Source organism: Heteronotia binoei, chromosome 3 (genome assembly GCF_032191835.1).
Source record: "Heteronotia binoei isolate CCM8104 ecotype False Entrance Well chromosome 3, APGP_CSIRO_Hbin_v1, whole genome shotgun sequence".
Classification (NCBI taxonomy): domain Eukaryota; kingdom Metazoa; phylum Chordata; class Lepidosauria; order Squamata; family Gekkonidae; genus Heteronotia; species Heteronotia binoei.
In genome coordinates, this window is record NC_083225.1 from 89,732,661 (window position 1) to 89,876,839 (window position 144,179).

At 42.4% G+C, this 144,179-nt stretch overlaps 1 protein-coding gene across 1 annotated transcript; it reads right to left on the bottom strand.

Moving 5' to 3' along the window:
- Positions 1-45,453: 45,453 nt before the first annotated feature.
- EFHC2 (EF-hand domain containing 2) lies at positions 45,454-114,470 on the bottom strand. The gene is made up of 15 exons (XM_060234173.1): positions 114,301-114,470; positions 110,312-110,500; positions 98,773-98,923; positions 94,220-94,443; positions 82,739-82,990; positions 81,253-81,363; positions 80,840-80,978; positions 72,592-72,757; positions 71,425-71,567; positions 69,359-69,555; positions 67,695-67,828; positions 65,206-65,403; positions 62,514-62,606; positions 50,543-50,648; positions 45,454-45,792 (listed from the first exon to the last, which is right to left on the bottom strand). Exons 1-15 carry the CDS (start codon positions 114,340-114,342, stop codon positions 45,697-45,699), a joined length of 2,241 nt encoding a protein of 746 aa, XP_060090156.1. The 5' UTR covers positions 114,343-114,470; the 3' UTR covers positions 45,454-45,696.
- Between the last annotated feature and the right edge of the window lie 29,709 nt (positions 114,471-144,179).

Genomic DNA, 144,179 nt, shown 5'->3' on the forward strand with positions numbered 1-144,179 from the left:
TGACAAAGAAGGAAACGATGAGGAAGAGGTGGAGTGGGAAGATGAAAAGAAGCGATGGAGAGATGGTGAGATGGGCAAGCCGTGGAGGAGGGGAAGGGGCAGGTGGGCAGATGAAGAGGCAAACTAGCAATTTTGGTGCCTCCACCCTGGGGGGTGCCTCAGGCAAATGCCTAGTTTGCCTACTGGGCGGGCTGACCCTGCTTACACTTTTCTAAGGTCACTGATTTCAGTGGACCTAGATGGATGTAGCTGTGTTTAAGATTGCAATCCCAGACCAGGCCAATTGCTTCCAAAAGAAGCCTGGAAAATTTGGGCCACACTTTTATTTTTGTGTTTATCAAATTCACAATCTACTACTAGCACTGGCACCAAACAAGAATTATCCATTACTTTCTTCCTCCACTATCATATTTCAAAGACATCACATAGAAAGAGAAAAATAGCTAGTTACCAACAATACGATGACCCCTTTTATTCACTGGATTTCACACTGTTCAGAAATGTGAATCAAAATGATTTACAACTTTGAGCCTTCCTATGCAGCACACTGCTTATGGCAATGTAATATGTCTAACAGGAATTATTTCTAAATTTATACAGGCTTTTTTCAGTTCATATGTCAGAAGATTGCCATTTTCAATTATTTATTAAGAAAGTAATATTTTTCTAAGGTGGGTACAGAATTTTTGCTATCTGCTTTCAATTAGCTGGGAATTCACTGTGTTCAGCCAAATGTCCATTCATCAGATTCTCAATTTCTGGCAACCTGAATAAATTCTCAATTTACCTCTTTTGTGGCTAAAATAAGTAAAAATGCTTGTTCCTAATATTAGCTTACTGCTGAGGACAGAAGAGCCTGGAGGGTGATGAGATTCTATTGCTGAAATTATTTGTGTATATTTAATGGACATTAGCCCAAAATTCCCTCTCTCTCTATTCTGTAGGTATCTTCTCCTATCTAAACTGGGCTGCTTTATTGTTCAGTTATATAACTCTGATTAACTGCTCTGATATATTTCATTGAGTAGTCCACCAACTAGGGAAATATTGGCTTTGATTCCTCCTACAAGTGTAAGAACTATTTGACTTGCAAAAATAATCAAATAAAGCATTTCTCAGCATGGACATGAGCATTATTATCAATATTAGGAATAAGGCCTGTTGTGGAAATAAATACAACAGGCTCTAGAACAGGGGTGGCCAAACTGTGGCTCAGGAGCTGCATGTGGCTCTTTCACACATATTGTGTGGCTTTTGAAGCCTCCATTGCCCCATCGGCCAGCTTGGAAAAGGCATTTGTTTCTTTAAATCACCTTTTCAAGCCAAGTTAGCCAGCAGCTTGCAGAATGCATTTAAAATTGCTTTCTTTCCTCCTTCCTTCCTTCCTCCCTCCCTCATCTGACATTCATTACTTGCGGCTCTCAAAATTCTGTATTCTTTGTGGATCTTAAGTTAAACAAGTTTGGCTAGCCCTGCTTTAGAAAGAGGCTCTGGGCGACTGCCCTGGCCTTGGGCACTCAGTGTCAATTTGTTGTGGTGGCATACCATGAAGATGATCATGCAGACACTAAAGCTCAGCATTCCTTTAGTCTGCAGTGCATTGCTGCTGCCTTTTCCTGTTGTATTCAGCCCTGCAGCTTTTAGCATCAGGGTGTGCTTGTGGTGTGATCTGTCCTTTTTGGCCTGGCATGGTAGTGTTATGGTATACCATTGATATGCCCCTCAAGGTGACCATTTACTGTAGGGGAACATCTGACTTCAGCTTTCCTTTTCCTCCCCCCTCCCTTCAGCCTCTACCTAAGAAAAGTACAGTCTTTCTCCGCAGTGGGGACCAAGACTAGAGGGAAGTGACAACAGCAGAATATAATGACACAGCACCCACCATTTCATCTAGGGATACTGATCTCTGTCATTTGGAGAGCACTTGTAATTCTGAGTGATCTCTAGCTCTCACTAGGAGATGGGCAAAAACGGCTTCCCAGGAGGAAATGGCTGGTTTGGAGAGTGGAGTCCATGGCATTCTACCTGTCTGAGGTCCCACCCCTCCTCAAACCCCACTGTCTCTAGGCTCAACCCCTCAAATCTCCAAGAATTTCCCAATCTGGAGTTGACAACCCTCTCTCCTTCCCAGCCAACCATCAACCTACCTTTATCTGCTCCTCTGACATCAGCTTTCCAACTCCTTTCCTCCCTGTAGCCTCTGCCAAGGAAAAGTAAAGTCTCCACAGTGAGGACCAAATTAGCTTATATCATTCTCCTCTGCCCCTTTTGATCTGTACAACAACCCTGTGAGGTAGGTTAGGTTGAAAGTCTGTGACTGGTCTGAAATCACCCAGTCAGCCTCCACAGCAAAAACCTGGATCTGGCAGACCCTGCTCTGAAGTGCTAACTTCTATGCCACACCGGTTGTCATAGGAAGGCTGCTGCTGAACAGTAGCAAGTCATGCCAGTCAGGTGGCATCAAGTCACCCAGAGGGTGCTGACAGGTCCTCCAAGTGGAGCCTGGAGATCTCCTGGGATCACAACTGAACTCCAGACAACAGATCACTCTCCCCTGGATAAAATAACTTCTTTAGAGGGTGGATTCTATGACATTATATTCAGAGGAGGCCTCACCCTCCCAAAACTCTGGCTCCACCACAAAATCTCCAGGAGTTTCCCACCAACCTGGCACTGGCAATCTAGTCAACATGACTTCTCTTATGTTCTTATGCCACAGCTTGGAATACTATGGTTGCCTAGCAATAGCTACTGAGGGAAAATGAAAGATCCAGCAGGATGGGCTAATAGGACATGGAGGCAGCTTCTCTAGTAGCCCAATCTTTGTCTGTCCTGAGGTTGGAGAGACTGAGTGACACCTGGCCCAGCCAAAGTGAGGATAAGTGAGTCATCACCAGCAAGGATTGGCTTTTATATCTATAGGATACCTAATTCTCAATGTGGCCTTATTTGTGAATATTTGCATCCAGAGTCACTGGCCATGGACAGACAAGATAGATTTTTCTACAGACTGTAAAAAGTCACAGATTTGCTGAAAAATCTGAAAATCTAAAAATAAAATACATTTAAATTTTTAAATGAATGATTTTTAAAATTATTGAAGAATAATTAAATTTTCAAATGAATGGTTTTTAAAATTATTAAAGAATAATTATTAACAATTATCCACTTCCATTCAATTTTGTGTTGTATCTTGTTATAATTACATGGTTTATCATAGGATGAAAAATTTTGAAGAAATTAAAGACATTGCAGACAATATTGACACTGAATTGTAACAGCCTTGAAGGAAATAGGAAGATTCCTGAGGAAGTTTTTTGATTAAATGAACCTAAATCTGGGTGCTCATTGGATGGATCTTCCTTGTAATATTGTACATTTTTGTAATGTGTACAAAATATTTATATGACTCTTTAAAAAGTTTAGTAAACATTGTTAGCCAGCCTATCACAGTGTTTGTTTTTTGTATTGTCCAACTAGGGATTGGCAGCCCTATGCCTAGCACCAGCCATCAGCTAACTTGCTACCACATGATTCTCATGACTCACACAAGCCAAAAGCTTGTGTGAGTATTGGTTATAGTTTCTGATTAGAATTTGACACCCAGGTTTGAATGCCCACTCTGCTGTATAAACTCTTGGTCTAAAATACTTCACAGGGTTGTTATGAGAATTATGAATTATGTTAGGAGAATTATGAAAACTGTTTTGGGTCCCACATGTGGAGCAAAGGGGGATATAAGTGAAGTAAATAATAAAAATAGCTGAAGATGAACATAAGAAGAGCCCTGCTGAATCAGACCAATGGTCCATCTAGTTCAGCATCCCATCTCACAGTGGCCAACCAATTCCTCTGAATGATCAACAAGAGGGCATAGAGGCTAAGGCCTTCCTCAATATTGTCTCCTGGTTCTGGGATTCTGAGGTTTAATGCCTCTAAATGTGGAAGTTCTCCTCAGTCACCACAGCTATTAGCCATTGACATAATTGTCCTCCATTAATCTATCTAATCCCCCTTTAAAGCTGTTTATTCCTGTGGTCCCTACTACTGATAGTGAATTACACATTCTAATAACTCTCTCTGTAAAGTAATATTTCTTTTTGTCAGTTCTGAACCTTCTACTCATCAGTTTCATTGGATGCCTTCAAGTTCTAGTATTTTGTGTAATTTTAGTGTTTTGGAAGAGGAAGAAAAATTTCTGTCAACTCTCTCCACTCCATGCATAAATTTTATAGACTGCTATCATGTCCCCCCTTTCTGTCTCTTTTCTAAATTGAGAAGTCCCAGACTCTTCATCCTTTCCTTATAGCTTTTGAATAAAATTTATTAAGATTTTTAAAAAATACATAAAAACAATAAGAAAAAGAAGAACCATAAAATAAACAATGAAAGGAAAAAGGGAATATATCTCAATTTTCATCTGTGACTGATATAACTTAATCCTCTATTTTATCTCTAGGTACATACAAAGAAGCTCTCTCTTTTATCTATAATCCATTTCTAGTCCCCTTATTATTCAAAACCATAAATCATCAGTTCACATTTTTCGGTTTCATGCAAAAAGTTCTTAGGCAGTTTCCAGTTAGCTATAAATGTCTTTCCTCATAGGGAAGGTGCTCTAATCCACTAATCATCTTGGTTGCCCTCCTCTGCACTTTTCCCAGCTCTGCAATGCCTTTTTAAAGATATGGGGAGCAGAACTGTACACAGGATTCCAAATGAGGCTGCACCGTAGATCTGTACAGACATGTTACAATATCAGCTGTTTTACTCTCTATCCCTTTCCTAATAATCCCTAAAATAGTTTGCCTTTTTTCACTATTGCAGTACACTGAGTTTACACTTGCATTGTGTTATCTACTACAGTCTAGGGATGCACAAAAAAAAAAAAAAATTCGGTTTTACACGGATTCGGAAGTATACGGGGGGGGGCGGAATTCGGAATCCCCGTATACTCCTGAATACCGCATTCGGAATAGCCGCATATACGGTAGATGTGCGGCTATTACCAAATATACGGCCCTATTATACCCTATGAGCCATTGAAATCAATGGCAAATAGGGTATATTTGAAACCACAGGGAGGGGAGGGGGTTTGAGGGAGAGCCCTCAAATTTGCAGGGGACCTGCAGGGGACTCTCCCCTCCAAGCCCCCCAAGTCCCAAAAAGATTGGGCCAGGGGATCCCATTCCAGGGGCACCCAAAGAGGGTGCCCCTATTCCATCATTATACCCTATGGGCCATTGAAATCAATGGCAACATAGGGCATAATTAGAGGCTACTGGGGGGCGGGGGGTTTGAGGGAGAGCCCCCAAATTTGCAGGGGACCTGCAGGGGACTCTCCCTTCCAACCCCCCCAAGTCCCAAAAAGATTGGGCCAGGGGGTCCCTGTCTTTGGGCTCTCCAAAAGGCCCATTGCCAACAATGATGGGGAAAGCCCAATTAGCCACTTCCTCACTGTAATTGTCATGCGAAAAGTGGCTCTGGGGAGCAGGGGGTTTTGAGGAGAGCCCCCCAAACTGCTGTGCAGCTTCAGGGCACTGTCCCACACAAAACCCACGAGGCCAAAAAAAATTGGACTAGGGGGTCCAATTCCTGGGGCACCCAAAGCCAAACCTAACCACATCAGAGAATCTCTATAGGACCCAATTGCACTACATCCCTCTATCTACTCTATGAACCCTGCAGGCCTGGAAGCAATATAAACCCAGTTGCCAACGTCACTGCCACCCAAAACACAATCTGCTCAAGGCCTGCTCTGCAGACCTGGCTGCAGCAAACCCAGATGCCAGCTCTCCAGCCCTGCCCCAAACAACACGGGGAGAGCTGGCCAACCACAACAAGCCTGCTGGTTCTGGGTCTCTCACCCAGGTGCCAGCTTCCCTGCCACAGAACATACAATCTACAGATGCCAGCTCTCCAGCTCTGCCCCAAACAACACGGAGAGAGCTGGCCAACCACAACAAGCCTGCTGATTCTGGGTCTCTCACCCAGGTGCCAGCTTCCCTGCCACAGAACACACAATCTACTCTATAAAAACAAGAAAGTGACCCAGCCCACACACACCCTCGCCAACCCCCACACCAACCAGAGGTAATTTTAAAAAAACAAAACAAAACCAGCAGAATCACAAAAGGCCAAGTGTTAAAAAAGTGGCCTTTTCACCAACAAGAAAGCTCAGGCCAAATAAGTCCCCGCCCCCCCCCAAACCAGAACCAGGAAAAGGGGGACAAAAGTGGCCTTTTAAACAATGGAAATTAGGCCAAACAGCACCCCCCCCCCCGAAGAACCCGAAGAGAAGAGTAACAGCAGCAGCACAACACAGCAGCAACAAATCAAACACTGAATACTTTTAAAACAGTAAAAAAATTAACTTTTAACAATACAGGAACTTTGCCAACCCCTCCCCCCCAAAAAAACCCTTCACCCTAACCCCAAGAAATCCATGCCAACCAAATCAGGAGAAGTAAAAGGACACTGCACTTTTAAAAGTCCTCTCACTAAATTAAGATATGGGCAAATTGGCAACCCCACCCCACCCCAGGCCCCCTCCCCAAGCAGAAACCCCTAACCCCCTAACCCCAAATAAGCTACCCCACCACCACCACCACCCAAATCTGGATAAGTAAAGGGACTCTAAGTCTTAAAAAGTCCTTTTACCAACAATAAATAAAAACAAGAACCCCTTGTCTTCTCTAGTCCAGGGAAGTCTGGTAAGGCTGAGTGAGAGAGCAGCAGGCAGCAGCTGAAGCCAAGGGCCAGCCAGCAGCAGCACAATCTCTCACACACAGCAGCAATGGAGGAGTCCAGCCAGGAAAGAAGACTCCTTAAAAAGCCCTGCAAAGCATGCATTTGCAATGCATTTTGCAAATGCATGCTTTGGATTGGCTGCTGGTGCTCCTCTTCCCCCTCCCCCCTCCCTTCCTGATCCCAGGGAGGCTATGGGAGAGGCGGGAAAAAGCAACTAAAGGCGGGAAAGTAGGCAAGCAGCTCCTTTGAGGCTGCAGAAGCTACTTTCCCGCCTTTTGAATTGACAGCCGTATACTTCCGAATAGCCTTTCGTAAGTATACGGCGAGCTGTATTCGGCTACCGTATAATGGGCGCCTATGGGGATCGGCTGCAGCCTATTCCGTATACAGCCGAATCAGTGGTGATTCGGCTGTAAATACGGTTCGGCCGAACTGAATGCACATCCCTACTACAGTCCTGAGATCTTTTTCCTTCACAGTCTCAGCAAGTTCAGACCCCATTAGCCTATATTTGAAATCGGGACTTTTTTTTTTGTCTCAATGTCCATCACTTTACACTTACCAGCATTGGGCTTAATTTGCCACATTGTTGCCCACTCACTCAGTTTGTGGAGGTCCCCTTGGAGCTCTTCACAATCAACCTTGGTTTTCACAATCCTGGAATGGCCTTCAAATTTATATTTAGACACTCTCCAGCTTTTACAATTGTTTTATAGAAGACTGTTGATCTCTGAGGCTCCAACTGCAACTGTCTATACAACAATTGTAAAAGCTGGAGAGTGTCTAAATATAAATTTGAAGGAAATACTGGGCTTTCTATTATTGAATTAAAGGCTTTACCTAGACCTTCTATTGTAATTTTGCCTGTGTTGTTAAAATCTGGCATCTAGTGTGTAGTGCTTTTCTGTCAATAATATTGATAATAAATTGTTTGTTTCAAAATATAGAGTAGCAAGCCAAGACTTGTATCAACAGTTGTTACTTTTATACAGTTTTTTTTCCTTTTGTTACAATTGTCTCCAGGGGAGCTGATCTCTGCCAGCTGGAGATCAGTTGTAAAAGTGGGAGATCTCCAGGACCCACATGGAGGTTGGCAACCCAAGAAGCCAGTGTGATATACCATTTACAGAGTCAGCCTAATCATAAGATTGTTGTAAGGCTAAAATGAGGAAAAGAAAAACATGTATACCATTCTGAGCTCCTTGGAGGAAAGATGAGATATATTTATTAGGTATATAGATAATAGTGGTTTGGATCCAGACTAAATTATCCACTTGTCCAAGGCACCTCTACCAATGGACCAGAATGTCCTACCACTGCAGCTCCCTGCAGTGCATCATTCTAACCTTCCCAGCCACCAGCCATCTTACCATTATAAGCTCCGTATTCAGTTTACCTTCCTTCCTTATTTACTTGGTTTGTACCCCACCTTTCTCCACAGGGGGAACCAAAGCAGCTTGCATCATTCTCTTCTCTTCAGGCCCTGATCTTCCCAAAGTACTGCTGCTGGGGGACTGGGAACAACATGAGAGGCAAATTGGAGGTCCACAGCAGGTAGGAGTAATTGATAGAGATTACCATACCTTTCTCCATTAGGAGAAAATTTACTCTGAATCCAATCCATTATACAGTTTAGCTGCCATTCATTCTCTACAGCATCAAATAAATTTGTCTCCATTTTGGTTTATAAACTACCATATTTTCATTTAGATCTGTCATTTCCTTCTTGTATTAGAGAGACATTTGATCAACTATTGTTACAATATTAAGTGGATGCTGCCATTTCTTCCTTTCCCTCCTCAGCAGTACTCAGAAGTCTAATGTGAAACTTGAAATCAGATCCACATAATCTAAATCAGTATATTTTGCAGAAGAGGCAGTCAAGAGGTGTTAACTGCAAGGCTTGAAACATCTTCTTCCCCACCCCTTTAAATATGAAACTGGATGTTTAACATGAAAGAATATGAAAGCTTGCACATTATTTTGTCATGGATTTTTCTTTTTAGATTCCTATTAGCTGTGCTTTAATAGCCATTGGATCTGCAAAAACTGGCAGCATCATTTACTAGTTTCAGAAGAGAAGGCCATCATTTAGTTCATCTGCAAAAGGAGGAAGACTCAGAAACAGCTGCTTCAGCAGCAAATATATTGATAGCACCTGGACCAGTAGCTGTTAGAGGCCACATGGTGATTACAGGTTCTCCAAATTGATCCAGCAAAAAGCAGAATATTGGTGTCCTTGCCTGTACACCCCTGCTCAGTCATCCTCTGCTCTGAATCTCCTTACAACTGCTTTATTGACATTTCTCCCTCCAGTTCTGTAAACCCATTTCTGAGCACACTGAAGTAGACAGTGCAGTATCATAAGCTTACTGCTGATCTTGGAATAACATCTCTTATTATCTCATCCCATCTGGAATAATAATCCTTATTATTACATCTTATTACTCTTTGAGATTGCTCTCTCAGGCCTTTCCCAGTGCTTCCTGAACAGAAAATATATAGCACTAAAAAGCAGCCCACAGACCATCAATCTGTCCTTATTTCCACACTATTATCAACCCATGGAGAAATTCTCTAGCTCCACTTGATAGTCAGCCAGGCATCTCTCCCCCACAAGCTGCTGCTTTTTCTTTTTCAATGCCTGGTTTCCTCCCTCCCTTTTGTATCCTCATGGATGACACTGAACCACAGCTCTGATTTAAGCCATAGCAACCACAAAATTACTTCTTGTCAGCACAAAGGCATATATAACTTGAATAAGAAAGCCCAGCAATGAATCTCTTCAATATCAAGTTCCATGGTTTTTATCAAAAACCTAAAAGTATTCCAAGCTAGGCAGAAATGCTCACAACAGTGAGTTTGACTTATATTGTTCTCACTCTGATCACTGGCTTATTTCTCGGCAAACAGTTCTGACAAATCAAAACAAGACATTCTGAAGCAAGAGGATAATATCAAATCACTTTGTTTTTTATTGTGCCTTTCTCTTAAATGATAATTGAAGAGCAGCTGAAAATAACTGTTATCTGGAGTGGAGAGAGCCCATCCCATCTCTTGCTTAAAACAATTTTATTGGTAACATATGGTAATAAATCTATTTCTTACATCTTTAAAAACTTCTTTTATTTACCCCGTATATTACTTTCTACCCACCCCTCCCCCCGTTACTTGACCCCCGCCGGTGTTATTTACTTAAAATGCAAATATTTAAAGGTCCCCTTAACTATTAAAACAAAAAATTATATTCTTCTTTTTTTAAACTTAATCATTATCAAAAATTGTCCAATGTCCTTTTATTTTCCACTCTTTTTCTACATATCTTCTAAACTTTTTCCACTCCGTCTTAAAAACTTCTAAATCATAGTCTCTTAATATTCTTGTTAATTTGTCCCTTTCACTCCATGTCATAACTTTTATAATCCAATCCCATTTCTCTGGTATTTTTTCTTGCTTTCACAACTGCGCATATAATGTCCTAGCAGCTGAAAGCAAGTACCAAATTACAGTTCTATCTTCTTTTGGAAATTTTTCCATTTGTAATCCCAACAGAAAAGTCTCTGCAACTTTCTTGAATTCATATCCCAATATCTTAGAAATATCTTGCTGAATCATCTGCCAATACTTTTTTGCTCTTTCACAAGTCCACCACATATGGTAGAAAGAACCTTTACGTTTTTTACATTTCCAACATTTGTCTGGTATCTTATTGTTCATCTTTGCCAATTTTTTAGGAGTCATATACCATCTATACATCATTTTAAAACAGTTCTATTTAATATTATGACACATCGAAAGCTTCATAGAATTCTTCCACAAGTACTCCCAAGTTTCCATCTGTATTTCTTTATTTACATTAATTGCCCATTTAATCATTTGAGATTTCACTACTTCATCCTCCGTAGACCATTTTAAAAGTAATTTATATATTTTTGAAATTAATTTTTCATTATCTCCAAGCAGAACTTTTTCCATTTCTGTTTGTTCTTTTCTTATTCCTTCAGTTTTGATATCATTATCCACCAAGCTCTTTATTTGTTGCATTTGGAACCAATCATATTTATTATTCAACTCTTCAGCAGTTTTCAATTCTATTTTGCCACTTTGTATTTTTAATAATTGATTATATGACAACAACTTTTCTTCACCTATCTCAGCCATTATTTTTATTACATCAGCTGGCACTATCCATAACGGTCTTCTCTCATTGCCATATTTCCTATATTTCATCCATGTATTTAGCAAATTATTTCTTATGTAATGGTGAGAGAAAAAACCGTCCATCTTCTTTTTTCCATAATACAAATACGTGTGCCAGCCAAATTTCTTTCCGTGACCTTCCAGCACTAAGAGTTTTTTGTTTAACAGCGTTATCCATTCTTTTATCCACACTAAACAAACTGCTTCCTGATATAATTTTAAATTCGGTAGTTGAAATCCACCTCTCTCTTTTGCATCTGTCAAAATTTTCATTTTGGTTTCCTTTGGTTTCCAAAATTTTCCTTGGTTTCTTCCCAGCCCACACAAATTCAGAAATTTTCCCTCGCCATTTATCAAATTGTTTACTATCTTTCACAATGGGAATAGTTTGAAACAAATACATTATTCTTGGTAGAATATTCATTTTAACTGCAGCTATTCTGCCCAGCAGTGACAAATTAAATTTATTCCATTTTAACATATCTTCATCCATTTTACGCCATAGCTTCTCATAATTATTTTTAAACAGATCAATATTCTTCTTTGTTATCTCCACACCTAAATATTTTATCTTGAAGGTGACTTCACAGACCGTTAGTCTCTGCAATTCTTGTTGCTTATTTATTTGCATATTTTTGCATAGAAGTTTTGATTTTTCTTTATTAATACAAAGTCCCGCCAACTCCCCATATTCTTGTATTTTGGCTAACAACAAAGGTGTGACTTGTATGAGGTTTTCATTTATAAACATTATATCATCTGCAAATGCTCTATATTTGTAAGTAAATCCTTTTATTTTTAATCTTTCTATTTCTTTTTCTTCTTGGATCTGCATCAGTAATATTTCAAGAGTCATTATAAACAACAATGGGGAAAGCGGACAACCTTGTCTTGTACCTTTGCTGATTATCATATCTTCTGTAAGATCTGCATTTATACATAGCCTTGCACGTTGTCAGTATATATTACTTTTATCATTCTTATAAAGCTTCCTCCCAGCTCCATTTTCTCCATTACTGCAAACATAAAGTCCCAGTTTAAATTGTCAAATGCTTTCTCTGCATCTGCAAAGAATAATGCTACTTCCTTTTCTGGATGTCTTTCATAATATTCTACTACAATATTTACAACAGTTCTGATATTGTCTCTTATTTGCCTTTTGGGAAGAAACCCCGCTTGATTTTCCTTTATAAAATTTATCAAATGTTGTTTAAACCGTTCTGCCAAGATTCTTGTATATATTTTATAGTCATTATTTAACAGCAAAATTGGTCTGTAATTTTTTACATTTGTGACATCTCTATCTTCCTTAGGTATCAACGAAATAACAGCTTCCTTCCATGTGTTTGGTATTTTCTCTTTTGTTCTTATCATGTTCATCAACTTCTGTAATTTCGGTGTTAACTCATCTTTAAAGGTTTTAAAATATTTAGCTGTATATCCATCTGGCCCAGGTGCTTTTCCATTTTCCATTGCATTAATTAGAGCCCATTCCATCTCTATGGGGTCAGGAAGGGCTAACAGTGGGTAACAGGGTTGTCAAGGATTTTACCAGCTCCTGTTCCCATACTTTTAACAACAGCAGAGTCTGAAGGCATTTGCTAGTGATACTGATGTGAGAATCTTCATGAAAGGCACTCCTCCCCCAGCCATGTGGAATCTATGTCTATCAATAATTCTGGGAATGATTGCTTCCTTGCAGGATTGAGAGTGCAGTGAAGACCTGTGAGATCAAGCCTAGCATCGCAGCTCAAACTATGGCCCTGACACCTTCTTCAGAGTACCAAAGTTCAATGATGTTCAATGATGTGCTTTAAGCACATGCAGATAACATAGTCCTGGCTGGCTATTGGATGGTAGACCACAAAGGACCTCATGCACAAATCTTTGGGAATGGCTTCTGCCTCCTAACTTGGAGAGGCGCTGCCAATCTAAACAGTTCAGATGGGCAAATGGTTGACTTGTTCATGTTCACACGCAGCTTATTTTGCATGGTAAACTGGGAAGAGTTTCACTTGCTGGCTGTGTTCCTAGAAAGTGAGTACCTTATTAATAAACTTCTAACTTCCTGAAACTGTTCTTTTCACAGATGATCAACAACAAATTCCAGTTTCCTTAAATTATTGGAAACCTTTCTTGTTTAATTTCTGGCTTAAGCAAACAGCCTAATGGGAAGTCAAAAGTGACATAGATGTCACAGGTTGCACTGCCATGAAATCTCCTTGTCAAGACCACCCCCACTTAGACCAGTTTCCTTGCGGTGCACAAAAAGTCAACACTGTGTGATTCTTTATAGAAAGATAATGATGATGGACCTAGACAAGTATTAGAGCAGGTTGGGTAAGTACAGATAGGCCAAGAAAAGGCAGACCAGGCAATCTGATGCTGGTGTGGTCAGGAACTTTTGCCAACTTTCTCAAACCAGAACATGAACTTAAGACAGAAGTAGACATCAAAAGGGGAGAACTGTCAGGAATGAAACGGGTTAAGCAAACCTCTCTGTCACCCACCAAATATCTCTTGTTAGCACCTCCTGCCCTTATATTCCTGCTGCCTTTGCAGATGCGATCTTCAGGATCTGCCAAGATAAATGTCAAATCCAGCATTTAGAACAGGGTTGGGGAACCTTTTTTCTGCCAAGGGCCATATGGATATTTATAACATCATTCGCGGGCCATAAAAATTATCAACTTAAAAAACAGTGCTCTGCCAAGGGATAACAATTCAGGCCAGCAAAATTGATGCAAATAATTGTTTTTCTATTTGAAGTCATATGGGGAGAGCCTAATCTGGCACGCACACACATACAGCTCACCGTCCTAGGCAAATGCATAGGTCCAGGGCTTTTTTGTAGAAAAAGCCCAGCAGGAACTCAGTAGCATATTAGACCACATCCCCTAATATTAGCATATTACAGGGGTGGCCAACAGTAGCTCTCCAGATGTTTTTTGCCTACAACTCCCATCAGCCTCAGCCATTGGCCATGCTGGCTGGGCCTGATGGGAGTAGTAGGCAAAAAACATCTGGAGAGCTACCATTGGCCACCTCTGGCATATTAGGCCACACCATCTGGGATAATCAAGTGCAAATTGTACTGGTGGTAGCTGGCTCCCACCCCCCATCCCTGCCACCCCTCCCTCCCTTCATGCAGAAACTGCAGCTGCTCCCAGCAGACCTTTAAAGGCACCCACATATCCCAACAGCAGTCCTTCACAATGCCCACCACACAGGCTCCACAGAGAGAGAGAGAGAGGGGAAGGGAGGGAGGGGGTAGAAAGGGAAATAAAGAAATGGGGGAAGAAAGAGAAATTAAATGGAGGGAAGAAAGATTAATAAAAGTAAACAAAGGGGGAAAGAAGGGGGGAAAGAAAGGAAAATAAATAAATGTGGGGAAGAAATGGAAAGAAAGGGAAATAAAGAAATGGAAATAAAAGGAAATAAAGAAATGTGGGGAAGAAAGGAAAAGAAAGGGAAATAAAGAAATGAGGGGAAAACCTATCTTAACTGTGACAGTAATTTTTCCAGTCCCTGCAGCAATTCTGGCCGGCTGGCCATGCCCCAGGAAGGCTGACGCACAGTACATCTGGGGCCTGTGATCCCTGCCTGGCTCTGGGGAGGCTGCCATATGGCTTGGTTCAGCCCAGCAATCCCCGAGGGCGACACCTTGAAGACCATAAATAGCCCTCGGGATGGAGGTTCCCCACTCCTGATTTAGAAGATGGTGTCAGTGCTGATGGTGGTTAGTGTGAGCTCACAGTTTCTGTTCCAAAACTCAGATTCTCACACTCTTAAAATCAAACTAGATGTGATGGCTTTCCTGCGTCCAAATTTTTTCTTAAATTAAAGCATGAAGACATCTCTGCTATTTTGGGGATGAAATTCCCCCTTTTTAAAACTGCTGCAGGGGCCTGATCCTAATCGGGACTGTGCAGAGGGAAGAGGGGCACCTGTTCCCCTTTTCACATTTGCTATAATTTAAATAAGGGGGAAAGTAGGATGTATAGAAAATGATTTTTATTTCTTAAGAACATACCAAACATGAACTAAACACTTTCAAAACCACAATCACTTCAGCACTGAAATCTGATAACGGCCATCTCTAATTGACATATCCATTACACAGAATGCCACACAGTTCAGTCTTAAAGAGACAGTAGCATATAAACAATGAAATATAAAACTTACATCAACCATTACTCCATGACACACATTCTGTTTTCAAGAGCCCAAACAGTAGGGGTTTGGACTTTTGAAAATGGTGCATTGAGGGATAGAAGCACCTCCTCTCACAACAGAGGGATATAAATCCAATATCATCTTCTTCTTCTCTTGGTGAAAGAAAAAATCAATATAAATTGTGCACATAGTATCCTATGATTAGTGCATAAATATCATCTGAGTCACTTGGTTAGCGTTTTGTATTATGACAGAGATTCCCAGGTTCAAATTCGTACTCTGCCATGAAGATTCCTGAGTGATCTTGCACCAATCAATCTCTTTCAGCCTAACCTCCCTCTTAGGATAATTGTGAGGCTACAGTGAGGAAAGGGACAATGTATGCCATCCTGAATTCCTCAGAACAAAGACAGGATAAATATCTGATAAACCTGAGCAGTCTGCAGTTTTAACTTCTGGATAGGGCATTATAGGCATGGGTCCCTCCCCCCGCCTCCCTTCAATGGAACAGAGTAAAACTCCCTTGACCTGTGATACTGCTTTAAAATTGCCAAGTCCATGGCACACTACAATTTTAGTTTCACAACATCATTTCCATTTTGCAGCATGGTTTGGGGTGGTGTATGTTCTTTAATAATACTGAAATGTTTTCTTACAGTTCAGCACTCCTTAGCATCTGTCTCATGTTTCACAGCCCAAGCAATTGTGAATTCATGTGTTTATTTTACCAGAAGAATACACCTGCAACCTAAATACTGTATGATAAGCAGATGTTCATGTCTATAAATTGAGCTGTGCACAATGATTTATAGACCCATGAGATTCAGAGTTAAGAAGTGAGAGCCAAGGTCACTGTTGGACTTTTCACATTTAATAAATCTTGACATTGTTTGGAAGATGGAACGGAGGGGAGGATAAAATCATTCTAAGATGTAACAATTTGAAAGGTATGCCAGTGATGATCTGTGAAGCAGATGTAAGACAGGTTGATTTTGATACATGATGCTGACCTTGAGGAACAGACTAAATGAAACATCTGATTTGTAATCATGTATGAAGTACAGAATGAGCCATGAATGAGAATAGTAATAAGCCACTGTATGTCTCAGACTGTAATCCTAGACACATTTACATGGGACTAAAAGGTAAAGGTAGTCCCCTGTGCAAGCACCAGTTGTTTCTGACTCTGGGTGATGTCACATTACCACGTTTACATGGCAGACTTTTTATGGGGTGGTTTGCCATTGCCTTCCCCAGTCATCTACACTTTACCCCCAGCAAGCTCAGAAGGATGGAAGGCTGAGTCAACCTTGAGCCAGCTACCTGAAACCAGCTTCTGCTGGGATCGAACTCAGGTCATGAGCAGAGCTTGGACTGCGGTATAAATGAACTTTTTATTACGGTCATAGACCAATATAAAAATTATAACACATCATGTAAAACCCCTCCTAAAATACATAAAATACAATAAAATACTTAAAACTTTTCCGCACCTATACAGGTCGGGGATAACTAAAATATAATTTAACCAATTTTAAAATCCAGAATCAGTTCAAATGAATATAAAATCCTTTAAATCCAAATATATAAAATTGTTTATAACCTAAAATTCAAACAGATCATACAAAACCTACCATTTCTTGTTTCTTAGTATGGAACTTCACCAGGTAATGGCAGAATTTAGCTATCTGTCTAGAGATAGGTGGACTTGCATCCACCAAAAGTTTCTCCAAACACGCCCTGTCCGCATCTACTATTGGTTTGACTACAAACGGGGAAACAAACCTGTCCCTATATGCTTGGTGGAATGGGCATCGAAAAAACATATGAATCATCGACTCTCCCATAGCACAAGAACAGCGTCGATCTTCATATGGAACTTTTCTATATTTCCCTTCTAACACTTTTGAGGGCATGACTGCGCATCGAGCCAATGTAAAGGCTCTTCTGTGAGCCAAATAAGAAAAGTACTTGGCCATCCTCATAACATATTTGGTCTCGGTAGACGCCAAGAAAAAAGGGGCCTGTTCTAGATCCCTTTGTCTCTCTATATCACAGATTCTTTGTTTGATAATACTTTTTGCTTTGGCATTACTCTGCGTCAAGAGGTTTTCAAGTGAGAATCCTATACTTTCCAAATTGCTTTCAACCAATTGCAGCCACCTTGGCCTATAGAGGTCTTGAATTATTAGAGGAAAGAGGCCTTTTTTGTTTGTATAGATTCTTAGCCATTGGTATGCCGAAGACAACATAATTCCGAAGACAACTGCGGTACTGCAGCTTACCACTCTGAGACACAGGGCTCCTTACACAGGGGTTTTTTTGTAGCAGAAACTCCTTTGCATATTAGGCTGCACCCCCCTAATGTAGCCAATCCTCCAAGAGCTTACAGGGCCTATTGTAGGCTCTTGGAGGATTGGCTACATCAGGGGGTGTAGCCTAATATGCAGAGGAGTTCCTGCTTCAAAAAAGCCCTGTCCTTACAAGGGACTAAGCCACACTGAATTCTATAGGACATTTTCTGAGGGTCTTAGTACATAAAACACTAGAAAATCCATCACTGGTTCTTCACAGCATTATAATTTTTAAAAATAGAAATATAAGTTGAATAGAGCCCCAGTTCAAATAGAAGTCATATGGGAAGGAAAAGGTTTGATTCTTCCATCCCCACATAGTTTGACCTATCAAAAATGACATCTCCTCCCCCCACACCATTTTTTTTTTCTTCCAAGGTTAATACCACCCCTTGTTGGGTTGATTTTGGTAGGTTTTGATTGGAAAAACCACACTGTTAAAAGAAGAAGATGAAGAAGATATTGGATTTATATCCTGCCCTCCACTCCGAAGAGTCTCAGAGTGGCTCACAATCTTCTTTACCTTCCTTCCCCACAACATACACCCTGTGAGGTGGGTGGGGCTGGAGAGGGCTCTCACAGCAGCTGCCCTTTCAAGGACAACCTCTGCCAGAGCTATGGCTAACCCAAGACCATGCTAGCAGGTGCAAATGGAGGAGTGGAGAATCAAACCCAGTTCTCCTATAGCAGAGGATCAATAATTAATACCAATATCTAATCAATATCAATATAGAAAATAATCTTTTGGAGCAGTTTAAGCAAGGGAGTGTTAGCTTGCAGGGAGAAAAGGGGAACTGCAAAAAGGTCATTGCCCTTTCAAAACCGCAGGCTGAAAAACATAGGACAGAGCCTAGAAAGAAGCAAGACAGGTGCTGAGGAAAGAGCAAGAAGTTGTGGGCGTGTGGGTAGAATGTTTCTAGAGAAAGAGGAACAAGGGTTTACAGAGGCCCTGACAGAGGCCCTGACGGCTGAAAAACAACCCGAATTGTGGTGAAAGTTTGACGTAGGCACCTTCCCACAAGAAGGAGAACATGGGTGTTTTAAGGTAGTGAGTGGGTAGTGAGTGGGCGAAGGCCCCCTATAAGGGATGGCAGGTAACTGTGATCATTGCTCAGGCCCTCGGGTCTGGAGCCCGTGTATAGAGCGCTTATGCACGTTAAATAAAGAAGCTGTTTTCCTGACCTTGCCTCAGACCTCGTTTGTGAGTATGATTTACTATTAATTGGACAACACAGGACTTTTCCTGCTACATAAATTTGGCGACCCAGATGGGACACAGGGGCCTTTAGCCCCTGATGATTAGCCCGGCCAGGTGCTACTGTTGGCGGGGAGGACCAGATTTACGGTAAGGAGCTCCCAGCCTTCTTTCTGGCTGACCGTCATCTGCCCGCCCTGTCTTCAGTTGACCTTTGACCGATGGCCTGATCTCGGACCAGCGAGGGGGCACTAGGAACCAGCTCTGCTTGGAAGACTCCGGAGTGTAAGTAGAGAGCCTTGAACCCAGGGCCCTGACAGTACAGGACCTTGTGCTCAACGTGATAGATTTCCTTCACCTGAAACAGTCTGATTGCAGTAATAAAACCTCTCTAACAGGGTAGGTGACCAAACGGGTCGCCTGATGCCCATCCCAGCGGCCTAACCACCCGCATGCACCGGCAGCACCCTAGTACAGCCCGCTGGCAGGGGTAGTGGTTCTCTCCATACCAGCGCCCTGGAAAATGTGCTTGCCTTGAGAAGTTGACAGACCAGGGTTCCCTACCAACGCGGCTGCAGGGAGCCTACATGTCATTCGCCTGTCTGTCTGGGGAAGGGACGAAATCGACCCTTCTGCCACCAATAGGGAATTATTGGGGGAATTTTGTGTTTAATGTTTAGGGAAATTGTGTGTCCCATGTGTTTAAAAATGTTTTGTCCGTCTGGTTAACCATAAGAGAATTACAGTCTGGGGGACGCCCTTGACTGCATATTTCTTAAGATCAGCCTCAGTGGAGCCCCCCATCCGAGGTTCCAAAAGGTGTTTAGAGCAGCTGAATAGTATAAAGGCTGATTGGGGTGATGTGAAATATTTCTGCAGTATTGCATAACCCTCGCTCAGAAAAACGGGAAGTGCGAGTGTGAACCTAGCAACTTGCAAAATGTATGTGTTTTGCCCCAGGATAGATTCCTGGAGACCCCAAAGATGCTGTCTATTAACCAGGAAAACTGTGCTTTATTTTGTTTTATGATTGCAATAATACTGCCGTGTGAGACCATGTGAAAGAGCACCTAAAAGCATGAATCATGTCACATTTGTGTTTTGATATGCTTCCCCTTTTACTTAAGTGTATTAAGGTGTAGTTTTAAGTAGCATATGGTTGTGAGATATACTGTCCCTGGACAGGCATCTCAGTTTCAGGACAAGGCACTTTTGGTTAGGAAGCCCCTGGGAATTAAATGCCAAGACATAGAGCAGTGTTTCTGCTGCCCCTTATGGGGAGCTGATTTTAAGCCCAACGCAAAGCTCCCAGCTTCTTCCTCTTTTGCCACTTAGACCTCACCCTCGCCCCCTTTATTGATTAAGAGCTGAAGAGTTCCAGATCTATGGGCCCCCCCAGAGAGAAGTTCTCCAGAAGCAAGTCCCCTGCCTCTGGTCAGCTTACCTTCTCAGATGAAATCCCCGTCAGCCATGTGATGTCCAGCAGATCCAGGGCTCCCAAGCTCCTGGCCCATGACAGGCTACAAGATATTCATTGGGCACAAGGGAAAAGAGACTTTTCAAGTGCTTGCTGAGTGCCCCTGAAATAATCCTCCAAGATGGCGGAAGTGAAGAAACAACTGCCCTCGAGTGAGATGCCAACAGGGAGGCTCCCATCTGCCTAGTAAGCCAATGCCAACAAGCTCTACCGGTAGGCACAAACCCATTAAGACGTGTGAGGCAGCAGAGATCCTCCAGAAGCCAGATGCCTGTGTGAAGCCCACCAGATTTATTTTGCCCACCAACCACGGAGTCACAGGTGCTCAGCCTTTGCGGCTCAGTCAGCTCCAGATGTCAGGCGAAGGCAGCAGGAAGCTGAGTCCAGCCTGAAGGAGATTGGAAGAGTATTGTTCAGCCAGTAAGATGCAAGGCTATGGGCATCAAGCCAAACAACTGGTCCAAGAAGTAAAAGGCCACAGAGGAAGCCGTGGGTTCAATAGCTTTTTCCTGTGCAATTGCTGCCGAAGATAAGAGAGAAACCTTAGCCGAAGGGCTGATCCAGATAAGGAAACCAAGGGTCATCTGAAGGTCCTGATGTCTGCGACGCTTGAGCTCTTGGGTGGCTGCAGAGGGGCCAAGCAGCTGGCAGAGAGAACGCTGCCCCGAAGCGAAGCAGATCGAGCAGATCCACAAAGGGGAACTGACTGGCATCAAGGAAGTTTCACGCCTGAAGGCTGTAGCCGGATTGCGCCAGAGGGAGATGGCCAGGAAATGGTAGAAGCACGGAAGAAGCAGCTGTCCCAGTCCCAGAACGAGGTGTGAGCCTGCAAGAGCCTCTCCAGAAGGGAGAGGGCCCAGAAGAGAGTCCGGAAGAAAGTCCAACTTGCTAAGTTTCTGTATGAAGCTACAAAGAGGGGACTCTTTTTGTTCCTTTTTGAGTAATTTTTTGGATTATTTTGATCTTTTTTTTGATGTTTTGAAGCCACTTTCCTTTGATAGCAACAGCTCTATGCATGAGACTTGTTTGCCCCAGAAGAAAAAAAGAAAATAAGATGGTCCCTAGGGGTAAGTAGTCAAAATGTGCTCCAAGCTAGTTTTAGCTTGACACATTGCTCAGTGCCTTGCCCATATATTGTGATGCTTAAGTAAGAGAGAAGGTTTAGTTCTTTGTGATTTTATTCATGAAAGGCCCTTTGGAAGATTGTTAAGATAAGAAAACCCAGCCCCAGAAAGAAATGTTATGTTGAATTGTTTTGTTGAATTGTTGAAGTGTTATGATGATAGGATAGGCTTGTATTGAACCTGACCTTGTTTTGCTATGCAGTTTGATTGAGGCTTTCCTAGATAGGGTTTTCAGGTGGAGATTGGCCCCAGACCTGATTGCTTGAAGCTCGACCTCTGGACCTCACTCACCGGCAGTAGTGAGGTTCCACAGGCAACGCCCTCTGGATCCTAGCCTACCCGTAATGGCAGGATTCCACAGGCATCAGAGACAACAGCCAGCGGGTCAAGTTGGGAGAGCCATGATTACAAATGATTATCAAATGTATTCCAGATACGTTCCTGAGTATGGGTTTGATGTTTGGTTTTAAGTAGGTTGATTTTAGTATGTGTGTGATGGTTTGTGGATGATGTAATAATCAAACTCCGTTTGAAAGAGGGGAATATAGCAGAGGATCAATAATTAATACCAATATCTAATCAATATCAATATAGAAAATAATCTTTTGGAGCAGTTTAAGCAAGGGAGTGTTAGCTTGCAGGGAGAAAAGGGGAACTGCAAAAAGGTCATTGCCCTTTCAAAACCGCAGGCTGAAAAACATAGGACAGAGCCTAGAAAGAAGCAAGACAGGTGCTGAGGAAAGAGCAAGAAGTTGTGGGCGTGTGGGTAGAATGTTTCTAGAGAAAGAGGAACAAGGGTTTACAGAGGCCCTGACAGAGGCCCTGACGGCTGAAAAACAACCCGAATTGTGGTGAAAGTTTGACGTAGGCACCTTCCCACAAGAAGGAGAACATGGGTGTTTTAAGGTAGTGAGTGGGTAGTGAGTGGGCGAAGGCCCCCTATAAGGGATGGCAGGTAACTGTGATCATTGCTCAGGCCCTCGGGTCTGGAGCCCGTGTATAGAGCGCTTATGCACGTTAAATAAAGAAGCTGTTTTCCTGACCTTGCCTCAGACCTCGTTTGTGAGTATGATTTACTATTAATTGGACAACACAGGACTTTTCCTGCTACACTCCCAGATAAGAGTCCGCACACTTAACCACTACACCAAACTGGCTTTTCAAATAATAACTAAGAGCTAAGAGTTCTTCATTAGCACATGGCCTCAAGCAAAACTGGGACCAACATAATTATACTTACTATGGCCATTTGGGTACTTGTTTCCTCCATTCTGGTCCACATTATTCTCTCCTCTCCATCTTGAGATGGACCAACCGTCTATCTATCTTTGCATGGGTTAGTGAACAAATTCTGGCCCATATGAATTATAGTTTTATGTTTTGCCCTTCAGGAGCTTCAGCCCACCACTTTTAAACAGTGGATTGCAACACTGAAAAGGGAAAAAAGGAGTTTGGCAGTTTATCTGCTAGCCCACTAACAAAGATAATATATTTTGATGGGAGAAGGGTTGTGAGACAGGGAATCCATTAGGCACTTTAAAGGATATTCCTTTTAAAATAGTTAAAAGTCTGCCTGCTCTGTGTTATAAAGGTTTGGGTGCTGTTCCTGTCAAAAACCAAAGAAAAGTTAATAGCCTTTCATTTCTGTGGCATAAGTCTGAATCAGTGAACCAAGAAACCTGCTTTGTAGCTGTTACATTTTCTCAGGTCCCAACTTTCCAGTGACTTTCCAGTACTGAGAGGACTGGAGAAAAGGCAAACAACCAACCAAGTCATACATACCACTGAAATAAATCTGTTTCTTTGTTGTTTTCATCAAATCTACTGTGTGATTTCTTCAAGCCTATAACCCCCTCATAGCTGGCCCAGTGAATGCTGGGTGACACCCTGAGTCCTGGCATTACCCTTGTTGAGGACTGGTATACTAAGTGGTCCCAAAAGTCTCACCTATAAAAATAAAAAATACGTTCAAAAATATGTTTTTTAAAAGTCCATAGGATGTGAAATTTAAACTCCTAGTTTCTAGGTCTGAAGATGAGGTGTCATCGAAGTCCATTACAAAAGCAAAGAGCCAGAAGAGTATGACAGTATTTAATCTCTTCAAATATCCTGAGGAAAACAGCAAGTTAAGAAAAAAGCTGAGACTTGCCCAGGTCTTCAGATCAGTGATCAATCAGTTTGCATTTAATAATAATAATAATAATAAACTTTTATTTATACCCCCCCTTCCCCGCCTAGGCAGGCTCATTTAGTCATGATGAATCTGGCTGCATTAACATTCTTCCAAAGAGAAAACTCTACCCACATTCTTCACATACAGGGGAGGAAGCTGAGCTGGGATGTCATGCCATAGAGTTCACCCTCTGAAACTGCCATTTCTGCCAGGGGTGTTGATCCCTGTAGTCTAGAGAATACTTGTAATTTTGGGAGAATTCCAGGCCCCATCTTGAGGTTGGTAACCCAAGAATGCAATAATAGAATGGGCTGGACCATTTCAGATAGCAGGTTAAAAGGTAAAGGTGAAAGGTAGTCCCCTGTGCAAGCACTGAGTCATAACTGTCCCATGGGGTGAAGTCACATCATGACGTTTTCTTGGCAGACTTTTTATGAGGTAGTTTGCCATTGCCTTTCCCAGTCATCTACATTTCCCCCATAGCAAGCTGGGTACTCTTTTTACCAACCTAAGAAGGATGGAAGGCTGAGTCATCCTTGAGCTGGCTACCTGAACCCAGCTTCCACTGGGATCAAACTCAGGTCATGAGTACTGCAGCTTACCACAGATGATGATTTCGGAATGTCTCCCTTCATTAATAACTCCATGTAAATAAAACAAATAAAAACCCAGATTAGCAAACTTGGCTAGAACCTTTCTTTTTTTAATATAATTTTTTATTATCATTTTCAAAATCTTACAATCAATGTCAACATGTTTCACAGAACTAATGACATTTAAAAATCATGAAGACCAGGAAATTACAGCTTGGTAATATCAATTCTTCATTCCAGTCTGGTAAGTAAGATAAAACTTAAACACAGCATCACTAAACATAAATTTATCAAAACTTTGTTATAGTATTTAGAAATACAACAGCTTCTTTTAATAGTTATTATTTGGTATAACCTCATTTCTTGAAAAATACTCTGCAAGTGGATACCATGTTTCAATGAATTCTTTCTCCTGTTTTGGGGATTGTGACATTAATGGGTTGTTTGCAATTTTACCCAGGATGAAATGATCCCAAAGTTTTTTCCTCCAAACCTGTATTGTAGGAATTTGTTTTTCCTCCCAGTTATGTGCTATTACGGTTCTAGCCACTAATAACAGAAGTGACAGTAAAATATTTGTCATTTTACGGTATGCTGTCGTATCCCAGAGGTTTAGAAGCATTGTATCCATTGTAAAAGGTAAGTCTAGTCCAGTTAGTTGCTTAATTCCCTCTTTAATAAGAGTCCTAAAAGCCTTAACTTTTTGACAACCCCACCAATAATGACTATAGTCAGCCAAACTGACACAGCCTTTCCACCAGTGTGGATCTATGTCAGCACTAATTCTGTGTATATTAGTAGGTGTCTTGTACCACCTGGAGATTATTTTATACAGCCAGAACCTTTCTCACATATACTAGCAACTCATATTTATTTGCAGGATTGTTTCCTTTCTTGAAGAAGCAGTTAAAATTGATATGCCCCATTGGTAGCCAAAAATGCTCCAGTTCCTTGAGAGCGCTAGCAAGTGTTCTTCAGTGATGTGAGGGTTTGCCAGCTGTTTGTTCTTAGAACACACCTCATATTCTCCTAGGACTGCATGGGACAGAAGGAGGTGATGGTGTCTGTTTGGGAATCTTGCCTCCCTTTTGAAGCTCTCAGTAAATGCTATGTACTGAACTCTATGCTTGGCAGGAAGCTTTTGTGCGCCCGGGCTACCGCGGGAACTCTAGAGACTGCTATATATTTAGAGGTCTGGACTCCTAGTAAGAACCAATGAGCAGTTCTGGCATTTATTTATTTATTTTAGAGAATTTCTATTCTGCCCATTCCCCGTAGGGCTCAGGGCAGAGTACAACATATAATAAAACAATAAAATACAATAAAAACATTCTAGACAACTCAACAGCACTCAGATTACCATGACATCACATATTGCCCAGCCTAGCCATCTCACATCATGATATCTCATAGGGATGGCAGTTTTTATTCCAATTCCTAGCACAGATGACAGTGCTGGCCAGGGAAGCCACCAGATCAAGAATAGATGCCCGCAGCCTCAGCTAAAAGCCTGGCATGAAGGTTGATTACCATGATTTGGTATGAGGATCGGGGGGTGGGGGGAGGGTAGTTCTCTGCATGTATAAAAGTGGAGCTTCTGCCCCACCATTTTGTTGTAGTATGTACTTACCAATAAAGCATGTTCTTGGTTAAGCCATAATGCATCGAACCCAGTATTTAACAGTAAAGAACCCCCTACAGTTTTAAAATGACACATATACACTCACATATTATTGTACCTTTGTTGTATCAAGATCAAATATTATTTGCAGGTTTGTGAAAGAACTGTAAAAATCTGAACAACCTGTTAATGGGGATTCCAGGCCCTCTGGGAGACTGGAGGAGGCAGGGGAAAAGCGGGTGGGGAATAGCCATCAGTAGTGGCATGATGGCAGTTCTTGGAAAATCCAGACATGACATCACACCTCTCTAGGAATCACAAGGAACTCTGTGGGAAAACTGGCAATTCCTAAAGAAGATTGACATTACTTCCAGGTTTCCCCCAGGAATGATGTCACAAATTCTTGGAAACTTTGTGGTTTTATTGGAATTGATATCATGCTGTTGGCTCAATGACCTTTTAAAAGTTTTTCTTCCATTGCCTCTCCAAGCATCAGTGGAAAACAAGAGCTGGGGGTGAGAGGGCTAGCAGCCCTCCCTTTGTATCACGAACAAAAGCATTTTAGAATAATATACAGCATAGAGTCCCCTAAAGAAACAGCATTTTCTTGAATTTGTAGGTTTGCAAATATATGTTTAGTGTATTTTATCACAAACTTGAACACTCATCCAGTTTCCTATTTCCCATTTCTAAAACAAGGTGCTAAAATCAAAGTAACTGTTCATGCAAAAGAAGGTATTCTAGACAGCTGTTTTCTCCAAAGGTTTGAGCCCTTCTTTTCCCCTATCACTTCTTTGGGGAGTCCAGAAAGATACACTGTTGTGTACAATACCAACTGTGGACTATTCATCATGGTCCTGCCCTCCAAGGACCCATTTAACTGGAACCATTTATCACATGGTAGTCTGTTGCTGCAGAAATAAATCAACACAGGGAACACCAGATGGATAACATAGTTTTGTGTTAATTTATTGAAGTGTATTGGGAGATTCTTTTGCATAAATGAAGTTGGGTGTATGAACTTCAGTAAATAAATGTTAGAACAATAGAATAAAGGAGAGAGTAAAAGTATACATGCTTGTGAAAAATAAAGCAATGGAGGCAATATATTTGTTTCCTCTTTAAACGGAGAAGGATTCCAAGAAAAACAGATAAACGTATGGGTTTGGAACTAAGAAAAAAAAAAACCCTGCCTTGATCATGATAATACAAGTACTCAAATTTAAGTTTTTTTTCTTACTACCAGGCCTCAGATTCAGCAGGAGCTCACAGGAGCACAGCTCCTGAACCTTTCTGAGGGTTCCCCCTCTTCCTCTACACCTACCTTGTCCATTGAATAATAGGTGCAGCTGCATAACAATCCCTGGATTAGGGATCACCCGGGGCTCTCCTTTCTTGCGTCAGGTTGCTTTTGGCTGGGGAGGCAGCATATGCTAATGAGATCCACCACCTATTTTTCTAAAAAACTACCCCTGCTTACTACTGTAAGCTATGTACTTCTAAAAGTTTAACTGATAAAAAGTAGACAGCCTGCCAACACGGAGAACCCTTTTTGTTCTACTGCTTCATTGCAGCTACTGCTCACTGCTACCTGGTTCTCTGAGAGATACAAAACATGGCGGTTGCTCCTCATATTTTTTTGTGTGCCACACAGGACTTGCTCATGGCATTACACATGCAGTACATACAGTCAGACGGGGAGGGAGAGGTGTGCAGATGAAGGGGGGAGTGGCTGCCCCCAAAGTAAAAACTCCTTCTTATGCATGTTCCTTTGGAGCCAGACTACCATACTAGCTAAACTGGATTAGCCTCTTTTATCATCATCATCATCATTATTGATAATAATAGTAATAATAATTGATTAATTGCCCTATCCCCACTCACACCAGGCTCTGGGCAATGTATAGCGTACTTTTAAAACAATATATGAATTATATATTATATTAAAATTATAAAGACTCAGATGGCACCCTATAGGTTTTTCCTACATTCTGGACCATCAGGGCATCCTGCTGGGGGGGGGGGGGGAGAAAACTTACAAAGCAGCTGGGGGTGGGACCAGGAAAATGGAGGTGCCAGCCTAATAATAAACCACTGTTGCCCTCAACCAAGAGACTGGCAGAACATCCCTGCCTCTAAAAAGTAACATGCTTAGAAGTCCATTAGGAAAATCTTCAGCTCCAAAGTGTTAAACACTGCTAATGAAAAGTACTGGATTTTTTAACAACCTATGTGAGTACCAGTTTTTTGTATACAACCTGCCCACATAATTGTTCTTAATTGAAAAAAAAATGTATTCCATGTGTATCGAACAAGGAACAAAGAACTTCCTACAAAGTGCAATACTATAAATTTCTACTTCTCTGAGCATCCTGGCAATGCGTTATTCACTTAATCTGTTTAGATGTTTTCATCCAGCTTTCTCTCCAATGAGGTCCCAAACCTACCTACAATATCATTCTCCTCTCCCTTTTAGGATAGGTTAGGTGCAAAATGAAGCTCAGTAAGTATTAAATATAACTAGTTTATGGTCTCAGAATACAACTAACAGTAAGAGCAAGAAACTTCACCCACTCAGCCAGTCTCCAAAACTACAAGAGCTGAAGAGGCCCAAACAACCCCAACTAGAAGGCTCAATACCCTCCTGACATATATAACATTAGGTTGAGAAAGAGCTTATATGACAGAGGTTCAGACTTGGGCCTCTAAGATCCTTGTCCAGCATTCTAATCACGACACAACATTTGCTCTCCATGTGGTGTTCAAAATATTCTGTTCCTTAGGTAAATAACAAAAAAGTTTCATAAGATAAAATTATCATGAAACTTATTTGCTTACTGGGTTATATACCCTCAGACAAACTTTCAAAATGGTGTATCAGCTGTTATATATATTCAGCAAAAATTCAATAAAGTAAAACATAAAAAATCAATAAAATAAAACATAAAATGTTAGTGAAAATAGCAACTGCTGAAATAAACCATCAGGATAACGCTCAAAAGCACTCTTTGTTTCTAAGTTGTTAGAAGTTCTTACTTTTTCCCCCCAGACACACTTCCAAATTGGTATATCAAATGTTATACATATTCAGCAAAAATTCAATAAAGTAAAACATAAATATTCAATAAAATAAAACATAAAATGATAGTGGAAAATAGCAACTGCTGAAATAATAGATACAACAAAAATATATATCAACCCGATACTTGGGCAATAACATAAGGAATTGAAGTCCCACGCAGATAATTTCTTAGCCTAGTTCTCCATAGAAAGACCTAGATGCTTTAATTTCTCCATTTAAATTTGATCAAACAAATCTTCCACAGTGATTAGACTAAAGAAATTAATTAATGAAATATAATTATTATTTTTATACAGAAATGAATTCATAATTATGATATATTTTGCAAGTATGCAGGCTAACCTTTATATAATGATGTTGACCTTCACATCACAATTCTATTCCATTTAATTCTTATTTCTGTAATGTACAACAAACAACAATTTCATATTAACAATAAAATTATTTCTGCTAAAATTAATCAATGAAATTAATTTTGCTAATGAATATGGGCTGAAATAAACCATCAGGATAATGCTCAAAAGCACTCTTTGTTTCTAAATTGTTAGAAGAGATTATGCCAAACAAGGAGTCCATGGAACAGCCTTTCAAATCATAGGGTTACCAGGCCGCCCACTGTAAAAAACAATTCCTAGAACCTGGGGAAAACAGGGACCTCAGTGGGGTACAAGGCCATAGAGTCTACCCTTCAAAACAGCCATCTTCTCTTCTCCAGGGGAATTGATATCTCTAGCCTGGAGATAAGCTAAAATTCCAGGAGATCTCTGGGTCCCCCCACCTGGAAATTGGCATCTCTAGTCTTAATGAGTTCAGTGAGACATTCCTAAGTCAAAACGCTTAGGATCAGACAGCATGAATACTAGGAAATGCTGCTTGGCTATTATGGAGATTTGTTTATTCTTCTGAACCTAGATCTCACTACAGCCAAGATTATTTTCTCCTAAAAGACAAGCAAATAGTTCAGAAATGCCATAAATGGCAAGAATTTGACTTAAGGGCACAAGAAAACATGATCTGCCTTACAACTACCTTGCTGTCATGTGCCCCTTTGTATGAGGAGAGTTCTCAGTGGGAGCTAAATCTTTTATCCTGACTAAAGAAAATGTGTGGGGAAAGGTTTCTATAAAGCCATTTCAGCTGGTTTTAATTTGCCCAGAAGGAAAAAGTGCATATTTTTCAGTATAAACACAAGTTTTATAAAAACAAAAAGCTGAGAAAGAACATGTTATTTAGAGTCCTATTTAGAATGATGTTTTATACATCAATATTACAGGATTTCTTTCCTCAACCCTTAAAATATTTTTTCCCAGACTGCCAAAGAAGTTTGAAAAGTAAATCAACGCAGGAAAATATGGCTTCAAAATGTGGCTTCTGCATCAGTCTTCAAAACATGTACTCTTCACACACACAAAATAATGCACTTTCAATCCACTTTCAATGTACTTTGCAACTGGATGTTATTGTATGAAATGGCCAAATCTACTTGCAAACAGTCGCTGAAGTGAATGCAACTGCATTATTTAAGCATGTGTGAAAGTGTCCTTTGTCAACACAGAATTTAATAGGGGTACTTCTGCTCCAGTGCAGTGTTTTGATAATTAAGCTGTCCCTTATAACTCAACCTTCTTTGCAAACAGGATAAGATTAAATAGGAGCTATTCCCTTGTATATATCTAAAAGGGAAGTGGCTAGAAACTGACTTTTTAAAAAATGAAAGCTGGGATAGTGTCAGTGAAAGTAGCTACCATGTGTGCAGGAAAATCTGAATTTTCCCACACATGCACGAAGTAGCCACCCAGCCTTTACTGTGACCTTTCCCAAAACCTAGAAGCAAAGCAAGTTTGAGAAAGATTAGAGAACACCATGGAAACTGCAGGAGATGGACATGCACCACAATGCTATGGAGATGTAGGGGAAAATATGCTTCACTTCAGTACTGAACCTGGGGTAGATCACTCATATGGAAATGAGCAGCAGTATGTTGCACATTCTGGCTATATTCATCCTCTGTCAAGCATAGGATGTAACTTTGACACTGCTTCACAGACACTCTGAATGTGAAGTAGCAACAACATGTCAAAAGTTGAATTTGGGCTGAATTTTATCTGTGTAAGAAGATTCTCACAACTCTTATTGCCAAGGTGTTTTCTCGCAATGGTGCCAAAGTTGTGTGGTCCACAGACCAGAGAACCATGAACCTTTTCAATGTAGTCTTCTTATGTTTTTTAAATAAGCATTGTTATTTACTCCTGGGAACTTTTCAGGAGCCATTTGTTAGCAAAGTGATCATTCTTAAATTTTGTTGATATTCTCAAGTATGTTTGGAGTTATGGGGAAGGCATATACATGTCTTGTGTTTTGTTCTTAATCCAGTTTCGTGTATGCAACTCAATAATTAATTCCATCCCCATATTCTGTAAAGGAGGAAGAATGAGATGCCCCTTCAAGGTCAGCCTTAAATGACTGCAAAGTCAGCCCCCTTTTCAAGGGTGTTTTCTTTTTGGTCAAGACTAAACAATGTGTCAATAGCTCCTGCCATGTTATGTTTTTTCTTTTCAGTATCCAGTCAACTGTTTCACAGCTTTGAGCCTCATTAGCAAAACAACAAGTTGCTCAGCTGTTTGTAAAGATCATACTAGGGCTAACAACCCTTCTAATGCATGAGGGTTCTGTGTGAAGCACAGCTGGCGGTTTATACTACTAGGAACATAAATCAGAGAGTGGGAATTAGAGAATAGGAGAATGGAATCTTTACTGTTCTATGTTTTGTTTGGAATCCTCCTCTAGCAGTCACCTGGAGAAACACCTTCATTTGTCCTATGAACTCACTGGAGGTAGTTTCAGCCAATGCCAACAGGTTCTCAAGCAGCAGACATTCCATTTTCATGAGGCAAACTCCCACCTCACTCTCCTTTAGAGCATTTCTGTACCAGCAACTCTGTTTTAATAGGGCAATGCTTGGGAGTTCAATGGCAAAGCTTAATGTGAAAAGGTAAATGCAGCACCCACCCACCCCCCATCCCTAATGTTGCAGACAAGTCCCTGGCAGCCATACGAAAAACTGCACAGCCCTGTCACTGTTATTTAGGTCAACATTACATCATCACCATCCACATGTAATAAAATCTAATTTGGAACTCACAGACAGTCCCCAGCTTTCCCCTGTTGTTCCAGACAATCATTGAGTTACTTTCAATCTGCAAGTCTTGTGAGAAGCAAACTATATTCTTATTTGCTTGTTGGACAGATCAGAACACAATGTTGATGCATAACAGGCAAGTGCCGGGCAATGCAACTGTGCTCTGTAAGAAATTGTCACAGACATTTCAGGTAATTTGGCATGTATAAAATCAGACACAATAGGGCTAACCATTTTCAAATTAAAAATACTATACCATTTTCAATCATCCATTGGTGCTTGTCTCACTGGGGGCATTTTTACCTTCTTTTCTGTGTTCTTCAGCTACTCTTTGGCAGTTTTTCATAGCTCAGGTCTAGTATTGCTATTCTACAGGATTCTCCTTTTTAAAATTATTTTTGGCAGGTGTAGGATTATTTCTACATTTTAAGACTGACTTCCACAGGGTAGTAGTATTGGTGCCCTTTCCTGCTTGGACAGATAGCACCAGGTTGGCTTCTGTATTGCAACTGTTAGAAATGTTTTTAAAAGTTCCAATCCGTGGTTTGTTTGCTTGTTTCGTTAAGATCCTCCTGTCTTCTGTAGTTTCCACTGGTCTCACAACCAAGAAGGTTATCAGTGTAATGTACTAATATCTCACTGCAAAGAAATTAACATTGAAAGTCCAGTGGACAACCCTTTGCATTTCTTTACATCTTTAGGGTGATGGCCATGTAACCTCTAGATAGGAATTGAATGAGTCAGGAAGAGGTAGAGCCTCTAGATGCAGAAGGGTGCAGAATGAGCCTGCTTCGGCGGGGAGAGCGGGATAATAATAAATAAATAATGTGTGGAAAGTGGAAAAGGGAAGCATAAACATTAACCATAGGCTCTTAACACCTTGTTTAAGATAACTATGATTTATGTACAGAAACTGGTAAGGGAGGGAGACTTTTGTTCTAAATCGTACATTTTAGAATTATTGTTTCAGGGCTGTTATCTAATGGGGAGTTAATTTTGGGACCTTCATCTTGGAAGCTGGTGCTCAGAGTGTTCAGCTGAAGACTTCCTAGGTCACCAACAAGAGGAAAAGAGATGGACTTTGGGGGTGGCAAGCTGTGAAGGAGGAAAAAATTAATTGTTCAGACTGTAAAAGATCACTATTCTATTGTGTTACTATGTTTTGTTACATGATAAGATGATGAGTAGTAAAAATGTTTTACTCTCTTTGAATTATTGCTTGATCCATTCCAAGTTCTGCCCCATAGAATCACAGACTGTTACACCAACATTAGAGTAATCCCATTAGTGTGAATGAGGCCCCTTTGGTGTACTTGTGAAATAGCTGGGCAACATTAAAAAGAGTAAAAGTAATACTCCATTTTTTCTGTTTTAAGGAGTCTCAAAGCAGCTTACAGTGTCCTTCCCTTCCTCTCCCCACAACAGGTAGGTGGGGCTGAGAGAGTTTTGAGAGAGCTATGACTGACCCAAGGTCACCTAGCAAGCTTCATGTGGAGGAGTGGGGAATCAAACCCAATTCTCCAGATTACAGTCTGTTGCTCTGAACCATTACACCACACTGGTATTAAGACACAAATAAGTAGTGTTTAGGTACGTAATGTTTTCATGATATCCTTGGAAATTTTTGCTACATGATACAGCTGTTTGCAAAAACAGTTTGAGTGGAAGGAGAGTTAATAAAAAACAAATGTAAACTGAAAAAGTCAAATCATACTTCCAGAAGAGGAACAAATGGGAAATAAGGTCTTTCTGAATGGCTGGATATGGAGGTAGTTAATCCTCTGGTTTCTAAATGAGCAGTCTCTATGGAAAAGGCAAGAATACCCAAAAGGCCAAGATGGCCCGAGGTTAAAAACATGAATTTCAATAAGCCATTTAAAAGAGTTCCTCTCACAGAAACAAGCTCTATTCCAAATGGCAAAACCAATCACAAATGGTTGTGTTAAGTATTGAGCCCACTAGGTAGGTGAAAGGAATTGAAAGAAACTATAGAGATAAAGCTTTTTTTGTGCTAATTAAGTTAGAGCAATTGATAAAGGTCTCAGCTATTTTGCACAGAAAAACAAGTCAAACTTAACAACATTATGAATGTATTTCTGCAAGTGAGTTTGCTGGCACAATTGCATTCCCAAATAATTTGATTGCTTAGTGAGATGAAGTCATGGCACATTATAGAATACATTTTGAGATCTAAGGGATTCTGTTTTTAGTCAGTGAAGGACTGATTTTCTTTTCAGTTGACTTCATCAATCACCCTCCCTCTTCCAAACAAAAAGGGAATTTGGTTTGCCATAAAGGATTTGTCTGAATTAACCTTCAGGTTGTCATTGATTTCCATACTTGAACCATAGGATTCATTACTCTGTGAAAATGGGTTGGGGGGTGACAATTGAGAGGTTAAAGGGGGGTATACAAATTCACTTCTGAGTTTTTAATTGTTTAAAGGCTAGTGTGCGTTTTAATTAGCATAACAGCAACAGAGAAGGATTTGCTACCCAGTTTTTTCTAAGGGAAAAGACTCAGAGATGCCACCCATGTGGATGGGTTAATTCCAGATTTTGAAAAAATATTGCCAGTAGTCAAAAGCAGAGAGCACCACTTCTGCCAGACTACCTGGACTCTGTGAAAGATGGAAGATCTCCAGGTAGGTTTGAAGAATTCATTGTCATTTATATACGTAGCTAAAGCATTTTTCCTGAGAACTTTTCTCCTTGGTGTATTGAGACCACCAACAAAAGAAGTAGGGACTGAAATCTTACTGCATTAATAGCCCTGGTGTTTACAGGTTTGGCATTTATTAACTTGTGGGAACTGTTTATTGAGCCATAAACTCTACTAATGGGGATATTATCTCTAAATTATATACTTCCTACATTGCTTGGTTCAGTTATATTGGCATAGTTAGTTTATCACTATTACCAGCATAATCCTCTAATGGGAATTTAATTGCTAATTGTTTACACTGTGAATAAATTAAGAGAAATAATATACAATGTTGTACTTGTGCAGGCATATTTCCCTACACTTCCCTCCCTATGTATACAGTATAATACAAAACTTACTAAATTTAAAGTGATTCTATGCAGCAGTACATCTTCATAAAAGCCAGTCACTGTGGGCACATGAGCTCCAAGTCCAGGGGACTGACTTGTTCCTCATCACCACACTCCTTAATTAAGAGGAGCCCTGTCCACAAGTTACAATGAATGCATGTACATTCTGTGTACACTTTATTTTTAATACATGTATTGAGGAATTTTCATGTTACATTCAATGCATGTACACCTGAATATGTGATCCAAATGCCACATATATCCAAGTCCTGGCATCTGATTTCAATTACAAAATGTACGCACATTGCCTCTTTCTGATAAACAGACATATGCACTTGCATGCAAGATGTACATGAGTTCATTGTAACATGTGCATATGACCACAGAAGGCAATAAAACCAGCATTAATGGGGGCAAATCAGGATTTTAGTGTTCATCTGCAAGCAGAATCCTATTTCAGAAACAAACCATATTTAGAACAAATATGGTCTTATATTATGTCTGCATTGCACCATTGTATACAAGAGATTTTTTTTTAAGCACCCTCTGTCATTGTATAATGTAGCAGAGGTAGGGTTGCTCACTCTGGATTGGGAAATACCTGGAGATTTTTAGGTGGAGCCTGAAGGGGGCAGGGTTTGGGCAGGAAAGGGATCTCAGCAGGGTATAACGCCATAGAGTCCACCCCCACCCCCCGAAGTCTCCAGGGGATCTTGATCCTCTAGAAATCATTTGTCATAGTGGGAGATCTCCAGGCCCCACCTGGAGGCTGACAACCCTAGCACAACACTTTTCCTGGCACCAAGTGTTTTTAGAAAGTGGATGGAGCCACATTGGGTTCTTGCAAAGCAGGGCTTCTAATTAGCTATAGGAGATCTGATTGGTGGTACAGATCGGAAGATTGGAAGCTCTTACCGTGAAGCTTCCTTCTCGGTGGTCCTGGAGTGGGATGGTCCGAAACTGTCAGGAGTAGGCTCCTCCTCCGGAAACAGGGTCGTTGATCATTTGATCCGGCCTGGGGGAGGGCCGCTCCATTGAAAACTCTCCAGTCCATAGAAAAGCCATGCACCCCCATCAGTAGAAATCTATAAAACAAACTCTGCATCATGGTAACAAACCACTCAGAGACCATAATGATGCAACACCATTTTAATAACTGCAACAGCAGAAGTAACTGCAACCAACAAGAAACTTCAGCTACCAGTGCCCCAGTACCTCCCACAACCAAGCTCCCACAGCTACCAGCCTGGAGCAAGGTACAACACCGGATGGGATGGACTGTCCCACTCCAGGACCACTGAGAAGGAAGCTTCACGGTAAGAGCTTTCAATCTTCCATTCTCCAGTGGTCCCTGGTAGTGGGACGGTCCGAAACCATTGGGACATACAAAAGCAATATGTACCCCGGGCAGGAACCACTACATTTAATGTATAACCTGTTGTAGCACCCTGCGGCCAAAAGCCGCTTCAGAGGATGCCCACCTATCCACCTTATAATGCCTGGTGAACGAATGAGCAGAACTCCAGGTGGCTGGCCTACAAATGCCTTCCAGGGATGAGAAGGACCGCTCTTCGTAAGGAATGAGCCGTAATTCCTCCTGGAGGCTCTAACCCTGATGCCATGTATGCTGCAGAAATACATTGCCCCAACCACCTGCTCAGGGTCGAAGAAGTAACTGGTTTTCCCAAAGAGGACAAATTAAAGGAAACAAACAAGGACTCTGACCTCCTAAAGTCCTTGGATCTGTCTATATAAAAACTCAAGGCACACTTAACATCTAACCGATGCCACTCCTTTTCCTTCTCATGTTTGGGATTGGGACAGAATGAGAGTAATACCAAGTCCTGAGACCGGTGAAAAACTGAATTTACTTTAGGCATAAATGTCGGATTAGGTCTCAACACTACCCTGTCCTCATGAAAGGTACAAAGATCTTTATCCACGGACAGAGCCTGCAACTCAGATACCCTGCGGGCAGAGGTAATCCCAACTAAAAACAGCGTTTTGAGGGTAAGATCCTTCAGGCTACAAGTAGCCATGGGCTCAAAAGGTGCATGACATAACGCCTATGTGCAGTAGGGGGATTCAACAGGGATGCCCCCCTCAAAAAACGCTTAACATGCGGATGCAATGTCAAGGAACCCCTTTTTTAGCTCCACGAACAGCAGAAATAGCTGCCACCTGCCTACAAAGGGTATTAGTAGCCAACCCCTTATCCAGGCCCTCTTGCAAGAACAGCAGCAACTTCCAAACTGGTAACTTTAAGGGATCCCAATCTCTTTCCACACACCAGCTGGAAAAGACACGCCAAGTGTTATTATACACCCGAGTGGTAGAACATTTTCTGGATGCCAACATAGTGTCAATCACAGATTTGTCAAACCCCAACTCAACTGTGACCGCTCAACCTCCACGCAGTTAACTGTAACATGTCCGGCTGAGGATGGCAAATTGTCCCTTGTCTCAGCAATGTTTCGGATGCTGGGAGATACCAAGGCTTCTCCGTCGACAGCCGCATGAGGTCTTGAAACCACCCCCGTTTTGGCCAGAAGGGAGCAACCAGGACCAGCTCCGCTGTTTGCTGAAGAATCTTGTGAACCAACCGGGGAATCAGCTGCAGTGGTGGGAAGGCGTACAGAAGACCGTCCAGCCAGTCGCTGTTGAGAGCGTCTATGCCCTCCACCTGATCGTCCTTCTGTTTGGCAAAAAACCGTCGCACTTGACGATTGTCCGTGGTTGCAAACAAATCCACAGTCGCTCTGCCATATCTGCGCTGAAGAGACTGAAACACTGCCTTGTCCAGTGACCATTCCATCTGATTCAGCCTCTGTCTGCTGAGCCAATCTGCCAGCCCGTTGTCCTTCCCGGCTACATGAATCGCCTTTATGGATAACAGATACTTCTCTGCCCAATCCAGTAAGCTGTTGGCCTTGCTGCACAGTTTCCTGATTCTGGTCCTGCCTTGCCGGTTGACATAAGCTTTGGCTGTCACGTTGTCTGTCTTCACTAACACGTGATTCCCCTGCAGCGTCGTCTGAAAACATAACAACCCCAGACAAATCGTCCTCAGCTCCAGCAGGTTGATGCTCTGTCGGGACTCCATCAGGGACCACTGACCTTGAATCATCATCCCTTGAGAATGCACTCCCCAGCCAGAGAGGCTGGAGTCTGTAGTTACCACTATCCGCTGTGGCTCCTTCATAGACACTCCTTGCTGAAAACGGGATGGTTCCAGCCACCACTGAAGTTGCGTCCGCAGCTCCGGTGGAAGAAACACTAGCTTGTGTAGTTTGTGAGCTATCACATGCTGATAAGGGATCAGGAAGCATTGTAAGGGCTGTAGGTGGAAACGCGTCCAAGACGGCACATCCTGGCACGACACCAGAACCCCTAAAAGCTTTGCTAGAGTCATCACAGGCACCCGATTCAGGGACAATACCTCCTCCAACAAGGATCTGAGGTTCTCCTGTCGTACTTCCGACAAAAACACTTTGTGCCACTGAGTATTGATCAGGACACCCAGATGCACTATCTCTTGCGTTGGAGTAAGGTTGCTCTTTGTCCTGTTGACCACGAAACCATGGTCCTACAGTATTTGAATAGTCCGATTGGTGTCCTCCGGGCTCTGCTGGAAGGAAGGGGCCCTGACCAAGGGATCGTCCAGATACGGATGAAGAGCCCGCCTCCCATCTGTAAATGAGCTACCAAAGCCACCAGGATCTTTGTAAACACTCGCGGGAAAGACTTGAGCCCAAATGGCAAAGCCTGGTACTGGAAGTGCTTCCCGTCATACGCAAACCTGAGGAACCGTCTGTGACTTGATCGAATGGGAATATGCAAATACGCCTCAGACAGATCGATGGATGTCAGGTATTCTCGTTCTTGAACTGCCAATAGGATAGAACGCAACGTCTCCATCCAAAACTTTTTGGTTTTCACAAATCGATTTACCCATTTTAAGTCTAGAATGGCCCGGACATCGCCATTGTTCTTTGGTACCAGGAATAAAATAGAATACATCCCTTGACCCCTCTGAGTCACAGGTACGGGTTCTATAGCCCTGATGTCCAGTAGATGTTGGATGGCGCACAACATCCCCTGATGCGTGGTCTGGTCTCGTTTTCTCGGCACCGAAAGAAACTTCCGACATGGGAAAGATTCCAGTTCTAATGCATAGCCCTTGGATACTGTGTCTATCACCCATTGGTCTGCAACCGACACCCTCCATCGGTCTGCAAAAAACTGTTGCTGCCCCCCGATAGGAAACAGCTCTGGACTTCTGGCATAGTCATTGTGACCCTCCCTTTTTGGAGTCTTTTTTGCTTTCCTTGTCACTTCGGCTAGAAAAGGATTTAGCATCCCGACTGCGAGACTGCCACTTCCCTCGGAAAAGCTTAAATCCCGAAGGCTGGGAGAATTTTTTGGAGTCCCGAAAGGGCTGGAAGGATTTTTTAGACTTAAAATCCTTCCTCTTAGAAGGCAAGACTTTCTTCTTGTCCTTCCCCTCAATCTGGAAGCATTCCAGTTCGTCCCCAAAGAGACTAACACCTTTGAATGGTACAGCTGCCAGTCTAGCCTGTGCAGCTGCATCCGCATCCCAAGTCCTGAGCCAAACATTCCTGCACGCTGCCACACTGCAAGCAACTGCCCTTGCGGACAACTGCATTGTGTTTAGGGTCGGATCTGCAATAAATGCTGTGCCCAAGGCTATTTCTTAAGTTCATCCTTGAATTCCGTTGACGCATCACTATCTGCTGAGGCCAAATTGGATGCCCAGGTATATACTGCGCGTGCAAACAGTGACCCCGCTGAAGATGCCCGGATGGACCAAGTCGAGGCTTCAAAGTCTTTTCATAATGCTTGTTACGTCCGTCTATTGCAGGCATCCTTGGGTAGCCCATCCGCATCCATGGGAAGCACAGATGTGGATAATAAACTATTTACAGGATCCTCCACTACGGGCAATTTCAGCCGTTTAGTAGCCTCTGGACTCAACCCATACAGTTTGGAAAACAGCTGTGGGTTAGATTTTGGCTTAGCCAGGTGTTCCCACTCCGCCTTAATAAGACTAAAAAAGGGGGCAGGCAAGGGCACCCCGGTCTGAGAAACCCCCACTTTGGACATCATCTTCCCTGAGCCTGCAGGCAAGTCAGGGTCCAATTCTGCCTTCTCTCTGGGTGTGGCAGTAAAGTCCAGTTCTCTGAGGACCTTAGGGAGGAGTTTAGAATAATATTCCACTGGAAAAATCCTAGATTGCACTGAAGGAGTAGCATCCTCCTCCTCAGAGAGTTCCCCTTCCTCTTTTGCGGAGGAGTCTACTGAAGAGTCAGGCTCCTCTTTCTCCTGAGAACTATCATAGGGAGAGTCCAAGCTCATACCCAATTTTGCTTTCTTTGGGTCTGTAGGAGCTGTGGCAATATCTAGAACTTCTCGTCTCTTCCTTTTCTGGAGGTGAGTAGAGCCTCAGGCAGGGGCAAACTCTTTGCTCAATTCTCTTTTTAACCAAGTGAGTAAGTTAAGCTTGGCATCCTCTCCAGTTAAATCCGGTTCAGAATCCTTCCGATCTTTCTCGGAAGTGGATCCTGAGTACTTTGGGATGGAGAAATCACTGGTTGAACCTGTCTCACTAGTCTGTCCCCATCCGTCAGCCATCTCAGCTACAGCAGAAGGCTGAAACAAAAGTGAAAGGGGAGAGGGAGAAGCCTCCATTACCAGGCTAACTGCCTGAAATGGCAACCCCTTCTGCATAGTAAAGAACCGCCCCCCCCCCAGGCCACACTAACCGCACCTGAGTTGGAGAGGCCTGCTATGGAATAAGCCTTTCCCCACCCCTGTGAGAAAATGACCCCTCTTTCACAAACATGGTTGCCAGGGCGCCTGGAGAAGTGAGCTTGCATCCGCCTGGCCAGTGAATGCGAGTAAAACTATCCAGGAACTACATAGGACTCATGTGTTCCAACTACTAATTATACAAGTGCTTGAGTCAGGCACAGAGTGTCTGCAGACGCACACAAACGTTTCCCCGCTACCGCGTGGAACCCGCCATGGCGAGGAGGAGGCTACGCCGCCATGGAGCTGTCCAGGCGAATGGTGTTGAAGCGCTAAGCATGGAAACCACTGTGTTTCGCTAACACCACATGTAGCCATCTTCCTGCCTGGCCGGGCCTCATTCCTTCTTAGTGGGAACCTCACGTACGCACCTTGAGTCATTCCTAGCCCGCAAGCAACCCACCTCGTTTATGAATGGATTAATAGCTCCACTATTAATCCTGATTGCTAAGTAATATCCTGAACAACAGTCCTCACCCAGGAGATGATGAGAAAGAGGAAGGATCTTTCCTGATACCTCCAAGCCCTTTTGTCTACACCGGGATACCTAGGTTCATATCTGATTCCCTATTGTCACCTCCCCAGATAATCCCATCTCATCCCAATCACCCGACCATTCCCATACTGATATCACCGGAGCCGCCCCAGGCCCTGTCGCAACTTGGAAGTTTCCAGGATGCCCAGGATAAAGGTGATGTTCATTGGTTGAAGCATACACCCAATCAGGTGTCGCCATGGACTCGCCATTGGTCCAGCCGATGTCCAGCCTTCTTGGTCGTCAGCGGAACCTCCCATTACCACTCCCAGTCACCTCCCATCCCCTCAGAACTAAGGTGACTCTATATAACCTGTGGACTAGCTACCCACAGGTGTGCTCTCTATTCAGCAATCCCCTTAATCCGCTGTATAGATCCATCCCCGATTCCTGATCAGTTTCGGGCCCATTCCCCCATTCCCTCATTCGTCGCCATCGGAGCCTTCCTTGGAGTCTGCGAGAGATAGTATTACCCTGTATGTCCATCCTTTTATGTTCCCCTATCGATCTCTCTATATTTCTTAGACCTGTGTGAATGTGTGATTGCTTTTGTACCTTGTGTGAAAGAACTATTGTTTCAAATAAATTACAATTGATTTTATTAAATTAGAGTCCTTTATTGAGCATTGACTATCTGAATGGTTGAGCCTGGTATACACAGATAACAAAGATTCCTATTGGGCCAGCTGTCTCTCAATCTAATTCCCCAATCTCATTTTGAGAGCAGTTTCCCTAACACCCCCATTCAGGAGGGGTCCTGGGAAACTGCTGTAAGCTACCGAGTGGGCTTCCTTCATCCCAGCGGAGCCCATCCCAAGTAAAAAACAGTCAGTGCATCACAAAGAGCTTTCCCGCTCTCCCTCAGGCAGCTTACCACCTCCTCTCGATTAGACACGCTGTCTGAGTGAACCATCAAGAGTTTTCCCGCTCTTGGCCACGCTGGACATCGGTCGTCTGCACTACGCCTGCAGGCGCTGCGTGGGACCGCAAAGTTGGACTTGACGCCTCCCCCCCCCCCGCCTCAACAGGCTTAGGAAGGGTGACCTCACTCTCCGCGGCAGTCCCCAGTTGTGCCGCCTTTGCTAGGTAAAACCCAACGCTGGCGGTAAAATGCTCTGCCTGCCGCCGTTGCGGCTGAAGAACCAGGTGGCAGAGACTTTCTCACAAGGAGACCTCGATCTGCGGATCACTGTGCTCCGACGCACGACGAACACGTCCTGTCTCGTAACAGGGCTGTTTAGACTGGAGAATTTCAAACGAAACGGCCCCTCCCCCAGGCCGGATCAAACAATCAACGACCCTGTTTCCGGAGGAGGAGCCTACTCCCGACAGTTTCGGACCGTCCCACTACCAGGGACCACCGGAGAATAGGATAATTCCATTTCAGTGGCAGCTGCAACCATAGTGTTGGGTTTATTCTCTCTTGCTCCTCTTACCCAGTGTCTTTTTAAAATTACCACTCCTCTCTCTTGCACTTGGGCTTCCTCTGCAAGTGGGACTCTTCCTCCTGCAGCAGCCATTTGGTTGTTGCACCTACCACTAAGTGTCAGAATTCCAAAGGTGCTCATAGGCTCAAAAACAGCTATTTGAATCTTGAAGCCTCATAAAACTCTCCAAGGGTGACTTTAGGGCCAGTCAACCGCTATTTGCCTAATCTACAATAAAGGTGGTAGTAACTGAATGGTCTATATTATTTTTAAAAAAGCAAAAAAAAAAAACCCTTGTACATAGAAAACTGAATGCCACAAAGAAGAAAATTGCCATGTTACCTTCTTTCTTAAGTATTGTAAAAAAACATCAAGACCAGCAATACCTTTTCAGAGCAGTATTTTCACCTCAGTGTGTTTTAAGCTTTGAACAATACTTCCAGATGAGCAAATCTGTCATGATCTTTCCACATCCAAAACTGATCGACCTTGTTTATAAATCAGATGTAGTTTGCAAGAAGTCGAATGCCACTGAAGTTATGTTTTAATATCTTCTTTGAACAATCCAGATACTAGTTTTGAAAATATATTATGCCAAAATCTGTTACAAGAATGCATAGCTCAGATGTTGTCTACTGTCTCTTACTGATAGATGAGTGTTTGCAAGTTTTTGGGGTTTTTTTAAATGAGAGCATTCAGTCATTTCACTGAGTCTGGAGCAATAAAATTCAGGAACAGTTCTGTTATCTATTCTTTGTAGAACTGGGCCTTGGTAAGGCCTCTCACAGTTACTGTAACTAAGAAATAAGAAAAATAGTGGTGAATATACCAATATATGATGGTGATAGGCACTTTTGGTCACTACAAACTAATTATGACCTGTGGTGCTAAGGTTGTTCTAGTAAAGAATGTAAAAGTACACTCACTTAACTAAATGTATCCTCATACAAAAAAAAATCCTCACATTAGTTGCCAGGTTTCCTAATTTGGCCAGAGGCCTCCCACTGGCAACCCTTTGCTGCCTGTCACCACTCTGAGTGGGGGGTGGGGGAAGAGAATTTTTAAAAGAAAACACTGGTAAGTCACTTCCAGGGAAAACCCAGAAGTAATGTCACTTTGCCCTAGGAACTGTTAAAAGTTCTATTGTTTTACTACAGAGTTTCTGGCTATTCCTTCACTTCTGTTTTTTCCTGGATGTGTCATTATGGCATGCATGATGCTGGTGCTCTATGTCCCCAGCCCCCAAGTTCCCCATGTAGAAAAGTAAACAGTGTAAATGTTTTAATCTAGATTTTTCCCAGACATCCTAGTTTTTTTATGTGCAAGGATTTGTTTTTGTATGGAGCATTCAGTCTTGTGATACCCCCTCCGGCCATGCAATTTGAGATGGTACAGCTTACAGATTTTTTCCATGACAGTGAGAACTAGGCCTGTGCTGCATCATGACTTCTTTCTAATTAGTACAGATATGCCTTGCACAGAGTACACCACGTCTGCTTTGCTGTAGGCCTCACCACTGCACTATTACAGTCCCACAGGATGGGTGTCCTTTTACCAATTAAACAAAGTACAATGGAAGTAAGTGCTAGTTGATTCAATGGGATGAGGAACAGGGACAAATATCTGATAACTGAGACCTTTTCCACAGTAGCAGTCATTCCATCCTCGGGCTTCTGCATTTCCTGCCTCAAATTATTGATTCCCCACCAGTTGCTGCAGAGGTGCATTTTAACTCATGTCTCCCTCCAATTCCCCCAGTGACTTTCTGATCTTGTAGGGAGACTTGAGTTGAAAAGCACTGGTGCAAATGGTGGGAAATCAATTGCTTGAGCTGGGGAAAGCAGAAGTTCGAGAGTGGAGTGACTGCTACTGTGGAAAGTTAATATGTGAAATATGTGTTAATATGTTAATACTGTGAAATGTTAATATGGGGTTCAAACAAGTAACATGTCCACTATACACACATAAAGCATGAAATCTAGATTGGCACACTCGTATGGGAGTACTTTACCCCATCAGTTTCTGTGTAGGGTACTTGGTGCCAGTCTGACTTGATTTCTTTATTTACTGTTTGCATTTTTTGTGTAATACTACATTGAAGAAACAGAATAAAAAATGAAACCAATGGGTTTTCTTAGGGCAATGGAAAACAGAAAACAATATTCTCAAAACATTTTTCATCCCTGTGTTCTGCCATGTCTGAGATTTTCTTCTAGTGCTCATTACATCATTCTCTGTGGCTTGTTTCAGTTGACTCTAAAGAATATGGGCTCTTCCATTAGAATTAGTTAAGTAATTTGGAGACCATCTATTCTTTTAGACTGACACAGGATCTTCTGCAGCTGCTTTAGTGGCTATTATTGCTTGCCAGAAAACCACACTGTTTCCAAAGCCCTCTGCACCAACGCTTACATGTGTGGGAAATGAACTATGGCTAAATAATCAATTATTTTGTAATCAATCAAAGTTCCAGGAGTGCAAAAGATCAGCAGCAAAGGAAGAAGTGGTACCATACTTGGTCAATTTCTCCTTTTCAACATAAGGACAATTCCACCAGCACCAAGAAACTGTTAGGAAACAGCAAAGCAACAGAACCTGACTCAGGAACAGAGGCTGGATAATATGTACCTGTTTTTTGCTTTTTTTGTGAGGGGAGGGCCCCTTGGCTAAAACAATTCCTGACTTAAAAAGTAACCACATCATATATAATAAACAAGAATAAGGGTGCATTTAAATGATATTTACTGTGATATTGCATGTACAGTACAGTCTATTAGAGTATGCAACAGTTACAAAAGTATATGAATAATATTTCTACAATAAAGTTTTTAAAAACCCTTAAATTCACCCAAAATCTATAACTGTGATTCTTTTATTTTTTTCCAAGTAATAATTTACATAAACTCTCCAGAGAAATTTGGTGAAGTTGCAACAGTGCTCCACAGGAGATGTCTTGTATGGACTAGTACTATTCTTCAATGCCAAAGGCATCCTGTATTAATGGTAAATATTTGATTTTTTTCACTGGAAGGGTTGGTGGCTGCCCACTCCATTCATCTTCATACTGAGAGCAATTAAGAAGAAAAAACAAGTTTAGAACTATATATAATGAAATGGAAAATAACCAAATATTGCACCCAACACTATGAAGCAATAATAGATTTTTCAGTAAGTCACTTACAAACAGATTGACAATGCTGCAGAACATTTACAATAAAAATTAAATGAAGATCTTTACCAAAAGATATATGCACTCCTTAAAAGAGGGGTGGAAGCAAAGAAAATAATATGAAATGCACTGGAGAATTCAGAAGAAAAATTTACAGTTATTTATAATTTGATGTCTTGGGTAGTAGCCTATTGGTGTCATGATTTCCACCCCACCCCCTCAGCTGATCCTTTCTCTTAGGCATTAAACCTGAACATGGTTAGGATCAGGGCCCTCATCAGTATACTCTGAAATGGGGCAGCTACCAGGGCCCGGGGATTCTGGCAGGGCCAACTGCCACTATCCTCTTGCCCACATGCCCACCCTACCTAGTGAAAGCTACCCAGGCGACACTACGTGAACAACTACAGGTGATTATCAACAGATCCTTCTTAAAAGGGATCTTTCCCACGCCTCTTAAAGAGGCTGTGGTTCACCCCCTCTTAAAAAAGCCATCTGCAGACCTGGCTGAATTGGCAACCTATCGGCTGGTGTCAAACTTATCCTTTCTGGGTAAGGTCATAGAGCGGACTGTAGCGACTCAGTTACAGGGGCTTCTGGATGACACTTCTGCACTGGACTCGTTCCAGTCCAGCTTTCGTCCAGGTCACGGGACGGAGATGGTTTTGGTTGCCCTCATAGATGACCTCCTACACCACCTGGATCAAGGTGGTGCTGTGCTGCTGTTATTAGATCTGTCAGCTGCATCCGATATGGTTGACCACCAGCTACTGTCTAGCCACCTCGCCATGGCTGGCCTCTTTCCTCCAGGGTCAGAGACAAAGGGTGGTGATAGGGGAGGAATTGTCCCAGACCACTCATATATGGTGTGTCGCAAGGGATGGTTCTATCCCCTATGTTATTTAACATGCACCCCCTTGCCCAAATTGTCAGGAGGTATGGGCTAGGGTGCCATCAATATGTGGATGACACCCAGCTTTATCTATTAATGGGTGGCCGAACTGACTGTGCCTCATACATTTTAGACCTGGCACTACAAGCCATGACATCCTGGCTCAGACTGAGTCAACTGAAGTTAAATCCGACACAGTTAAACTCCTATCTGAGTTGCGGTGGCCTGGGAAAGGAGATTCCCTTGTTGGCTTTTGACAGGGCAGTACTAATACTGGCCCCAAAGGTCAAGAGCCTGGGAGTGCTCCTGGAGTCCTCTCTGACTATGGAGGCCCAGGAAGCAGCCACTGCCAAGTCTGCCTTTTTTTCATCTGCAACGGGTATGGCAATTGGCTCCTTTCTTGGAGCACCACAACTTAGCAACGGTGATCCATGCTACAGTCACCTCGAGAATAGACTACTGTAATGCCTTCTACATGGGGCTACCTTTGACTCTGACTCAGAAACTGCAGCTAATGCAGAATGCTGCGGCGTGGTTGCTAATGGGGCTCCCTCGATGGGAGCACATTCAACCAGTGCTAAAAGAGCTGCACTGGTTGCCTGTTGTGTACCAAATCCATTTTGAAGTGTTGGTATTGACCTTTAAAGCCCTATATGGCCGAGGACCTGTCTATCTAAGGGACTGCCTTTCCCCATATACACCCCAGAGAGCACTGCTTTCAGGAGTCCAAAATTTGCTATCCATTCCCAGACCAAGGAAGGCCAGACTAAGCTCTACACCAGGGGTGGGGAACCTTTTTTCTGCCAAGGGCCATATGGATAGTTATAACATCATTCACGGGCCATTAAAAATTATCAACTTAAAAAACAGTGCTCCGCCAAGGGAGAATGATTCAGGCCAGCAAAATTAATGCAAATAATTGTTTTTCTATTTGAAGTCATGTGGGGAGAGCCTTGGGCAGGAAGGATTTGTCCTTAATGCAATCTTTCCTTTTTGTAAGTCTAGAGCCCTGATCTTTTTGGACCCATTGTCATCCATGCTTTGGATTTCTGCCGTGATTATTTATAAGAAAAAAGTTACAACTTGCTCTAAGTCAGTCTACAGAATGGAGCTAGGCACTAAAACCTTATCCAGCAGAGGCTTAGAGGGCTCGTGCAGGTTTCATTAGTGGCAGTTGCTGCGTTTTAAAGCCAGGTTTGCACTGTCTATTGCTATTGGGGAGTCTGGGAAATGGAGTTTCAGTGACTCCCAAACTTTAAGATGGGTTGGGTTAGGCTCATTGTTTTCCAGCTGGGAAAGTTATAGTGCAAATGCTAAGCAGAGTTTTTATCCATGCATTCTTACTAAGTTTATGTGAGTGCACATCCTAATCAAAATTACACTCTTCTAAATCCAATGGGATTGCATTGCCAGTTTATGAATACGCACAATATTCTAAATTTTGGCACTATTGCTGCTATCAATCTCTAACCTGAAAATTCTAAAAACTTCTTTGTGAATCATGTGCTACATCCTCCTAACTGTGGCTTGGGAACATAACTACAGGACTCTTGTGATCCAACAGTCAGGTTCCCATTCTACCACTGAAGGATCAATGTCATAAAATGAACATAATGAACTTTACTTCTCTGACAATGACTGCACTTTTTCACAATCTAGTTTATATTAGCAGGGGTTGGGTGGGCAGAGGAAGGTCAGCTTTAAGGTTCAGGGACATTTTGCTTTGTTTGGTTTACTTGTTTGTGTTTTTTTGCTTGAGATGAATCCCACTAAGGAAAAGCGAACTTGAATAGTGCATACTTAGTGATTGGGACAATCTGTATCTATCAAACCATCAGGGCTAATGATGAGAACATTTATTTTTTAGGAATTGATAGTTTAGAAAGTGGAGGATGGATTGAAAACACTGCAGATTCAGCCAAATGAATGAGAATCAGACTATAGTTTCTGTGTGTCAAATATAATCATCAAACACTCCAGAAATATTCCATGTAAAATCACCACTGGGATAAACATATCACTGATATTGTTCAGAAATCCAACAGGGGATTCAGACTCCATTTGCTCTTTAGTTAGATTCAATTTCCTCTTTCCTCATCCTTTAATTCCCCTTCCCCCAGTACCGTTTTTCATTGAACAGTACTCACTGAGATTATCTCATGTAATTAGAAGCAATTAAAGTCAGTACAGTTCTTTCAGGTAAACTGAATATATGTTGCTACTTTTAATCCCAATGTAATGCAGCAGTAAGTCTATCAGGAACTTCTTAATCTAATTTGGAACCCTCTCTCTCTTTATATTTATTATCGAGATACTAAAGTACTAAAAACATGTGGTTTGTGAATGATGTATATACATAATGAATAATGCATATACATTACATCACCTGTTTTCTGAACAATACACATGGGAGCAGACAACTAATATTGTCCCAACCGTCAAGTAAGAACTAACTCTGAGGATACTTATATAAGTACAGCAGAGTTTTAAAACTCAGAAACTGGATTCCTTGTTGTTAGCCATTACTATGTGAAACGTTATGCTTTGAGAGCAACAAAAATTGTAGGTTAGTAAATACTGTATCAGAAGATGGTATGCATTCGCTAATAGGCATGTACAGAAAAATGCTATTTGGATTTCGCTTGTTAAAATATTTTGTTTAGGTTTTTTTTATGCAGTTATGTCATTTACTCAAGACTGTTATTGGATATAGATGACATTTACAATGGTTTCAATAGAAAAAAACTTTGTTCCCAGCAGTAACTATTTTTGTCTCCCACCCAATTAATATGAAATTATCATGAACAATCTTCACTCACAGGATCGTCTCTCCAGTTTCAGGCAGAATGGAAAAAAAGTGTACCCATTCTTAAAGCAAAGAGAAGCACAACATATTTCTGATGACTTCCACCCTGCATCCAAATGGGATGAAATTATGCCTGATTCTGCACTCACCTTTCTCCGGGGCAGGCTTCCGTTTCTGGGTGGAGAAAACTGGCAATTTCGCACCAGTCGCTCCGCACCGGCATTTTATGTGGGGCAAACCCACAATTTGCCCCGCTGCAGTGTAAACCTGTTTTTACACTGGTGCGAAATTGCCAGTTTGCTCTGCCCAGAAAGATGAGTGTGGAATCAGCCTATGGCTTCACCAAAAGAAGTGCTGGAAGGCAGAGGCTTTGCTCTCTGATCTCTCACTGCTCTGTCCTCATAATGCTAATAATACCCCTCCTTCCTTTACATGTAAATAGACCAGATTTATGCATAACTGGGGCATTTGTGATAGATTCTATGACAAATAGAGATCTGATCCTCCGTTCAGGTTCTATTGGATCCATGCATCATTCAGAGCATTTACAGCCCCAAAGCAGGTCAAAAAGTGCTCCTACAGGGAACCTTGTGTTTTGCTTGGCTCCTCTGAGGTTATTCAGAATTTATTCAAGAAACACCAGCTTTTAAGAATATACATGTATATGCCTCTCAAACACAGCGTTCCAATATTTCAAGGTACCATCCCTGCATCTGTCATCTCATTTCCCTTATAGTACAGAATATTTAGAATGCACAAATACTCTCAGTATTTCCAGTGGGACTTGGTAGAACTGGGTTTGTAATTCATATAACTGCAGAAGTAAAACTTGTTACTCCTTATACTTGTGTCTGAGTCTTTTAAAAGCACATGCTTGATTTTATATATAAACTACCACAGATGCGTAACATTCCTGCACCTTTTGATCAGAAATGTTTTTGATTTACCTGCAAAGGAAGTAAGATGGTCTGATAAGCTGGAATTGGGTGTTCTCTCCAGTTTAACCCATCAACAAATTGCTTATAATTTACATTTTCCTTGTCATCTTCAAACCTACAATTAGATTGGATAATGCATACACTCAGTAAATATTGTACTCTAGTATTCTGATTGACAATAATAGGTATTATTTTTGCATAATTTAAAACCTTAAGATTGACAGGCACATGAATTAATAAAAGCAGGAGACCCTTTTCTTTTCTGCATTTTATAAAATAGTTTGGATTCTGCCAAAAATATCCACTGGCAGAAGGATTTCTATCAGTGGAGCACAACCTTCTTGCCTCTTCCTTTCCAGTGCAACCCAAAATGCCCCCTGAAATGCAGCTCCTGAGAAACAGGGAACTCCCAACGAAAAGCATAAAGGGTGAATAAGAGGTCTGTGTGTAAATGAAGAATTGACAACAATTCACACAACCCTCCCATCAGTGGAAATTCTCTGTGGGGTTTAATCTAGTATCTTCATGTATAAATCTTAATTTTATGATAGTTATTATCATAATGTTATTACATTATTTATTCAATTTGTGTTTTTAAACTTATAATATAGTACTTTTGTCTCTTCTACGTGGTATGAGCCTTATCACTTTAGTTCTACCAAATGCAAATATTCAGAAAAACTTTGTTTAAGCAGTGGTGTAGTAGAAAAATTAACAAGTACCACTGAATAAAAGAAAAGAAAGCTGATTTAAGGCAATTCATTTATTTTGATTTTGCACTGGATATTTTAAAAAATATGTTTGGACTTGGGATGGTGTGTCTGTGTTACTTTGAAGAAGTTGGCAGCAACTTGTGAGTAGAGAGGCCAATCCCTCACTTCAGAGTCGCCAGAAACGGGGGGGGGGGGGGAATGGGAGAGGGAAACATCTGCTGAGCACTTCACTATTCCCTATGTGGAGATCGATTCTCATATGGTATAATGGGGAATTGATCTGGAGGTTTCGGGGGCTCTGGGGGAGCTGCTTTTTGAGATAGAGGCACCAAATATGAGTTGTACGCATGCACTGAAGAAAGCCAACAGCTGGCCCGTTCTCTCCTCAGCGTAATTTGCTAAAAGCTCAAATAAACTGAGATAAGTCTGTCCTCAAGGCTAAAAGTAAGAAGGAATTGCTGTAAGAGTATTTGGTGACTGAAAGAAGTCTTATCTGAGCGTCCCAAGGGTAAGAAAACAACTATTTTTTACTCTTCTAAGGAGGCAACGCCCTGAGCAAATACAAGCTCTCATTAGGCCTAGTAAAGCGTGAGGATGGCGAAGACAATTAGGGAGTTATCTGAGCAACTGGCTGTTATTCAAAATATAGTAACAGCCTCACTGGGGCAGCTATCGGAAGAAATTAAAACTGTAAATGAAGCAGTTTCGAGTATTGCTGAAGAGCTTAGAATTACAACTCAGACAGCTAATTCAGCCAAGGAACTTGCAAGCAAAAATAAACAAAAAATAGATCAGTTATCTAGCCAGCTGGCAATGATTTCAGACAGGAACAGGAGAGCTAACCTCATATTTTCAGGAATTACTGAAGAGATAAATAATACGCTTCTAGAGGGAATGCTGAGAGAGTGGATTGAAGAAGAAGGAGTTAAGGTTCAGCCTCAAGAAATTGAAAGAGCCCACAGACTACAGAGGAGAGGAGAGGGAGGGGCTCCAAGGGATGTTATTATTAAATTTACAAGAGAGAAGCTACAGCAAGAAGTTTATAAAACTTTGAAAAAGAAGAAGGATTTATCCTTCAGAGGCAATAAGGTCTGGGTGAGAGAAGACTTCTGCCAAGAGACTATTAAACAGAAAAAACCTAATGAGACCTTATGGGAAAAAGCTATATGACAACTAAGTAAAATTTTCAAGGGGGTACCCAGCTACAATAATAATATTTAAAGATGGGAAGAAGATGATAGCTAGAAACCCCAAGGAAGCAGAAGAACTTTTGAGAAGATTGGGACTTGCCACAGACGACTTGAGTGTACATAGAGAAGAGGAAACCATGGTGTCAACTGACGATCCAGGAGAAGGAGCATCAAGCAGGCTTGATAAAAGGCGAAGGACGGCTTTTCTTGAGGATATCTCATAAAGGGAAGTATACAAGAGTTTATGAGCTAATTATATGGAATGATATGTAGGGGGAGATTAGGGATGCATACACTCTGGAAGGTGGGAGACGAGATGATGCTTTTGTCCACATTTTTGTCTCATCCACAGGGAAGGGGGGGGAAGGGAAGGCATCTTCTAATATATATAGATAAATACCCACAGCCAGGGTGGTCAATGAGGAAAAAAAATTTAAAAATGGATAGGTCATTAAGAATACTTTCACTGAATGTAAATGGGTTAACATCAAATCTGACGAGGTATAGGTTAACTAAATTAGCTAGAAAACAAAAGATAGATTTGATGTGTCTGCAAGAGGCACATAAAAAAAAGATAGAGCACCGTTAATAAAAGATCCATATTGGCAGGTCTTAGCTGAAGCTAGAGGGACTTCCAAGGCCAGGGGGGTGGCAACCTTGATCCTTAAGAACTTAACAATAGAGGATACCATAACATTAATGGATAAGGAAGGTAGATACCTATTAACTAAGTTTAAAATGGAAGGTAAACGAGTTACCCTACTGAATATTTATGCACCAAACAAAAAACAAAAGAATTTTCTAATTAAGGTCTTCAAAAAGATTCAGCAATTCTCATAGGTGGAATTAATAGTTGCAGGGGACTTTAACATGGACATAACAAAGAATAAACATATTAAGTTGGGAGAATGGGGATTGAAAGAGGCACATGAATTTACAAGTTCTAGACCTAAACCCACACACATTTCTAGTAGGCATAAAATGGCGTCATGCATAGATTACATAATCCTGGAAAAGAATAATAATATGTCTATAAAAGAAATTATAACCTTTCCAATCTGGATATCTGACCATGGTCCTATAAGTATTGAGTTAGAGTTAAATTTACCAATAACAAATAGACCCTGGAGATATAATAATTTAATAATGGCAAAAGAAGAGGATAGAAACTTTATGAAAACACAGATAAATTTATATTTTAAGGAAAACAGAGGAACGGTTCCCACTAATATATTATGGGATGCTGCCAAAGCAGTAATAAGGGGGCATTGTATAAAGAGCAAAAAGAGGATGAAAAAAGAATGGTATGACAAAAGGCAAGCCAAATTTCAGGAATTGGAGAGGTTACAAAAGGAAGAAATGATAAAATATTGCCCTGCAAAACAGAACAAAATAAAAGAGATCCAAAAACAGCTGGAGGCATTAGCATAGCTACAATATGGAAAAAGGAAATTATGGTAAGGAATGATTTTCAGAGAAATAGTTAATACGGCAAAACGATTGGTGAATTATTTGAAGATTAAAAAAGCAAAACAGAAGGTTAGAAGTATAAAAATTAACAAAAACTCAACACAAAGCCCCAAGGAAATTATTAAGGCCTTTGAGAATTTTTATAAAAATTTGTATAAGGAAAAGCCCATAAAGGAGTTCCAGGAGTCAATTAGTCTTTCTTTTGAGAAAGAGAGGATCGAAGCATTAGAAGGCGATATTTCAGTCCAGGAAATAAAGGATGTAATAAAAGGTTTAAAAAAAGGCAAATCATCAGGGCTAGATGGTTTTACAGGTGAATTCTATAAAGAAATGATTGAAATTATTGCACCTGAAATGCAAGCAGTTTTCATTGAAGTGTTAGGAGGAAAGAATGCCCCAGATACGTGGAGGGAAAAAGAAATAATTTTAATCCTAAAACCTTAAAAGCACCCGGAAGAGGTAGGGTCATACAGACCAATAAGTCTATTAAATCAAGACTATAAGATTTTTGCAAAAATACTGGCTAATAGACTTTAGAAGGTCATTTCGACAATCATCAAAGAGGACCAATATGGGTTCATTAAGGGTAGAAACATCACACACCCCATTAGAAATATACTTAATGTCCTATATCATGGTCAGAAAAAAAATAGGATTATTAAAACTAGACATTTACAAAGCTTTTGATACTCTATCTCATGAATTTCTATTGCAAATATTGAGGAAAATTGGGGTAGGGAAAAGGTTCCTACAGGCACTTCAGGAGATCTATAAAGGAGGAAATGCAAAAGTAAGGGTAAATAACAACCATTCACAAGTATTTCCTATACAAGGAGGAGTAAGACAGGGTTGTCATCTATCTCCTCTCTTTTTCATAATAGCAATGGAACAATTAGCGGAACAGATTAGAAATTCGGGCAGAATAGAGGGCTATAAAATAGGTAACAAAGAGATGAAGCTTAACCTTTTTGCAGATGATATTATTGTAATTATGACTAATCCTAAAGACGGGTTAAAGAAATTAAGATTATCCTAGAAGACTTTGAAAAGTGTTCAGGGCTAGGGGTTAATTTGGCAAAATCAGAAATCATGGGACCCCATGTCTGTTAGCCGCCCTGAGCCCGCCTGGCGGGGAGGGCGGGATATAAAAATAAAATATTATTATTATTATTATTATTATTATTATTATTATTATTATTATTATTATTATTATTATTATTATTATTATTATTATTATTATTATTATTATTTATTTCAATATCAATAGAAAAGAAAGACAAGAGATAAATAGGTCTACGAAAATAGGATTGGGGGTTAAGAAATATAAATATTTAGGTATAGTGCTGCTCAATGCGGAAGAAATTGAATTTGAACAGTTCCGCAGGGCCTGCAAGACCATCCTCTTTGGGATGGCCTTCACCAATTAAAGAGAGAGACTGCTAAGTAAATTTACCATCTGCTGAAATAGCACCAGGATGTTAATTTTATTAATTTTAGAATTTTAATTAAATTTGTTAAACTAGTTATTGTTTTAAACATTATTGTATAACTTAATGTATTGATTTAATGTTGTTAGCCACCCTGAGCCTGTTTCGGCGGGGAGGGCGGGATATAAATAAAATGATTGATTGATTGATTGATTGAAAAATGATTGATAAAAATATCGATAAAAAGATAAAGGATAACTATGATAAAGTATGAAAAAAACAGAGACATGAAAAGATGGAAAAATAAAACGTTAGGGATATCATCTAGAATAAGTGCTAAAATGTTTTGGGTACCAAAGTTAACATACCTGTTTCAAACGTTGCCTTTGGGAACAAGGAGAAATAAAATTGAACAATGGAATAGAGCATTAAGAGAATGGATATTCAACAGTAAAAATTGCAGATTCCATAATTGAATAATATATAATCATAAATCAGAATTTGGTTGGGGAATTCCGGACCAAAATATTTATTATGAAGCCTTCCAACTAAAACCATTATTGGAAATAGGTGAGGAAAAGACTCAGAAGTGGGTCAATTTTGAGAATGAAATAAATAATAATATTGGGAGATCAGGCATTTTTTCTAAAGTCACGATCAAAGACTTACAATTAACAACAGGCCCTAGAAGAGCTTCATTAGAGGTTTGGAAGAAATGGCAGCCACATTGGTTAGGAAGAGTTTCTAGATGGGCACCCCTGGAAACTGTCAATGAGGAAGTGCAAGAAACTAATTGGTGGGAAAGGTTAAATCTTAAAGGTTATTGCAGAGTGGAAGACATGTTTCGAAGTGGAATTCTTAAACCCTTACAAGAAATAACAGAAGAAATAGGAAAACAATACTGGTTAAAAGTAGCTGGGCTATACAAGACAGTAAAAAAGATTAGTGAAAATGAAGATTTTTGGATAGACATGCCAACGGAAGTATTATACAAAGAAATGGCAAAGCAGAAAAAGGGTTTGGTAGGGAAGATATATAGAATGATGATAGCAAATACGGAAAAAATAGTAGAGTATTTACAGAGGAGATGGAGCCAGGAGGGCAGGATATCAGAGAGGTCAGTGGAAAAAATTAAGAAAGGAATAGAAGAAATCAAAGTAACCAAATTTAAAGAACTTGAATATAAATTTCTTACAAAATGGTATAAGACCCCAGCACAATTAGCTAATATGATTCCAGGATTGAGTCCGCTATGCTGGCATTGTAAACTTTCTAAAGGGTGGTATGCTCATATGTGGTGGGAATGCCCGGAAGTAAAGATTTTTGGGAACAAAATTATCGAAATAATCAGAAAAGTATGCAATATAACATTAACTATAGAGTTTAATCTGATGTTGGTAAGTACAATGGGTGGCCCGACAATAGACAGGAGTATGCAAAATTTAGTCAAGGCTTTGGTATTGGCGGGTAAAGCGGTCATTGCTTTGGGTTGGAAGGACAAAAGTAAATGGACAGTAGAAATCTGGCACAATTATTTGTTTGAATTTATACAGTCAGACATCGTGGCGGTATTTAACAAGATGACAACATGGGATGAGAAAACCAAGGAAATTATGACCAGATGGAAGACCTACCTAGAATGGACAGTGATGAAGGAAGGACGGACATTCAGTGGAAGATTAAGACTGTGTGCCCATGGCTGGGGGGAAGAGACTAGGAGTAAAAGGATGGGGGGGAGGGAGGAAGGGCGTGTTGGAAATATAAAAAATATTTGTTGTAATGGATTAAAAAGATTAACAAATAAAGATTATTTATACAAAAAAAGAGGCACCAAATATTCAGTATAGTATCTCATGCCTCTTCCCAAAGTACCCCCCAAGTTTCAAAACGATTGGACCAGGGGGTCCAATTTTATGAGCCCCAAAAGAAGGTGCCCCTATCCTTCATTATTTCCTATGGAACGAAGACATTTAAAAAGGTGTGCTGTCCCTTTAAACGTGATGGCTAGAACTCCCTTGGAGTTCAATTATGCTTGTCACTCCCTTGTTCCTGGCTCCGCCCCAATGTCTCCTGGCTCCACACCCAAAGTCCCCAGATATTTCTTGAATTGGACTTGGCAACCCTAATGATTAATGAATAGGGTTGCCAGGCCTCCCTTCTGCCGAACAACCCTCTCTTCCTCTTGTGGCTTAGAGAGACTGCAGGAGAAAAATAAAGGAAAAAATTGCTGGTGGGCTGGTAGTATGATATCATTTCTGGGGGAAACTCTGAAATGTCAGTCCTCTCTAGGAATCTCCGGAAAGTCTATAGTTTTACCATAAGTTTTCTGGCAATTATCAGCATACATGATGTTACTTCTGGGGATTGGTAATGTCACACCATTACCAATGGCATTCCCCCCCATGCAGCCTGCCCCCCCCCACAACTCCCACAGGATGCCAGCCATACCTGGTAACCTTATTAATGAAGCAACTTCAAACCCTGACTTCAAGCATTGGTTCTATAAATTCTAACAAACCTTAGTTAATCGAGCGTCCTGCATTCAGACAATCACACTAACCATAGTTAGTTTGATCAAGCCAAGGATTCCCATGATGCCTGACTGAATCTCTACTATCTTTAGGAATTATACATTTTAAAACTAAGGCTAAAGCAAAATGGTGGAAATATTAAAAATAAAGGGATTCATTTAATTTGTGGGAGCATTCAAAATTCTACACTGAATAAACAACAGAAATCCCAAGGAAAGCAAAACGTACAAACTAGCAACAGGGACTCCTCACTTTTGCTTTCTCTGCCTCTGCCTCTCTGCTTTCTTTGTTGACCTGCTAGCCTGAAGTGTTGGCAGGGGAGTCTTGGTCTCTCCAGCTGCCATTAGTATATGGTGCAGAGAGTTCACTTTACACTCTGAATTCTAAGAAATGCATTTTAATGGAATATTAAATATCCTTATCACGATGACACATCATGAGCTTTTTGTTGAGTGGTCTGGGAGGTGGGCTAGAAAGGGACCAGCAGAAATTACTGCTAACAAAGTATGTGTTCCCTGTGCTTACAGGAAAGAGAGGTATCAAACACTTATGTTTGAATTAGAGCTATAAAAACCCAACAAAACCAAGTAGAAGAAAATTATGAGCCAAATCAAAGCAGGTCTAGCTGTGTTCTTGCATTTTCTTGCTGATGGAGAACCTGGACAACTGCCACAAATATGTTTTACATTATTAAAATTATTCTTCTGGTTTGGGACAAGCAATCACTTATCACATAAAAATACTGAACCAATAAATTCCCATGTTTTTAGAGATTATATCCAAAATCCTAGGTAATAATTATTCCCAAATCCTTTATGTTTAAATAGCAAACACACTCAATAAAAGTCAACTGGCATGAAACCTGATTTGCACATAGACTGCAGGATAAAAAGTATCCATCCACTATAGCTCTTGTCTTTTTTGAAAAAATAACCACTAGCTTTCATCATATAAGAATCCTACAGAGAAACACTAGATTGCTACATTATTTAACATCCTGTAATTTTATTAATAGGTTTTACCATTCTGTGCTTAAAGTAGTATTGATGTTTGGCTGGTTCCAAAAAAACTGGAGAAGAATGACAGAACAATAGTTTTAACCCTCATGGCTAGGGAATGGAAACCTGGCAGATGTGTGAGCAGTGTCTGTTGAAAATGTAAGGACTCTGAGATGTACATGCTTTAAGAGCAGGTGATGGTGGCCCAAAGCCCTGAATAACGCTTGTCCTTTTCCAGTGACTAATATTTCTTGGTCTCTATTCCACTTTCAACCCTTCTCACCATACATTTCCTAGTTACTGTCCCCAAATCATTCAGTCAATCTAAATTTTTGGATGCAAGCTTCTTTATATTAAAATTGCACAACCATGTGCAATTTAAAAATAAAAATTTGGTCATAGTTTTTTTATGGAAAGGTTTTTTGAGGTATGCAGAATAGATACAAGCCTAATTATTTCTCATCTCCTCTGATGGTGATGGTGCCACAAAGAACGATGTTGCTATGCAGGGGGGGGGGGGTTTGTAGAGAAAGCCTGGCAGGAACTCATTTGCATATTAGGCCACACACCCCTGGCACCAAGCCAGCTGGAACTCTGGGTTCCTGCTCAAAAAAAGCTCTGCTGCCATGTCATATCCATCTTAATCTTCTCCCTACATGTCTTTCCAATCCCATCCCACTCTTGTTAGATGGTAAATTGGTGAGACCAAAGCAAACATCAGATCCTTCTATAAGCCCCAGATAATCAGTATGGAGAAAAAGAGAAACTTTTGTCATCCCTTTCCTACCTTCAACTCTTGATAAATGAAGGAAATTATCTGATTTAAACTGTATGGCCATCAAACTACTCATACTTTTGGTGGAGACAGGGAAATGTTAGGTCATCACTTTTGGGCAAAGTTTGCAAGTTTGAGGTGTAAAAAATCAAGTGTACAAAACACAGTTTAACAGAAGGGGGAGATTTGCAGAAAAGGAGAATATAGATGGCAACCCCTCTGTGGCTCAGGGATGACAACCTACAAAACATTGGAACAGGAAGGGGGAGGCACCTAGATCTACCTCTCTTGCTCCTATCATTTGACTTTCTCTTTTTAAAAAAAAACAAAAAAAACCAGAGACTATTGACTGACTTGCCAATATCCATCTGCATACCTTTTCAATAAAAGTTCAAACTGTGTTAGGTATCAAACACCCATACATATTCGCCCCACCTCTAAAATTAGTACTATATAAATCAGGAGATAACCAGGAATGCATTCCAGTGTTCAGTATGTTGGATTGAGTTTTTAGAGAATGTGCCAAAAGGTATGGTATACTATTGTGGGAAACTATTAAAGCTCTTATGATGCCTTAAGTCATCTTAATTATAATCCAATTGCCATGGCAAATTTGATTAATGTCACTATTTTAGATAAGTATTGCAGTCCCTTGGTCCATTTTGTATTTCACAACAAACAGGCTTGTAGCATGTTTAAGATTAAAACTATATTTCTAAGTATCCTGGGTTTCAATTCAGAGGATGCTGATGTCCATAGGCAACAATCATATAACTGATGCAACGAAGACTAGCTAAAATTCTCACTTTCGTGAAATGCATTTAAAATCATGTTATAAATGCAATACAGCTTCATATTGTTCCTCCACAGTTTATAATTCTAAATCCACCTCTTAAATACCTAGTACTTTATTCTCCACTGATAGGGCATAATTCTCTTCTCCAGTTGCATTTATTTAATTATTGTTTTACAAAAAAAGGAGACAGAATTCTTTATTTCACTCCTGGATTCTGGCTATTCCAGAACACCTTTTGGCAGTTCAGGTTAGTGGGAGTTCTAAAAATAAATTTATTTTACTCAGGTTAGTGGGAGTTCTAAAAATGAATTATTTTACTCCCGTTGTCAAATGTTCATAACCAGGTGTCAGAAATGATGAACGTGCAGCAAATTGCATAGGCTATCCATCTGCCTACCGCAGGGAACTCCTTGAAATGTCTGTGCTTCATGAATTTTTGAAAAACAGTGCCTTTCATTCATTAAGACAGCAATCCTAAGCAGGTCTACTCTGAATTCTACTAAGGTCTATCCAATGTGGCTTGCTCCCAGGAAAATGCTTGTAGGGTTGCATTGTAAGGTGCCTTTAAAATAAAGAAGATCCAGACCATTATCTGCTGATGTCCTATAATTCTGATGAGGCATAAAAAACTTAAAAGTCAATACATCTTGTTAATTTGCTTTTTACAATGCATTTTACAATATATGTTCTTTTAATACAAGCTAGAGTTTGTGCATTCACAAATGCCTCTATTCCTCAGCAGAACACTGCAGCAACCTCCCTCAGATCCTTTAACTCTTTGCTTTATAGCTTCCTGTACAAAAGGATCATGTTCTAACGCCAACAGTGATTTCACTCGAAGGATGGTATTGGGGATAAAGCCAACTAGCATGAACTGAGAGAGGGGCAGGTGTTCTTGCTATCAGCAGCAAAGGCAGTGGAGATGGACAACGCAGAGTTCTCATCAGATGGGAAAGAATGACATTATTGGAGGAAATTTCACAATATCTCAGAGGAGAAGGTGGCTGGTGTGCTTCACATGCAAAGACCTACACACATTGAGGGGGTGAAGGAAAAAGAGGGTTGGTTTGGCAGGGAAAATAAAATGAAATAAGCCTGACTATATTTGCTGGGAGCTAACCCAAACCTAAGTTTTACCAGTAAAAAAGAATTTGAGAGCAAGCCCAAGTATGTCTAATTAGAAGTAAGCCCCATTTTTCCAAAGGTGCCTATTCCCAGGAAAGTGTTTGTAGAACTGCCGCCTATGGGTATCAACCCTGCTAAGATTTAAGAATCAGCAGTCTAAGCACTACTGAGTCAGGCAGAGGGAGTCACCCATTTTTTTTTCCAGCACAGTATTTGACCCTCTGGGCCCCTTACACAGAGGCTGCACTCACAACTTCTACAACTACTGCAATAAACCAATCACCAAATACAATTCAAACTGTCATTCTCAGTTTTCTTTATGTAAATATGACTTTATTATATTCCCAGAGTGATATAGGGTTTTTTAAAACATTACTTTCTAGTTTTACAGTCTATGCATTCCACACGGAAACATGTTACAGTGTCACTATTGAAACAGTTGTTTGGACAGCACATTTTCTAAATGTGTATGTTTCAGTATCTCAGTTCAATAAATCAGAGGGCTAGTGGGACTACATGTAATGAAGAGAAAACTACTATAATGTGAACAATCAAATAGAGAGCATCAAAATGTGCACAGCCATGTGAAATGCTGAATTTCTCGCAGCTTACCATTGCAAATATCTAAAAAGCAGATGGTAGACTTTTGGAAAATTAAAATTAGGTTGAAGGAGGGATAACTTATAAGGAATATGCACATCCCACATTCATTTGGAGTAAACAGGTCCTGCAAGTTTTTATATTCTCTCAAAAACTTTCAAAAATCTATTTGACAAAAGGTGACAGTGGCCCAAAAGAAATATGTGAATACAGCACAGAGAATAATGACGTATACATATCACTGTCTATTGTATTAAAATGACTGCTGGTCTCCATTATAACTGACTTATCACACCTCAGACAAGCTATATTCTGACTATGTAAGTAAACAACATTACTATGGGATCAGACTTACGCAGCCAGTAGAGCTCGCAGGAGATCATCTGCTAAGGGCAGCCTGAAGGACTTGCAAATAGTCCTGCACTTGTTACTGGGCAGCAATCCGCACCTATGCAAACAGAAATGTTTTCTATAAGTTTATGCTTCTTACAAATATCGAAATATAAAAACATTAGAATCATCTCTTAAAAGGATACAAGGTGTATATTAAAAAGAAGGAAATACTTGTGGAAAGGAAAAAAAATTCTGCAAACCTTGCCAGTAATGACCCCTTCAAACAGATCCCTGGAGCAAAGCCTTGGCTACATCTGGAATATACTTTGAGCAGACATTAATCTGGCAGGTGCCCAAACCTGGCTTGTTGTTGGTCTTACAAGTTCACCTCCCTTCTCCCCCACTCCTTCTCACATGGGGAACCTGAATTAAAAACTCTGATTTCCCATAATGTACAAATGCGGGGTGCACAAGTTAACTGTAGTTAGCATCCCCCACAAAAGGATTCTATCAGGATTCTAGTTTTTCAGAGAAAAGCTAATTCCAGGTGACCCACACACCTGCATCCACATGTCACAAGTAACCAAAGTTAGTTTATAACTGGAAACTAAATTCAAGAAAGGAAAGGGGAAGAGCAAGTCCTATGCAGAAGCCTAGCAATAAGCCAGCCTCACGCATACACCAGTTTTAATGTTCACTTAAAAATTATGGCTAAAAAAGATGTCTGAGCATAACTTCTGAGTCCAGAAAAAGCCAGTACATGTAAACAGCAACCTTCCCCTTCTCCAGCCACCAGCCAACTGCAGGGTCCTGGAAGAAGACCTGTGCATAAGGGAAAGAAACTAGTTCTGGCCTTCTTGTCTCCTTCCTCCCCACCCTGTTTGGCAGGGGGAAAGGAAAAACAAATCTCCAGGCACGTGTTTGGTCTGCCTGCCACACCCCAGTCAAACAAAATCCTCCCTGCCCGCCTCTGCTCCCTCAAGGACTCTGCTTCCAAGAGGATTGGTGCTGGCAACAGAGAAATACTAATCTATCTTCTCTTTTAAATCTAAAGTTTTGAGCTGACTAAGCTGTTTTGGCTTATAACTTGTTAATAGTATCAAAAACGGTTTTTGTGGTAATAAAATCCAAGCCCTGTGATAGAACACTTAGTAAAGATAAAGCATGTCTGGTAAGGAGGGGAGACAGAGAAACAACAGCATGCCATTCTGTCACTTAAGTGGTCTTGCAGACCAGCCACATTTGTCACTTGCATTCATGTAATGAAAGAAGCAAAGTTGTTGAGTCATCATCAAACTAACATAGCAAATGATCTAGCCTTAAGCAATATAATATTTCCATTTGAACACAAGGGGATGCACCATGAGAGACTACGCTGCAACCAGAAAACCCACAAATCATGGAGCCTTACTCCTTTGTACAAGTGGAAATACCTCCCACTCCCAACAGTGTTAGCAGTCAGACCTTCTTCCTACAGAAGGAGCAGTTTAGCACATAGGGAGAAAGAAGTAAATACTCTTCATACAAATATCATCTTGAAAATCATAAATATGAAGCACTGCCTGGCCCAAAAAGACACAAAATAGATGCCAATCAAAGACAAGCCAGAGACAATCCTGGAAAAATACTTCAGAAGGTGAATCAAAAGCATCCTAAGGAGATGTATAATTTAGGAACAAAGGGTCTTCCAAGATGTTATTACCTCACCTTGGACTAATCTTGTCAAGATCCAGCCTCACTTCCCCCTGACTCATTTACTCCTATTAGCAACACTTAATGCTATTCACAAAACCTGGTAACTTTCCTATCTGATACTCATTGAGTCATCAAGAACATTAGCAACTATAGTTCACCTCAGGTAAATTTACATTTTTCCAAGATCAGTTGTTCATCCCTGGAAAAGCAATCAAGTAACTGTTTTGAGGGTAAATATGTCAGCATAGACCCAGGGAACATTTTCCCTATAACTGCAGCACTCTGCTCCATTGTGGTGTGCATGTGTTTTTGAATCCAGACCTCACACCCCCATGTGGGCATCCTCCTTCTCTTTGTGAAATACTAGCATTTGGCTGCTGCCTCCAAATTGGTAATTGTATAACCTTCCCCAATTGCTTTTTCCCTCTCCTCCCTTTATTTCCTCTTAATTAGCTAATGTGTGCTTCAAGTGTGTTTTGTGTATATATATTTTGCTGTCTTTTATTTCTTTTAATAAAAAGCCTTACTGGTTGAACTCCTGACTGGTTTATTCTGAGAATTCTCTAAGGGAAAAATCCCTGTAAATATTGGTGGAAATCACAGTGGCCCCCCTCTCACTTTCTCCCCTTTAAGCTAATTCTCCCTGTTAGTTAGGAGACTGCCTCTTTGGATAACAACAGGACACCTTTGGATGCAACTCAATGTATTTAGAATCAGGTTATAATTCCCACAGATTTCAAAGGGCAATTTAATCACCTTTTAAACTCTCTACAAGAGAAATCAATGACTGCATTATGTCAACAAAATGTTGATTCCCCTATGCTGATGGGAGATAGATCACATGAGGAGTGTGGCTAGTAGATGTTAGTAGGGCAGAGCCAGCATTCAGAATGAAACTGGGCAATTTTCCTGCCATGTTTCTTTTGTGAAAACACTGGAAGCAAATTCCATATTCTCTAGTTTCTTAGACAGGAGAGAATTAAAACATTCAGGTTTCTCAGAGAAAACAGAATCCTTACTTGTCTCTGTCATTGTATACAAAGGATGCCAAAAGTTGACCAAAGTTCTCAAAGCTACTTTTCTTCAGATGTTCCTGGGACACAGCTAGAAGGAACGTAATGTCCATCTCATTCTTATCTCTTACACTGTAGTATCGCCCAACAGTCATAATTTCATGTTCTGATAATTTTCCATCTGAGATATTCATCATCACATTTCTGTGAAATTCAAAATAAATAATTATGTCCATATGAAAGAAAATACTATAAACAATTAACTTCAGGCCAATAAATGATACTTGTTTTCAGTCCAAGAACTTGTAGGCTTCATCTTCCTGGGTACACTTTTAAGAAGAGACAGTGAGAAACATCTATGTTGTGCATCATTATGGAACTTTAAAAGTGAGACAACCAAACCACTGTCCGGAAATCTAAGTCTGATGAAGCTTCAAAGCTTCTACACAAGAATGCTTTGGAAGGAAGGAAGTGACTTTCTGTGAGTGTAGAAACACGAGCAGAACTGGACTGAAATAAGTTTCTTCTTATGAAAAATAGAAGCATCTAAAGAATGGACTAGGAAATATAGTTTGCATCTTTGAGACATGCTGTATCACTGGACCAGACATTTTGCAAGAACAGCCTAGGTAGGGTAAGCTGTTTTTCTGTCACCAAAATACATGGATGGTATAGGTGTCATTTTAAAATGAATTTTCAGTGTTCAATTACTCTGAACAAAAAAGAGATTGCAAACACCTGTTTTGTCAGCACCCAAGGAAAATTTCAAGGACTTGACAGCTGATGGGAAAACTAAGAAGGGGTTAAGGGAACTCTTTTTAATGTTTTAATTTTCTTTAATCACGTCCTTTGTGACACCTGAATACTGCAGTAGAAAATATTCTTCCAAGGTTATAGGACCCACTGTAGTCAATATCCATGAACTGAAGTTTGCAAATTACATTTGTTCACACAAAGCATATACTGGGGAACAGCTGCAAACATTTATAAGACTAAAAAGTATTGTCTGCATTGACCTAGTATCACAGCAATTCATTATAGGGTTATGTTTAACTAGCAGCTTCATTAAGACTTGTTTTAGTCAAGCTCCACAGCATAATGAAATACAAAACTGTCATCAGTGTATCAGATTATATGCTTGTTTTATCTACTTATCAAGCATAAAGTGCCTTCTTGAGTATTTTAAATTCATGTATGAATATCTGCTATTTCTTATACCATGAAGATAAAACAAGGCAAGTAAGCTTTTATATATGTACAGCAAACCCATTTTCATTAGAACCCTATGCAACTCATTTTCTGAGTTAGAGCTTGTGAACACTTTGAGACAGGGAGAATGTATGTTTCTTGCATTTGTTCTGTTTTCCAGCTTGTTCTGAATGATTTTATAATAAGGACAGCAAGTAAACAAGCAAAAAATACATCTGTAAACATCTGTTTTGTCAGCACCCAAGGAAAGTTACAAATTTGCAAAACCTATATGAGTTACTAAACCAGTTGCAATGCAGCTGATTTAAAGACATTAGTTTGCAAAGGTCACTCAAAATGATTGTGTACATCAAACACACACTTGGTCTGTTTACTGCTAACTTTCTTGGGCACGTTTGTGTGTGTAAAGTGCCATCAAGTTGCAGCCGACATGGAGACCTTGTAGGTTTTCAAGGCAACAAGCTAGCAGAGGTGGTTTGGCATTGCCTTTCTCTGAATAGTGACTCTGGAATTCCTTAGTGGTCTCCCATCCAAATACTAAGCAGGGTCAACCCTGCTTAGCTTCTGAGATCTGATGAGATCAGGCCAGCCTGGCTATACATTTTATATTTGTCAATTATGTATTTTTATGTTTGACAGTCAGCATGGTTAGTGGTATCAGATTATAGTTTAACAAGCCCTGGGCTCAAATCTTCATTCCTAAAACTCAGTAGGCAACCTACTGCAACCAGTAATGCTCACTAAGCTACTCTGCAAAGTTGTTTTAAAGACAAAATAGGAAGTGAGAGAACAACATACCTGCTTGGAGTTCTTTGGAGAAAGAGTGAGATACAAATGAGAAATATGCCACAATGAGTTCTTGGATTTGGTGAGATAAAAATCAAAGCAAACACATGAATCAAATGCTGTTACAGAACTCTTTAAAGCAATCACTGGTGTGAGATGTCAAAATGTTGCAAATGCTTACAAAAATTAAAAATAAGCATTTTCTAATAGACAAAATACTTATTTTTCATAAAGATGCAGCAGATAGACAGACAGAGAATCCCACATGGAAGTTCAACATGCAGAGAAGCAGGTCAAAAGAAAGCTCCATGGCTCCTGTTACTAAAAAGGCTATGTTTAAGCCTGCTTATGGTCTGTGAGATGAAGACAGGCAGACTATCAACAGGCCTGCAGACTTCCTCATTCTTTCTTACTGATGGGGACCTCACACAGATAGGATTCTAAAACTTAAGAGCACTGAATTAAATTGTCTTCCTGAGACATGTATTCCTCAGTGTTACCTGAATTCATCATAGTCCATAACAGTCGTATGCTGAGGATCAGTAGCTGCAAAAATCTGCTTAATCTCTCTTGACCTTGGCTCTCCTATTGCTTTCAGTTTGTTCAAGATGGTGTTGATATTGGCCATGGCAAACTGAAAATCGGTGGCAACAGGGAAAAGAACAGAGATTATATTCAAAACAGACAAATCATTTCAGTGAACAACAATAAGAAGACCAAAGACTGTAATAGCTTATTATATACAACTATATAAAATGGGGCCAGGTGAGAATGCACGTGAACCTGTCCATGCACTGAAAAAATCATTTAAAGGCTTATCATCTACTGCATCTTGTGTGACTGCCCCGTAACAAGGAGTGCAGTAAGTTGGAAAACAGAGACTTTGCACTGAACATTAATATGAAATGTGAGCCAAAAGTGATGCAGCCATCTCACCTAAGTTGATAACAGGCAACAGCTGTTTAGAAACTGGGTGCAGAGAACTGAATGCATTGGCCCAAAGCCACATGTGTACCTGAGCTGGATCTCAGTGTCTTGAGTTCTTTAGGGTATGATGAGATGATATGTTAAATGTGACTCGGGTGAGGGAAACCCCAACCAAAGGCACATTACCATGTGACCCAGGATTCACCTTAAAAATGTGGGGTAGTATGTCTGTGGAGGGCTAAACATTTTCCAAGCACAATGTGGCTGCAGGAGGAGTTACCTCACTCTATCCCTTCTACAGAAAAGAGCTGGGCAGACACATGGAACTCGTAATAAGACAAACAGCCCACCCTCATGGCCCTTTTCAGCTAGTGAAGCGCATGGGGTAGAAAGGAGGGAATGAACAAGCCCCTGCAGCCACATCATGCTTGGGAGATGTTTAGCCCTCCACACACTATTTCGAAGTGATTGTCAGGTCACACATCAAATGCAAATTGGGTTGGCATTTCCCTCAACTTGCATTTAACCTATCATCTAACCTAATCTTATTCCCAGTAGTAAGGACTTGCAAGTTCAGTTTCAGACCCTCTTTTGAAACCTCTGGAAAAAATGCATCATCACATCTAAAAATATAAAATTCTAGAAGTTTCAAAAGAACAGTTTAAATTTTGTAGCTACGCACAACGTAATGCAATCCAAAAAAATGCCTCCAAGATTACATTATCCTTTTCATCATCCTATTTACAGCTGCTTCCTATCTGGGTTACACTTTTACTCCAGGAGGGCTGCACAAATGCTATGGCAAGAGGCAACCATAACAACTATCAGATATTCTTATGGGTTGTGTTTAATTAGCATCAGTTCCTTTATCTGTTGCATAGGAAAATTAACTTGACAGCACAGACTCTATAATCAGTTCCCTTTTGTTGCCTTTTTGTTTTTGTTCTTTATGGAAATGCAGGATTAGGATATTATTAAAGTAACTTTGCAAACTGGATTCATTATGCACATAGAAACTCCATGACATTTACCAAACATGCTATCTTGTATGTATCTTGCGTACAATAGGTTGAAGAAATGGACAAATTTCACCATTACGTGTTCAGTCAACCAACAATGTATGTGTGTTGATCTTGGAGTGAATAAACAAAGGTTTTCAGAGCAACCATTACTGAAGAAAGATAATAATACTGCACATGGCTCAAATGCCAAATAAGGATTGGAAAGCACAGCTTGCCTCAGTTGCATGCTTCTCCATGTAGTTGAAAGCATACTCATCAGCATCCACCACAAGGAAGACGTGGCCATGGAAACACAGTTTGGCTCCAATATACAGATCCTGGGCCATGTAGTACTCAGACAATTCACTCTTAAAGAGCTCCTGCCCGGGCTTCAGAACACGACTTCTTTCCAGGAATTTCCCACCAAGTACCCCTGTAACAAAACAACAAGCTGGATCTTTCAGAGAACTCTATTAGATTGCACCCTAAAATAACCTGTCATCCAGACTGAACTGCTCATACTAGTATCTAGGCAGCAGTTATTTCCACATTTCTACAAAATGTAATGTTCATAAAATACTTCTCTTTTATTCTCACAGAATTTTGACTTCTTTCACACCTGTATTAGAAGCTGCACTTTCAGCTAAGAAACTGGGTGCATCTAGTTGTTCTTAAGCTGGTAAACCCATTGGGTGGCAGGTGCTTGATCCTTCCTGTGAACTATACTGTACTGAATCATAACCATAATTGTGATAAGGCAAATAAATGGTTACAACTTGTTGAAATATAACTTAGGGATTTTCCTCTCATTACAAGCATGTGTGCGCGCAAGACTGTACAGATTAAACTGTTTCTGTCACATAAAAGTAATGCACATCTTATATCATCTGTCTGAAGAAAGCAATTGCAAAAGTGTTATATGTTTAAAAAGAATAACATATCCAGAGAAAGAGCTTTTCCAGTGTCTCAAAATGAGACACTGCCATTGTGCAGAGTGCAGGAAACTGACATCACACTCACTGCATTCTAGAGAAGGTTTGCCAACTGTAATGCTTTATGCTGAACAAGCAATCTGCTAACTTAAGTATGTCTGTGGTTCATTTCCTGTTTATAGCTGCACTCCCAACCAAAAGCCAAAAAGTGTGCATTTGAAACATTTGATGGTGTCTTGTGTATTATTTGGTAATGTAAGTGAAATAAAAAGGAATGGACTGTATAGGAAAAGGCCATTTAGAGTAACAATTATATGTGACTGCAAAACCCAGAGTACTTATTCATCCAGAGTTTGGTACAGAAATTATCTTTGTTGAACAAAACTGAAAGGTGAAAAATGCATTAAAGGTAATCATCAGGGTCTGACTTAAGCCTGTAAAAGCATGAACATTCAGAGTCAAGAATAGAAACCAACTTCTTCCTATTTAGTTAATGACTCATCAAAAACGGTCAGTATGAGAAGATGGCTACATAATTACCTAGTCAACCAAAACTTTTAATGTCATTATTGATTCTAGATTTGTCTCACTAAAGACATTTTCATAATGCTTAAGGTAAACAGAAAGCATTCTTGAAAAGAAAAAGGTTTGGCCAAACAATGATAAACCAGCATAAAGGTGGCAATACAATCCAAACTAGTTTCTCCCTCTTTCCTCCCGCCTCACAAAATTTTGGAAAACAGGAGAAAATTGTAAAACTTTTAAAGCACGTCGTCATGTTTATCCTAGCATAGGCAGCACTACAGAAAAATTTCCATAAGTCCTGAATTCAACAGTTCCTCATCATAGATTCTCTTGCATGACTGAAAGTAAAGTTCAATCCTTTTACAATTCTACCACTGCCTCAAAGATCTGTATTGTGTTACCACCCTGATAAGAAAACATGAGAGTGGAGAGGAACAGAACATCTAGGCATCACTATCATAATTTGGCATTTCATAAGGGCAAGTACTGAGCTGCAGATATACTTGCATGAAGTTCTGCAGCAAATGTCCATGAAATTCTGCAACTAAGCTAAAAGAGAATGCACTTTTCTGCAGAACTCTTGTGCTAATATCAGTCCATTTCCTGTTTCAAGGCTTAATATTAACTGAGGGTAAAAATGGCTTACAGAAGTCTATGAAAAGCTGAATCTTCATATTCCTCCCAGACTCTTTCCCACAAACTTAAATGAGGCAAAGTCCAGGCCTAGTACATCAAGACATCTTTCTCAGTGAGTGCCTGATTACACCAAATTCACATCTATACAATTTAATAATAAAAATACTGTTACCTTCCCTTAGCCAGCTTGCTTGCAAGTAGTGTCTTACCTGTATTTCTTTGCGGGGGCTCAAACACTGAAATGGTATCATCACTAAGAAAATAAGAAATTATGAACTTCCGTTCCTTGTCAATGGGATCAGTAGTAATAAATTGTGCAAGAAACCGCAGTATATTGCTTTCGAGGCCTTGTCTATGATGACAGAAGCAAAAAAAAACGGTATATGACAGAAAGTGATTCACTGATCCTTCTTTCAACTGGACATATGTTGCCTTGCTATTTGTAAAAATAATGCAATGTAAAACAGTCTCGACCAAGTTTTTAATGTCAGGGAGACCATGTCATTAGTTAATAAGTTGATTTGCATGTCTAAACCTATTTATTATTGAGGGGACTGAACTGGCAAATCCATAATACCAAAACTTGAGGGATCTTAATATTAATGTTAATTTTAAAAATCTGTTTTACTGTTATATGCATGACAAAAAACAGTATAAAATGCTATAATTATATACAAAGATTTTAAAAACTGGTGGTTCATGGCCAATTCTACTCTACATCAAATGAGAAGCCCAATTTTTTAGGATACTGGACTGATTGTACAGAATACTGCAAATCTGGACTTTTTCTGCATTATGCCACTAACATTTTCCCATGCAAACCATATTCACTTAGACATATACATTTATTTATAAATTCCAGAAAAGTATAATAAATCCCAGAATCCCTTGCAAATTTAAAGATAACTGCTAGGTAGTACAGTGTATCAATAACTACATAGGAGATGCAGGAAAAGTAAAAGTGAATGCAAGAAGAAAGAATACATGTCTTCCTGCACCCATGCCTAAGTGTTACTGGAATTCTCATGAGCTATTTGATATTTGTGGCTCTTGTATTTTTTTTCCTGGAGGGGGATGGGTTTGGAGCAAAATGTTTAAGGTTCATAAAAACCTATGTATTTATTTTGAAGTGATGATAAGAACCTACATTCTGATATTGTCTGATTTATAAGTATGTCAAGTATTGTGAAGCCTGTAATATATACTTTTACATTACAGTTAGCATACATGCTTAGAGTTGCAGGGCATAAATATCTTTAAAAATACTATCTCTTGATAAACAAAATGTAATGACAATTCTCTTTCCCTGTTTGCTGTCCAGTTCTGGAATCTGAAAATAGGGAAGGTTCTATCAGCTACTTCAGATTTAGATATACCTGTCTTTTTCCATGAACTTCTTAAAGTCCTTTTGGGGTGGTTTGGGAAGCAAGCCCATGCAGGAGCAAAGGGAGTCTTCTTCAGAGCCAAATCCATTGTATGGTGGAATCTGCCTTCTGACTTTTGGAGGTGGTGGAGCCTTGTATGGTACTGGAGCAAAGTCCTCTGTAAAACACAATTTGCAACCACCATTTTACTCCTCAGTTCCCAAATATGTTCAGAATGTTCTACATCTCGATTACACACATGCATTGCTGTCTACAGAAACGAAACTGCTCTCCCCTTCGGCAGGTGAGTTTTAGAAAAGCAAATATTTTCTCTGAACAGGAAACCCCAATTTTGAAAACATTTTTCAAGTTTCTGTTCTCTGAGAGCAAACTGCTATTGATATTTTCCTCTGCTTTCTATCAACTTCTCTCCATGGATGGGAAAACTCAAAATATTTCCCTGATCCTGGGCAGACCTCCAATAAGTAAAGTCCTTATCCTAGCAATTGAGTCCTGTTTAAAAAAAAAAAGCTAAATTTTCAGTCCCTCCTCTTTTCTCAAAAATAGCATTCATACTTATTAACTGATTTGAATTATTTTCTTAAATATAATAAAGTCATAAATATGACCCCAGTAAACAATCTCCAGCTCACATATGATCACTCTCCCCTCTACTTACTAACAGCTGGGTTAAGCAAAAGCATTTGGGGTTAAGCCAATTTAGTTATACTGAGTTCAGTTGGTTTACATCAGCACATTTTAATTTTAAAAGATATATTATAGACAGAAGTCTATACATACTGAGCTCGCAAATCATCAAAGTTTAGATGTACAGTGAATTGCAAATAATGGTAAGCATGTGTTCATTGAGAATAAAGAACAGTAAAGATTTCAAATAGACTGGTTCCCCTGGTATCAGAATCACAGGGCTTGTATAACAAAAGAAACTCTGATTAAGATCTCTCAAACATTCCAACAGTGCCATCTAGTGCAACTATAGTGGATGGCTTAAAGAGAACCTGCAAGTTTCATTGGCATCCCTTAAGGAAAGCAAAAGTTGTCAGCTGTCAGGTCGTTGGTGTTGATCCCATTTGGCAACCAGAGACTATACCAGGTTCAATCTGACCTCAGCCACAACACAACCTGTGAATGAGCACTGCATGACAGGAAAAGATTTCTCTTGCCTTCTTCTCTCAGAGGCATTGCTGCCACTTTCCTTGCTTTGAACATTGGAAAGGACAAATGTCTTCCCATTTAGCAGTCTCAGAATCTCTTCAGGCCCGGAATGCCGGGTAGAAAGAAACCACTGCAAGAGATGGTGAGTCTCAAACATGGAACACAATCCAAACCAACTTCTCTCCCCACCTCAGCCCCCAGCTAAAATTTGGAAGACAAGAGAAGGTTATAAAACTTGTAAAACACATCATCCCGGCATAGGCAGCACCAGGGAAAGAATTGTCATAAGTTCTTAATTCAACAGTTTCCCATCATAGACTCTCTTGCATGACTGAAGGTGAAGTACAACCCTTTCACAATCCCTTTACAACTCCTTGAAAGATCTAGTCAAAAGTTCCAAAGGGACCATATTAGTCTGATATAATCAAAGCACCTTGTGGCATCTGTGACGGTAATGAACGGGTTAACATGAAAACTAAGGACGCATAGAGCCTGCGTCAAGTGATCTGAGGGTGGGGGCCAGAGTGCTCGGAACTCTCAGAGGTGATTGATAGCTAATGGCTGAGGGCAGTTAGTGTCAGACGGAGTCTGAGGGAGACTGCTGAAGAGAGCAGTTGGTCTGAGAAGGAGCTGAGACAGGAGCTGAGGAGAGTCTTCGAGAGAAGCAAAGCTCACTGTTCACTCTATTTAGACAGCCACGGGGTTGTGTGTGACTAGAGAAGAGTCACAGTAAAAGACCTGAGAGGTTACAGACACAGAGACACTTCTCTTAAGAGCTAAAGAGGTGGTTGAGGGAAAGATGTGGGTCTAGAAGTCTGAAGGGCTGGGAGAAGAGACACCAGTCGACTTAAGGGACTTGGCACATTATACCCAAGAGGCCAACCTAGAATAGTGTTGGAGAGTGAAAGCTGTATGATCTGTGAAACCTGAGAGACCTAAGTGAACTAGATATTATAAAGCCTGAACTACGAAGAAACTGTTAACTGCTTGAGATACAATATAGCCCATGTATATATTTCCCATTCCCCAGTTGAAGACGGTGTGTGTATGTTAATAAATTTCTGTGGTTTACTTTAAAGTTCTCTGGTGCCAGTATATTGGGAAAACTATCAAAGCTGCTGTGGTCCCCTACAAACTGAGTTCATATCCATCTGAAAGCAAAACAAAACCCCCGAAGAGACTAGTAGTGAGAAATCCATATTACACCCACCCCTTGCGTTTCATAGTCGTGAGGTAAAATTCAAAAGGAAGAACTGAGGCTGAAGAGGGGCTGGGGTAGCCATAATCCGCATATAGAAGCGATCCAGTGAGACCGCGAGGCGCGCTGTTATAGCATCTTAAAGACTAACGGTTTTGTTGTGGCCTACACTTTTGAGAGCCACAGTCCACTTTTTCAGAAACACTAAATACTGCATTCAGTTGGCAGGTATAAACAGAAAGGAGGCTGAGAGAAGTTATTACAAAATGAAGACAGAAGATGGGGAAATATGTAGGTATGCTATATTACTATAGAGCACATATGAAACAACACAGGCCTGCCATCCCCTCAATCTGGGTAGGGGATTCCCTGGTTTTGCAGGCTCCACCCACTTCAAGCCAGCTAGCTGGTTAGGGAAAACACTGCCCCAACAGCCATGATGTTCCTTTAAATCTCTGCAGATTTAGAAGAAGCTTGCAAACTGTGTTTTGGAATGTGTATGTGTGTGTGCCTTTAAATCTCAGGATGCAAAAGCTACATGGGAAGGCATGAGCAGGCAGAGCCATGTGGCTCTTCCCAGTGAATGTGTAAGGGAGGAAGAGAGCACAGCCCCTCTGTTTATTTTGCATTCCATTCAGAAGTCATTTGTATAGTAAAATAGATAGTAAAGAGTTAACTATATGCTGATTATGAGATTGAGGAAAACTCCACCCCCAGGATTTCTGTCTTCCTAACTTTCATTTTTCTGTGTTAGTCTGAAGAAGTTGGTTGAAATACAGCAGACTGTGACATTCAGCAACTCTCATGAGTAAAGCTCCCAGTGAAATCACAAAAAACGTGGGCTTGCAAACGGTTTATTTTGGCTGCTTTGTGAGCATGTGTATGTTTTCACTTCCATTTAGTGGAAAAGTAGCTGCTGGGGAATCCTATGAAGAAGAAGAGAAGAAGATATTGGATTTATATCCCGCCCTCCACTCCAAAGAGTCTCAGAGCGGCTCACAATCTCTTTTACCTTCCTCCCCCACAACAGACACCCTGTGAGGTGGGTGGGGCTGGAGAGGGCTCTCACAGCAGCTCCCTTTCAAGGACAACCTCTGCCAGAGCTATGGCTGACCCAAGGCCATTCCAGCAGGTGCAAGTGGAGGAGTGGGGAATCAAACCCGGTTCTCCCAGATAAGAGTCTGCACACTTAACCACTACACCAAACTGGCTCTTTTGAAGGCAAAAAAGAGGAGGAAGAAATGAAGACTATTCAGGGGAACTGTAGTGCTGTATTTTTATTTAGTTATTTGTTTATTTTAGGGAAGGGGAAAGTCTCCTGGCTCTACCCACAAAGTCCCCAAATATTTCCTGAGTTGGACCCACCAACCCTAAACCAACACCCAGTCAAAAGAATAAACAATCTTCTCAGAGTTAACTCCCAAATGGTTTACGAGCACTGTACACAAAACTTCTAATGACAAGGTCTTGAGATAAGCCAGCCAAAGGCAGTCACATTTCAGTCCCTTAATTTCAGCAGAAGAGATTCCAACACATTCTTAGCTCTCAAGACAGGAATCAATATTTAATAAAATTAAACCCCAACAGGATTTTGCCCATGGTTTTCCTTGACCCAAGGAGCCTTGCTATGACATAGTTGCACTCTAAGCTGATGTTCAATTTGCAACCCTCTGTGGTGCAGTGCAAGAAAAGAACCCCAAATGACATCTTTTAACAGCTATTAAATTTCAGTTTCCATCATTTGGTTTCCTATCATTGCATTCCATTTGGATTCTCAGAATACAGCAACCAAACTGATAACAGTGTAAATAAATCCTGTAGGTGGGAGTCACACATCCACATATATCATAACACATTTTAGATTAAAATATTTCCAACATTAGGCAACCCCTTGAGTAATATTAGATCAGAATATTTTGACACTGAACAAAAATGAAAGCTTTTAATGCTATAGACTTAAGAATGCTAGAAAAATACATATGGCATAGAAATAAATTGCCAGAAAGCTGGAATAACAAATAACAACAACAACAACAATTGGAGTAGAATGCTATCAGGAAGTTAGGTAGTAAGGTAAAATATCTACTACCTAATACAGGGGTGTCAAACATGTGGCCAGAGGGCTGAATCAGGCCCCTGGAGGGCTCCTATCAGGCCCCTGAGCAACTGGCTGTCATCTACTTTCTTCTCCCTCTCTCTTGCTTCCTTCTGCATCACAGTTTGCTTTGCCAGGCTTGCTCAATCACACAGGAACTACAGAGCAAAGCCTCTATTTTCTCCATTGGCTGAGGCTCCTCCCTTGGGGAGGAAGGATCCCATGGGAGAAGTACAAAGAAAACACCTTTAAGACCAACAAGCACTAATATTTTAAGCATGTTTTAAGGGTTTTTTTTTTTTTTTAAACCCTTTAATTGTGTTTGTCTGTATCCTTTATAAAGTTCATATCTCAGCTACGTAATCTTAAATAGGTACATACATAGCCTGGCCTAACATGGCATGGCCTGGCCTGACAAGGTCTCATTTATGTCCAATCCGGCCCTCATAACAAATGAGTTTGACACCCCTAACCTAACACATCCCAGTCTAAACCTTACCCTCAATATCTATAAATAATAAGATTTTACAACATCCTTAGTAAGCGTATTTTATTGCTGTACTGATCAGAGTTAGGAATTCCTCCCCCATAATTGTTATTTAAATATAATCTCCTTTAATTTAGATTCACAATGACTTGTCCTGCTCTGTGAGAACAAATGTTTCAAAGCATCCTTGAAATCCATATACTCTCTCTCTCAGCCACCAAACTATGGCCGCCATCTGTGGATAGCTAAATCCATGCGAAAGCATTTGCTGGAGGAAAATGTGAGCCTGGGAATCACGTTGGAAGCCATGCTGGGCCTGGCGAGGAAGTGGGAAGGAATCTCCTTCAATTTTCACCTGCTCAGCCAAAGCAGGGAATAATTGCAGGGACTGCAGGCCTGGACACTGAAGTGATGGATGCCAATAGCCAGGATCAGAAGAAGATTTTGGCAACTGTTCCAGAGCCTAGAAGCCACCGGTGGGCCCAGCCACAGCAGCAGAATCCAGAAACTACAGCAGAGCCCAGCAGCAGTGATGGGCATGAACCTTGTCAAAAACCTAGATTTGTCCCAAAAATTGCCCAGTTCATGAGGTCATGTAATCACACCTGCAATGAACCTCCATGGTTTTTACAGAGGTCTATGAAGTTTGTGTCAGCGGTTCATGCGGCAGAAACACCAATAGTGTCCCTTCAAACACCAAAAAGTGGCCCTTGTGAGACCTGGGAGAGCAGAGAAAAGTGTGAAAGAGCCTGGATCAGGGTGAAAGGAGATGAGGGAGAGGCAGAGGAGGGGTGCACACCAATGGCAGTAGCGCAGGAAAGAGACAACCAATGATGCAATTATGGAGGCTCAGATTCAAATCCCCAATCAACCATGATGCTCACTGGATGATTGTAGGCTAGACATGCTTTCTCAACCCAAGCCACCTATAGGATTATTGTGAAGACAGAAAGGAGTTAGGGGAATCCATGTATGCCACACTGAACATCCTAGAGGAAGGACCTATGTGCTATTAGCCACCCATGCCCCACATCTTTGAGCAGCTAAATCTGCAGATGAGGCCACACAGAGACTAAACAGATTTTTTAGCAAATGTTGGGGAAAATCTGGAAATAAAAAAATACATGGGAGGGGGTTAAATCCCCTGAAAAGAAAAGTAGTAATCCCCCCCCCCAAAAAAAGTAGCTCCAGTGGCTACTGCAGTCCCTGAATCACAATGGGCCAATGGCTGCGTCTGTACAGCCCAGGATCCAGGTGGGGCATGCCAGCAGCAGCCGCACAGCCCAGATGCCCAGCTGGGCCTGGTGGTGGCCATCATATAGCCCAGGAGCCATGCAGGTATGCCACAAGCAGCAGGCAACCCTGGAGTCGTGCTGGGCCCACCAGCAGCAGCAGTCCAGCCACTGAATCATGCTGAGCCTGGCGTGGCAGCTGCCAGAAGCAGCACAGCCCCTGAGTCCAGGGCAGCCCCTGGGCCAGTTAAAAAAGTGGGAAGGATAATCCCCCCCCCCCCAAGTGTCATGGACCCACACTTGTAAATATCTGATAAATAAAATCCTTCCTAAATTGTGGTACTCCAAAATTAACAAAGTACTCCACACACAGTTTTGCAGATAACAAACAAAAAGGCAATATATCCCCTCAGGTCTTGGACATGAAAGAATTGCTCATGAAGATAAAGATGGCATTAGCTTTCTTGGTCAGAGCATAAAAAGTAACTTCATTTTCAGTTTGGCATCAAGCATGACTTCCAATTCTGTTTTACCGTTTCTACTAGTCTCTCATCTAACTGTGATATTGACTCTTCCTTAAAGCAAATTTCATTTCAACCATTTAGTCCAGCTCTCAAGTTGATCGGGTATATTTTGGATTTTTAGCCTTTCCTTTAAAAGATGTTTAGAACATTTTCTCAGTTTTAAACCATCTGCAGTTTTAAGTATTATTCCTTATTTGCTTTTATCTTCCTCACTTAGGAAGATGTGACCACTACTCAGCTATCACAGATCCTAGATGCATTTATTTAGAAGTAGATCATACTGATTTCAACAAGATGCACAGTTCAGCTAGATAAGACACTGTAAAATGTCCTGTCTCTTTAAATGTCCATTAGTAGCAGCCATGGCAGAAGCAGTTGGGCTGGGGTAACAACCCTTTCCCTCCATTTGCTGTTTTCAAGATTAAAATACACCCCTCCTTGCAGCTGCTATTTGAATCCATAAGGAAACCTAATGAGCACTTTTAAGATTGCCCTATGAAGGAAACAGCAGGCAGAAAAGTTTATTTAAAAACCTCCCCCAGCGCTGCAGTCCCAGTTCAAATCTGCCTTCCTATATGCTATCAATGGTAATTTAAAGAGACAGAAAATCCAATCTTAGATCGTCAAAATCTCATCTAGTTGAGCCATCACTCCCAAGTAATTATGCTTAGAATCATAGCTTTAATCAGAAACATGTTCTAAATTCCCTCAAGAGCAAGTTAAAAGATACATTCAGCACATAAATAAGTATTTCTTTCTTGAACTGTAAAGCTATCTTGACGGTTTCTAATTTCAAGAAAGTATCACAGCAAATGACAACAGGAAAGCCAGTTCACCATAACCTGTGATAATTAGGATTTGACAATGGCACAATCCACTTGTTATCTTCTGCAACTGGTGATATTTTAAAAGAATCTGACAGAGATTCACCATTTTAAAAGAGTAGTTAACTTATATCTGTGCACTGAACACATCTGACATCTTTGGGTGGGTGAAGAATATTTCATTTCTGAACTCCAGTCACTTCTTGTTAGATAGATAATTTCCACTTGCAATGTTTTACCAAAAATAAAGTAAAACCATATACATATCCATCAAACATAAAAATATAGACATTATGAAAATAGGTTTATATCCAGACGCAGTTCACTCACCTGGAGAGATGGTAAGAACAGCAGTAATCTGGTATTTTAAAAGACAGACCATCAAGTCCTGAGTAAATGGAAAGCAATTGGAAGAGATACGGGGTCTGACAGATCAGCTGCAAAAACCTGACCACCATTTATGTGAGCAAGAAATTTCATCTTTCAGCCACCCCACTTCCCTTCACAAGCAAATCTGTGCCAGTCACTGAAGTGATGATGGCAGCCCCAGGGGGTCCAGGTCAAGACATCACATCTACTATTGTACTGTTTGCTACTAAATGGTATGGTTTTTATAGGTTTTAGCTAAAATCTCTTTTGCAAATATAACTTACAAAATGTTTTTAAAAGCTGCACAAGTTTACAATGAAGATTAGTACATTGAAGTATCAGTATTGTTACTTACTGACTCCATATTTTGCGCTATAATATTCTTTGGTAAATTCATCACAATCGCAGAGAACTATCTTTCTTCCCCAAACATTGATTACTGACCCTATTCTCAGGTCACAGTCTTTATAAAATTCCTGATGCACAGCTCCTGTCTAGTAATAGGAAATACATACAAAAATCTACATGAATCTCACATTCATATGAACATTTCAGAAGCGGAAACTGAAAACAAAAAGAGATGATGTTTAACAAACTTCCTTATTTCCCACCCAACCCAAGCTGCCTTCTAAAATAACAAAAATACTGAATTTTGAAAAACTTTTAGCAAATGTCTCATTTACTTTGTTAAACAAAGTTATTTATTTAAAGGTCACAGCTACAAAAGTAACTACATTCTTCAGAGTACAGTTGCCTAAACTTGCTTACCTTACGATTGTCCAAAATGTAACGACCTTTATTTCCTACTAAGCCTCCAAACACATTAAGGACTGTCCGATCTGTGATTGTACCAGGTTGGTACAATCCAACTGGAGCATACTGGGTGAGAAAATCAATAGATTGTTAATATTTGCAATGCAACATAATTAATCTGGCCTATCTATAAATGGAAGTTTATAAAATCAGGTTGTATATGCTTTTTATATTGTTGCTAAATGCAGCAATTCATGTGATGTTCCACAAACCATGCAAAACTGAACTAAGGGTTTTATGCACAGGTAACAAGGTTGCATTGTGCAAAATGATTCTCAAATTTACTTGGATAAATGATTATGATCTATACTGCTGTGTATAGCACACTGTAAGTAGGTTTCTATTATGTAATTTTAGTACCACTTAATGTTCCAGGTTAATACTTTTGCTATGCTTCAGTTCTTTCTAGTGGTTCCAGACTTCTAAAACCCTAATGCACTTGTTATTGAATGTTCCATTCTGTTGGCTGTACAGACTCACTATGTGTAATCCGCCTTGATTCCCATTGAGAAAGGCAGGCTAGAAACAATATAAATAAAATAAATACATACATATATTTGGCCAACTGCATCCACCAAGCAGCATATAGTGCTACTGCTAACATCATTCAAAACCAAGCATGATAAAGGTATAGATGAGTGTGACATTTGCGCTCTTCATTATCCAGGGGATGAAACTAGCTGTCATAAATGTTATTTTGAAATTTGAAAAAACCTAAAGCCTTAGAAGTACATAATCCCAACAAATCTTTAGTTGGGATTGTAATGCAAAATGTAGAAGATTCTACAGTGAAATATAAATGACTGTATATGAACTTCATTCCAAGACAGTTTAAATCTGGTCATTAAAAAAAACCACTCAATTAAAAAAGTGCTCAACTAAAAAGGCTCTACAGTTTTTAATGAAGATATCAGAGTGTGAATTTTGGCAAATAGTAGGGTGTGTAGGACTGGGGAGATGCAAAAAGGATTCAGTAATTGTTGGGCTACCCTCATCCATAGAAAAAACATACAGCTTCCCACAGAGGCTGTAATGGGGCATGAGAAGCCAGACAGTCTTTTAAACCCAAACTGAATATAATGGAAATCAGAAGCTTGCCATCTCAGGTTTTTAATATATATGGAAATGTTTTTATATCTAATTTTAATATGTTTGTAAATTGCTAATGTTTTTAAAATGTTGTTAGCCGCCCTGAGCCTGTCGGAGGAGGGCGGGATATAAATCTGATAAATAAATAAATAATAAACCATTTAAGGGTACCATCTCACACTTAGGTACAGCTTCACTAATGTACAGCTTGGGGCACTTGCATGTCCTATTGAAAGAATGAGAGAGATATTTAAGGGTCACCAGCTTGCAGGATTGTATCTGAAACATTCAAGTCACTTCAGATACTAAGGAAATATCTCAAACAGACATGCAGTACCATTTATTTCTTTACCTTTGGTAGCTTCTGCCTATTGAGGAACAGAGGTACAGCATCTCGACCTGCATTCACTGGTATCACTTCTTTTATCTCAATAGTGTCATCAGACAAAAAATAATGTAGCACTAGTTCTCGAATATCCCCAAACATAGTTTCAGTGTCATCCCATACGCCATAAAACCGTAAAACATGTCCATCATGCTCCAAAAACTGGCGAAGCGTATCAAAGCGCTCATAGGGACGCAAAGGTTTCATACTGTCTATCAACTGCACATCAAGAGAGAAGAAAAATTCAGATGCATCAAGTTACACTTTCATGACCAAGTTTATTTTTTTTAAAGAAAACATATAACAGTTTTTTGGGGGGGAAATCTGATTTTTGCACACTTTTGAAAAAAAGTGCTTATTGAATAGTATCAGGAATCACCATGACAAGAACTGCCACTTGTTACAGCGAGTCATTCAGAGTTAAGGCTTGTTTTCAGACATAGTATTTCAAAGGAATTCCACCAAATTAAATATCTCTTTAATGTGAACAAACTTTCTCAGAAAAAGCAGCAGTTCCCAAGACAAGAGGGGGAAAAATCACCTCTTTCTGCAAAACTGCAGTCCCTCTTCCTCCTTTGTTTCTTTTTTAAATTTTCAAACAAGTTTATTTCAAAATACAGAGATACACACAGAATCATATACAGAATTATACAGACACGATCAGACCCACCCAGTCACCCCCCCAAAAAAAACCTTAAAGAAACCCAGATTACAAACAGTAATCAAGTAACAAACTAATGTCAAACCAGCATACATTGCTCATTTGAACCGAATTTGTACAGGTAGAGGTCATATGGCACGTCAAGTTGCAGCAGTCATTTGAAAGGAATCATAGACCAGTTTCTCACTAGCATTGCTCTGCCCCCAGGCTTCTGTTTCCCCCCAGCACAAACGATCGATTTCTCACCAGTTGCTCTGCAGGTGCATTTTGAAGTGGGACTCCTTTCAATTCCCTGCGCAGCATCATAAACCTTAAAAGACAGCATCACAAAACTGCATACAGAAAGACAGGTTGCTTACCTGTAACTGTAGATCTTCGAGTGGTCATCTGTGCATTCACACTCATGGGATAGTGCGCCTGCGCCGATCCCCGAATCGGTACCTGAAAAAGCCCAGGATTTTTTCGCGCTCGGCGCCAATGGGCATGCGCAGGCGTCCCAATGCGCATGCCCACCAACGCCAGCGCGGGGATCCCGCCAGTTCCTTCCTGACCGCCGAAAGCCTCTTACTGGAGGGAGACCGTCAGCAGCGGGGAAGGAGGGCGGGTAGTGTGAATGCACAGATGACCACTCGAAGATCTACAGTTACAGGTAAGCAACCTGTCTATCTTCTTCGTGGTCTCTGTGCTTCACACTCATGGGAGACTAGCAAGCAAAGCATACCTGGAGGTGGGAAGACGGTCAACCTGAAGAAACAGCTTGCAGCACCGCAGCTCCCAACCGAGTCCTCTGCTGAGCATGCACGTCCAGCGCGTAGTGCTTCATGAAGGCATGCAGAGAAGACCAGGTAGCCGCCTTGCAGACGTCGGAAAGGGACACACCTCTCAGGAATGCCACCGACGTGGCCATCGCCCTTGTGGAGTGTCCACGAACAGGTCCAGGTAAAGGCTTCTTCGCCAACAAATAACAAAGTTTAATTGTCTCAGTGAGCCACTTGGAAAGCCTTTGAGACGAAATCTTGGACCCTAACTTGGGGGCAGAGTAGGAGACAAAAAGTTGGTTGTCCTCACGAAAACCCCGTGAACGATTCAAATAAAACAAGAGGGCACGCTTAACGTCTAAGGCATGCAGCCTGCGCTCCTCATCCGAGGAAGGGCTAGGGTAAAACGTGGGTAACCAAACTTCTAAGTTAAGATGAAATTGGGAAACCACCTTGGGAAGAAAAGTAATGTCTGGAGCTAGGGAGACCCCCACTTCCCTGAAGGCAAGGTAGGGGTAATCACAGCGCATCGCCGTGAGCTCCCCCGCACGACGTGCTGAGGTGATGGCAACCAAAAATGCAGTCTTCCAGGACAAAAGTTGTAAGGAACACGTTGCCATGGGCTCAAAAGGACGACGAGTCAACCTGTCCAGAACCAGAGTCAAATCCCACAACTGTGAAGGGGATCTAGAAGGGGGATGAAGGCGGAACAGTCCCTTCATGAACCTCTTAGAGTGAGGGTGAGAAAAAACAGAGTAGCCCTCTACTGAAACATGGAAAGCAGAGATAGCCGCCAAATAAACCTTGATGGAGGAGAATACCAGCCCCTCATCCACCAAGGCTAAAAGAAACTCAAAAATTGCCGAAAGCCCAACGGAGTCAGGCGACGTAGGGGAGTCAGCCACAAAGTTACTGAATTTCTTCCACTTCCTCTCGTAAGAGGCACGAGTGGAAGGCTTCCTGCTGCTTTGGAGGACTTGCTGGACCCTGGTGGAAAACCCTACTGATCGATGAACCACGCCGTCAGCTTCAGGTGGGGCACATTGTGGTGGAGTACGTGCCCGCCCTGGGCCGACAACAGGTCCGGATCTGTCGGGAACTGATAAAATACCCCCCTCGACTGCTGGAGCAGGATCGAGAACCAACTCTGACGGGGCCACCAAGGGGTCACCAGGATGCAACGTGGCTTCTCCTGAACTAACTTGTGGACTACCCTTGTCAGAAGAGGCAAGGGTGGGAACATGTAAAGGAACCAGCCCCCCCCACTGAAGAAGGAGTCCGTCTCCCAGCGAGGCTGGATCCGCACCTCCCCTGGCACAGAACAAGGGGCACTTTTTGTTCTCCGCTGTGGCGAAGACATCTAGCTGTGGGTACCCCCAACGCTGGAACACCGGCTACAGGAACCGCCATTGCAGTTCCCATTCGTGTGGGAGAGCTCCACCCCTGCTGAGAGAGTCCGCCTGAATGTTGAGGACCCCCGGCAGGTGTGTTGCCTTCAGAAAAATGTCCCACTGGAGGCACTCCATCCAGAGGTCCATCGCCAGCGAGCACAGTCTGCGGGACACTGTCCCCCCCTGTCTGTTTATATAACACAGGGCAGTGGTGTTGTCCGTAAGCAGTGCCACAGTCTTCCCTGCTAACAGAGGGCGAAAAAAGCGAAGGGCGAAGTGAACCGCCAGCAGTTCCAAGTAATTTATATGGCACCGACTCAGTTTCGGAGGCCACTGGCCCCCCACACATAGGTCTTCCAGGTGAGCTCCCCACCCCCACATGGAAGCGTCGGTGGCAATAGTCACAGTGGGGATTGGTAGATGAAAGGGAGCCCCTTGACAGATGTTGCTCTCCAATCCCCACCATTGCAGAGATTGGATAGTCCCGGGTGGGATGGAAAACCTCTTTCAGGGCGAATCTCTGAGCGGACGAAAATGGCGTAAGAACCACAGTTGCAGTCCCCTCATTCGCAGTCTTGCGAAACGTAGCACGCTTGTCGTCGCAGCCATCAGCCCCAGCATCCGCTGGAGCTGCTGAGCCGTGCCCCACTGCCTCCTTTGGAGAAGCTGTACCAGATTGATGATGTCCTTTGCTCTCTGCGAAGGAAGGAATGCTCGGTGTTGATCTGTGTCCAGCAGAGCCCCTATGAATTGAACTGTCCTTGATGGAGTCAGATGGGACTTCTCCAGGTTGACCTGCAATCCCAGGGTGCCGAGAAGACGCAGAGTGATGGCAATGTGCGTTGTCAAACTCTCCTTCGACTTCGCCACAAGAAGCCAGTCGTCGATGTATGGGAAGACAACAACTCCCTGAAGACGAAGGCGGGCAGCCACCACACTCATCAGCTTCGTGAACACCCGAGGAGCGGTAGACAGTCCAAACGGCAGGGCCCTGAACTGGAAGTGCCGAGCACCCACTGCAAACCTTAGGAAACGCCTGAACGCAGGGTGGATGCTGACATGAAAGTAGGCATCTTTGAGGTCCAGGGTCGCCATCCAGTCTCCCTGATTGATGAGGGGCAGGATAGTTTGCAGGGTAGCCATTCTGAACTTCTGGTACAGAATGAATTTGTTCAGACTCCGAAGGTCCATGATAGGCCTCAAACCCCCGTCCCGTTTGGGGACCAGGAAGTAACGGGAGTAGAAGCCTCCTGTCCTGGCCTCCGGCGGAACCACCTCTATGGCTTGTTTCTGTAGGAGGTTGTTCACCTCCGCCAGCAGAGGTGGGGAAGGGGGAGTGGTAACTACCACGGACTGGTTTGGGGTCTGAACAAACTCTATTTTGTAGCCCTCTTTTACGATGGACAGTGCCCACCTGTCTGTGGAGATCAACTCCCAGGCAGGCAGGAAAGGGCGTAGGCGGATGGAAGAGCCAACAGTGGGAACAATGACGCGTGCTTGCAGGAAGTCAACCCCCCTGCTTCTGAGGACGAGCCCCCTTAGACTTGCTGGAGGGCTGGGCCCCGTAACGGTTCCTGCCGTTACCAGAGAAGGAGGGTCGTTCAGGCTGTGCAGGCCGGGGACGCCATTGATCACGGGAGAACCTTTGATAGGGCTTCTTGGTCCAGGGCTTAGGCCACTGCTTGGACCTAGAAGTTTTGGGGGTGGATTGGACGCCCAAGTTCTTGGAGGTCTTGACGCTCTTGTCGAACTCTTGCAGCGCCGTGTCAGTTGTGGTGCTGAAGAGCCCGTCACCCTCAAAAGGCAGGTCCTCGATAAAGGTTTTTGTATCTTGGTGGAGTGCCGTAGACCGAAGCCAGGAGTGACGCCTAATGCAGACTGGAGAGGTGATCTGTTTGGCTGAGGCTTCCACCATGTGTTTCGCTGCAACCAGTTGTTGTCTGGCCACAGCGAGACCTTCTTTCTGCAGCTTGGTTGCAGCGGCCTTTTTGTCCTCACTTAGAGAAGAGAGGAACGGGGCAAGTTGTTCCAGCATGGCATACTGATACCTAGCCATGCAGGCTGCATAGTTAGATATTTTTATACCGAGTGCCCCAGCTGAGTAGACCTTGCGGCCCATTCCGTCGATCTTCCTCCCTTCTTTGTCCGGTGGAGCGGAGTGAACCTTCCTGGCCTTCGAGGAGGAGGAGACTACCACCGAGTTAGGGCGTGGATGGGTGAATAAGAATTCAGCCCCCGTCTCCTGGACCCTATACATGTGGTCCAGACGTTTGGATGACACCGGCGTCGAAGATGGTTTGCTCCAAGGTTCCTTGACCACTCGAAGGATCACCTTGGTAACCGGTAGAGCGACCGCAGTGGACGTGTTCTTCTGCATTATGTCGAACACGTTGTCGTCCACTACGGGTTCAGGCTGGGTCACGGGTAATCGAAGGGTGGCAGCGATGCGTTTCACAAGGTCCCCATAAGACTTTAGATCCTCCGAAGGCGAAATCGGAAGATCCTCAGCCGTCTGGGAGACCGGTGAAGGGTCTAAGTCGTGGACTTCACCGTCCGACTCCAATGAAGAATCCTGATGAGTGGAATGCTCTGACAGGATCGGGGTCGACTCTCTCGGTGGAGGTTGAAGCGGCTGTAGCCTACGAGGGGCTTCGACCGGAACGAGCTGTCGATCCGGGGGAACCGACGCCGACGCCGATGCCTTCCGGGAACGATGCGAGACCCTCGACACCGAAGAGAACTCCGAAGCTTGCTCCCAGTCTTGGTAGTCCTCCGGGTACCAACGGCAGGATTCATACCGGGAGTAGGGAGGCTGCCACCGACGCTGCTCCCATGGTGGTATCGGGAAGCGGTGCGGGGTATAGTGTGGATCCCGCCTGGGTCGGGGCTTGAATGGCGGGTCTATGACCGGTGCCGAAGCATCCACTTCCGACGCCGAATCGCTGATCGATCGACGACCTGAGCCCGAAGACGAAGACCGTTGGGTGAGGTCAATCTCCGGCTCCTGCTCCGACCCCGACAGGCGTTGTTGGGCTACTGGGCTTCGGCGCGGGGAAACCCGAATCGTTTTCGGCGGGTTTGCCGATGTCGATGCGCCACCCGACGGGGAAGGAGTGCGAGGTCGCTTACGCTTCTCCTTCGATTTCGCCTTTTTCGGAGCTCGGGTCCCCGAGTCCTCACGGCGTTTCTTAGCGGGCGTATCCACCAAGCCCTCACGGGAACGTTTTGTGGAGCCACGCTCTTCCAGCAGTTCTAAAGTCGGGATCGGCCGATGCGAGCTCCTGTGCCGGGGTGTCAGTCGATTTCGGTGCCGATCCCTCCATCGGTCGATGAGGTCGAAGCGCCGATTCGGTTAACGCCGCCGATAATCGAGCCGCACGGTTCTTCCTGGTCTGTTTCGAGAACCGAAGGCAATGCGGGCACGACTCTACTCTGTGCGACTCTCCCAAGCACAAGAGGCACAGAGAATGGCCGTCCGGAGGGGCAATCTTCTTCCCGCAAGCACGGCAGCGCTTGAAAAACCCCCAGCGACTTTCCATAGGCAGTCGCACGAAAAAACAATTTCTTTCTGCTCAGAAACGCCTGAGAGAAAGGCGGGGGAAAGCGAAAGCGGAATACCCCAAGGGGTAGTCCGCCGGACAACGAAACGCTTTTTTTTTTTTACTAACTATCACTAACTATACTAATAACTAACTAACTATTTACAAAGGCCAACGGGCTAGAACGAGAGAAAAAAATACTCTCACCGACCGGAGAAGCAGAAAGGGAACCTCTCTAGCGCGGCGGTCAGAAAGGAACTGGCGGGATCCCCGCGCTGGCGGGCATGCGCATTGGGATGCCTGCGCATGCCCATTGGCTCCGAGCGCGAAAAAATCCCGGGCTTTTTCAGGTACCGATTCGGGGATCGGCGCAGGCGCACTATCCCATGAGTGTGAAGCACAGAGACCACGAAGAAGATCTGGAGGGAACCTCACATTAAAATGTGCCCGTGGAGTGACTGGTGGGAAATTGATCTCTTGCACTGGGGGAAACAAAACCTTGGGGGGGGCAGAAAAATGCTAGTGAGAAATTGGTTATAGAGTTGGAAGGGACCTCAGAGTAATCTAGTCCAGCCCCCTGCACAATGCAGAAAATTCACAAAAAACTCCCCCCACATACCCCAATTACACCTGCTCTACTCTCAGAAGATGGAAGCAGACCTTGCCCCTCTTGGAAAGGAAGGAAGGATCATGCTACACATAGCACTAAGGACAGTTTCCTTTAAAGACCCTTTAAAAACCGAAATCATTCCATGGGTTTTTGAATCTGGGCCATACTTTGGAAATCAGATCTCTATGTGTGGGAGATATGCAGTGCAATCCTGTGAAATTACTTCAGTGGCCTTAGTGGAGTAACTCTATGTAGGACTACACTGATAGTGATCTTGCATGGGCCATGAGAAATGTGCTTTCACTACTGAAAGCACTACTTTGATAATTCCTGCAGAAAATGTCACATCAATAAAACAGAAGATAATGGTAGAAGTCATAACTCAGCAGGTGTGTGTGTGTGTGTGTGTTTGCATGTGTGCACATGTATGGATAAATTTCACATTGCTTCTAAGTAATTGGCAGTGAGCATCATTATGCTATTATACAACTGATAATATTTTGATGTCCAATCATCTGGGAGCCCCCTCTCTCCCTGTCAGCTGTTAGATAATGGAAAAGAGGAAGGTTGTGCATATGTGCAATACACTTCTCTTGAAGGCCTGTGTCCGTTACTTTAGAAGAGGGAGAAAAGGCAAACAGGAGCTTGTGGGTATACACCCACAAGGGGAGAATTAGTCTTCTTACAGGGGGAGGTGTGGCTGCTATAACTGAGGCACCAAGGGAGAGGGGAGAGGAATCAGAAAGAAGGGCATGTGGGAGAAAAAGTGGCGGTGAGTCACCTAGGGAAGGTGGGCAAGGTTGCCAGGGCTGCTTCTTATCTGCAAGAAAAATCAGGGCTTGCTCAGTGAAAGGAATAGAGATTTTTCTCTGGGCTTGACTTGGGTTGTGCATGTGAGGGAGGGAGACTTGTTGGGTGTTGGTGAGGCAGAATGACGTTTCTCCCCTCCCTGTCACTTGCACGTTCTTGATGGATTGGGGGTAATCACCATAGGAGAGTTTCATTGGTGTTTCTTCCCCTGGAGCACGGTTGCTTGCTAGCACTGCAGCCTGGGGTGGAGGAGATGACTGCATGTGCAGCTGATGTAGGATCTTAGTAGGGTCCTCCTTTCTTTCTTTCTCCACTTGGGGGAAGGGGGCTAGGCAGCCTTACCTAGGCCACCAAAAAGCCTGGCACCGGCCCTGATTGTACCATGCTGAGGCTCATCCTCTCCCCAAACCCTGCCCTCTCCCAGCTCCATCCCCAAAGTCTCCTGGTATTTTCCAACACAGACCTGGCAATCCTAAATCTGTTAGCTGCCTTATAGGGTCTGTGAAAATCAGAAGGGGCTAAAAGTACTTGGAAATCTATTTTTAGAGATCAGCTTGCCTTGCAAAATCATTTGTCAAAGGAGAGGACAAATGGTAACACAGAAAGTGGTATTATTAATCGGAAAGTCTCTTCTGTTAAGCTTACAACAAGGATCCCAACAAAACCAGCCTCTTAGAAGACAGGAGTAGAAGACAACCCATCCTGATATGTATTTCAAAAATAGGAATGATAGCAGTTTTGCTTGTTCATACAGAAATTTTAAACTACAGCTTGGTTTTAACAAATTACAATAAATATCTTCAGTAAATATGCAGGAGAAGGAAGTATAAGCCTGGCCAAGAAATGTCAGTAGGATAGATTTATTCCACCTAATCTCTCCCTAGAGTGTCCATTTATCACAATGCTTGTCTTCCAGGCCTTAAAACAAACTTGCTATGAATACATTACAACCTCATTCAGCACAACACAGTGATTGGTAACATGTTCAGCAGAATAAGCAGGAATGTCATTTAAATGGAATTCTGTTAAAAATGGATATATGGGAACAAGCTGTTTAGATAATCAGAAAATTCACATAGTGTGATTTCTGCTGATCTGTTTTATATACCAGAAAGCTGAAGACAAACACTGGGCTGGCTTTCATGAATTAGTATATGAAATTCTGTCCTCACCTCTCAGCATCCAATGATACCCAACTTCAGAGAGTCCGTTCTGTCAGATAGTCAATCAAAACCAACTTTCCTCTTCTCTGGATGCTACTGCTCTGACTTTCAACTTCCATAACTCATCTTTTCCACTTGGATAAGAATATATATGACCATTCTAAGATAAGTATATGACCTGTTGGCAGCGTTCGACATGGTTGATCATCAGTTTCTGACCTGTCACCTTGCCAGCGCTGGAATCCAGGGGTTAGCCTTGCAGTAGCTTTCCTCCTTTCTCCAGGGTCAGGGACAGAGGGTGGCACTAGGGGAAGAACTATTCCGACAACACCCACTTATTTGTGGAGTGCCGCAGGGAGCAGTTCTTTCTCCGATGTTATTTAACATCTACACATGCCCCCTCGCCCAGGTTGCCCAGAGGCATGGACTGGGTTGTCACCAGTACGCTGATGACACCCAGCTCTACCTGATGATGGGTGGCCAGTCCGATTCCACCCTAGAAGATCTGTCCACAGCATTACAAGCTGTGGTGGGGTGGCTCAGGCTGAGTGGACTGAAATTAAATCCAACGAAGACAGAGGTCCTGTACCTAAGCTGCCACGGTCTGGGACCGGAGATGTGTTTACTGACCTTCCATGGGGTGCAGCTTATGCTGACGCCCAAGGTTAAAAGCTTAGGAGTGCTCTTGGATGCCTCCTTAACAATGGAGGCCCAAGTAGCTGCCACTGTCAGCTTTTTACCATCTGCGGATGGTAAGGCAGTTGGTTTCCTTTCTTGATCGTGACAACTTAGCTACTGTGATCCATGCTACGGTCACCTCGAGATTAGATTACTGCAATACCCTCTACATGGGGCTGCCCTTGTACCAAATCCGGCAACTCCAGCTAATGCAGAATGCTGCAGCCAGTTTGTTAATAGAAGTTTTTACTGGAGCACATTCGGTCTGTGCTGAAAGCACTGCACTGGCTACTGATAGTGTACCGGATTTGCTTCAAGGTGCTGGTTATCACCTTTAAAGCCCTATATGGCCAGGGTCCTGCATACCTTAGGGACCCTTTTTCCCCATATATGTCCCAGCGAGCACTTCGGTCCGGAACCCAGAACCGGTTGATGGTCCCCAGCATCAAAGAAGCTAGGCTTGCATCAACAAGAGCCAGGGCCTTTTTCATAGCTGCTCCTATCTGGTGGAATGAGTTGCCGGAGGAGGTGAGGGCCCTGCGAGAGCTCACACAGTTCCGCAGGGCCTGCAAAACTGCACTCTTCCACCACGCTTTTTCATAATGCCATCTACAGTGATGGATTGGGCCCAGAAACACCACCAGTGGATTGTCTGGGACCTCCAGAAGTTTAAAAATCGACCAGTCTGATTACCACCACTAATATCTTGTTCGGATACATCAAATTAGCACCAGATGTTTTAAATGTTTTAATGTTTTAACATTTTATTTAATGTTAATTAAATTTAATAATTTTATTTAATGTTAATTTAATATTTAATATTGTTTATATTTACTGTTAAATAGTTGGGCATGCTATTGCTGACCCTCATATTGTTAGCCACCCTGAGCCTGTCTTGATGGGGAGGGCGGGATATAAATTAAATAAATAAATAAATTCTCTGATGGTACAGCAGGCCAAACTAATAGTTTCAACATAGATAAACATATCCCCTCCTCTCCACTGTCCTACATCTTTTTTCTATCAGTCTCCTGTCAATTTTGTCCTTCGGTTACTCCTCTGCCCCCTTTCCCTTTTCTGTTTATTGCTGCTTAACCTAAAGAATATTTTCCTCATTCTTCTATCCTTTGATCTACTGTTCCTTTAATCCCTTTTTTTCTTTCCCATTTTTCAGTTCCCTGCTCCCTCTATTTTCCCATTTTTCAGTTCCCTGCTTCCTCCATTACTTTCCCAATATCTTGTTTTCATTCTCTTTCCTTTATCCTGAATTTTGACTTTGGAAGAGACTGCGGGATAGCCTTGAAAATACACCCCTCCCTCTATATTTGGTGGAAAGAATAGCCAATAAATACTGATAAGGTATTTTCCAGCTATTTTTCCAGCTGTTCAGGGAGAGATGTGGGCTGAAAGCCCACCCCTGCTATCTAATAGATACTGATTAATATCTGAAATTTTGTGTAACACACAACAAACAAATCATATTTACTAAAATCTCATTTACCTCTGAAACCATCCAATTTTGCAATGATAAATGATAAACAGAACACTATGCAGAAACAAATTTGATACAATTTTGCTTCTTTGTTCTTTGGCCCTTCAACAGAAAAAGAGTTTTGCTGTTCACTTAAGAAAATATGCAAAATAGATGTTATTGTATTATATGGCCTGTTAGGATGTATGAGTCTTACTGGAATTTATTTCTCTTGATAAGAAATATATAGTTGCAAATGTATTATCTCTGTATTTTAAATTTACTCATTATTTCATCTTTTATACACTGTATAAAGATTTTTGATTGCTTTAGCACCGCAACCTAGTTTCACTAGCCAGTATCTTACCTTTTGACGCTCTTTGGTATAGGGATCTTCTGGACGATTTACTGAAGGATTTAGTCTGACTCCCATCTTCCTTAAAAAATGCTTGGTGAACTGATCACAATCTATGATCTTATACCTTCTACCATAAAAGATCACATCTCTGTCAAGGTTAAAATAATCCACGGTATAGAACTGATCTTCATCTGGAGGTGGAAGTGGAATCCGATGACGCCGAATAAGAGTTCCTATATAGAGTAATGGGTGCAAAATGCAGTTAAGATCTTTGATCCAAAGTCTATGTTCATACTAATGTTATGAGTATATAAAATATTGTTCTAAATACCTGTGCTGGAAGCGTTACACTGGTTGACTGTGACACTCCACATTCACTTCAAGGTGCTGGTTATAACCTTTAAAGCCCTATATGGCCTGGGACCTGTCTACCTTTAGGACTGCCTTTCTCCATACGTACCCCAGAGAGCACTACGTTCAGGGGCTCAGAATCTCCTTAAGATCCCTGGACCAAAAGAAGCTTGATTGTCCACCACCAGAGCCAGAGCATTCTTGGTAATAGACCCCGCTCAGTGGAATGCCCTCCCCGAAAACAGGGCCCTGAGGAATCTGCCACAGTTCCGCAGGGCCTGTAAGACTGAATTGTTCAAACTCACCTTCAACGGTTAATGGGGAGGTGGCTATTATTCCACAGCACTGACAATCTCACTGAACTAACATAATGGAAATCAAAAACTTGCCATCTTGGACTTTTAATGAATGGATTGTAATATGCATGTAAATGTTTTTATTATATATTTTATTCTTTAATATTTTATGTTTGTTTTTAACTGTTGTTAGCCGCCCTGAGCCCATCAGGGGAGGGCAGGATATAAATTTGATAAAATAAAATAAAGCTTAAAAAGTTAAGAGTGAAACAGTTAACACTGGCTATAGCCAAGCCAGAAATTTCATTCCTAAAGAGCAATTAGAACCACTGTGTATAGTCAGCAGACTCCGTTAGTAATTCCTAAATATTTCCACTTTAGGATGGAGATAAGAAATTCACCCAAACCAATTCTTTTATTTCTCTTATTTAATGTCTTTATTTTTATTTGCATATTGTTTTTGTGTGCACTGAGATGTATTCTTAGTAAGCTTTGATCTAACTGACGATAGAGCAACCCTCTGGGTCGCCAGTGGGGGATTGGGGGTGATCATACTGGGAGCTGGGAATTTCTTCACACATTTCAGTGACGTGCCCATGTAACTTCCAATATGAACTGGAAGTGTCACAGGCATGTCAGAGATGTGGCAACATTCTGGTTTTCTGGCAGAATTTGGGTAGAATTAGCTTCTACCATAGAGTTTTTGCCCCAAAACCAGAGCTTTATTCCAACGTCTCCAATGTGCCTACATCACTTCTGGGTCTCATTGCAGTCATGTAGGCACATCACTGAAATGTCAGGTATTCCACCCTCATTTTTTGGTCAGCTGATCCACAGCAAAGCTGTGGTGCCTGGCAGCAGCGGACCCTTAGCTGCACCAGGGGGTCTGGCATCCCTATCTGACAAGCCTAGTCCAGTAACAATTTTGCCGTGCGAGGGGGTGGGCGGGAGGAGATAATACATAAAAGTGCATTCATGCTAAAAAAAAAAATCATCATCAAAGAGTGTGCAGGGATTGTTTTAGTTATAACTATTTGCAAGGTAAACTTATTTTAAGGAAGCCCTTTGCTACTTGTTGTAAGTAGTTTTATATCCTTCTTGTGCTTATAGCATCTTGGCCTATCCCCCACAAATCAGCTCCATTTGATGTTCTTTCTGGCTAGAAGAACAGATTGTTGTTGATAGCTTTCCAGAAAATGTAATAATTTTACAAAGCTTGGCTTTTGTCAAAGATCTGCAAGATGTTCCTTTAACATTTGGCAAGTTTTTAGATAGGCTATAAGCTCTTGAATGGGCTAAGCTTGCAGCAAAGTATAAATGGATCCACTCGGAGTTTGGCATGGACCGGTATCCTGCTATCTGCATAAAGCAATGAAATAATGCTGGTGAACAGCAGGTCATTCCTATACTACCAGATGAGGAAAACTACCACTGGATGCTTCCCAAAAAGGCCTGCAGTGACAAATTCAAATAGCAAGGATATTCATTTCCTTCTTTTCTGATTTTATCTTATCTTGCAAATAAATATACCTTCCTTTAAAACATTAAAATGTGTGTGTTATGATTGTATGTACTAGCTTTGTGTATGCTGTTTCTCTGTAATGTTACCACTAAGCCAAATACTGCTATTCCTGTAAAAACATATTGTTGTCATTGTTTTAAAATAAATTATTGTAAATATGCATTTGTATTTTATATGGATTTGATATGAGCCTGCTTGTGGGATAGGGTGGGATATAAATCCAAAAATTAAATTAAATTTAAAAAGGGATTAATCTGTGCTTGCAAAGAATTATGTTTGTCCAGAGAGGCAAAGATGTGGGCAGATAAAGTTTGGCCCATGCTTCAATTAATTACTTTACTACACTCCAGTGATCTGGAGCCCAGTCAGCCTCAAAGTAGGCAAAACCCACAAAATCTTAAAGCAGTAAGGTTCAAAACTGATTTTAGGTTTGTGTTTTTAAATATATCTTGACAATAAACTGCTGGAAATTTTTGTTTGGAGAACATTTAGGCCAAGGCCAGTAGGGTTACCTTAGTCCACTGAGAAAAAATTGTTCCCAGGCAGTGGAACAAAAAACACTTTTTGACCACATTTTTCCTTTTCACCTAATGGCCTGTATGCTCCATTATCCTCTTCCAACAAAGATACCCTGATTATAAATATATACAGTGCCAATTTTCTGGAGCATTTGGAAATATCGGATGCCTTAAGAGAGTCAGTGATTCACTGGAGCTGGGGGATCTGACTGCAGCCTTATGTGCCTGACTGTACTTTTCTTTTCATCCTTGGGGGAAGCCTGCTAGCAGGCAGCTTCTCTCTCCTGTATAACTGGCTGACCTTGGGGAAGTTGGCCAACTCCTTCTTAACTGCTCTGGATTGTGAGAGCTGGACTACACTAGGAAAAAAAGACTAGCCCCCAAGGTTTCCATACCAGATAACATCAGTTAGCTGGGGTTCAGCTAACAGGAGATGATGTAGTATAAATCTCCTCATGTGTTATCCAACCCTGATCATGGATCTTTTTTTAATTATCACTCGCAAAAGCATTCTGAGTTCAGAAAGATAACTGGGATTTGTACTATCTTTCAAGGTTATTGTTCTGTCTTTCCTTGATTTATGTGCATTTTGATCTGATATTTACAATTGTCATTACAAACTATGATTTAGTCCTGATCTGTGATTGAGACCCAATGAGCTGTAGATTCATTTTGGGGGTGTATGTTATGTTCATCAACTCACTTTCAATTTATGGCAATTATAAATTAATGACTTTCAAAACATCCTATAATTAATTTTATAATTTTGGTTACACAGTGATTTTTCTAGTTCAGTAGGTTTACTTCTAGTACTTACAGATTTTACATATGCCATAAGACAGTTCCCTATGACAGCAGAGAAGAGAGGGCTACAGCTGTCTATTAGAAGTTGGTGCCCACTGTCACTATAATCAAAGCCAAGCAGTTTCTATGCACATGCTGGGAAAAGTGAAAGTAACAGATCTGCCAGGTAGATCATCTAAGTGACAGAAGGTGGCTGGTTGCCAGACTGCATCAGCCTGGACAATGTCAGCATGACTCAGCAGCAAGCTGATTGGTAACCTTGGTGGATGGTTTGTATAAATGTACAAAGACACTTTACTGTGTGTGGGATATGTATGGTGGAGTTGCAGCGGACCATTCTGTTGGTTTGGAGAGTGGAGGTGTAAATAAACTGTATATAGTGGTTTTATCACTGCTGTGTGCAAGCCTTCATTCTTTGCGTCACTAAAGACCACCCTCACTAAGCACTGGCGCATCAACAAGAAATCCATGGACAAATGCATAAAATATTAAAATTTCGCAATATATTTTGTATAGTTTCAGTCAAAGACTCAATTCAGATAAGATATTTTTTTAAAAAAAAAAAAGTAGAAATCCCACTTTTGGAAATATCAGATGCCTTAACAGAGCTGCCAACAAGGAACCTAGGAAGGATATTTCCTCTGGGTCTTCCTTCATACCCCATTTGAGCCATTTTCACTTTCAGACAAAGAACAGAGTTTAGGTTTTTATACTCCGGTTTTCTCTTATCTTAAGGAGTCTCAAACAATCACATTCCCTTCTTTTCCCTATAACAAGCACTTTGTTAGATGGAGCTGAGAGAATTCTGAGAGAACTGTGCCTCGCCCACAGTCACCCAGCTGCCCTCATGTGGAGGAGTGGGGAATCAAACCCAGTTTTCCAGATTAGAGTCCACTGCTCTTAACCACCACACTATGCTGCTTATCTCATATACAAGATGCTAAATTAGACAGACTGTTGCTACTAACCCCCAGTGGCACCTTGCTCAACGGACCCCCAGAAGTCTCAAGGGCCCCCCCTTAGTCCTTCCATTTGGCAGCCTATATGTAAATCCATTCTTACTAATGTTACCTTGTGGGATTCCACTATTCATCACCTGGGGTTCAACCACCTGAATTGTGTCATCGTCCAGGTAGAAATATATTTTGCAGTGTCTTATTCTGTACAGCTCTTGATTTTTGTCAGGAACTTCTTCATCAAAATAAGCATCAAAAGACAATACCTGTATAGAAAGCACAACATCAACAAAATCAATACTCAATGTGTTATAAGCAAAGAATTTAACTTAAGTAAGGCAGTATAAATGTACAAGCTAAAATGGAGGAGAGGGAAACACTGTAAGCCACTTTGACTCCTCATTGGGGAGAAAGGAGTGGTATAAATGAAGTAAATAAACAAGCAAGCATTCGGGGCTGGAAGTTTGGATTTCAGTCTGGTGCTTTACCTGGCTGAGCTGCCAGGATTTAAAATGGTTGCTTCTTAAATAGGTCTACAAAGTGAACACAGAATCAACATGGACTGGAACATATTGAGACCTCGATCCTCAAGGAGTTTCTGCTCCAACAGGAAGTGGACCTAGCTTGCGTGACCGAGACCTGGGTGCGGGACGGAGAGACAGTAGCTCTCTCCCAGATGACCCCCCCCGGGTTACTCGGTCTTTCACCAGTCACGGAATAACGGACGGGGGGGGAGGGGTGGTGTTGTTCATACGGGAGGGTTACTCCTTTCGGGCTCTCCCGGCCCCAGAGATCAACGGCATTGAATGTGCCGGTCTGACGTGGGATGTTGGAGAGGGGTTGGCGGTCTGGCTGGTGTACCGTACGCCCAACGCACCAGCCAGCGCCTTACCATCACTATTCGAGGCAGTGGCGGGCTGGGCGCTGGAGTACCCGGGGCTCATGGTCCTGGGCGACTTCAATGTCCATGCCGATGACACGGCCTCCACTCAGGCGATGGATCTAGTGTCTTCCATGGCGACACTGGGGCTCTCTCAATTTGTCACAACTCCCACGCATCAGGCCGGGCACACATTAGACCTGATCTTTGCGTCCGGGATTTTGGTGAACGATATCGCGGTGGAAGCGGTTCCATGGTCGGATCACCTAGCCCTTAAGGCCCATATGGAGATGTCGCCTCAACCCTGTATGGGCGGAGAGCCTATTTTGGCTCGCCCTCGGGGCTTGATGGACCCGGAACGGTTCCAAACAGCCCTGAGGGATCCCTGGCCCATTGGCAATTCCCTCGATGACCTGGTGGAAGTTTGGCAGGGCCAACTATCCAGGGCTATTGATGAAATTGCACCCCGGCGCCCTCTGCGCCCTCGTGTGAGGCTGGCCCCATGGTATACCTTGGAGCTACGCCAGCTGAAACAAGGGCTCAGACAACTAGAGAGGCGGTGGAGGCATAGTCAGGACGAAGCGACGAGAACATCCTATAGAACGTTTATGAAGTCATATGAGATGGCAGTCAAGGCTGCAAAGAAAGAATACTTTGCAGCCAAGATTGCATCTGCAAATTCGCGCCCAGCACAATTGTTTAGAGTAATTGGGGATCTAATAACATTGCCACAAGGCAAACCAAACGTTAGAGAATTAGAGATAGGCTGCGAGGCATTTGCGAAATATTTTGCAGATAAAATCTCGTCGCTCCGCCAAGACCTGCCTATCACATTAGATACAGTGAGTGAAATTGAGGCCCCGCACCTGTCTTCGGATTTTACGCTGGGCCACTTTGACCCACTCAGCCTGGAGGAAGTCGATGGAATCATCTCTGCTGCTCGCCCAACAACATGCGATTTGGACCCTTGCCCCTCTTGGCTGATTAAATCTTGCCTGAGGGAGCTTAGATGTCCTTTACGGGACATCATAAATAGATCCCTCTCAGAGGGGCATTTTCCAACACCTCTGAAAGAGGCCTTGGTCCGCCCCCTCTTGAAAAAACCTACAGCAGACCCGGCCGAATTGGCAAATTACCGACTGGTGTCTAATTTACCATTCTTAGGTAAAATTATCGAGAGGGTAGTGGCGTTGCAGCTACAGAGGTTTCTAGATGACGCTTCTGTCCTAGACCCGTGCCAGTCTGGTTTTCGGCCAGGCCACGGGACAGAGACGGTCCTGGTCGCCTTAGTAGATGACCTCCAACGGCAACTGGATCGAGGCGGTGTGGCAGTGCTGATGTTATTAGATCTGTCGGCTGCATTTGACACAGTCGACCATCAGCTGCTGATCCACCGCCTCGCCGACATAGGGGTTAGGGGGTTGGCCTTACAATGGCTTTCCTCCTTCCTCATGGGTCGGGGACAAAGGGTGGCAATTGGGGGTGAACGATCCCAGAGGCGCACACTAGATTGTGGGGTGCCTCAGGGAGCAGTTCTCTCCCCGATGTTATTTAACATCTATATGCGCCCCCTTGCCCAGATTGTCCGGAGGTTTGGGCTGGGTTGCCATCAATATGCAGATGACACCCAGCTCTATCTGCTAATGGACGGCCGGCCCGCCTCTGCCCCGGGGAGCCTAGATCAGGCCCTGCAGGCTGTTGCAACATGGCTTAGGCTGAGTGGGCTGAAGCTGAACCCAGCGAAGACAGAGGTTCTCTGTGTGGGTCGTGGCGCTCTGGGGAAGGAAATATCTCTCCCGACCTTTGACGGTGTGCCGCTGAAGGCGGTGCAGCGGGTAAAGAGCTTGGGTGTTTTACTGGAGCCTTCATTATCAATGGAGGCCCAGATAACAGCCACTGCCAAGTCAGCATTTTTTCATCTGAAGCGGGCAAGGCAGTTGGCCCCTTACCTAGAGCGCCGGGACCTAGCAACGGTGATCCATGCGACGGTCACCTCAAGATTGGACTACTGTAACGCCCTCTACATGGGGCTGCCTCTGCGCCGGACCCGGAGATTGCAGCTAGTGCAGAACGCGGCGGCCAGGCTGCTGCTTGGCCTCCCAAGATGGGAGCATATACGGCCGGGGCTACGCGAACTGCACTGGCTGCCGATTGTATACCGGGTCCAGTACAAAGTGCTGGTGATTACCTTTAAAGCCCTATATGGCCGAGGACCGACCTACCTGAGGGACCGTCTCTCCCCGTATGAGCCCCAGAGAGCACTGAGGTCAGTAGGTAAAAACAGATTGACCACCCCTGGGCCAAAAGAAGTTAAACTTCGGACTACCTATGCACGGGCCTTCTCCACCGCGGCCCCATGCTTGTGGAATCAACTCCCAGAGGAGGTGCGGGCCCTGCGGAACCTTGATCAGTTCCGCAGGGCCTGCAAGACCACCCTTTTCAAACAGGCATTCATGAACGGCTGACCAAGTCCACAAAGAAACATCAAAATGGTCCAGTCTGGAGATCCGCCATCATTACATAAATTGACAGGCATAGCGTCGATCAATAACAGTACTGCCAGATCTAACTTAATGTTTTTAGACTTAGTAACTGTTTTAACTAATGTATTAATCGGTTTGGGGTTAATTTAATGTTTTGTTGAATGTATTGTTATTTTGCTGTTGTTAGCCGCCCTGAGCCTGCTTGGCGGGGGAGGGCGGGATATAAATAAAATTTTACTTACTTACTTACTTACTATATACCGTGTTTCCCCGAAAATAAGACACTGTCTTATATTTGTTTTTTCTCAAAGAGACACACTAGGGCTTATTTATTTATATTTCAATTTATATCCCGCCCTTCCCACCGAAGCAGCTCAGGGCGGCTTACAACATATAAAATCTAACATAGGTTTATTTTCAGGGGATGTCTTATTTTTTATTAAGTATGATACAACAATCTACATTTATTCAAATACAGTTAAGTCATCTTCTGGAACATTGTCATAACTCTCCAGGTATTTCAGTCTTCCTTACCACTCCGTGCCGAAATGTATAGCGTGGCTATGCAGATACGCTGCATAGCCACGCCCATCACTAGGTCTTATTATCAGGGTGGGGCTTATATTTAACAAATGCATAGAAATCCTGCTAGGGCTTATTTTTTGGGTAGGTCTTATTTTCAGGGAAACGGTAATTGATTTTTCTTCCAGATTCTCTAACAACATTCATATTTAGCACAAATTGCATGAGAATGTGAAAACAACCTTAAAGTGCAAAACTTCATGTTCTTATATGCATTCAAAACAACAAAGTCTTGTGGTATCTTAAAAACTAACAAGATTATTGACTGGATCTGTTTTCATCTGTTTTCTGCAATGTGTTTTTGGACAGGTGTCCTGCTGGATTCCCTTTCTAAAATTTTGCACAGCTAATAAAATGGACTATGGCTAATGACAGTTCTGCCATCACATTTGTTAGTCTTTCAGGTGCTACATAATTCTCTGTTATTTGGATACAGCTGACAAAGATGTCTATTCCTATGGAATACATTCATCGTTTTAACAGATTAAACATACACACACGATAGTAAACCAAAGAACTAGTAAAAATATAGAGTTCATGCAGAAAGGCCACAAAATAATATTAAACCTGGATCAAACTCATATGTCTGCAACTGCTAAAAACACGTTACTGTGTGCAAGTGTATAATATAATCTATAATGTTAGCAGTGAAAGAGAAGAATGCTATTTAAGCACCACCTGCTGGCTTGATTAATCCAGTATGAAGGGGCAGCCATGCCTTGCTGTTGCTAGTAGGCAAATGCTATATCGTAGTCATCAAAACAAACAGTCCTGTAACCAGGTTTGAGGGTTTAATTGCAGCAAAGACCTCAAACATGAGTTACACTAGGCTTCTTTAACACCCCTCTTGTTATCTAACCCCTACCTTGTATTCCAGTTTAGTATTTAAAAAGCATTTGAGATTTTCCAAAATGATTTCCCATTTTATCTCCTGAAGCTTTGATCCATCCTATGCCAAGTAACAATACATTATTATTATGGCTATCTTTTGTTGTTAATAGATTTGGAATTTGCATCTAGATGCTTTACAATTAGAATGTTGGGGGGGGGGGGCAAAGCAAATGCCTACAATCTAAAAAACAATTTAAAAGGGGGTCTAAAAGTTCTTCAAAAGAAATAAAAGTTCAACAATTAGATGACAAATCTGGAAAACCTGAAGAAAATGAATCCTGAGGGGGAGAAAGGGCATTTTTAAAAATAGGGCATTTTTTAAAAAGGAAATGGTTTAGGTTATCCTTAGCCTCCAAAAGCAGACTAAGTAAAAAAAACTAACATTGCTGTAGTTACACAGCATTTTTTACAAACTGCTTGAAGTACTTCATGTACATTATCTCACTGCTTTGCACAGCAGAGCAGTATTATTTCAACATAACAGATAAGACTGAGAAATCACTGCTTGCTTAAGGCCACCCAATAATTCCATGGCTGAAGTGCTTAACTGTGTTATTGTTGTTGTTGTTATTTGTTGAATTCCCAGGACTTTTTTTCTGCCAGAGCCCACATGAGCAGAGCTCCGCCTGGTCTGACCAGGGTTCCGGCTGGCCTGACCCATCATGCCACAGCCATGTGTTCTCAGGCCAGGTGGTGTGGCCTAATATGCAAATGAGCTCCTGCTGGGTTTTTTGTACAAACAAAAGCACTGTGAATTTCTATACAGTTCAGAAACATGTGTACTGTACTGGCTTGTCTTTCTTGAAGGAAAGGTAGATTTTTAAAAATGTGATTGGTTCTGCTACAGCTGGGTCTGCAGATTCTAAGGATGGACTCCAACACCACACCCTCCAACTTGAGATTTCAAATTACAAGTCAATGTTCAGCAAATAGCCAAAGCTCTTTGTAAAAGGCAACGAGACAAATATAAAACCAGATGGAAACTAGCCTTGGGAGTTGTGTGGCACATTATTCTCTTTATGGTGTTTAACCCATTTGATATCGCAGGGATATGCATCAGTGGTCCTTTTCCTGTTTTCCTCCCAACATGAGCTTTTGAAATGCACACAGGGATATATAACATCAGATGCTGTCCTAAGGCAGCATTCCTTGGCATACACATTTAATTCGGCAGTTACTCCCACAGGACATCTTGCTACTTATTTCTGAGTAAACTTTTACAAGATCATGTTGCATGCATAGCAGGTAGGAAGAATGTCCTGCTGAAAGGATGCCAAAGTTCTCTGCTACCAAGATAGAAAGATAATGGCTAAAGGGACTGCAGAAGACCCTAGTAAAGGGTAAAGTCTCATCAGAACCTGCCCTTAATAAACAGATTTCATTTTCTAATTAGACAAGCTGCACATAAGCACTGATTGAACAACTAATAGTACAGATAGCAAAAAGGAGCAGGTAAGTTTCAGTAAGAAGAATTTTCGAATTAGCAAGAAAATGAACACTGCAGATAACATCTGATTAAAAATCACTGAACTTTTGGGAAACTGGTATTTATTTTGGTATGCTTGGAGGTGGTGGCGGCCACAAGCATAGCCACCTTCAAGAGGGGGTTAGATAAAAGTATGGAGCAGAGGTCCATCAGTGGCTATTAGCCACAGTGTGTGTGTGTGTATAAATTTTTGCCACTGTGTGACACAGAGTGTTGGACTGGATGGGCCATTGGCCTGATCTAACATGGCTTCTCTTATGTTCTTAAACTGTCACCAGGTGCCTGGTGTTCAGCATATTTGTGTGATAATGTTTATCCTCTCTCTTTTAAAAATAATTTTAACAGAAGTTGTGCATCAAGGAAGGGGGGAACTTAGAACAGTGATTTGCCAATCTCAGCAGGGCACTCTCGAAACAGCATTATATTTGACTTTTGTGGACAGTATAATCTGACGAATAAGTTTGATGAGAAACATTTTTAAGCTTGAATTGTCCCATATGTGACTTCACTAATGAACTACAGTCCAGTTAAGTAACTGTATTTGAATTTGTGCTAATTGTGCCCTTCTGGTTTCCATGGGTTGGGAAATTAGCAAGAGGTAGACCACAGGTAGAGCTATTTTGTAGCAGGAATCTTTTACCAATAATATGGAGGTCCAGTTTCAGAAAGAAGACTCCAGAATTAAAAATAGTTTTTAAAATGTTTACTAGAAAATGTAAAAATACAATCACACACACATGCTATACTATACACACACACAATCAAGAGGCTAGGAAAATAGAGGTGAGAGATAGGGAATTTTAGGGATTGTTAAAGAGGGTGATATTACTTGTTCCGGATGTGCAGACGTCCATTTAGAAATTAAAGATGGAGACGTGCACTGCCATCGTGCCACATGAGGCCCATTACTTAGAGCAGGAGTGGCCAAGCTTGCTTAATGTAAGAGCCACATACAATAAACATCAGATGTTTGAGAGCTGAAAAACATTAACATCTGATGTTTAAGAGCCGGAAGGAAGAAAGGAAGGAAGGAAGGAAGGAAGGAAGGAAGGAAGGAAGGAAGGAAGGAAGGAAGGAAGGAAGGAAGGAAGGAAAGCAACTTTAAATGTATTATCCAAGCTGCTGGATTGCTTGGCTTGAAGTGATTTAAAGAGCGAAATGCCTTCTCCAAGCTGACCGATGAGGGTGGTGGGGGTTTCAAGAGTCACATAATATGTGTGTAAAGAGCCACACATGGCTCCTGAGCCTCAGTATAGCCACCCCTGACTTAGAGTAATGGGAGAACAACCTGGGTGTCCAGATTGAACAAGGAGGTGTGACTTGCTCTCATGTTTTATAGTCTTTGGAAGGGTGGAGACTCTCCCAGAGCTATGATGGCTTTTAATGGTTGCTGATGGGGTTTTCCCTGGGTGCCTGAATAGATTCCACACTCAAAACAAAAGATGAGAATGACTCTACAGGTCTGCCAGGATGGGTCATGATGAACTTAATTTCTGGCATTAATTTAGTTTCAATACTCTGAGGAGGGGTCAGAATAGAAGACAAAGGATTTAGCAGCATGGTCTATATTAGCATAGGAGTAAACAAAAGAAGCTGAGTTGTAGCAGGAAGGCAGGCAGATGTGCCAATAACAGCTAGCCCGGGATTAAGAGGTGAGCAATACTTTACCTATGAACCCTTTTGTTATGAACATTTCTTTGGGAGGGGGAGAGGAGGCAGACCAGGAGGACACCTACGTTGTAATCAGAACAAGCCCAGACGTATTTCTCTGATCCTTTGCAGAGAGTGGCTTCACTTGGCCTGTTTCTGACAAGCAGCATCCATTTTGTTTCCAGAGTTGGGGACCCAACTGCTTGTGGGTGCTCCTATATGAGGCAGGCAGTGCCTCCTGGCCACACCAACGTACTAAAAAGACTCTGTTTCAGCTACAACAGATTTTCTTAAGTGCTGAAAGAACCTCATTGTCTATATAATCTTAACACCAGCCCTGGAAAATATATCATTATAGCTGTGGTCAGATGACAGCCTTAGTGCATTTTGGCCATGCCTGTAATTGGATCCTTGTGTGTGTGGGATCTGTTGAGGCTGGGTGAGTGGGCATCAGTGTGGCAGATGAGGTTCAATGTGGCCAAGTGCAAAGTAATGCACATTGGGGCCAAGAATCCCAGCTACAAATACAAGTTGATGGGATGTGAACTGGCAGAGACTGACCAAGAGAGAGATCTTGGGGTCGTGGTAGATAACTCACTGAAAATGTCAAGACAGTGTGCGATTGCAATAAAAAAGGCCAACGCCATGCTGGGATTTGTTAGGAAGGGAATTGAAAACAAATCAGCCAGTATCATAATACCCCTGTATAAATTGATGGTGCGGTCTCATTTAGAATACTGTGTACAATTCTGGTCACCACACCTCAAAAAGGATATTATAGCATTGGAAAAAGTGCAGAAAAGGCCAACTAGAATGATTAAAGGTTTGGAACACTTTCCCTATGAAGAAAGGTTAAAACATTTGGGGCTCTTTAGCTTGGAGAAACGTCGACTGCGGGGTGACATGACAGAGGTTTACAAGATTATGCATGGGATGGAAAAGGTAGAGAAAGAAGTACTTTTCTCCCTTTCTCGCAATACAAGAACTCGTGAGCATTCAATGAAATTGCTGAGCAGTCAAGTTAGAATGGATAAAAGGAGGTACTTCTTCACCCAAAGGGTGATTAACATGTGGAATTCACTGCCACAGGAGATAGTAGCAGCTTACAAGCATAGCCTGCTTCAAGAGGGGGTTAGATAAAAATATGGAGCAGAGATCCATCAGTGGCTATTAGCCACAGTGTGTATATGTGTGTGTGTATATATATATATACATAAAATATAAAAATATAAAAAATATATATAAAATTTTTGCCACTGTGAGACACAAAGTGTTGGACTGGATGGGCCATTGGCCTGATCCAACATGGCTTCTCTTATGTTCTTATATTCTTATGTGTGTGTGTGTGTGCTGGAGAATTTTGTCTAAACATCCACCCTTAACACACTGCTGTGTAGTAGTCAGTCCCCATGGTTGATCATTTAGATTACTGCTGCGTGGTAACAATGGAAAGGGTGGTCGGGTGGTATCCTTTTTTGTTTGTTTCTCAGCCATATGACAAGAAATCACATTATTGCAGACCTGTGACCTGTGTCAAAGCCAGAATTGGCTTTCTGCAAACTATGCAAAACTGAATTATTCAACAGAGTTTTTTTACACAGGCAATAGAGTTGCACTATACTAAGGAAGTCACTACATTACTTAAATAAATTATTTGGGACTGTGGTCTATGCTACTGAAACTAGGATCCCACTATACAATTTCTGTATCATTTAATGTATTGTGTTTAAGACTGCTGCCTATGCTTTGTTTCAGTTGTTTTTAGATTTCTGATTGGTTCTACATAGGGTTGTCAATCCCCAGGTGGGTGAAACAAAGAAACCATTGTGTGACATATACTTCAAATTATCATGCTACACATATTTTTCTTGTCCACTTGCTCCTATGTATTCATTTACACTAATGAAATACACTCTTTATAATACTTATCAAAAACCCAATAACAAAATTACAAAAAACTTCATAATATAGGTCAAAAGTCTGCCACTTAAAGCGAAAGTCCATATCCTGGATGCTGAAGATTCATGTTGGTACAAAGTCCTGCTGAATCCAGATGTCCTATGTTGGCAGATGCAGGTAGTACCGAAACAAAACTTGACTTATTTTGAGGCAGCAGACCTCTATTCAACAGATGTAGCTACACAATTTCTATAGCTGGAGTTTCATAGACCACTTTCTCTGGCCGCAGTATTTTATGTGGGAATTGACAATTAACATAAAATTAATATGCAATATTGATAAATAAAACAAATGAAAACAACATTCAAAATACATCTTACCCCATGCTCAAGCAACAGCTCTCTTTTGCAAAAGTGCATGGTTAAGTGTGCAGTGGTTAAGTGCATGAACTGTTATCTGGGAGAACTGGGTTTGATTCCCCACTCCTCCACTTGCACCTGCTGGAAGGGCCTTGGGTTAGCCATAGCTATCGCAGAGGTTGTCCTTGAAAGGGCAGCTGCTGTGAGAGCCCTCTCAGCCCCACCCACCTCACAGGGTGTCTGTTGTGGGGGGAGAAGATAAAGGCGATTGTAAGTCGCTCTGAGTCTCTGATTCAGAGAGAAGGGTGGGGTATAAATCTGCAATTCTTCTTCTTAGTGTGATTCTAAGATATCCTTCTAAATCAGGGGTGGCCAAACTTGATTAACGTAAGAGCCACAAAGAATAAATGTCAGATATCTGAGAGCCGCAATACATGAATGTTAGATGTTTGAGAGGCAAAAGACAGGAAGGAAGGAAGGAAGGAAGGAAGGAAGGAAGGAAGGAAGGAAGGAAGGAAGGAAGGAAGGAAGGAAGGAAGGAAGGAAGGAAGGAAGGAAGGAAGGAAGGAAGGAAGGAAGGAAGGAAGGAAAATAGATGAGGGAGGGAGAGGTGGTAAGAAAGCAACTTTAACTTTAAATGCATTTCCAAGCCACTGGTTGACTTGGCTTGGAAAAGTGGCATAAAGAGACAAATGCTTTCTCCACGCCAGCTGACAGGACAGTGGAGGCTCTGAGAGCCACACAATATGTGTGAAAGATCCACATGTGGCTCCCGAGCCACAGTTTGGCCACCGCTGTTCTAAATCCACAGAAATTGGCACAGAAGGAAGCATTTCTGCTTAGGGTTGCACTATGACTGACTCTGCCTCACCATCCTACTGCTCCTCAGAGTGTGATCAAAGACAGTCAGGCAGCATGGAACTCTTTTCTCCTTATGAATGCACACAACCAGCCAGTTTTTCCAAAGAGTTGCTGGTGGAACCAGCAGTATGTGCTGCATAGGATACATAAAAACAAAGGCACCAAATCACCAAAAAGGCTGGATGGAACCAAGTTGGAAAAGCAAAACTCACCTTCCATCCAAAATACTTTGAAAAGGAATGGATATTGTATGATCTCCCTTTGGCTGTGGGTTCCCAGGTTAGGCTACTCACTCAGGCACCTGTTCTCAGGTTCATTCAGCAGAGACAAGAGGGCTCAAAACATTAACTGTTTATTTGCAAGGAGACAACTCCAACAATCAACAACTTCAGCTAACATACACAATTGGAAACTGAAACAACAGCTCCACCTGACAGGACCAAACTAAATCACAAAGATAATAGGGGAGGAACAGACTGTTCCCTCACATACTTACATATATACAATAAATATACCACAGATATAACCCAAACAAAAACTTAAACACATTGATGTCAACATACCTGTTTATCAAATGCTACCCATGAAGGTGCATCACTTCCAACACCTCTAGGGAAAACACTATACTTAGGTTTCAGCTTTTGTCCAAGCAAAGGTTCGCCTCCTATTCCAGGTTTGTCTTCTCCCACCAACATAGAAACTTTATTGCAGTAACTCCAGTGTTGGGATTTATGGAACTTTTCTTTCCCTAGCTGCAATCAAGATAAAACAATTACTGATCTCAGAATAAAAAAGGTCAGTGTGTTAACAGAAATGGAAACCACAAAATTAAAAAAACTTCTGTTGTAGACAGTGTTGGGCATGACAAGACAAAGTATGCAGCTGTCCTTTAACACATAGTGTCAGGAGGTCAGAGGTCCTCATCAGGGAACAGATCACTCTGGGGGTTATCTGTCCAGCTGTACCTAGCCTGAAAGCTTTCCTCCTATTTTTCTACTTCGAGACTGTTGAACTGGCCATGTTGGTCTACACCAGGGGTGGCCAGCGGTAGCTCGCCAGATGTTTTTTGCATACAACTCCCATCAGCCCCAGCCATTGGCCATGCTGGCTGGGGCTGATGGGAGTTGTAGGCAAAAAACATCTGGAGAACTACCATTGGCCACCCCTGGTCTACACTATTGTAACAGCTAAGTTTGAGTATGTAATGCATTCTGTATGCAGCTATCCTTAATGACTGCTCAAAAATACAACTGGTAAAGAACAAAGCAACACATTTACTATCAGGGGCTAACTGCTGGCAACTGACAAAGTGGGCATGTAGAACTTTTCAAACATCTGTACTATTGCTTTAATATGCATTTACTTTTGGTCCACTGGTTGTTTTATTTGCAATTGTAATTGTTGCAATTGATATTGAATGTTTTAAGTATTACCTACCTTGGGTCCCAATTGTTGTTTGTATTTTTAAATAAATAAATAAATCTAGATATTACTGTTTGACTACATTCAGACTATAAACCATGGTTTGCTTGAACTGTGGTTTGAGTGTGATATCTGAATGCAGGCTGCCAAATGATGTAATATGTGATGTCTGAGTGTAGGATGCCCAGTGATGTAATGTGTGATGTATGAATGCATGCTGTGGTTTGTTGGTGGATACTAAGCTGAGATTCTAAACAACAGTTTTTAACCAGGACTTTTTTTCTGGGGGAATGCAGTGGAAGAGAGTTTCAAAATGTTTTTGTGGAAACAAAATTCTCAAAAAATGTTTAAAAGTTCATAAGGGGCACCTTCTTCATTTCCCTCTTGAGAGTTCCAGCACCTCTTTTTCCAGAAAAAAGCTCTAATTTTTATTTGACTTAACTGTGCATTGCAAGAATTGTACTTCGATCGCTGGCACCACCGACTTAGCCTCCAGCATACAGAGAAAGAAGCACACACCAGCTATATTTATTCACTGACAGTGCTTTCTCGATATGCTCTTCCTCTTTCTGCCCTCTTTTGTTTCAACTGTGCCTGCTCATCTTGCATTAAGCTGTAGCATCCATTACTAAATTGGTTCAGCATGTAGATTACGTTACAAAATGAAGGGCTGTTTTCCTAAGGAATCACATTTCTTAAATTTCTTCCTGTTAGTACATTTGGGATAGTAGTGATCAGTATTAGCACTGCTGATGTTTGTTTGGTGAAGCAGGCCTATCATTCCCAAAGAGTAGGTTACCTGAGTAGCAGTACATTCGCTGGAGAAAGAAGATATCTGCAAACAAAACTCTGTCCCATTTTGCTTTTCTTAAGCCTGTCCAGAGTGGGCTTCATGATAATGAATCAAGCAGCCTTCTCATTACAGAAGTATTGTTCCTCTGTATATGGAAAGAGACATCTGAAAATGTCCAAAACCTATCCTTTGCAAAACACATGAGGCAGTTTTTATCGGGTAGGGAACAGTAGTAAATGGTTGTCAGGCTAACCTAACAACTCATCACTAAGAGCCTGTGGTATCAAATGTACAGTACAATCCTGTTATGAGTTACTCCAGTCTAAGTCCATTATAATGAATGGGCTTAGACTGGAGTAACTTTGCATAGGATCACTGGAAAACATCTACTACTAGCTACTATAATAACTGAGATAAACTGTTAAAATTTAGAAAAGCGACATTTTTCTTTTTAAAGCTGCTTCTTATAAAAGAGTGACAGAAGATATCCAACACTCCAAACTGAAGAATGAGTGTAAAAGAGGAGAGCTGTTTTATATAGCTAGTGGTTTAAACCTGTCCTTGACAGTGTGGTATAATTTTATAATCCTGGAAAACCTCCTTGTGTCATTCAGATGTTACTTCACTAGAGTCACTCCTGAACCTGGAACTGTCCTTAAAGATTTCTAGTGATAGCCTTTACATTAATGGAGGAAATCAATTTTAAAAACCCTTATCTATATTTATAGCATGCAAAGCCATTAGAAATATCTAAATCCAACTATGCCTATAGAGTGGAGTCACTACATCATAACTACCAGGGGTTGTTTTGTAGAAAAATAGTTGGTGGAGCTCACCCAGGGATTGTTATGCAGCTGCACCTACTATTCAATGGGCAAGGTGGAGAGGAAGAGGCAGAACCCTCAGAAAGGTTCAAGAGCTGCACTCCTGTGAGCTCCTGCTGAATTCAAGGCATGATATCTATATTTCAGATTGATAGCCATGCATATAGTTTTGTTTCCAAGGGACCACTCTGAAATGTTTCACTGCAGTATGTACAGAAGAATAATGTGGAGGGAGACAGTGGGTGGTTAAGTTATACCTGGGACTAAGTAAAGATGAAAGTATTTATTTGGTTGCTTATAAACTATACAGAGACTGTAGGCAACTATGTTGATCCACTAGGGAAAAAATCAGAAACAACAGCACTGTAAATACCTTACTGTTATGACCAACCAAATTGCCACAAAGTAGTGAGCAGTTCTGAGTTCTCTGGGACTATTTATTAGGCTGGATGTTTAGTACAAAAGAAAAAGGAGAAGGAGAGAGAGTTTCAGTGTATGATGGAATTTGTAGCCTTCTTGAAATAGAGTCCAGAAGGTTTTAGAGATCTAATGTATATGAAGGAATATGTATGAGATGAAGCGGCAGTGTGAGGAAGAGCTTTGCCTGTGATGAAGCAAACCATGAAACATGTTAAGACAACACTGGACCAAATGAACTGTAGATCTAACTCAATAAAGCTAACTCAACGTAAGTCCATTCTTTATGTAAGAGGGGAAGTCCTATGCAATGAGATGTTATATAATAAAGATGATTCCAGATGGGTAGCTGTATTAGGTGATGTAATGGCAATATTTCATTTGGGCCTGTCTTGCCCTTGACTGAAAAGAGCAAGAGTCCAGTAGTATCTTAAAGACTAACAAAAAATTGTGGTTGAGTATGAGCTCACTTCTTCAGGTAAGTCCTTGACTCTCTCCAGACACCTTTCTGGCTTTATCAGACTTTATTTGCTTTCAGTAAAAAAACTTTTGCCTAACAAATGCTTCAGTGGTGCCCCTGATGAAGTGAGCACTGACTCATAAATGCTTACACTGGAATAATTTGTGTTTATCTTTAAGAGGCCACTGGCCTGTTGTTTTATATAAGAAAAAGGATGCCACATGGGAGGAGCTGGATGCAGAAAGCAAGGGTTACATAGGAGACTTAAAAGGACAGAGCTGACTGCCCATCAAACACCTGATTGCCAACTTACTCAGCCCAGGTTGATGGAACTCACAAGTCTCCCCAAACCAGCTTTTGAGAATAATTTTTCTGGGTCAGCTCAGGGATCTGAGAATGTGGAATATGTGAGAATGGAGAGGTAGAGGCTGTATGTTATATGGAATTTCAGTATTCAAAAGGAGAGGAGGAGGAATAGTTTGTGGGAATGGGTTTTAGATGGACCGTGCTACCCTGCATTCGGCCTCGGTTTCCAGACGGAGGAGAGCAAGGGAGGTGATGTGCAAATCTGGGGGTGGGCACAGAAGCTTGGGCCAGCCCTTAGGCAGCGGTGGAAACCAAAGTGGAGCCACTTACATTCCTGTTGAAGGAGTTCCCAGGCAGGAGCGGTAGCGCCATGGTGGTGCCGGTGCCCCCCGCCTCGGGGCTGGTGTTGCTGCCCGAACCCGGCCGATCGACCTCCGCGCTACCAAGGTTCAAGGAATTGCTGGCGTGCTGTTTGGAGTTCCGTTGCCCTGGTGATTCCCATTGACATCATAGAGGGCGGCGGCGGGGAATGTCGACGAGTTCGCTTCGCCCCTGGCTTTTTGCTGCCCCCTGCAGGAACACGGCGCTCCGTAGCAGCTGAGCAATCCTGGCCCCGTTGGCATGGGGTGCTTTCCCTCGCTTCACTGTCGGTCAGTGAGGTTGCGCCAGCACCTTTCCATTGAATCCCTTCGCTGTCGTCCTTACAGTCTCTGCAGCACTAACGGTACGCTTTTAATCTGCCCCGTCTATATTTCTGATCGTCCGTGTTCTAACATTTAGTAAACCTTTCCGTTTGCACTTTTAGGCCTCTCCTACTTAACATAACTTTAAAATATCTCCCCTTTCATTTTCTTGTATCTGAAGAAGTGTGGGTGCACAGAAAAGCTCGTACCTTGAATAAACTTTTGTTGGTCTTAAAGGTGCCACTGGACTCAAAATGAGTTCTACTGCATCAGACCAACACAGCTGCCCACCTGGATCTATCCCCTTTCACAGACACATGACAGGCAGCACACAAACTACTTAAATGTAAGGATACTTTTTTTTGGATCAGTATTCATTATGGCAATGCACATCTACAGATAGCTCTTCAACACATAGTCTATGGCAACAAACTTTGACATCTCCCTCTGGAAATCCAGCCTGCATGCCTGATTGACTTTGAACTCTCCTGTAGTGCAGACTTGACCATGAACCTGGCAAAGGCCTGAGCCTAACTGGTGGATACTTAAATCAAGATTCAGAGATAGTGATGACATTGATTTGATTTCAAGTACTTCTCAAGTCTCCTGAAGTCAAAAGCAACTTAGATAAGCATAGCAAGTCTATATAATTTATTTATTTTTGCTAGGGTTGGCAATCCCCAGGTGGGGGTAGGGGATCCCCCGGTTTGGAGGCCTTCCCCCCACTTCAGGGTTGTCAGAAAGCGGGGGGGGGGGGGAGGGAAATGTCTACTGGGAACTCTATTATTCCCTATGGAGATTTATTCCCATAGAAAATCATGGAGAATTGATCGGTGGTATCTGGGGCTCTGGGGGGCTGTTTTTTGGGGTAGAGGCACCAAATTTTCAGTATAGCATCTAGTGCCTCTCCCCAAAATACCCTCCAAGTTTCAAAAAGATTGGACCCGGGGGTCCAATTCCATGAGCCCCAAAAGAAGGTGCCCCTATCCTTCATGATTTCCTATGGAAGGAAGAAATTGAAAAGGTGTGCTGTCCTTTTAAATGTGACGGCCAGAACTCCCTTTGGAGTTCAATTATGCTTGTCACAGCCTTGATCTTGGCTGCACCCCTAATGTCTCCTGCCTCCACCCCCAAAGTCTCCTGGCTCCACCCCCAAAGTCCCCAGATATTTCTTGAATTGGACTTGGCAACCCTAATTTTTGCAATAACTTCCTATCTTTTTATATTACAAACTATGCACAAAAATGTTTTGTACAAAAATTAGTTTCCTACCAAAGGCTAGGAAGAAAACCATGCTCCCATCTGTCATAAAAATACAGGATGTATACATCATAAGATGATGACAAATAAAGAAAATTGCAAGCAAGATTTTTTAAAAGTCATTATTGCAACAACTGACATTTTCCAAAAATGTGTTATTTACTCAGGCCCATGTGCTTCTCTTTCTCAGTACTAATGTACAGAAAACAAATACAGAATCCCAAACCATCATTTCCTTTCCATCCTCCCTGCATCTGCAGGCTCATTTTTACTAGAAAATTAGGTTGTAATGTGACATAATTAAAAGACAAGCTAATATGAAGCATGACTCTGCAGTCATGTGTCACATCATTGGGGGGGGGGGGATGAGGTAAACTAGAACCATTGCTACAGCCACCTGACAAAGTGCTCATCATAGTCTGTGCCTACCCATATCAACTAGTTTGTAAAGACTGCAGAGCACATATAGGCCAACAAGATGAACTGTTTTTCCCCCGAAGAATTGAAAGCAGTCCTCTGTTGCCTTTGACCTCCACAGCATCAGTCAGCCTGATCCATGAACCACACGCACATTAAAAAAACCCTGAAAAATGTGACCTACCTGAATTCTCCTGGCAATATTACAGTTATCTTTGTTACTACTGCTGCTAATACAAACCTGGTAAAGAGGAACCAGTAGAAAAATTACACTTCTGAGTTTTCTTCAAAGAAGGCAAATGCTGTGGTAGTTGAATAAAATTATAGAGTTGGAAAGGACCTCCCGGATCATCTAGTCCAACTCCCTGCACAATGCAGGAACTTCACAAACACCTCCCCCACACACATACATCCCCAGTGACCCTTGCTCCATGTCCTGAAGATGGCAAAAAACCCCAGGATCCCTTGCCAAACTGGCCTGGAGAAAAATTGCTGACTAACGCCAAAGTGGCAATCAGCATTTCTGTGGGCATGTAAGAAAGGGCCACAAGAACTAAGCACTGATGTAACCCTTCCTGCCCTCCTTCTCATGATCTGCCTAATTCACAGAATCAACAATGCTGTCAGATGGCCATCTAGCCTCTGTTTAAAAACCTTCAAGGAATGAGACCACCTCCCAAGGATGCCTGTTCCACTGAGGAGCCACTCTAATTTCCAGGAAGTTCTTAATGCTTAGCTGTGGAAATTGTGTTGATCAACTCATTCTGGGGCCACAGAAAACAGAACTCCATTCTGCACCATCCTCTAATATGACAGCTCTTTAAATATTTGAAGATGGTATCATATATCACCTTTCAGTCATTTCCTCTCCAGGCTAAACATACCCAGCTCCTTCAACCTTTCCTCATAGGCCTTAGTCTCCATACACCTCACCATCTTTGTTGCCCTCCTCTGGACACATTCCAGCTTGTCTATATCCTTCTTAAATTGTGGTGTCCAAAACTGAACTCAACACTCTAGGTGAGGGCTAACCAGAGCAGAGCAAAGCGATACCGTCACTTCACATGATCTGGACACTATACTTCTGTTGATACAGTCCAAAATCACATTTGCCTTTTAAGCCACTGCATCACACTGCTGACTAATGTTCAGTGTATGGTCCACTCAGACCTCTAGATCCTTTTCACACATACTACTGCCAAGACAAGTCTCCCCCATCCTATAATGATGCATTGGATTTTTCCTACCTAAATGAAGAACTTTACATTTATTTTAATTAAAATTCATTTTACTTGTTTTAACCCAATAGGAGTCAATTGCACCTTTAAGACCAGCGTAGTTTTATTCAGAACGTAAGCTTTCGTGTGCATGCACACTTCTTCAGACGAGGAATGAGGTACAGTAAGCAGAGTACAGTAAGCATAGCTGGTGGGGTTTGGAATGCCAAGTGGTACAAAGTTAAAAACCAGTAGCAGAATAGTAAAATTAACAAATTCAGAAAACCTTTGACCTGGGTTGTGTTAGCGTGGGAAACCATAAAACAGTAACATGTCAGAATGTGAGAATGCCTGATAATTATTCTATTGCTAATAAACCTGGGTCAAAAAGAAGGCATTTCTTTCCCAGAAGTTTTTCCTGTCCAACTAATTTACCTTTTAACATGTAACATAAATATATACATCATTTTAGTGTACCATTAGGAAAAAATACATTAAAATATAGTGGAAGATGGGTTTAGTATATGTAATGAGATTAACAGCCAATATCCCTTGTCTGAGTACGTAAATACAAAAGCATTATTCTGATACACTATCCTAAAAGAGAAATACATTGGAATACTGTGGATATATCGCTATACTTGGTGAAAGTGGGTTTAGCATATGTAATGAGATAAAAAATTTTTTTAACATGTAACATAAATATATCCATCATTTTAGTTTGCCATTAGAAAAAAAACACATTAAAATATAGTGGAAGATGGGTTTTAACCCATTTTTCCAGCCTGTCAAGATCATCCTGGCTCCTGGCTCTGTCTTCTACTGTATTTGCAACCCCTCCCAATTTAGTATCATCTGCAAATTTAATAAGCATTCCCTCTATTCCTTCATCCAAATCATTTATAAAGATGTTGTGTCCTAGGCTTAAATGGGAGAACTGTTACTTTTGGAGGGAACTGTTACTTTTGGAGGGAAGCTGAACAAGCCAAAGCTTGTACTCCACACCAGGGTTCCAGAGAAGGCCTAAGCGTGCCCAATCAGGGGAAGGATTGAAACATAAGTAGCCAATCAACATCTAGGCTCATACTGTACCCTGATAGGCCCTTAGGGCCCTGTAAATAGCCAATCCATGTAGATAGTTAAGGACCAATCAGAAGGGGGCAAGAATTGTATAAAAGAGCGGGAAGTTTGAATAGAGCTCAGTCTGTGTGTGTGTTCCTGAAGTAAAGCTTGCTGAAATCACTCTCTGACTCTGGTCTCTTACTGCGCCAACCCCAGTACTTTACACTGGCGACAAAGGTGGGATGCCAGTAAGAACCAGCAACAGAACCAGGAACACAGAAAGGTGGCTAAATCCAAGCCATCTGGGTCTGCACCTCCGCTCTGCGCACACCCCAGCTTGCAAGCCGCCCAGACGCGCTGCCAAGAATGGAGGCTCCAGCCAACCTTCTACAGCCCTTTAGCATCGATCGCCCCGAGCTGTGGGACTCGTGGATCGAAGGCTTCCAGTCATACCCGACCTTCCGGAAGATTACAGAGACTACCATGCAGAGAGCTCTGCTTATCAGTACGTGTGGCACGGAGACCGTGGACTTAGCCAGGGCTCTTCTCCAACCCAGGAAGCTCTCAGAGACGCCGGTGGACGACATCATCAGCGCTCTGGAGAAGTATTTCCAGCCCCAGCCAACCAAGCTCACCCGGCACTGGGACTTTCGACAAAGGACACAGAAGGCAGGCGAAACCACGATGGCGTTCTTGACAAGCCTGCGCCGGGTGGCAAGCCGATGCAGTTTCGCAGACCTCAACAAAGCCCTTCTCAACCAGTTTGTATGGGGCTTGAGGGACGAAAAACTAGTACAGAAACTCCTGTCCCTCTCCGAGTGCGACCTAACAAAGGCCATCGATGTGGCCACCAGCTGGGAAAAGGGCAAATTAGCAGAGCCACGGATGACAAGACAGGCTGCGGCACACCAGATCAACCCTGAACCATCTACAGAGGACTCAGACGAGGACAAAGCTCTACAAACCGGCTATCGTTCAGCAGGAAGGAAGACCACCCATGTCCCACAGGGCATGAGACACAAGACACTACCTGCATGTGCAAGTTGCGGGGGCCAGCACGAGCGGAAGACCTGCCTATTCCGGAATGCCACCTGTCGACTCTGCAACAAGGAAGGCCACATCGCCTGCGCCTGCAGATCCAAATCCCGAGCACGCGTCCCGCAAAGATCTGCGCACTCCGAAGGCCAGCCAGACTTCGAGACCGATGCTCTCCACGCCCACCCATACTCGGTACAGTACTTACCCTCGCCAGTCAGGCCCTCCAAAATCCGGGTCAATGTAGGGATCGGGGGGGTGCCCTGCCAAATGGAGGTGGACTCTGGGTCAGCATCATCTATTATAGCGGCAGAGACATGTTTTAAAATTCCCACCAGGCTGAGGCCTCGTCTCAGGGACTCGGGGTTTACCTTAGTGGACTTCCAGAAGAATAAGGTGCCTATCTTGGGAGTGGGCCTGGTCCCAGTCCAATACAAGGGGTTCAAGGGCCAGCTACAAGTGCTAGTGGTCAAGAACCACCTTACAAACCTTTTGGGTCTCGACTGGTTCAAGCCCCTGGAAATAGAGATCAGGGGGGTCAATAAGACTGTCGGAGTGGACTTTAACAAGGTTTGTGAAGAGTTCCTGGCCGTTTTCGATGGCACCTTGGGCTGCTACACGGGTCCCCCGGTTACACTACACCTCGACCCCACAGTGCGGCCTATTAGGCTTAAAGCGCGGCGAGTTCCATTCGCGCTCAAGCCTAAAATTGAGGAGGAACTGGATAAACTGATTGCACACGGAATACTAGAGCCTGTCACCCACGCAACCTGGGAAACTCCCATCGTGACTCCAGTCAAGCCCAGTGGGGAGGTGCGGATTTGTGCAGACTATAAGTGCACCCTCAACAAGGCTCTACAGGCCCAAGCATACCCTGTGCCCATCGTCAGCCACGTTTTAGCCACCCTAGCCGGCGCAAAAATTTTTGGCAAGTTGGACTTGGCCCAAGCTTACCAACAGCTGCCGGTGGATGAGGCCACGGCCAACGCCCAAACAATTGTGACCCACCGGGGGGCCTTTAGAGTAAAGCGGTTGCAATTTGGCGTGAGTGTGGCTCCGGGGTTGTTCCAGGAACTCATGGACTCTCTTTTAAAAGGACTTCCCGGAGTCACTCCATTCTTCGATGATGTGCTGATCGCGGCAGCCTTGCCTGAAGAATTCGCCGCCTGCCTTAGAGGAGTCCTACAACGTTTTGAAACAGCCGGCCTCAAGGTCAAATGGGAGAAGTGCCTCCTGGGCGTGGATCAGGTGGAATTCCTGGGGTTCTCCATCGATGCCCAGGGGGTCCACCCCTCCGACGCCAAGCTGCATGCCGTCAGAGATGCTCCAGCGCCCACCAACAAGCAAGAACTCCAGGCCTTCCTCGGCCTCCTAAACTTTTATCATGCTTTTCTCCCCCACAAGGCAGCGGTGGCCGAACCCCTGCACCGACTTCTAGACAAGAACCGACCCTGGGCATGGGGCCACCAGCACGCTAAAGCCTTCCAGGATATCAAGGGCCTCCTGATGTCCAACTCCGTCCTTGCCCATTTCGACGAGACCCTGCCCTTGGTCCTTGCATGCGACGCATCCCCTTATGGCGTGGGGGCAGTTCTGGGCCACCGACTCCCTGATGGGACCGAAGTCCCTATCGCGTACTACTCGCGGACCCTCTCGTCAGCGGAGCGGAACTACGCCCAAATCGACAAAGAAGGGTTGGCAGTTGTGGCCGGCGTCAAAAAATTTCATGATTACATCTACGGCCGACCCTTTACCCTCTATACGGACCACAAACCCCTGTTGGGCCTCTTTGCATCGGACCGGCAGACCCCTCAGGTGTTGTCCCCACGGGTCCTCTGTTGGTCCATTTTTCTAGCCGGCTACACCTACACCCTAGTGCATCGCCGGCCATGCTGACGCCCTGAGCCGCTTGCCCTTGCCTGACGTGGATCCCGATCCAGCCCCGGCTCATCAGATCCTACTGATGGACATGCTTCCGGACAGGCCATTGCTCGCCCGCGACATTGCTGTCCGCTCCGCTCGTGATCCAGTCCTCTCCCGTGTCTTGGACTGAGTGGGGAGGGGGTGGCCCAAGGGCTCGACTGGGCCGGAATTTACTCCGTTTGCAGCCCGGAAAGACGAACTATCCACCCACAAAGGCTGCCTACTATGGGGCAACAGAGTCGTCATCCCCAAACCCTTGCAAGACCAAGTGCTGAGAGCCCTGCACGAGGCACACCCGGGCATAGTCCGCATGAAGGCTTTCACACGGAGCTATGTCTGGTGGCCCGGCCTCGATGCAGAAATTGAGGCTTGGGTTAAAAGGTGCCCGACATGCCAGGTGTCAAGGCCTGACCCCCCACGTGGCCCAGTGCAATCATGGGAATCCACCAAAAACCCCTGGTCAAGACTGCATATGGACTTTGCTGGCCCCTTCCATGGGCGGACTCTACTCATACTAGTGGATTCATACTCCAAGTGGTTGGAGGTGGTCCAGGTGCCCTCGCCATCATCGCAGGTGACCATCACGGCTCTGAGGGCCATCTTTGCAACCCACGCGTTGCCGGAGACCATCGTCACCGACAACGGCACAGCATTCACGTCCGCAGTGTTCCAGGACTTCTTGGCCAAGAACCTCATCAGGCACATTCGCTCTGCCCCGTTTCATCCAGCCACCAACAGCCAGGCAGAGCGGATGGTGCGCACGGCAAAGGAGGCCTTGAACCGTCTGGGCCCCTCAGACTGGCCAAAAGACATGGCATGTTTCCTAATGGCCTACCGGACCACACCTACCGCCTCCACAGGTCGCAGTCCAGCAGAACTCCTCATGGGCCGCCGCATCTGCACCCTGCTGGACAAGCTGCACCAAACCGAGCCCCAGACAGGCGACCGGCGCCGGAACACCTTAAAGCCCCCAGAAGGTTCTACCCAGGTGAGACAGTGTGGGCACGGAACTATGCCACCACTGGCCCCGCCTGGCTCCCTGGAAAGGTGGACCACGTCACCGGACCGGTGTCCTATGCAGTGACCTTGGAGGGTGGACATCTCCTGAGGTGACACATCGACCAACTCCGAGGTCGCCTGCCTGCCGGGGAGCCAAGGTCAAAGGCTCCAGATCCGGACAACGTAAGTCCCCGAGAGCCTGACACAGAACAGGGTTCCGTGGAGCCCGCTTCTGCCCAGCAGGAGGAGACCCCCGACCGCGCAGCTGAACCCAGGTCTCCCGGGGCCGCCGTCCCAGATGTCTCCAGCTCTGCAGCCGCGGAACCACCAACCGAGTCAGAACGCCCAGTCCCCTCGGAGCTCCGACGCTCGACACGAGACCGCCGCCCTCCGACATATCTCCAGGACTATGTCACCTGATAGCTGGAACTATGAGGGGAGGGGTGTTGTGTCCTAGGCTTAAATGGGAGAACTGTTACTTTTGGAGGGAACTGTTACTTTTGGAGGGAAGCTGAACAAGCCAAAGCTTGTACTCCACACCAGGGTTCCAGAGAAGGCCTAAGCGTGCCCAATCAGGGGAAGGATTGATGATGATGATGATGATATTGGATTTATATCCCGCCCTCCACTCCGAAGAGTCTCAGAGCGGATTGAAACATAAGTAGCCAATCAACATCTAGGCTCATACTGTACCCTGATAGGCCCTTAGGGCCCTGTAAATAGCCAATCCATGTAGATAGTTAAGGACCAATCAGAAGGGGGCAAGAATTGTATAAAAGAGCGGGAAGTTTGAATAGAGCTCAGTCTGTGTGTGTGTTCCTGAAGTAAAGCTTGCTGAAATCACTCTCCGACTCTGGTCTCTTACTGCGCCAACCCCAGTACTTTACAAAAGATGTTTACAAATATGGTTTGGAGTCAACTGACTGATACATATACAGAAGTGTCATCATTACTTAGCTTTTGAGGACTTGTCTTTGGACATAAATATGGCCTTTACTGAAATATGTCATGTGTCAGGTAGTATGAAAAACAGGCCTGTGGTCTGTCATCTTCATACATTTTTATGTCATCTCATGATTCTGCTATCATGATTGATTAATACAATCATCTGTGAGCAATTCGGAATCTATGTGCACTGGTATTGCAACAGAGTTAATGGATTGTGGATTAGAAACTGAAAACTACAGAGACTTCTATCAGGAGGACAGCAGTAGTTTAAGTGAAAACAATGCATAGTCGGGAATAAACCACTATAAATTAGGGTTGCAAGCTAACCTCCAGGTGAGGCTCGGGGATCTCTCGCTATTACAACTGATCTCCAGACAATAAAGATCAGTTCCCCTGGATAAAATGGTTGCTTTGGAGGGTGAACTTAATGGCATTACATCTCTGTTGAGGTCCCTCCCTTCACCAAACCTCACCCTCCCCAGGCTTCACCCCCAAAATCTCCAAGTTTTTAACAACCCAGAGCTGGCAACACTAACAAAAGTCTCAAAAATGATATTTTTTCTCCATTCCCTGATGATTCCATAAGGACACAAATTCCTGTGGTGTGAAAATGTAGTTAACCATGGTGTTTATTCATGCCAGTCAGCCATTTTTACTTACTATTTATTTATTTTTTGCAGGCCCTCCTTACTCATTTTCTTTGTTGCACTGTGGGACATTACAGGCCCAGCCTAGGCAGCTAGTAAAGGCCTGTATGTGCTTCAGTATCTTCACACCATTTCTATGTGAGAACGCAACTCTCAGATGCAAGCATCATCTTCAATCCACAGTTCAATTATCATTCCTTTTCCAAAGGAGTCCAACTTAAAAAGTGTCTGTTTCTATGTCATTGTTAATATGGTCCATCTTCTTGAGGCTTGCATTTGACTTTCATGCTTTATAACCAGCCAATAATAAAACTACATTAAAATCTCATTGTTCTCTAAGGTGCTACCAGACTCAAATCTTAACTATTCTACTGCATACCAACATGGCCACCCTCTGAAATGAAACTCTGCTGCTGAAAAAGTTGAAAAGTTGTGTTAAAAATGTATTAAGTTAATCCGTTTAACTAGAAAGTTCAGTTGTACTCACTGCTTTGTTGAGGATGCTTGTGAAGCATTGCACACGAGTTTTGATTTAATGTGTCAATGGAGTAAAATATTTACATAATATTTAAACTACAGCTATTTATTTTCTTGTGAATTCCTTACCTTAAAATGCTTATTTATTAAAATAGGAGAAAGACGGGGGTATAAATAAATTAAATAAAATTATTTCTTTTACTTATCAAGGCCTAGTTTTGCATATTTCTCATGGCAGTGTGTGTGTACATGTATGCACATACACACACGCTAGGGTTGCAAACTCTGGCTTGCGAAATTCTTGGCGATTTAGGAGCATTGCCTAGGGAGGGCAGGGAGGAAGCTCAGCCAGATGTGATGTCACAGAGACTTTCCTGCAAAACTGCCGTTTTCTCCAGGAGGATTGATTTTGTGTTCTGGAGATCAGCTGTATTTCTGGGAAAACTTCAGGCCCCATTTGGAGGCTGTGTGAACCAAAAAGGGAAGTACACCGGAAGGTTACAGACTAAGAGACATTTTCTTTAAGAAATCGACAAAGAATGCTTAAAGAAACCTACAAGCTTATAATTCATTACTATAGAACAAACTAATCCTCATTCTCAGGAGAGCACTTAGAATTATTAACAAACAATTGAGACAAATGCTATTTAAACAAGCAAACTAACAATTTATAAACTAATATGGAATAGAAAAGTCTGTCATACAAGAGACCAAAGGGACGCGCTACTCCAATGTAGCGATATTGACACACAGACCTCTCCGTGAAAAAACAAGATGAATGCTGAAGGATTTTAAATAAATTTTTATCTCATTTAATAATGGATTCAGATGTTGAAGAGAAGTATTATTGATTACACGATTCCCAGATAAAATTTCGTGTTTCAATTCAAGGCTTCCTCTGATCAATATACTTCCATATTCTGGAACCAATGCTCAGAAATAATTTACACGCAATGAGTTTATTTATTATTTATTTATTATGTTAAGCTTATATCCCACCCTCTCTGCAAGCGGACTCAGGGCGGCTCACAACATCACAGTAATTCCATTAAAAACCAATAAAACATAATTACATATTTAAATTATTTAAAACATTTCATGGTGCTGTATTAATACAGTACAGTATAGCGGTTCTGAAAGTTCGATGGTGACCATCAGTACTCTGCATGGAGCTCTATATAATGTCCAGTGGCAGCTCTCTCTCGGTTAAACGTCGAAGGCCTGTCAGAACAATTCAGTCTTACAGGCCCTGCGGAATGTAGACAAATCCCGCAGGGCCCTTATGGCCTCCGGGAGAGCGTTCCAGAGTTCTGGCGCTACCACCGAGAAGGCCCTGGCTCGTGTCGTATGCAACCTGGCTTCTTTTGGTCCAGGGATGGACAATAGATTTTTCGTCCCTGAACGCAGTGCTCTCTGGGGAATATGCGGGGAAAGGCGGTCCCACAGATAGACAGGTCCCTGACCATAAAGGGCTTTAAAGGTCAACACTAACACCTTGAAACGAACTCGGAACACAACAGGAAGCCAGTGCAGCTCTTTCAGCACCGGCTGAATGTGCTCCCATCGAGGGAGTCTCATTAACAGCCTTGCTGCAGCGTTCTGCACTAGCTGTAGTCTCCGGGTTAGCGTCAAGGGTAGCCCCATGTCAGTTTTTTACAGCGGCATTAGTGGTTCTTCTCTTGTATGATGGACTTTTCTATTCCATATTAGTTTATAAATTGTTAGTTTGCTTGTTTAAATAGCATTTTTCTCAATTGTTTGTTAATAATTCTAAGTGCTCTCCTGAGAGTGGGGATTAGTTTCCAGAGTAAATTTGTTCAATAGTAATGAATTATAAGCTTATAGGTTTCTTTAAGCACCCATTTGGAAGCTGGCAACTTAAACACACACACAAGCCTGGACAAATTAGGAGCCGGATTCAGTTTCATATTTTAATTATTACTGTTGCCACAATACCATGTTTGTGCTGGAAAATACCTGGAAACTTTGGGGGGTAGATCCGAGAGAGGGAAGGGTTTGGGGAGGGAAGGGGCCTCAGCAGGGTACAATGCCATAGAGCCCACCCTTCAAAGAAGCCATTTTCTCCAGGGAACTGATCTCTGCCAGCTGAGATAACTTGAAAAAACAGAAGATCTCCAGGTCCCACCTGGAGGCTAGCAACACTACAAAACCTAACCCTAACTTCTGCATAATTTGTTGTAATTTTATTAAAGTTATGACAGAAGTGTTGTATTATAAGTAAAATATAGGGGTACCCTGGCTGTCAGCTCCATAACAAAAGGCTAACCTATAAGCCTAACCTAACTTCTCTCCAGTTTTTCATGATTCCAGTATTGCTTTAAATTTTGTATTTAATTGAACATCGGAGCCACTGTAGAAAGCAACTGGTTAAGAAAAGCATCCATCCACTACCGCTGAATGATATAAAGTTAAGTTTGTTGCAGGTACATTTTTACGTCATACAACAAAACATTCTGAGGTGAAATAAAACTTTGTATGAAATGAAACTTTGTACTACCACTGAGAATTGCTACAATAAAATAATTGCTGATAAAATTAGGCACCACAATGAAAGCTGTAGATGCCATGGCTATCAGGAGTCTGGTATTTGCTGGTATTTGTTTCCATACCAGCAAATACCAGAGTATATTCTATACACTCTGTGAAGCTGTCTTGCAGTCTGATGAAAGTGCAGCACAGGATTCTTTCTTCCCCCTAGTGAAATGGTTTTTTTAAAAGACAACTCAATGATTTAACATGTGTATCAATGGCAGGTCAACACAAAATCAGAAAGCGTCAAAACCCAGCTCTGCAGACAGTGTTGAAACAAGGAATCATTCCTAAAACCAAGATCTTAAAAACGGCTTACAACAGCTGTACAAGAAAAGCATTACCATCAACTAGAACATGAAGCATCCACAGAAATATATTATGCCAAAATTGCAAACTTGAAATAGCAGTACAATTGGGATCTCAAAGGACTCAGAACACTGGAAAATCTGTTTATGCTTGCATGACCATCTATTCATACATGCAGATATAAATATGCACACACAGAGAAAGTTTGCTGTATTACCCATTATGTGAGATATGCCAGAGTAGCACCTTACCTACAGACATAAATGACTCTTTGCAAAGAAAGAGGAGGAAAAGAAGAAAACATATACAGCACTAGCTGTGTTTTATAAACATGTCAATTCCTACCTGCTCCAATTAAAAAAAAAAAAAGCACAACCACTACAGGTCTCTTTCTGTGACATCAACTGTAGGGACATGCAGGAGATCACCAGCATCACCTCCTTGTTCTGTATTGTGTGCTACTGAAGTGCAAAATCTTCAAAGCCAGTTACCATCAATGGGTTTAGATGGGTATAACTTTGTTTAGGATTGCACTGTAAATGACCCACTGAACAGGTTTAAGTGCTCCAAGCAGATGTAATCAGAAACTGCAAGGCATTTCATACAATCCCCGTTTTCTCACTTTTGTAGATGCTGTGATAAATTCATTTTACACATAATATTGGTGTTCCCATTCAAAACATACTTGGTTGGCTGACATAATCTCAGCTTTCTTGTTTGGTATGCCACCAGGCAGCACCGCTCTGTAAACAATGAGCTTTGACATCCTGAAAAGAGCCAGTTTGGTGTAGTGGTTAAGTGCATAGACTCTTGTCTGGGGGAACCGGGTTTGATTCCCTACTCCTCTGCTTGCACTTGCTGGAATGGTCTTGGGTTAGCCATAGCTCTGGCAGAGGTTGTCCTTGAAGGGGTAGCTGCTGTGAGAGTCCTCTCAGCCCCACCCACCTGTTGTGTATGTTGTGGGGGAGGAAGATAAAGCAGATTGTGAGCCGTTCTGAGATTTGGAGTCCAATATCATCATCATCATCATTCTATTAAGGAATCAGATTTGTATGGCATATTCCTTCATACAGTCATTTGCAGGGACTTTTTTGTAGAAATTTTTTGAACTCATTTTTGAGAGGAGTGAAATAATGAAATGAGCTGAAACAAACAGAAGGTACTTTCCAAAGAAAAAACCAAGTGTAATGTCTTAGTGATTGTAAAAACACAAGAAGAAGAACCAGGTATGCAAAGCACAAACACTTAGTAACCATAGAACAGGTGTATTAGCCATTGTTAAAACGCAGAAGCAGAACTACTGTAGTAAAAGAAATGACACGGCTGAACAGGCCATAACAACAGTAAAGATTAATACCAATAGAGACTAATAAGTAGCAGGTACACAGGCATAATCAAGTAATGAATATTAACTGACACACCCTACTTCGGAGAAAGGTACATTTAAATGCAAATGCAATGTATGTAACGGGAGGGCTACATATCAAGGAGGGAGTATGAAGTAGGCGGTAGAATAGGCTGTACCTTCCGAGTACCTCAGCCTATGTGGAAAGGAGGAGGGACTCATCAGCCGGGAGTAGAGGATAAAAGGGCATGTGTGGAACTGATCAGGGAGCTCGTTGCAAAGCGACTCCTCTCTTTCTTGGTATCAATAAAGCTGTATATTTTAAAGGAGACTCCCGACTGACAGCTCTTTTATTTTGAATCTCCTGGAGGGGCTGGGAGAGACAGACACGTTGTCCCTAAGAGTTGGGGGCTCGTCCGGGATCACGTGACCTGTCGCCAGCCCACTTAGCAAACTCCAACTGGGAAGGTGCACCTTGTGAGTATTTCACGACCCATTGGATCTCCGTTGGCTGGGATTGGGGACAACTCAAGACCTGAGACACTGTAGATCACAGTCAGGAGGGGCCTGCCAGAAAGACGAGCTCACACAAACTTGGAAATCAGGACGTCCCGTCTAGTTAAGGTAAGACCGTGGCAAATGGGGAATAGAAGTTCTCAGTTTAAAGAGAGTAACAGATCTGGGGAGGCTTAGGGAATCCCCCAGATACAGGCAGACAGTCATTTAGCACTGACGCTAAAAAGCTAGAAGGATAGTCTTTGACTATTTGAATAAGGAGAAGATGATGAACTTCTCTGTTTTTGTGTGGCCAAAGTATAGGTTGCTGGGATTTATTTGGCCTCACTTTGGTAGCTTTGATGAAAAAGTGAGACAGCTGTTAAACATTTATATTAATAAAAGGAGGCCTTAAAGTGAGGAATCCAGTTATGTGGGGGCATGGATGCCTCAACCAGGATCACTGGTTTGCTTGATGAAATTTAAAGGGGAAAACAAAAAGAAATGGTTGCTTTTGTGTGGCCACACCAAAGGGAACTCTCTTGGCTAGAGTCTGGATACCAGTCTCCAGGCGTAGCCAGGAGACATCCTGCAATTTCTCTAGATTGCAGCTGCATTCTTAAAGTATTCCAGGAACTTCAACCTGGACATGATTATTGGGTGATCTTTGTCAGATAATCCTCTTATAGTAAAGAAAGTATTTATAGTAATGAGTGTTGAGAAACAGAGAGGGGAGATAACTGGTCAACCCCCCACTCTGTAGGAATTTTCTTTTCCTTTTCCCCCCCTTCTTTTGTTCTTGTTAACATTTTGGTATTTGTAAAGAAGTGACATATCTTCACACTTAGTGAAAAGTGTAAGTTCTGTCTTGCATAAGTAAACTAATTTGGAAATGTTGGAACATTATAAAGAAATACAGAGAATGTTGTCTATATAGTCAGAGATTAAAAGTGTTTGGAAGGTAGTAAAGTGTTAAAATAAAGTTTGCTTTCATGGTTGGAGTTTAGCAGGATAACTGTGGCACAGAAGGTTAAAATAGCTGAAAGTGTTGGGAAGGATTTCTTTCTTTTAAAGTGGTGATAAGAGTTAAGAGTTTATTTTGGTGTACATATTTTGAGTAGCTAAAATGGATTCAATTGATTTCCTTGTAAATTGTTTGGCAAAACCTTTTATAGACCAAACTTTGAGCCTTTCTCCTGCCAGGAGACTGGCATCCTCCAAATCCTAGCCCCTCCTTTTGGAATGTTAGGAAACAATACAATATGTAGCTAAGACAGAGAAAGCAGGCTCTTTCTCTGAGGATTTTTTTTCCTTGCTGAACAGAGGTTTGCCTTAAAACAAAGCAGAGTTAAGTATTCAGAATGAATGTAATGCTATTAAGAATGAATGTAAAATGAGAGTTTTTAAAAGTTTTATAAAGTAAAAGGGCAGTTGTAGATAAATGATTTTTTTCCCCTAACGTTACTCTTTCAGAAGTCAGTTGTTTCCAGTTTTGTTAAGTTTTTAATTTTAAGCATTTACGGCTTTTAAACCTGGTTTTTATCAATGTTCTGTAAATAAACAAGGAAGTTGTTGAAGCACAATTAGTGGGAGAAGAAAGCGCAATGTTTATGTCAGTGGTTATAAGGAACATAACGCTTTAACCCTAAAAGGGTGGGGGCTGATGTTCCCTATGAGCTGAGTTGGCATGGGCTGGCTAGCGGATTTCTGGCCTCCAGCTCACACTTTTTGTAAAAGTAGTCCCAGAGCACAACTGCCAGTGGTTCACACTTTTTATACAAGACTTGGCATCTTAGAAGGAACATTGGTAGGGGTAAGATTATGCACTATTTAAAAAATGCACTATTATATCAGAAGTTGTGAAATAAAAAGTGAGATATCTGAACTGGATCCCAGAGGAAATAACATTCTCTTAAGCAAACTCAAAGTTTTAATGATGTGAATTTAGAGATTTCTAATCCAAAAGTGGGCAGGACAGGTCTCTCCAGTCTTCTAGATGCAGTGGGGTGAGAATGGCAACCTTGTGTGCTGCCTAGAGAGATAACTTTTGTTGAGAAATACTTTTAACAGTAATTTATAAACAATAAAACAGAATAATGCTAGTTATGACAAATTCCAGATTGCTAAAATGTAAAGCTATATTGTTAAAACCATAGAATAAACATTGAGTTTAACTTTATATTTGGAATCTGGAGACGTTTAAAGGACAAGGAAAGGAGGAACATGATAATGTAAAATTTACAAAACCTCTAGATCAAAAAGCTAACCAAATCTAAAAGATGTTCCTCTTCTCCAGGGAAGTGCGGTTTATAAATGGTTCTTTCCAAGCGGTAGAGGAGAAAAGGTGCAACGTTGTAAAGGGAACAAGGAGGAACAAAAGGCAAGAATAATTAATTTGGGATGGTTTGGCCAAACCTGTACCTTATGTTTTCAAATGTAAACTCTATTAAAGAGAAAGGGTAGTGTATTTAGGTTAATAAAACTCTTAAACATTTTGAAGGGAAAAAGGAAATGGTAACCAGTAATTGGGGGGGGGGGGAATTCAGGTCTTGGATTTAGCAGGAGCTCACAGGAGAGCAGCTCCTGAACTTTTCTGATGGCACCACCTCTTCCTCCCCATCTACCTACCTTGTCTATTGAAAAATAGATGCAACTGCATAACAATCCCTGGATAAATCCACCAACTATTTTTTTTTTTTTACAATATGACCCCTGATAAAATTAATATCAGAAATATTAAGGACTGGTGAAGCAAAGGCAACAGAACAGTTAGTTGTTATATGAGTGCGGGTATCAGATTTAATTTTGGATAAGGTTATAGAGAATAAGCTAACTAATGTGGCAGTTAAAAAAGAAGCTAAAGAAGAAACAATAATAGGGTTTTGGGGAAAGTGGCATTATAAAGTTTAGTTGAACTTAAGATATAATTTGTGTAGGAGACTGTAAAAGGAAAAACAGTGGCTCTCCAAGCGATTAATTAAATAAGTGTTAAAGTGGTTGTATGAATAAAAGTATCAAGGAGCTCAAGCCAAAATGGATATGCTTTTATAGGAAATTTTGAAATAAAACCTATATCGTGTGTGTGTGGTGTATAAAAGTGGATTGTACTGAAATGCCTTGAGGAGGAAGGCTAAAATATTGTTTAGTGCTAAGGGATCAGTTACTCTACCTCTATATACCTACTTCTATTTATCAAAATGCTGCTAAAAAGTTTGCCTCAGTCAGGAATAACTGACTGAGTTATTATGTGTTATTTGGATCAGCTACTGTCCATGCTGTTTTCTTTCTTCAGCAGAAAAGCCTTGCTGATGCGAATGCTGTCCCTACACCAATATGGACCGGATGACTGGGTTTAAGTCAAAACTGGGAAGGAAAGGCCATTGTCTCAGCAGTGGTTAGAACCTTGCCAGGTGACACTAACAACGTAAACAGCGGTTGGCACAGCAGAGAGTGGCTGGATGTATTACACATGGTGAAAGAGGATCCAGCAGCAGTGAATTATATGGCTGATAAATAAAATTGTTGAACGGTAGCACAAAATCACAAACAAATAATTTTTTATTTAAGTTTTCTAAGTGTTAAATGGACTCTAAAAAGATTGCTTTATATAATTCATATTGTTTAATATATTATTAGAATTTTGGAGTAGGAGTAGGTTGCAAAAGGGAGATTGTGTAACACATATAAGGTTCAGGTTTACCAGAGTGACAGGGGGCTGGACCCTATCATGTCGAAGATTGTATCTGGTTTTACAAAAACTTCTGTTAATAATACTGATCTCTAGGGGCCAATGCCCCAGAAGTCGAGGAAATACCTAGATCCGTCGTGTCTATTATATGTTCCAACAACATGAGAAAAACTTAATTTATGAGCATCCCACATCAGTAGCAATGCTGAGTCTGATACCTGGATTAATAAGTGAGCCCTCATTAGTGGTAGGGTCCTTACAAGCATTATCTCATTGATCAGAACAAGAAATATTGTTTGTTTCCCTCCCAAATATAAGAAAAACTGGATTAAGATGATTTAGATACAGCAAAATGTCCCCATGCTTATGTTTCTGTTGCACTCAGAGTGGGATATGGAACTCCATAGTGCCAGGCTTCAACCAAGCACAAGAAAGAATGAGCCAGCTGAGTAACTACAGTGCTTGCACAGACTACTTCTGGTTGTCAAAACCAGGAAATCATACATTGGGAAATAAAACTCTCCTGTGGGGCAAGACAACTTTGAGAGATATTTTCCCTGACATACCAATGTTCGAGGTCGATTGTTCAGGTAAAGGTAGTATATGTTCAGGGATGAAAATAAAAGACCCCAACCTGTGGTTTTTCTTTGATAAGTGGGCCACTAATTATCATCCTGGGTACAAGAGAGGGGCATATGTTAGGATAGGATTCTTGACCTTCCTGGTGCAGGTTTTGGCCAAGCATTCCCGGATAAAAAGGGAAGATCATCTTGGTCCCTGAGTAGGACAGTTAGGAACTGCTGGCCAACAGCTCTCAGATGATGAAGGCAGCCACACAGGGGGAGGATTAATAATAGTTCTTTTGACATTAGGGGCCTACTCAGGAATAGTGGCACAAGAAAATCGTAAAAGCATAATAGGCCTGACCGATAGACTAGAGAAAACAGTGAATGCAACAGGGAAGGTCATTAGCAAACTGAGATAGAAGAATTAAGTCAGATCCAGCTACAACATCGGATAGTCCTAGACTATTTGTTAGCACAACAAGGAGGATTTTGTAAGGTGATAGGAACACAATGTCATGTGTAGTTTCATGTTTTAAATAAAAGCATAGAAATGCACCTACAAGAAATGCAAACTACTTTAAAAGAAAACTATGAAGGAATACAAAGTCCCTGGGACTGGCTAACCTCCTGGTTGCCAGGCTGGGGATGTCTTAAGAGAATATTACAAATTGGTATGATCATAGTAGTAATCAGCATCATCTGTTGTTGTTGTCTACACTGCTTACCTGTGTGCACCAGTGCTTGCAAGTCAGCAATAAAGAAGCATACCAAGAAGGGACAAGCTCAGCTGATGGTTGCAAAGTTCGAAAATGTTTCAGCTCAGGTAAAAATAAAAGAGTAGGGATTGAGAGGAGTGAAATAATGAAATGAGCTGAAACAAACAGAAGGTACTTTCCAAAGAAAGAACCAAGTGTAATGTCTTAGTGACTGTAAAAACACAAGAAGAAGAACCAGGTGTGCAAAGCACAAACACTTAGTAACCATAGAACAGGTGTATTAGCCATTGTTAAAACGCAGAAGCAGAACTACTGTAGTAAAAGAAATGACACGGCTGAACAGGCCATAACAACAGTAAAGATTAATATCAATAGAGACTAATAAGTACGCAAGTACACAGGCATAATCAAGTAATGAATATTAACTGACACAGCCTACTTTGGAGAAAGGTACATTTAATGCACATGCAATGTATGTAACTGGAGCGAGTATGAAGTAGGCGGTAGGCTAGACTGTACCTTCCGAGTACTTCAGCCTATGGGGAAAGGAGGAGGGACTCATCAGCCGGGAGTAGAGGATAAAAGGGCATGTAAGGAACTGATCAGGGAGCTCATTGCAAAGCAACTTCCCTCTTTCTTGATATCAATAAAGTTGTATATTTTAAAGGAGACTCCCAACTGACAGCTCTTTTTCTTTGAATCTCCTGGAGGGGCTGGGAGAGGCGGACACATCCCTACCATTTTCATATTAAGCCACACCTCCTGACATCACCATTGTTTAGCATATGGCTTTTTGTAGAAAAAGCCCAGCAACAGCTCATTTGCATATTAGGCCACACCCCTTGATGCCAAGCCAGCCAGAACTGTGTTCCTGTGCGTTCCTGCTCAAAAAAAGTCCTTGTCATTTGTGTTATTTCAGTATAAGAAAATGTTTTTGTGGGTAGAGAATCTGTGGATATTAAGGTGGAATTTCCAGATTCTTTGGTGGTGTCTGTAAGCAACTAGACTTTCTTAAAATAGCCAAAATTTTAGTGCAATTCCTTTGGGGGTTTTTTAATGAGCTACATAAAATTATGTATTTGTAACAGAATATTTAAACAAGTAACATTCTGGGACATGAGATGGCAGTATGTGGATTCAGTACCAGGATCATAGCCAGCAGAGGCGCACAGGGGCAGTGCCCCTTATAGAATTGGCAGCATCCGCTATCCAATCTTCCCTAATCTTTCCCTTTCAGTGAAAGGGAAGATTGGGTGGGGGTGCTGCAAATTCTATAGGGAGCATCACCCTTCTGCTGCCAACAGCCCTGTTCAGTACCAACATGATTTTAGTTCTCACACTGTTGTAGTTCATATTTAGTATATTTTAAAATAAAGGTCAGTATTTTCTACAATTCCTGCCTTTCCCTGATTGAAGTGAAACATTTAGGCAAGCTAGCCAGGAGGATTCTTTTACTCTCTGAGAGATGAATCTACAGAACTGTGAGAGAAAATTCCTGAGGGAGAGAAGAGATCTTGTGAAGGAATGAGGAGGTTCAAAACACCATGGCTCAACATGATTTTGAAAGCTTGCTTATGGAGATGGAAGGACTTGAATATCAACTTCAAGAGAAACAGTTGAGGGACTTTCTAGGCCTTTCTGGGGCAAATCTATCTGAGATGTAAATTAAAAACCTTGTCTGGAGGGTGGCAGCCCCACCCCCACCTGCTCCAAATGAGACTCCAGCAGGAGACAGCCATGCCCGGGCACCATGGAGACAAGCCATCCAATAAGAGTCTGTGGGGAAAGAGCAAAGGCCAGGAAAATACACCAGCAACCACCTCAGAGCCTGGTTGGCCCAGCATGTGCTTCAGATAAGAGGCTGGGCTCAGGCAGCAGACTGTGCTTGGGAACAAGCCAGTGGAGGAAGCCAGTAGTAGCTGAGGTCTGTACAGGCAGACAGCAGCCTCTTGCAACCTCAAGGGAAGCCAGGGCAGGAGAGGAGAAGATCCAGCCAAGGAGGCCAGTGGTACAGATTCTCTTCAAGTACCGTGGTCCTGCTTGGTGTAGTGGTTAAGCGTGCAGACTCTTATCTGGGAGAACTGAGTTTGACTCCCCACTCTTCCACATGCAACTGCTGGTGTGACCTTGGGTCAGTCATAACTCTATTAGAGCTGTTCCGGAAAGAGCAGTTTCTGTCAGAGCTCTCAGCTTCACCTACTTCACAGGGTGTCTGTTGTGGAGAGGGGAAAGGAAAGGAGATTCAGGAAGTAAAGGGTAGGGTATAAATCTATCCTCATCCTCCTCTTCTTCTTCTTGCCTACCCTCAGACAAGCCTCTATTAGGCCATCCCAGGGAATGCCAGGGACAAAGAACTGAACATATCCATGTCAATCAGGGAGAGGTTGCTGGCCAGAGCGAGAGGAGTGCCAAGGGTGTTGCCAAATCCCCTCCTCTATGAATTCTGAGACCCTTCTTGGGGCATGACCAACAGAAAGGAGGACCAAGGGCACAGCTGCACTGGATGAAGAAGGACTGGACAAACTCCTTTGATTTCCAGCTCACTTGGTGTCAGGGGGTGTGGCCTAATATGCAAATGAGTTCCCGCTGGGCTTTTTTTTTGTTCATTCCCCCCCCTTTCTCTGATCCTCCCCCCCTGTGTAAGCGGCTTTCCAACGACCACAGGTGTAATCAGCAGGTGTAATCAGCAGGGCTTCTTGTTGGCTAAATGTTGTATCAAGTATGATTTGTTAATCTTAAATGGCTCCTGGCCGGAGGATCACCCTGCTGTTTGCTCCTACTGGAAGGGAATCAAGCCCTCTTTACGAGACTATGTTGCTACCTCCAGAGCTATGCTTACAGAAGTGCTGGATTTTAGGGTTATTAGTAGATCTGAGAGTGACCACCTCCCACTGTCACTCAAAGTCTCAATTGCCTTGCCATTTAAGTCTAGAGAGATCCATCACCCTTCTGACCACTTAAGCCCAGTGACTGGCTGTGTAAAATGGTCCAGCAGAGTCAGTGCTAAGATTAGGAGTCTCTTGGGGTGTGAACAGATGATGGGCCTCATGAAAATGATAATGGAGAAGGAGGGTAACATTGTTTCGCATTACAATGACATAACTGCTGCCCTAAAACCTACTCTCTCCTATTATATGCATAACAACACAGTTCTGAAAAGACGATCTTACGAGTGGTACGATTCAGAATGCAAGTCCTTAAAGAGGCAGGTTACAGCTGGCCTGATTCTGGCAAGGGAATCTCCATTGACGGCTCACTATATGCAGTTAAAAGTCCTAAAAAAACAATTCAAGGAACTTACCCAACACAAGAAAGAAACTTTTATTAAGAAAAACTGGGAGGCCCTGATTAATGCAGCTAAATCAAACAATTCATCGCTTTTTTGGCATACAATAAATCCACTATTGAAAGTTTTCCCCTCAGAAGCTTCAAATCATATTACTGCTGCAGAGTGGGTGGAACACTTTCAGAGGATATATGCCTCTGAAGAGCCCTCTTGCCCCACCCTACGAGCGAAATTGCTAACAGAGGACATTCCGTCCTGGGATCCTGTCACCTGCGAGGAGGTGAACTCCCTTTTAGGGAGGGTGAAAAGCGGGAAAGCCCCTGGGGGGGATTACATTAGGTCTGACCTACTTAAAGAGCATCGGGATTGGTGGGCTCCAACGTTGGCTTCCCTTTTCTCATATATAGATGAGACAGCAAACATGCCAGCCGATTGGGGCTGGGCGATTATTGTGCCCATTTACAAAAGAGGGGGTCATGAACTCCCCTCGAACTATAGGCCAATTAGTTTGCTAAGTGCTATTAGCAAACTGTATGCCTTACATCTGAGGGACAAACTTACGGCCTGGATGGATTCTCAAGGCATTATTGCCGATGTTCAGGCTGCCTTCTGCCCTGGAAGATCCCACCTTGATCAGACTTTGGTGCTGCAATTTCTGGTTGATAAATATTTGGCCACAAAGGGCTCCAGACTCTTTGCAGCCTTTGTCGACTTTAAGGCTGCCTTTGATCTGATACCCAGATCCAGGTTATGGGACAAGCTTGCAGCTTCGTCTATTGACAGACGGCTGTTGTTGCTAATGGTTAGCCTTTATAGTAACTCGGGCATCAGGATAAGATGCTCATCTCAAGGCCATCTAACCCAACCAATTTTAGTGAACAAGGGTGTCAGACAGGGTTGTGTGCTCGCCCCCTTGCTTTTCAATTTCTACATAAATTCACTTCTAACCTCCTTTAATGATTTGGCTTTACATCCTCCCAAGCTCGCCGATCGGCATATTCCAGTTCTAGCATATGCTGACGACGTGCTTATACTATCCAGGACGCAGATTGGAATGCGAAGGGCCCTTCGCCATCTAACCCAGACCAGTCTGCAGGAAAAGTTGGAAATTAATCTAGATAAAACCAAGGTTTTAGTCTTCACCAAACGTTTCAAGGCTCATTGCTGGTTTCTAAATGGCAAACCCATTGAGCAAGTAAAAATTATTAAATACCTGGGGTGATTTTTCATTATCAGGGAAAGCGTTTGGCACATAAGAACTATGTTGCACAATCTGCGCAAAGAACAGCTGATGCCATCTACCGTTTTTACATCTCCAAAGGGGCCAAATTCTTGCCTGCAGCACTAAGGCTGCATACTGCAAAGACCAGGGTCCAGTTGCTCTATGGCGCTGAAATTGCCCCTTATTCAACCACCAAGCCATTGGAGATAGTACAAACTAAACTCTTGCGCAAGCTTCTGTCTGTTCCCAGTTGTGTGCCAAACACTGCCATCAGCTTGGAATCTGGCGTCCCAAGCATCGAGACGTCTATGTGGTTAAACACCCTTTGTTACTTTTTGAGGGTTCTCTCAAAGCCAGGTGGCCTTCCCCATCTGATTTTTTTAGACTCTTTTGTGGGAACTTGGGAGAAAAGGTGTCTAGATCATTTTAGACTCTGTGATCTCTCCCCTGAGTCCCTAGCAGTGATGGAACTGAGGGATGCGAAAGAACTTTTGCGCCTGAGGTTGGTTGAGCTTGAGCTGAGATCTGCTAGAGCTAGTCTTTCTGCGCACATTTTCTTAGGGAAGCAAGCCGAAGTACTGTCCCCAGCCAGGTATCTTTTCAACATCACTATCCCAAAATATCGGATAGCTTTCTCAAAAGCACGACTCAACGCACTTTTCTCTTCGGTGCTTTTGGGACGTTACGCTGGGTACCCATATCTGGAAAGATTGTGCCCCTGTAATTGCAATGAGGTCGAAACAACTCTCCACATCGTTTTGCGGTGCCCTAATTACAATGACTTGAGGGCAAGATTAATCTCTCCAATTCTCGGATCCTTGGCGGGCAGGCCGGAGGATGAGCAGATTGCCTTCCTCCTGTCTGATGCTCATTCTGATGTTTCATCTAAGACTGCCCATTTCTGTTATGTTGCTCAGTTGGAAAGGAGGGAAATTGAGAGTGTAAATCTTGGTTATGAGTTTTAACAATATGTGCAATAGTTGGCGTCAGGAATTTTGTGTAAGAGGTGATGGGTTTGTTTTTATGATTTTGTTTTTGTTTGTATTAAGGTGGTCGGATGACCGTGAATAAACTACTACTACTCTGTGTGAAACAATGGTGACATCAGGGGATGTGGCCTAATATGCAAATAAGTTACTGTTGGGCTTTTTCTATATATAGCTCAATTACCTCTGGCACGGCATTAAAGTTTTCCAGGACATGATGCATGATTGCTTGGTTTGTTGTCTGAATGATGAAGCCCTGCAGCCCTGTTGTGATTACAACAAAGTTACATGTTGGTTATTTACCTTCTGTGTGGCCTCCTCATCATGATACTTAACATTAACCTACTTTTTGCCTTTGAAAATTCTCCAGAAATTGCTTTCTATTTCTTCTGAAGCTGGATGAAAGAACTATCTCTTCACTTTGTTCTCCTGCTCTGTATTTTTTAAAAATAAAAAACCCTTAATCTTCCCAAAGATGGGCTGGAAAATGTCACTTTACATTTTAGCATTCCCAAACCACATTAAAACTTCTTTTTCACATCAGTCTTAAAAACTAATATTGATCAAGACCTCTTTAAAGGTGTGTTTGTACTCTTTCTCCATCTTACTTTGGTACTGCATCTGTTTCAACTAAGAAAACCTAAATAAAAATACCCTTATTTTAAAAATAAAAAGCTTGCTAGCTACTTTTTCAGGTCTATTTGAAGATCTATTGATTCAAGTGGTTCTGAGAAATCATCTTTTCTGCCTAAAATAGGACAGTATATTGTCCATAGAATATTCTATGTATACTTTTAAAGGAACTGCAAGACAATCTCACAGCTTTTTTCTCGTGGGGCTGGATGAAAACAAATTACCTGCCCTGTTTATTCTTTTTCCAAATAATAGTAAGCAATTATAAAGATGGTTTTCTGGAAAAAGCTGAATACATGTTAAGAGCGAGGTACAGTAAGAGTCCAGAGTCAGTGTCAATGTCAGTCCAAAGTCAGGGTTCCAGAAGTCAGGCAAGGCAGAGACATTCAGTCCAGAGTCATACACAAGAGCAAGCAAGTCCAAGATCCAAAGCTAGCCCGAAGGTCACTGAGCAAAGTCAGGCACTGTAGTTACAGAATTCACCTAGCGGTGGCTTGTTACTTCCATATCCATATGTTACTTCCATATCCCTTGAATGGCTTTTATAGATATCTGCTGGCTTTTATAGATATCTTTTGGCCAGCTGCTTTGGAAGAACTAGAATTGCCACTCCCCAGGTAGGGGCAGGGGACCCCCCAGTTTGGAGACCCTCCCCCTGCTTCAGGGTCATCAGAAAGTTTGGGGAGGAGGGAAATGCCTGCTGCACACTCTATTATTCTCTATGGAGACCAATTCCCACAAAGTATAATGGAGAATTGATCTACAGGTATCTGGGGCTCTGGTGAGGGCTATTTTTTGATGTAGAGGCACCACATTTTCAGCATAGCATCCGGTGCCTCTCCTCAAAACACCCTCCAAGTTTCAAAAAGATTGGACCAGGGGGGCCAATTCTATGAGCCCCCAAAGAAGGTGCCACTATCATTCATTGTTTCCAAATGGAGGGAAGGAATTTAAAAGGTGTGCACTACCTTTAAATGTGATGGCCAGAACTCCCTTTGGAGTTCAATTATGCTTGTCACAACCTTGCTCCTGGCTCCATCCAAATGTCTCCTGGATCCATCCCCCAAATCCCCAGATATTTCTTAAACTGGACTTGGCAACCCTAGGAGGAACCCTGCAGCTACTCATCATCAGCAAGCAGCTGGTTTCAGCCCAGGAAAAATGTGCTTTGTCTTCTCTCCTAGAGCTCCATTCTAAGCCTTTATCTTAAATGATGTGGGTGAAACAGGAGGGCTGGTAATGACCACCTATTAGGGTTGCCAAGTCCAATCCCAAAATATCTGGGGACTTTGGGGGTGGAGCCAGGAGACTTTGGGGATGGAGCTAGGGGGAGGGGGGGAAACGGTGCCGGGGAGCATGGCGAGCCGCCCCATCTCGGAGCGGGCGACGCCGCTGCACGGCTGCCGCCTCTTCTCCGCTCGCCGTGGCTGCTCCTCCGAGATGGGCTCAGGAGGAGCAGCTGCAGTGGGGCAGGGGAGGCGGCGCGGTGGCCTCGCCCGCTCCGCCTCTGGGGTGGAATCGGAGGGGGGGTGGAGGCGGGCCGGGGGCGTGGCGAGCCGCAAGTCCGGGTACTAGAAGGGCCCGGATTCGCGGCTCGCCATGCTCCTGGTCTGCCTCTGCCCTCTCCTTCGCTGGTTTTGCCTGCGCTGCTGCCGCCTCTTGGCTGTTCCTCCAAGATGGGCTCAGCCTGGGCCCATCTCGGAGGAGCAGCTGCAGTGGGCGGGGAGGGGGCAGAAGCGGCACGGCGCAGCGGCCTAGCCCGCTCCAGGATCGGGCGGCTCGCCATGCTCCCCGGCGCCGTTTCCCCCCCTCCCCAAAGCCCTTTTTGGGGAGCGGGGGAAGAGGGTGGAAATCCTGGGGTCCCCCGTCAGGGCGGGAGGGTTGGGAAGCCTACCACCTATTACTGTTCTGTAGGGCCTTAAAATGAAGCTCTTCCACCAGGCCTTTGGTTGAAGATGAGGGCATCCAATGAAGCCAAGCCTCCCTTGCTGAAGTTTTTCCATTGTTATTCAGCCCAGATTAAGAAGATCTCTGGAAAAATCCTGGTAGAGATCTAACTTGTTGCCCTCTCTTACTAGCTCTATCTCCTTCACTAAGTTCTCCAATCAAAAGAAGACATCCTCTTTGAGTAACAGTACTGCCATGGCAAGGGATGTACCATTCCATCCTGGTCTAGCCTCACTGTGATGAGGAATGGGATCCCACACCCAGTCTCACCCTGCCTGACTACCCAGTTTGGCCACTTCTGGGGGAGGAGCCGGGGCAGGGCTCTTTTCCAGGGCTGTTTCTCCTCCCCATCAATCTCAGCTAAAGTGTGATTTTATTCTGGAGATAAACACTTGTCCCTTCCTTTCAGCTAGGACAGGGTTTCACCTCTTCTGAGCCCTGAGGGTCACTTGCCCACAGGTTCCCAAAAGCTTAAGGCCCAGATATCTAAGACTCATCAACAATCATAATCCAAGCCCATAACACTATGCATTGACATTATTCCTTTAAACCAGGGGTGGGGAACCTTTTTTCGGCCAAGGGCCATATGGATATTTATAACATCAGTCGCAGGCCATAAAGAATTATCAATTTAAAAACAGTGCTCCGCCAAGGGAGAACAATTTAGGCCAGCAAAATTAATGCAAATAATTGTTTTTCTATTTGAAGTCATGTGGGGAGACCCTAATCTGGCACACACACTCACACACACACGGCCCTCCGCCCTAGGCAAATGCCTAGGTCCAGGGCTTTTTTGTAGAAAAAGCCCAACAGGAACTCAGTAGCATATTAGACCACATCCCCTAATATTAGTATATTAGGTCACACGCTCATTAGCATATTAGGCCACACCATCTGGGATAATCAAGTGCAAACTGAACTGTGACAGTAACTTTTCCAGGCCCTGCAGCAATTCTGGTCGACCAGCCAGGCCCCAGGGAAGCTGCCGCACAGTATATCCAGGTCCTGTGATACCTGCCAGGCCCTAGGGAGGCTGCTGTACAGTGCGGCTGGGCCCTACGATCCTCACTGGCCAGCCAGACCCCAGAGAGGCTGCCACATGGCTCGGTTTAGTCCAGTAATCCCCGAGGGTCACACCAAGTGACCTTGAGGGCCGCATATGGCCCTCAGGACAGAGGTTCCCCACCCCTGCCTTAGACCCTGCTTGTCAACTAAAACTGTCAATGTGTTACGGTTGTGCATATATTACTAACAAATGATTGCACAAATATTTGGCTCATAACTATGAAGAAAATGGCATGACATTTGCTCAGGAAAATTAATTACTTTAACATGTGTTACATAAAATTATTGGATAATTGTGGCTTGTACTTGGATGCTGTAGAATGGTTTTGTAAGTAACCAACAATACAATGCTAAGCAGAGTTGCACCCTTCTAACTCGATTTAATTCTATGGGTTTAGAATTCCACTTGTAAGGCATCAGTTCTTGAATTAACTGCTTTGGAATAAGACCAACTGAACATCATGGTATTTGCTTCAGAATAACCATATATAGGTTATGACCAAGGGAAATTTATGATAAAACTGCAGATAATTCAAATGGATGCTGTAAATGTCATATGCTCAAGGGCTTTTTGTAGCTGAATAATTTTCATGAGGCTAGGAAGGCCAAGATCATGGAGATACTCACACTTAACGGCTAAACTAGTCCAGAATTGCGCTAGCTTCTTATAAATTGGATGCATTCTTGTTATTATGTGATGCATTTTTTCCTATTTCAAGCTGAAACACGTGCT

Coding starts and splice junctions, on each gene's coding strand:
- EFHC2 (XM_060234173.1), bottom strand. CDS start 114,342: ATGGCGCTACCGCTCCTGCCTGGGAACTCCTTCAACAGGAAT. Junction 110,501..114,300: donor GGAACTCCTTCAACAGGAAT/GTAAGTGGCTCC, acceptor TCTTGATTGCAG/CTAGGGAAAGAAAAGTTCCA. Junction 72,758..80,839: donor TAGCGCAAAATATGGAGTCA/GTAAGTAACAAT, acceptor TGTGTTTTACAG/AGGACTTTGCTCCAGTACCA.